Source organism: Syngnathus typhle, linkage group LG2 (genome assembly GCF_033458585.1).
Source record: "Syngnathus typhle isolate RoL2023-S1 ecotype Sweden linkage group LG2, RoL_Styp_1.0, whole genome shotgun sequence".
Lineage (NCBI taxonomy): Eukaryota > Metazoa > Chordata > Actinopteri > Syngnathiformes > Syngnathidae > Syngnathus > Syngnathus typhle.
In genome coordinates, this window is record NC_083739.1 from 25,230,865 (window position 1) to 25,352,760 (window position 121,896).

At 44.5% G+C, this 121,896-nt stretch overlaps 3 protein-coding genes and 2 long non-coding RNA genes across 8 annotated transcripts; 4 read left to right on the forward strand and 1 right to left on the reverse strand.

The window, feature by feature from the left end:
- Positions 1–1,296: 1,296 nt before the first annotated feature.
- Positions 1,297–4,685, forward strand: LOC133150191 (laminin subunit alpha-4-like). The gene is made up of 7 exons (XM_061272567.1): positions 1,297–1,343; positions 1,432–1,639; positions 1,713–2,013; positions 2,087–2,217; positions 3,625–3,718; positions 3,793–3,912; positions 4,023–4,685. The coding sequence occupies exons 1-7, from the start codon at positions 1,297–1,299 to the stop codon at positions 4,160–4,162; spliced, it is 1,041 nt and encodes a 346-aa protein (XP_061128551.1). The 3' UTR covers positions 4,163–4,685.
- Positions 4,686–41,161: 36,476 nt separating this feature from the next.
- Positions 41,162–42,173, forward strand: LOC133149927 (uncharacterized). Of its 2 annotated transcripts, none has more exons than XR_009713696.1 (3): positions 41,162–41,285; positions 41,823–41,941; positions 42,057–42,173. It is a non-coding gene; the product is annotated as an uncharacterized LOC133149927 (long non-coding RNA). The 2 variants fall into 2 exon arrangements; XR_009713695.1 differs by lacking the exon at positions 41,162–41,285 and adding an exon at positions 41,542–41,671.
- LOC133149928 (uncharacterized) lies at positions 41,274–45,798 on the reverse strand. 2 transcript variants are annotated; one of them, XR_009713698.1, is made up of 5 exons: positions 45,684–45,798; positions 45,043–45,104; positions 44,927–44,959; positions 44,686–44,743; positions 41,274–41,604 (listed from the first exon to the last, which is right to left on the reverse strand). It is a non-coding gene; the product is annotated as an uncharacterized LOC133149928 (long non-coding RNA). The 2 variants fall into 2 exon arrangements; XR_009713697.1 differs by having other exon boundaries at positions 41,274–41,638.
- A 13,841-nt stretch (positions 45,799–59,639) lies between these two features.
- On the forward strand, positions 59,640–116,375 carry LOC133150442 (dnaJ homolog subfamily C member 5-like). 2 transcript variants are annotated; one of them, XM_061272974.1, is made up of 5 exons: positions 59,640–59,940; positions 99,908–100,023; positions 104,592–104,805; positions 115,832–116,003; positions 116,094–116,375. In XM_061272974.1, exons 2-5 carry the CDS (start codon positions 99,908–99,910, stop codon positions 116,192–116,194), a joined length of 603 nt encoding a protein of 200 aa, XP_061128958.1. In that variant the 5' UTR covers positions 59,640–59,940; the 3' UTR covers positions 116,195–116,375. The 2 variants fall into 2 exon arrangements, with proteins under 2 accessions (XP_061128958.1, XP_061128957.1); XM_061272973.1 differs by lacking the exon at positions 59,640–59,940 and adding an exon at positions 87,421–87,450.
- LOC133150441 (zinc finger BED domain-containing protein 4-like) lies at positions 100,030–103,209 on the forward strand. The gene is made up of 2 exons (XM_061272972.1): positions 100,030–102,445; positions 102,567–103,209. Exons 1-2 carry the CDS (start codon positions 101,199–101,201, stop codon positions 102,853–102,855), a joined length of 1,536 nt encoding a protein of 511 aa, XP_061128956.1. The 5' UTR covers positions 100,030–101,198; the 3' UTR covers positions 102,856–103,209.
- Positions 116,376–121,896: the final 5,521 nt, after the last annotated feature.

Consider the following 121,896-nt stretch of genomic DNA (forward strand, 5'->3'; position numbering starts at 1 on the left):
AAAACAGGAAGTAACATGACACGACAAGACAGCCCACAAAACAGGACAGCATGACACGGTCGATGGATTTAATGATTTGGAGTGACACTGATGGTTTGATAATATTATTGCTTTTATAATAGTTATTTGATATATAATTTATATATCGTTATATGGGCCTGTGGAATAATTTGAAGTGCAACCGTGGTCAGCGGCGGGCGCGCACCCAGCATTGTTGACATAAAGGACGATCGATGGATTTAATGATTTGGAGTGACACAGATGGTTTGATAAAGGTGTTATTTATGTTATAGTTATTTGGATAACAGTCAACGTTACGTCAGGCCCGTTCTCAGCACTTCGTTTGTGTTTATGTCACGTTAGCATACCGTTTCGTTTAGCCTGTTGTTGCTCGCTCATGTCTGTTCTTGGTGTTGGATTTTGTCGAATAAATTTTCCCCAAAATGCGATTTATACTCCGGAACGACTTATATGTATTTTTGTTCACTTTATTGTGCATTTTATGGCTAATGCGACGTATATTCCGGAGCGACTTTTAGTCCGAAAAATACGGTAATGTTATGTTTTGTTCACTAAACGAGGTGTAGGAGAGAATCCATTCCATTTTTCAAAATAAAAGCTTGTTCAGACTCGGATAAATCAGAATCAGCTTTATTGACCAAGTTTGTGCATGCAGAACAGGGAATTTTTCTCCGGTTGCTCTCAGCCTCTGTACAACATTTAAGTGACTGACAACTTTCAGGTAACTAACAACATTTAAGTGGCGAGAGCAGGATGTTATTGCACAGGGATGTCGCTGAGTCTCTATGAGTGGTGTGAGTTCATCAGAGCGACAGTGGAAATAATGCAAGTTACTGGTACTTTCTTGTGCGGCACGGTACCAAATCATCTGCTGGCCTAGTGGATTCATCAATGCATCTTCTAGCAAGTTTGAGCACAGTAATTGTTACACAAGCAGACATTAAAATATATTGCATTTCAAGAAGCATTCCCTGGGTAAAACGGCATAGAATTTGTAGCTACAGTTCTTACGTTCATCCCTGGGGGTCAGTCTTGGTCTAGCAGTGGTTGGGGTTGACCCTTGCTGGGAGGAGGGAATTTTTATCAGGTCCTTGCATCTTCAAAGCCGGAAAAATGACACAATGTCATGTTCAGGGTAGTTTGAAAACACAACCAGTAGTGGGGGAAAGCTTTTGTGTGACAACGTAAGTTTCCTTATTGCGGGTTTGCAAACACACGTTAAAGTAAAACGTTGGCATTCTATGGTGATTTCTTGTGACTGGATGAGGCACCAGCATGGTGTGGAAGTCTGGCATTGGGGGTCTTGGTAATGAAGAGGTCAGGTCCACTTGCAACATTTCCATTACACAGTAAAGCAATGTAGCAAGCCCTACTAATTTTTATAGTTACTATAATAATGTTCAAATAATTTTACCATGTTAATAAGGGGTGCTCTGTGCACAGGCCTCACATCTCCATAGCTGTGAGGATCAATTCATCGGAAGGTTTGATCCTCTACGCGTCAGGTGGCATCCTGTCTTTGGCTGTGTCGGAGGGTCATTTGCTGTTGTCACTGGGAAAGAAGAGGAAGGTTAGCCTGCGCAGCCGCACCAGGATGGACGACAAATACTGGCACACGGTGAGGTCAATGAAATGAGGTCACGTGACGCTTTACAACGAAACCTAAGATGGCGGTTTGGCTGTGTCCTCAGGTATTCATTAAGCGTGACAAGGACAAGATCAATATGATTGTGGATGGCGTTGGCGCTCAGTCCAGGAAGATTCCTGCAGGAGACCGCACACGCATCAGTGCACCGTTGTATGTGGGAGGAGTTCCGCCGCAATCTCCAACGTCTACTGCCTTGCCTGGCTTCGTTGGCTGCGTTCGTCAGCTGATCATGAATGAGAGCCCTGTGGGAGTCCCCGCCCACAGCCAGGGTGTGGTACCCTGTTTCCAGAAGCCTCTGCAGCCCGGTGCCTTCTTCACCGGCAAGGGAGGACATGTGGTCGTCGGTGAGCAACCATCTTCTCACTGTTGTTTGTTGCATTGTGTGATGACAATGTGAAATTCCTGAACTTCCTGCAGATGAGCTGCTAGCTCTGGGTGGCGACCTGGAGATCCGACTGGAAGTCCGTCCGTTGTCCGATTCTGGGTTGCTGTTGCATGCTGGGAGGACATCAGGCCAGCATTTGATCTTGACACTGCGCAGAGGAGAGGTAACACTGCGTCATATTTCCTCCCCATGTCTCACAATAACACGCAAGGGTGGCAGTGACCTCACTAAGAGTGACCTCTCATTCAATTGAAAGGACCCAGTAAGGTGCACGTTACTCAATAAAAGTGTTACCACAAACATCCATCCATCCATTTTCTGAACCGCTTAGTCCCCACGGGGGTCGCGGGCGTGCTGGAGCCTATCCCAGCCGTCATCGGGCAGTAGGCGGGGGACGCCCTGAACCGGTTGCCAGCCAATCGCAGGGCACACAGAGACAAACAACCATTTGCACTCGCACTCATACCTAGGGACAATTTGGAGTCTTCAATCGGCCTACCAAGCATGTTTTTGGGATGTCAAAGTCAAAGTCTGCTTTATTGTCAACATCTTCACATGCCGAGACACACAAAGACATCGGAATTACGTTTTCCAAATCCCACGGTGACAAGACATATTACACGATAGACACACAAGTAAACAACGCAATATAAAAAACAAGAAGGCAGAAACAATAAATAAGAGTAACAATAAATAATAAATAAATAGATAACACAACGAATAAAAGCCAGTGTGCATACAGTAAAAGTACAGGACGCTACGCAGAACGGGGAAGCAAGTTCAGGATCCTGACTGCCTGGAGTATGAAGCTGTTTGAGAGTCTGGTGGTGCGGGAGCGCAGGCTTCTGTACCTCTTCCCAGAGGGCAGAAGCTCGAACAAAGAGTGAGCGGGGTGACTCACATCACTCACAATCGTGGTCATCTTGCGGGTGAGATGGGAGGTGTAAATGTCCTTCAAGGAGGGGAGCGAAGCACCAATAATCTTACCAGCCGTGTTCACTATGTGCTGTGGGAGGAAACCGGAGTGCCCGGAGAAAACCCACGCGGGCCCGGGGAGAACATGCAAACTCCACACAGGGAGGGCCGGTGGTGGAATCAAACCCGCACCCTCCTAACTGTGAGGCGGACGTGCTACCCAGTGCTCCACCGAGCCGCCTACCACAAACATTACTATTTTATTTTACTATCAGTGAACATGAAATTGTAAATATGTTTAAGTATTGTTGTAAAACAGCATATGTGTACTGTATATACAGTGTGTCTTGGCAGCGACTGGCTGTCTTTTGCTGACAAACCTAGAAATAGATTTTTCATCTGTGTGAAAACTTCTGCGCATTTAATCAGGTATAATTTGTGGCAGCACATTATGCAACTGTGATTAATATTTGGAATTGCCAGTGGCCTAAACTCTTGAAATCTTGTGGCAGAACCGTGTGAACTACGAGTGTTCGGTGCAGTCTCGCACAATTCATTGGTGCCTGCTGTAATAGAGAAGTAATGGAGGCCAGAGTGAGGCCAGGCTGTTTTAGAACCTGTAATGGAAACTTTGCCTGTTGTGTACTGTGTTTAGGTGCTGCTGTCCATGAACAGCGGTAAAGGTGATGCCTTGTTGTTGTTGGTCCCAGAAGAGGCACTCTGCAATGGACGTTGGCACACCATCGCAGGTCAGTGACACAACCGAGATGCACGCCACCATCACGTTCCCTTTGATGGCTCATGCCGCGCTGTTGGTCTTCAGTGGTAAAGAAGAAGAACGTCCTGAAACTCCATGTAGATGCAGAGAGTCAGAGTGGCGCCGGACCCAAATATGGCCGCTCAGCAGGGGTCAGAGAAGTAGTATACCTCGGAGGCGTTCCCGGTTAGTACTGTACAGTGTCCTCTGTTAATCAATCGAACCTGGAAACAAATCATCTACTCTAGGTTTAAACTGTTGTCATAACAATTTGCACTCCTCATCCTGTCCATCAGATGGCATCACCGCATCACCAGGCCTCCCCGCTTTCCACGGCTGCATCCATCATGTGATAATCAACGGTCGCCCCACTCCTTTCAACAAGGTTCTGTCAGTTGGCGGTGCTGTGGGGACACACGGCTGCCCTATTGATTAGCACCAACACACGTGTATGTGTGTGTGTCTGTATACAGTCTTAGCTTCACATTCCATGGGTGCAAATTAATGATGGTGGGTGGCATTTGATTAGTTTATTTATATCTATATTAATGCACGTATATCCGATATCCACACGGTGCTCCGGTTTGTGCATGCACTTGTATGTACACTGCAATCACCTCCACCTGCACACTAAAATTCCCTCAAGTGTATGACATTATTGCAGCATATCATTGCAATCCACAAATACCTCATGCATATTTGGCCTTCTGGCAGTGAAGTGCTGTCTTTGTCTGATTACATCCCAACATGTACTTTTGGCTGGAAGGGGGGCACGATCACATGATGTGAGCATGTGCACCGCGTTAATGTTTCATGTATTCACTTTTGTTTCTTGTTATGCTATGCTAATCACATTCACCTTAGGTTTTTCATGTACTTTGAAATTAAACTTGTAAACACAATAATGTTTTCTTTATTTCTTTACAATTAATAAATATGAAACCTGTTTGAGAAAATTATACAGTAGTAATACTAAATTGCTGTTCACCTTTCACGGCGTAGCTGCTTCACGTTTTTTTTTCACAGTGCATTGTGTTATAGCTTAAAAAAAAGACACTACAGAGCGGAGTCAGGCCGCAGCGGCACAGTCAGAGGCTTAGTGAAATATGTGTGAGTCACAATTTGTCCTACTATACAGTACGCACTTCGTATTGATGATTAAAATTATCATTAAACTGTAGTTATTTGTAGGAAAGCCTTTACTTATCTTTGTTAAACAAAAGATTGGGCCTGAAAACAGGTTTGTCATACATGTATAATAATTAGGGGTGTAACGATTCATCGATACACATCGATTAATCGATAAAATGCTCTACCCATGCGGGCACAGGGAGAACATGCAGACTCCACACAGGGAGGGCCGGAACCCGCACCCTCCTAACTGTGAGGCAGATGTGCTAACCAATGCCCTACCGAGCTGCCCAGCAATGCTTACCAAATAAAAAATATAAAAAGTAAATTTAAGACTTCCGTTCCCATGGGCTCACCACCTGTAGGAGGGGCCAAAGGGGTCGGGTGCAAAGTGAGCTGGGCAGCGGCCAAAGGCGGGGACCTTGACGGTCCGATCCCCTGCTGCATTGTTGAGGCAGCCGACCGGAGCTGTGGCCGTAAGGTCGTTGGCGCCTGTCGTGGCGGCAATCCCCGAACCCGCTGGTGGACACCGGCGGTAAGGGATGCCGTGAAGCCGAAGAAGGAGTCCTATAAGGAGTCAAGCTGGTAAGGTCTATTCAGGGATGCTGAAGAGGAGGGTCCGTCGGGAGGTCAAACCTCGGATTCGGGAGGAGCAGTGTGGCTTTCGTCCTGGGCGTGGAACAGTGGACCAGCTCTACACCCTCGGCAGGATCCTCGAGGGGGCATGCTGCTGCCCCCGCAACCCGACCCCGGACAAGCGGAAGAAGATGGATGGATGGATGGATGGATGGATGGATGGATGGATGGATGGATGGATGGATGGATGGATGGATGGATGGAATTTTAAGACTAAAGGTTTATTTCTAGTGAAGGAAAAATGTATCAACTTGCTAACAGTTTTGAATGCCGTAGCACTATTGAATATGAGACCAGCATTTATTTCACACCTATCTTTGATTAGGTTCAGCCATTGCTCTCATTCTGAACCGTCAGTGTGAAAACCATTTTCAGATCTGTCAAGTGATGTTATTCCAAACTTCACACATTATCGTTGTGTTCTCAACCACCAGTCAGTCACTTGATACCAGCCCTGGCTGGTGGTCAGTTATATCATTGGAATGTGAGAGGAAACCAGAGGACCTGAAGGAACCCACGCAGGCATGGCAAGAACATGCAAACTCCACACAATCAAATCAAGTGAAATTGATTTACCGTAGTTTCCGCACTATAGGGCGCATTTAGAAGCTTATAATTTACTGCAAAAACACAGTGCGCCTTATAATGCAGAGTACCTTATATATGGATCAATTGATGACTTTTCTTATCCATACTGGTTGTATACAGAGCTCTGCCAAAGTGTTTCAGTACATTTCAGTACCACTAGTAAATTACAAGGTCGCATCACTTTCAGCATTACGGCAACCGTGGTCAGGGGCATCACTGAAGTAAGCTACTTCTGGTCGATCGCATGACAGGCTTTTTCTACAGGCTAGAATTCATCACATCGCTTGATTGACATACAGGTAAGCGTGTCGGAAGGCAATCACAGTGAACCGCACATGCGCAGTAGATAGCCCTCACCGCAGCAGTTTGGCTGCGCATACACAAACCCGGCGCCAAAGCTAACAAGCTAATCAATGCATTACGCATCAACGCACGCACTCGTTTTTTTCTTTTAAAATAAAAAAAGTATATGACCATCGAAAATGAGTGGGGTTGCTGGACCAAGTAAGAAGCCAAACCGTATCACTTTCATATGGAGTTGGACTTTTTTTACCTCATTGACTGGGTTGACATTCCCTTTAGCACACCACCATCTAGTGGATGCATAACAACCCTAGTCAACCCCAGTTTGATGCAGTAGCTTCTATGCAGCTTTTAATCCGGTGCGCCCTATGTATGAAAACATTTCTAAACTAAAAGATTCAATGAAGGTGCACTGTTAAGAGTGGCGCTCACTCTAACTTATTTGCGTGATTCTTGCAAATAAGTTAGAGTGAGGACCATTCTAACAGTGCACGGGAGACAGTATGCCCTTTTATTAGCACTTGCAAGTGGAGAAAACGTTTGTCACTGTAGATACAGAGATGTTCGAACGCAGTCTGCCTTTGGTCTCTTGCAAGAGTATATTTATTGAGAGAAAGCAGGGTGGGGGTGACAGGTTTGGTGAACCCCCGGCGTCTGGTAAAATCAGAGCACGGGGTGTTTTACGATCTAATGTAAACAGAATAACTTGGATTGCTTCCTCTGCAGCTGGTCAACCAGTGCAGAGAATGCAAGCACTTTATTTTACTCCGTTGTGAGAACAGGACAGGTTTGGTTAATCATTATATTCCACATTCCAACATAAGATTACAATCAAAATACTCTATTAACCCTAACAGTACGCCTTATAGTGCAGAAAATACTGTATATAGCCCTTAATCACAAAAACGTCTCAAGGGGCTTTACGTGGCCACAGTTGACAATTATTCTCGACATCTCCTGATCTTAACTCTCGAGAGGGCAAGGAAAACCTAAAAAAAAAAAAAACTGGGGAAAAATTACAAACCTTGAGAAGGGACTGCAGATGGGTGGATCCCCCGTCCAGGATGATCAGGTGACAAAGGATGCAGAGTGGGCAACTTTTAACACACAATATGAAGCAATACAAAGAAAAGCTAATGCAGATGTCCATAGTCAAATGAAGAGCTGCAGGAAAACGCCCTCAGTCATCATGGCAGCGCCTGTGCATGTGGTTCACCTCAGATACCTTACCGATTACTTGCCGTGGAATCCAGAAAGCCACTTTCAGTTTGGGCGTCACCTAGCACTCTCCCCAAGCCAGCTCAATGGCCTAGTGGTAGAGTGTCCGCCCTAAAACTGGAAGGTTGTGGGTTCAAACCCCGGCCTGGTCATTCCAAAGAATATGTTCACATGTCCACACGTCACTTTCTTCTTTTCATTTTCACCTAACTGATCGCGGTGGTGCCTTTACGGGCAGTCGGAGAAATCAACGCCAATAAAAAAATACATCCAGCCTAGTTAAGACCATACCAAAGACTATAAAAATGGGACCCATTGCCTCCCTGCTTGGCACTCAGCATTAAGGGTTGGAATTGTGGGTTTAGATCACCAAATGATTCCCGAGTGTGGCACCGCTGCGGCTCATTGCTCGCCTCGGGGATGGGTTAAATGCAGAGGACAAATTTTGCCACACCCAGACGTGTGTGTGACAATCATTGGGTCTTTACCTTTTACCTTTATCAGGAGAGAGAGCACAAAGTGCAGTCGAATTGACCAACCTAGGTTAATTCAAAGTAATTCATTCATTAGCAAAGTACCGTTCTCTACCGTGAATGAGCAGCAGCGGCGCCGCGCTCGGGAATCATTTGGTGATCTAACCCCCCAATTCCAACCCTTAATGCTGAGTGCCAAGCAGGGAGGCAATGGGTCCCATTTTTATAGTCTTTGGTATGGTCTTAACTAGGCTGGATGTATTTTTTTATTGGCGTTGATTTCTCCGACTGCCCGTAAAGGCACCACCGCGATCAGTTAGGTGAAAATGAAAAGAGGAAAGTGACGTGCGGACATGTGAAAAAGGCGGCTCTGTGTGGGAGAGAAGTTGAAGAGGAATAAAAACACCCTTGGAAACCAAAACTTGCCCCTTGTCGCGACTCGGAGCCGCAACAAATGTTTCGGATTTGTGTAGGGTACATTGTGACAGCAAACGAGCAGGTGATCGAGCAAGCGTCTGATACGAGAGCATTGCGTTCGTATGGAGCGTGTTTGAAGTGAACAGCAGAGACGAAAGGAACAAGGCAAAGTGTTGTGAAATAAAATATTACCTGTAATCTGCATTTTGTTATTTGCTGATTGTATTAAACTATTACATTCATTGTCAGTCAAGAAGAGAAGAGGACTATTCGCATCGGATCCATAGTGCGCATGCGCAGTGATACTGCCTCCGTATGACGTCCAGTCCGCGATTAAAAAACAAACAATATTTGACAATAACGCAAGTTTCTGTTCCTGTCTTTGGTAATGTTACCCTGTCTTTTTGTTCCACGTCTTTGTTGGTCAGTCCTGTTGTTGGTTTTGTTAGAGTTATGTTAGTTTACCATGTCTGTGTTTTGAGTTCCTCCAATGAACCCTGGTCCAAGCTGCACTTGGTCGCCCTGCTCCTTTCCACACTCCATCTGTGACAAGATTTTCTTCAAAAATTGTTGTACCTTAATTTTCTTTAAAAAAAAAAAAAATAATAATAATAATAATTTTAAAAAATTGTACCCATGCATAATGCGCACCCTAGATTTTAGGACAATAAATTATTTAAATTTTGCGCAATATACATGGAAAAAAACGGTAATTCAAGATTCAAGAGTTCTTGAGCGTGTCAAACAAGGAATTTGACTTCGGTACATCACAGCCTCTGTTCAACATTTAGGTGACTAACAACACAGGACATGTGAAAAATGGCAAATATTCTCAAACATCCGCTGATCTTAAACTCCCAAAAGGGCAAGGAAAAACTCAAAACTCCAGCTAGGGGAAATGAGAAACCTTGAGAAGAGACCACAGATGGGAAGGTCCCTCTTCCAGGATGACCAGGCTGCAATGGATGCAGAGAGGACACATAGTACAAACAGTGTAGACAGATTCAAAAAAGGTGTGGAGAGCAGGATGTTACTGCATAGTAATGACTCTGAGACTGTAAGAGTGGTGTGAGTTCATCAGAGCAAGAGCCTGGGGGAAGAAGCTGTCTGTGTCTGCTGGTTTTGGCGTACCGAGCTCTGTAACGCCGTCCGGAGGGGAGTAGTTCAAACAGGCTGCAACCTGGGTGAGAAGGGTCTGTAGAGATGTTCCTTGCACGTTTCCTGGTCCTGGACAAGTACAAGTCTTGGATAGATGGGAGGTTGATTCCAATGATCTTTTTTGCAGTCCTGATTGTCTGTTGCAGTCTGTGCTTGTCTTGTTTGGAGGCCGATCCAAACCAGACAGTGATGGAGGTGCAGAGGACAGACTGGATGATGGCAGTGTAGAAGGTCTTCAGAAGCTCTCGCGGCAGGTTGAACTTCTTGAGCTGTCTCAGGAAGTACAGTCTCTGCTGGGCCTTCTTCCGGATTACTGCGGATAGTGAGGGGTAAAAGTGGTGAAGGGACTCGCCTGAAATCCACTGTCATCTCCACGGTCTTGAGCGGGTTCAGCTCCAGGTGGTTTTGGCTGCACCAGCGGACCAGTCGCTCCACCTCCTGTCTGTACGCAGTCTCATCACCATCCTGGATCAGTCCGATGAGAGTGGTGTCGTCTGCATACTTCAGGAGCTTCACAGGAGAGTCACCTGAGGAGAAATCATAGGTGTAGACAGAGAAGAGCAGTGGGGAGAGGACGCACCCCTGAGGGGCTCCAGTATTGGTGGTCCGGGTGTCAGATGTGATGCCCCCCAGCCTCACACGCTGTCTCCTGTTGGTCAGGAAACTGGTGATCCACTGACAGGTGGAGGCAGGCACCGCAAGCTGGATGAGCTTCTGTTGGAGGATGTCAGGAGCGATGGTGTTGAACGCCGAGCTGAAGTCCACGAACAGGATCCTGGCGTACGTTCCTGGGGGGTCCAGGTGGTGCAGGATGTAGTGCAGTCCCATGTTGACCGCATCATCCACTGACCTGTTTGCCCGGTAGGCAAACTGGAGGGTGTCAAGCAGGGGGCCCGTGACCTCCTTCAGGTTGTTCAGCACTAACTTCTCGAAAGATTTCATGACCACAGATGTCAGTGCGACGGGTCTATAGTCATTCAAACCTGTGATGGCGGGCTTCTTGGCCACTGGAACGATGGTGGAGCTCTTGAAGCACGAGGGCACCTCACACAGCTCCAGAGAACGGTTGAAGATCCGTGCAAAGGTGGGGGCCAGCTGCTCAGCGCAGACTTTCAAGCAGGAAGGTGACACGCCGTCTGGGCCCGGTGCCTTCCTGGTCTTTTGTCTCCGGAACATCTGGCGCACTTCCTCCTCACGGACCTGGAGTGCGGGCGCGGCCTCTGCAAGAGAGAGAGTGGGTGACAGCGATGATAGAGGTGTGGACAGAGCAGTTGTGGGGAGAGGTGAGTATGTAGATTGTAGTGCGGGAAGTCCCGTTGTGTGGGAGGACCGATCAAACCTGCAGTAGAACTTGTTGCTGGTTAGCCTTGGGCTCTCCACAGGACAGGGGGTTCGTTTCTTGTAGCCCGTGATGCTCTGCAGACCTTTCCACACTGTTGAGGGATCAGGATTGGGAGAGAGGTGTCTCTTCAGGCTCTCCCCGTAACACCTCCTGGCTTTCCTGACCTCTCGGTTCAGTGTGTTTCTGGTCTGCCTGAACGGGTCGCGGTCGCTGCTCCTGTAGGCCTCCTCCTTGACTTTGCGCAGCGTCCCGAGGTTCGGTGTAAACCAAGGTTTGTCGTTGTTGTACGTGCAGAAGGTCTTAGTCTGCACACACAGATCCTCACCAAAACTGATGTATGATGTGTCAGTGAGTTCATGCAAGTCTGAAGTTGCAGCTTCGAAAGCTCCCCAATCGGTGCAGTCAAAGCAGGCTTTGAGGTCCTGTCTTGACTCCACTGTCCACTTCCTCACAGTCCTCACCACAGGCTTAGAAGTTTTTAGTTTCTGCCTGTAGGCCGGGATCAGATGAACTAGACAGTGGTCCGAGAGTCCTAAAGCTGCACGAGCCGCAGAGTGGTATGCATCCTTGATCACGGTGTAGCAGTGGTCCAGAGTCTGTGCCCCTCTGGTGGGACACGTTACGTGCTGTCTGTATCTGGGGAGTTCGTGTGCGAGGTTCGTCCTGTTAAGATCACCCAGAACAATGATTAGTGAGTTTGGTAGAAGTTTCTCCATGTCTGTTACCTGGTCAGCCAGCATCTGCGTGGCTTCACTCGCAGGTGCGTGTGGTGGGATGTAAACATCCGCCATGACGATCGAGGAGAACTCCCGTGGTGAATAGAACGGCCGGCAGTTTATGAAAAGTGTTTCTAGGAGAGGGCTGCAAAACTCTTTCAACACCGTGACATCAGTACACCAACGTTCATTAATGTAGAAACAGAGACCACCTCCCTTTGATTTTCCGGAGAGCTCCGCGCTGCGATCTGCTTGCATTAGCCTGAACCCGGCTAGCTCCACGGCGTGGTGGGGGATTCGTTCGCTAAGCCACGTTTCCACAAAGCACAGCGCAGCGGATCTGCTGAAGTCCGTGTTCCTTGAAGTGAGGAGCAGCAGTTCATCCATCTTGTTCGCCAGGGAGCGGACATTCGCCAGATGAATTGACGGTAAGGCAGAACGGAACCCTCTCTGCCTCAGCCTTACGAGTGCTCCCGCTCGTTTTCCGCGCCGCCGTCGTCGCGCTAGCTTGTACAGCACCGCCGCTCCGGCTAGAATCTCCGACAAACAGTCTGAATCGGCGAGAACAGGAGAGAAAATACCAGAAGAAGACCGATGTCCGATGTTTAAAAGCGCTTCTCTGGTAAAAGTGATCCGGGATGGACAGCAGAGGACACCGAAAACACAGAAAATAAGACAAATAAACAGAGAGCGACTCACCGTGGCTGCCATCCGCGGCGCCATCATATGACGTCAAGTAATGGGTTTCTAATAGAGTCTTGAATGCTTCTCCTGAGGTAGCAGCTCTGATATCTGTGGGTAGGGCATTCTAAAGCTCTGGAGCCCGAATAGAGAAGGTTCTAGACCCAGGAGACTTCTTTTTGGGCCTTGTGGTCACTAAAAGAACAGCGCTTTGTGAGCGAAGGACAACTAGGTCGACTAGATAGGAACGTGCTAAGCCATGCAATATTCTATAGTAGGGGTGTCCAAACAGGCCAACTGCGGCCCGCGGTCCAGTTTTTATTGGCCCGCAGCAAATTCTGAAAACTTAATTGAATGTGGCCCGCACAACAGCTTGTACTTTTCTGGTTCTTGTGAGCAATCAAGCCGCTGTGTTTTGTACTAGCTGTAAACTTTTAATAATAGATATAGAAAGACCAGAAAATAAAACATTACAATCATCTGGGCGCGACGCAACAAACGCATGTATAATAATTTCTGCATCACGTGTTGAAAGAATGGGACGGATCTTAGCAATATTGGGGATGTGAAAAAATGCAGTTCCAATAATGTTCTTAATGCGTTTTTGAAAGACGTTTGGTCAAATATAACACCGAGATTAGTTATAGAATAACGTTGGGTAATAGTAAATGTATCAATATTTACAGTGGTGTCCCTAAATAGGGGGTGTTGACAAGCAGGGCCAATGATAAACATCTCGGTTTTGCCTGGGTTAAGAAGTAAGACATTGAGAGGCATCCATTGTTAAATGTCAACAAGACATGCCTCACGATTACAGCAATCCCATGGATTTGTCATATCTAAAGGCATATATGATTGGCTGTCATCCGTATAACAATGAAAACTAATGTATTTACGCATAATGTCACCAAGCGGAAGCATGTAGTGAATACTAAACAGTAAAGGTTCAAGTACCAATCCCTGCAGCACACCACATGTATCATTATTAAGCTCAGAAGTCATGTTACACTACGTGTTGGGTCCTCTCTGAGAGATAACGACTAAACCAGGAGATTGCTGGAATGTTATCCTCTGCTGTGATCACATGACCCCAACTTTGAATCACTTTAACCATTCACAATACACAAACACCACACCACAAGCACAGACTTGACATTCATACACCATTACAGACAAACTGTCATCCCACAACACACAAAAAACATACAATATTAAATTGTAAAAGGAACCCTTCCCACGCAAAATTTTCTCCTCAATTAAAATTTCCCTTTTTTATTTTAAATCCAAAATTAATGTCAATTGTCTGATCTCCTGTCCTCTCATCGCTTGCAAATATGCATAATGCAGGAACATGATTTGACTCCCCATTTAGTTTGCTCACATCTCACACTTAGACTATTTGACACTTTGTGTTGAGCTGTAACTTCAATATTCCCACCTTCCCATATTTCTTCCACTAAACAGTTCCGTTTTTCTTTCAGTTTAAATTCATCCCTCCAAATAACTACCCCTGGCAAAGAAACAAACATTTATAAAGCACTCCCTTTTCCTGTTACCATCCATCCATCTTCTTCCGCTTATCCGGGGTCGGGTCGCGGGGGCAGCAGCTTCAGGAGGGACTCCCAGACTTCCCTCTCCCCAGCCACTTCATCTAGCTCATCCCGGGGGATCCCAAGGCGTTCCCAGGCCAGCTGAGAGACATAGCTCTCCTGCGGAGAAAACTCATTTCGGCCGCTTGTATCCGGGATCTCGTTCTTTCGGTCACGACCCATTGCTCGTGACCATAGGTGAGGGTAGGAGCGTAAATTGACCGGTAAATTGAGAGCTTTGCCTTTTGGCTCAGCTCTCTCTTTACCACAACGGACTGGTACAGAGTCCGCATTACTGCCGACGCTGCACCGATCCGCCTGTCGATCTCGCGCTCCATCCTCCCCTCACTCGTGAACAAGACCCCAAGATACTTAAACTCCTCCACTTGGGGCAGGATCTCATCCCCGATCTGGAGAGGGCATTCCACCCTTTTTCGATCAAGGACCATGGACTCGGATTAGGAGGTGCTGACCCTCATCCCAACCGCTTCACACTCGGCTGCGAACCGCTCCAGTGAGAGCTGGAGATCGCGGCCTGAAGAAGCCAACAGCACCACGTCGTCTGCATAAAGCAGAGACGCGATGCTGAGGTCCCCAAACCGGACACCCTCAACGCCTCGGCTGCGCCTAGAAATTCTGTCCATAAAAATTATAAACAGAATCGGTGACAAAGGGCAGCCTTGGCGGAGTCCAACCCTCACTGGGAACGAATCCGACTTACTGCCGGAAATGCGGACCAAACTCTGGCATCGGTGATACAGGGACCGAACCGCCCTTATCAGTTGGCTCGGTACCCCGTACTCCCGAAGGGACACGGTCGAACGCCTTCTCCAAGTCCACAAAACACATGTGGACTGGTTGGGCGAACTCCCATGCACCCTCGAGGATCCTGCTGAGGGTGAAGAGCTGGTCCACTGAATCCGAGGTTCGACCTCCCGACGGACCCTCCTCTCCAGCACCCCTGAATAGACCTTACCAAGGAGGCTGAGGAGTGTAATTCCCCTGTAATTGGGACACACCCTCCGGTCCCACTTCTTAAAGAGGGGAACCACCACCCCAGTCTGCCAATCCAGAGGCACTATCCCCGATGTCCACGCGATGCTGTAGAGACGTGTCAGCCATGACAGCCCCACAACATCCAGAGCCCTTAAGAAATCCGGGCAGATCTCATCCACCCTTGCCACCGAGGAGTTTTTTAACTACCTCAGTGACTTCAACCCCAGAGATTGGAGAGTCCGCCTCAGAGTCCCCAGGCCCTGCCTCTACAATGGAAGGCGTGTCGTGGAATTGAGGAGGTCTTCGAAGTATTCTCCCCTCCGACACACGACGTCCCGAGTCGAGGTCAGCAGCACGCCATCTCCACTGTAAACAGTGTTGACGTTGCACTGCTACCCCCTCCTGAGACGCTGGATGGTGGACCAGAATTTCCTCAAAGCCGTCCGGAAGTCATTCTCCATGGCCTCGCCAAACTCCTCCCACGCCCGGGTTTTTGCCTCAGCAACCGCCGAAGCCGCGTTCCGCTTGGCCATCCGGTACCTGTCAGCTGTCTCGGGAGTCCCGCAGGCCAAAACGGCCCGATAGGACTCCTTCAGCTTGACGCCATCCCTTACCGCCGGTGTCCACCAGCGGGTTCGGGGATTGCCGCCACGACAGGCACCAATGACCTTACGGCCACAGCTCCGATCGGCCGCCTCAACAAAAGAGGCGCGGAACAAGGTCCACTCGGACTCAATGTCCCCCGCCTCCCCCGCGACGTGGGAAAAGTTCTGCCGGAGGTGGTCGTTGAAGCTCTTCCTGACAGGGGATTCCGCCAGACGTTCCCAGCAGACCCCCACAGAACGTTTGGGTCTGCCAGGTCGGACCGGCATCTTCCCCCACCATCGGAGCCAACCCACCACCAGGTGGTGATCAGTTGACAGCTCCGCCCCTCTCTTCGCCCGAGTGTCCAAAACATGCGGCCGCAATTCCGATGACACGACTACAAAGTCGATCATCGAACTGCGGCCTAGGGTGTCCTGGTGCCAAGTGCACACATGGACACCCTTATGTTTGAAAATGGTATTCATTATAGAAAATCCGTGTCGAGCACAGAAGTCCAATAATAGAACACCGCTCGGGTTCATATCGGGGGGGCCGTTCCTCCCAATCACGCCCTTCCAGGTCTCACTGTCATTGCCCACGTGAGCATTGAAGTCACCCAGTAGAACGATGGAGTCCCCAGAAGGAGCGCTCTCCAGCACCTCCTCCAGGGACTCCAAAAAGGGTGGGTACTCTGAACTGCCGTTTGGTGCATAGACACAAACAACAGTCAGGACCCGTCCCCCCACCCGAAGGCGGAGGGAGGCTACCCTCTCGTTCACCTGGGGTGAACCCCAATGTGCAGGCACCCAGCCGGGGGGCAATAAGTATACCCACACCTGCTCGACGCCTCTCACCGTGGGCAACTCCAGAGTGGAAGAGAGTCCAGCCCCTCTCGAGAAGGCTTGTACCGGAACCCAAACTGTGCGTGGAGGCAAGTCCGACTATATCTAGTCTGAACTTTTCTGCCTCGCACACCAGCTCGGGCTCCTTTCCAGCCAGAGAGGTGACATTCCATGTCCCAAGAGCCAGCTTCTGCACCCGGGGATCAGACCGCCAAGGTACCTGCCTTTGGCCGCCGCCCAGCTTGCAATGCACCCGACCCCTTTGGCCCCTCCCACAGGTGGTGAGCCCATGGGAAGGGGAACCCACGTTTCCTTTTCGGGCTGAGCCCGGCCGGGCCCCATGGGCGAAGGCCCGGCCACCAGACGCTCGCCTTCGAGCCCCTCCTCCAGGCCTGGCTCCAGAGGGGGGCCCCGGTGACCCGCGTCCGGGCGAGGGAAAACGTGATTCAATAATTGTTTTCATCATAAGGGTTTTCCTGTTACCTTGTTCCTTTATTCATCTCCTCACAAGCATTACTGACCCTCCTCCTAAAAAATAATGATACTAAAAATAATGTTTAAAAAACAATATACACCGCTTCCTCCTGCCACTTACACTATCACCTTGAAGATTATCGTTCTCATTTTTGTTGATGCCAATTCTTAGAAATAAAAAGAAATGCTTACTCATGATAATGGAGTCACGCTACATCACAAATTTTAAAAACCTTCTTCCACGTTCCCCCTTTGTACCTATAAAAACCAATCAGAAATATTATTGCTGTCATGATCATCATTGTGGCCCTCACACGTTATCCCTGCACTTTAAATTGTCAATTTCTGTACATTTGAAGCCCTTTGAGACTTGCTTGTGGGCTATAGAAATAAACCTGAGTTGACTTTATTATTATTCAACTTCTTCTGCATTCTTCTGCCTTTTATTTTATTTTTATCTTAACTACTTCCACATAATTCATCTGATTTACTCCATTACACTTTCAAATATTCATGCCAAATATTCCAAATATGTACGGTTTTCCAGAAATTTACACATTTTAAGCCAAAATTTCACCATTAATTCTTCATGGCACGTTCAACATTCCTCATTTTCTTTGACATAATTCCTCCAATTTACCTTCTTTCACTTCCTAGATTAAAATTGCACATTTTCACTTTTAACATTGCAGTAAAATTTGCAAAATTTCATTTTTCCCTTCTAATTTCTTCTAGTTTCTGTTTTCTATTTTAGCTGTTCATCATATTACTATTCCAAAACCTATTCCAAAACTTCCCACTTATTAAAAATTTTAAATTTTCAACTTTAAAATTCACGCCCAATTTTACAAAATTCTTTCTATATTTTCATCCATTTTCTGACCAATTCAACACGTTCCAAATTTAAACATAATTTTGTAGCATTCCCCGAATTTTTATTCAGCCTCTTCGCCTTCACACACAATTTCTACAGAAATTACAAATTCTAGTTATCAATGTTAATCCTCTGTGACCCTCGTAAGGACAAGCCGCACCAGTAATGGATAGATGGATGGATTGTTAATCTTAACCCCAAGTGCCTATCATAAATTGCCATTTAAATTAATTGTCGCAAGGGTAATGCCAATGTATTTATTTAAAGCCCTACTGTATTATTTTTTAATTAAGTACTGCCTTGTATTATTATTTTGCTGACTATCCAGAATTCCAAATTTCTTATGGCCCCTCACCCCTTCAAGCTCAAATATGCATCCTATAAATCAGTCGCAAATGATGTGTACCGTAATTTTCGGACTATGAATCGAAGCGATTCATAGTCCGAAAATTAAAGCGGAGTATAAGTCGCACCAGCCATAAAATGCCCAAAAAAGTGAAAAAAAAACATATTTAAGTCGCTCCGGAGTATAAATAGCATTTTGGGGGGCAATTTATTCGACAAAATCCAACACCAAGAACAGTCATGAACGAGCAACAACAGGCTAAATGATAGGTATGCTAACGTTACATAAAGTCAAGTCAAGTCAAGTCAAGTCAAGTTTATTTGTATAGCCCTAAATCACAAGCAGTCTCAAAGGGCTTCACATAGACAGAAATTGACAATTATTCTCAAAGCATCCCCTGATCTTAAGCTCCCAAAAGGGCAGCTGGCTCATCGCGATTAGCAAGCCGCTTGGGGCTAATGCTAACTGGGCTAGCGGGCTGACTACAGCCCGCGTCTGTATCCGCCACATCTACAGTTATCGCGCAATTCTGCTCTAACTGGCGGACACGTCCCTCTAGCAGGGACAACCTCTCTAAGAGAAGGGTGCAGTTGGTGCACGAAGCCGCACAAACCTCTTGATCCGCAGCCATACTTTGCGTCCGATGATCGACGGCAGACAAATGGCCACGAAGCCTCCGCTCTCCCAGGCACTCCGGCTGTGAAAAACAAGTTCGACAGTGTAATAAAAGATTCAAACTTACTTTAGAGTCAGAGAGATGAGCTCCACGCTGGAGAAAACAAGACCGTCCAAGCCTGAAAAGTATTGGGAGCCTGGGCTGAGAAGGAAGAGGGCGTCCGGCAGAGAGACATAAACACAAACTAAGAGCTGAGAACGGCCCTGACGTAAAATTCAGAGTTATTCAAAAAACGATTACATAAATAACACATTAATAAAACCATCTGTGTCACTCAAATCCATTAAATTAATCGTCCTTTGTCAACAATGCGTGCGCGCCGCTGACGGCGCTTGCACTTCAAAATATTCCACAGGGCCATATAACGATATATAAATTAGATATCAAATAACTATTATATAAGCAATAGTATTATCAAACCATCTGTGCACTCTAAATCATTAAATCCATCGATCAAATTCCTCGACCTTTGTCAACAACGCCGCGCATGCGCCCTGACGTCAGCCTCGTCGTTATTCCACAGATCTACTATATAACTATATTGTAGCGTTACCAAAGTTCAAGGAAAGACGTGGGTTTGGTAAACGGCTCTTTATTTAACAAAACAAACTTCCAAGCGTGTGGCGGCGTGGACTTCCAGCCACGGAAGTGGAAGAGAGCTCCATAGAATAGGACCGGGCATGCGTAAAAGCCATGACCGAGCCCCATTCACCGTTGCCGGACAGCCACCCGGCCGAGCGCCGGCCCCGACTTCAATCCACGGAAGTGAAAAAGAGCTCCGGAGAGTAGGACCAGGCGTGGGTAAAAGCCATAATAGTTTTTCAAACCTTCTGTGTCACTCTAAATCCTTCAAACTCTTCGTCCGCCGTGTCACTTAGAAACAAAGCTGCTAATGATGCCGGTAGTACGTGGGGCCCTTCGTCATCTTCATCATCCCGTGATCAATGTTTGCCCTTTATGTAAACAACCGCCGCGCCACGCCGCGTTGCGCTGCTGACGTTACTTGGAATTCAAATTACAGTAATCCCTTGCTTTTTTTGTTGAAAACCTTTGAAAAAAAACACATAAGTCTAAACTATGAAAAGAAACGCGACTTATAGTTCGAAAATTACGGTAATTAAATTCTGTCGTTTTGATAAAGGTCAATTAAGTTTCGCAATTCAGCCTCCTGTTGCCCGAATCCAAATGTTCACTGGTCCAATTATAAAATTTCATTATTTCAATTAGATTCATCATGTCTTTGAAATGCTATGTTACATATAGAAATTTCATGATTCAAATGATTTAATTTCTATCGATCAATGTCCACTTTGCAAAGATTCTGATCACGCTGTCATGATTTGTTATTATTAGTGTATCTTCACTGTCCATATCTATGTATTTTGGTTTTTATCCCCATTTGAGTGTCAATAAGCAGCCTTATTATTCCCTCTTTTATCAAAACTCCTCAGTTATGTCCGCCCCAGCACCCAAATACGCTTCCATCCCTTTTGTCCAATACTCCACCAACTTTGTAATGCTTCAGCAGTCTTTAGCAATGTGTTCAGTTTGACTTCATGTGACTCGTGCAAGTTTTTAGCAGCCTCTCTTAGATTCTCATGATGATGTTTCAGGGCTGGACTGTCCGCCATTCTCAAATGCGTCCATCTTTTCTTTGTTCTTTCAGTCCATTTTCTCTTTTATCTGCAACTGTGTGTTTCTTGTCCTGTGAAGAGCTGTGCTTGCCCCCTTCAAGCATGCTAATAGTTCCTGTTGTTCTCCCAAAGGTCAAAGGTGTCTCATGACCAGGGACAGTCCTCTGTTGATTTTGAGACAGCCAGTGGAGTAAGAGGACTCAGTTCAGGAATTGTGCCACGCGCTAGGGCAGAACACACTGGGACACAAATTTCACAAAACTATCTTCGTGTTATCAGTCTTCCTGTGTAGTATTTGTTCCTTACACCCCAAATCTTCCTATTAACATTTTGTATCCTATCAGTTGCGCACACTCATCATCATACTAGCAAGCCGCCCTTATCAAATGCTTTTTTTTTCCTTCTGAGTAATCCATCCACCCTACCAATTAACACGGCTAAAATCCTCGTTCCAGTGTTTATCATCAAATAAAGTTCCGAAATCCTTTGTAATAAACTGTAATGTAATTTAACATTCTACCAACATTGTTGTATATGCAGCAAATGTTATTGTTCAATCTATAGGTCATACAGCGCCTGTATTCTAAATATGACACTCCTCCTTGATTTAACATCTCATAAATTATTATTGTCAGCAGCGCTAAAGGATAGTGCTTGAAAGTGAATGTCTTATCGCCTAATTTAAAACACATGCCACATTTGAGCTAGTCATTTATAGAATTTAGAATTCATTTATTTATTTGCCATTCTCATGTTAGCTGGCATATGTCAGAATTAAAATGTAATTTTGCTTTTAATTTTAACTCTTTCAAAATTGCTATATCCTTACTGCACCGAGATAAACTGTTAGATACCGTTTTTTTCCGTGTATAGTGCGCAAAATTTAACTAATTTATTGTCCTAAAATCTGGGGTGCGTATTATACATGGGTACAAAAAAAATTTTTTTCATTTTTTTTTTTTTTAAATTTTTTTTTTTTTTTTTTTTTTTAAAGAAAGTCATGGTACAACAAAACCAACAACAGAACTGACCGACAAAGTCGTGGAACAAAAAGACAGGGTGACATTACCAAAGACAGGAACAGAATGACAGTAACACATGCAATGATCCAACGGTGAGCGAGGGGCAGACAGGACTTAAATACAAAACACGTTACATCGATTGAGGTGACACAGGAAGAGAGGGGCGACGCGAACAGAAACTATGGCAACCTAGACACATAGCAAAACTGGGGACGAGACATGACAAATCTCCCCCGAAATAAAACTCACCTTTCTTCTTGTTTGTTGTCAATCGCGCATCGCATTCAGCCATCTTGCCCAACACACTTAGTCAAAAAAATCCATAATTGACGACACATCGTTTGATGCAATGGTGCAATCCTTGATGGTGTGTTATTGTCAAATATTGTTTGTTTTTAATCTCCATCGCGGACCGGACGTCATACGGAGGCCGCCATTACAGATGCGCAGAACGGTTGCGCAAGACACGTCAGCTATATTAAGAGCAAGATATGTTTTCTAACCCTAACCCTAACCCTAACCCTAACCCTATTAGTTTCAATTCACAGTTTAATTAGCAGTTTCAATCAGCAAATAACAAAATGCGTATTACAGGTAATATTTTATTTCACAACACTTTGCCTTGTTCCTTTCGTCTCTGCTGTTCACTTCAAACACGCTCCATACGACCGCAATGCTCTTGTATCAGACGCTCGCTCGATCACCTGCTAGTTTGCTGTCTGTCACAATGTACTCTACACAAATCCGAAACATTTGTTGCGGCTCCGAGTCACGACGAGGGGCAAGTTTTGGTTTCCAAGGGTGTTTTTATTCCTCTTCAACGTCTCTCCCATACAGAGCCGCCTTTTTCACGTCCGCAGCCCATGCGCGCACGGAGCGCGGTGGTGCGTTTAGGGGCAGTCGGAGAAATCAACGCCAACAAAAAAAATTACATCCAGCCTAGTTAAGACCATACCAAAGACTATAAAAATGGGACCCATTGCCTCCCTGCGTGTGTGACAATCATTGGGACTTAAAAAAAAAAAAAAAGAAAATTAATTTTTTTTTTTTAAAAAATTCAGAAAAATTGGGTGCGTATTATACATGGGTACAAGCTTTTTCCCAGCATCAGCATGCCATTCTTAGGGTGCGTACTATACATGGGGGCGCACTATACACGGAAAAAAACGGTATTTATTTTTCTTTCTTGATTAGTGGATTGAGTTGTCACCTTGGGAAAAGAAAAATTAGGATGGGAACACCAGTTGAGACAACCGGTTACACATGCAAAACGTGTGCACTGGGACACATTTTAAAAGGTGTGTCAAATTAAATGATGATGAAATCATGTGAAAATGTCTAATCATTTGCTAGCTGAGTCGCTCCCCTTTCGGGGAAGCCATCCATTTACTTGCTAAGCTAGTTGTGGAAGCAGTAGCTATATGCACGTGCGCAGTGCACACACACGAGACTGATAAGGTGTTAAGAGGTAACAAGCTTGCAGATAGATCCGCAAAACTGCAGCGCAGAAGACAGTTCAAATTGTACATATACAAGAAGCAGATTAAAGTCCATAGACTGAAATTCAATTATGGACGAAAAGAGGGGCAAGAGTAGAGAATGGCATCTATAAACGACCAGAAGACAGACCTGTCCTACCAAGGAACCTATACAAATGGGCAGCAATATTGAGCCATAGTGCGTGTCACATGGCTCAAGAGGAGGGATAGTGGGGCTGGTCAGTCAGCTTTATACAACATACGGATTTGATTCATTTTCCCAAAAATTTTTTTTGTAGAGCTTGTTTAACATGCGCTAAACACAATCCACAGGGTTATACTGCCTCGTCATAATAGATACATTCTCAAAATGGTTTGAATTGGCTTCAACAAAAACACTGAATGCCTTAACAGTGGCAAAAACGTTATGTAAAGAAATAATACAGAGATATGGGATTTCAGAAATTAATTTTCATGAAAGGACTGGTATAAAGTGTGAAAATGTGCATGGAAAAAACTAGAAGATCATGGACAAAATGTTTAGACCTGGTCAAACTGTACATAAATATTACAAGTACTGTGGGTTTAACCCCGTATAAAATTGTTTGGGCGACAATATAGATTACCATGTTTTGAAACCAAGTGGGAAACTAAGGATGATTAAAATTTGGTAGAAATAAAAAAGAAAAAAAAGAAACAATGCTGTTTAAAAGATCAATTTGACCTTTGCAGGATGATCTGCTGTGTCGGATCTGGACTGCCATGAAAGTATGATGTTTATATGTGTACTTTGTCAACAACCGCTGTAGATGTTAAAGAATGAGATGATTATATCTAAAATTAATGTGGATATTTTGTTTCAGGTAACTATAAGAGTTACTGAAAAATGAAACAATTGATTGCTAATGGCAAAACAAGCTGTAAAGACAGAAGCAAAAATTGAATATGTCATATGTATGGATTTGCGACCGATTCTTTATGTTGTATCGTTGCCATTGACCAAAGATTGTGTGAAATCTGTCACATCTACTGATTGTGAAATGTGTGACAGAGCATTCTATACAGTAATATCCATTGAAAAAAGAAAAAAGAAAAAATAAGCCATTGCTTTCAGAGAATGTAGTCAAGCTAAATTGTATATGTATCAACATGCCAAGATCTGGGAAAAAGCTGGAAAAACAAACAAACAAAATGTCTTTAAATTTGAGAGGCGACGATGATCTGACTGAAATTGATGCAATCAGAGTCCCCAGAGGAGTTCCTGATTAATAAGAATTAATTGACCAAATTGTAGCAGGATGGGAGTCTTCCATTTGCTGGTGGTGTACGATGAACAAGAACGTCGACATGATGAATTACAACCATTGCAACATGCAGAAATTGGGCAAACGGACACAAGCGGGACTTGAGACAGTGCACGAACAGCTAGCCACGCCTTCCCTAATGTCAATCCAGAACCGCAATGCTCTTGTTATGTTGTTGTCTGAGAAAGGAAGGGTCTGCGCAATGTTCAGGGAACAATGCTGCACCTTCATCCAGAGTGACACCGCCCCTGATGGGAGCCTGACGAAGGCGATTGCAAGCTTGCAATCCCACAAAACGAGGATGAAAGAGCACAACAAGTGGATGACTGCTTTTGGGAAGTATAAAGCCCTTGTGTCCTCAATTACTGCTATACTCACCTTGTGTGGTTGTTGTTGTATTCCATGTCTCCGTGACAAGACAAGACAAGATGGCCGGGGTATGCCTAATGTCTGAACGCCAGCATGTTGATGATAACGATGATGATGATGGAATTTTTGCACTTGGGTTTACAGACTTCTTCCCAGATCTGGGTGTTTCCGAATGATAATATCGCAACATTTATCCTTTCTTGGTGTAAACTTATTTGTGCTCATACTTGTGATCCTACGGCTGAAAATCTTTTTGAAGTGGCCGCTTTTAGGTGATAAGATGGTCTCTGAGAACTTATGATAAACAGGAGGGAATTGTTAGAAAAATTTATATATATGTTATCACGCGTTCTCTAATCGATGCTTTACCGCAATATTACTGCAATATATGCTTGCTGTTTGGCCTTGCTGTTTTTATGATGTACCACAGAAGAGAGAGGTTACAGCTGGGTCAGACAGGTCGCAGCTGACAACTCAGCAAAAGGAAGACATCTACCAAGACAGTTCCTTTTTAACAAAGACCCTTTTGATCTGATCAACAACATGCCTCATCGCTATCTCGCACCCCCCAATGAACCTACAAGTGATCACTCATGTTTCCTGATTTTATCACAGACACAAAAAATGGTTGCTGATCACTCATACTCCTCATCACACTGTTCCATATCAGTATGTAACACCTTGTGATTTTTCTGCTTACGAGACAAAGCCCACGTGCTTTTCCCCTCCCCTTTAGGGGCCTTGCCTCATTTTGTGGGTAGGGCCAATCCAAATAAAAAGAGCAGGAGTGCATACAGATAGTTAGTGTAGTGAGATTGTTGTAAGCGATCTGTACTGCACTCCTCGCGAGAAAAGAAATAATATTCCGTCTCACTTGTGGTTTGTCTGCTGTTGCTCTTCTCTTAATAGTTATTCAGTCAGCGAATTAAACCGGACAACGACTCGCCTCGAATTGAGTTACTCGGCTTGCGCGTCGGATGACTTTAGCGGGATTGGCGTCGTATAGAAATTAGATTGATTCTAATATAATTAATTTAACTCGGGTGGTTAGCTACGGACGAGACCCTTCGCCCTGGCTTATTGAACCCGTTACAGGGGAGCCGGAGGCACTTTAAAAACAAGTGCGCGTTTGATAGCACCAAACGGCAGCTCAGAGTACCCACCCTTTTTGGAGTCCTTGGAAGAACTGCTAGAGAGCGCTCCTTCTGGGGACTCCATCGTTCTACTGGGTGACTTCACTGCTCACGTGGGCAATGACAGTGAGACCTGGAAGGGCATGATTGAGAGGAACGCCCCCCCCCGATCAGGGAGCGAAAACAAACTCCAGCCGAATTGGCCACTACAGGTGAATTAAAGGCCATATCATAGAAATGTGTCTTTAAGCGTGTCTTAAATGTTTCTACTGAAGTACCAGTTCTAATATCCATTGGTAGGGCATTCCAAAGCTCTGGAGCCCGAATAGAAAATGCTCTAGTCCCTGCAGACATTTTCTTGGCCCTCGGTGTCGCTAAAAGACTAGCGTTTTGCGAACGAAGGTTACGAGACCGAACATAAGGAACAACTAGGTCGATGAGATATGAAGGCGCTAAGCCATGCAGTGATTTATAGGTTAATAGAAGAACCTTGAAGTCACATCTTAAATGGACCGGGAGCCAATGTAAGTTGGCTAATATTGGGGTAATGTTTTGTAAAATTTTCTTGTCCGTGAGATAAAATGACAGTAAAGCGGTGGATTGGACAGTGAGAACTTCAAATGTTTTAAATACGTTGATCGAACGAGTCCTAAATCTAAGCTCGGAATTTGAGATGAGGGCGACACCCCCACCCTTTATTCGAGGACGCGCCACATGCGAGCTCACAAAATTTGGAGGCGAGGCCTCGTTAAGCAGCAGCAGTTCATTAGGTTTTAACCAGGTCTCGCAAAGACCAAAAACGTTTAGATTATGTTCCGTGATGAGGTCATTAACGAGAACTGATTTCGTATGAAGCGATCTAATATTCATAAAACCGAGTTTAAGTGTAATCGGTCGATCAGGGTGTGTATCTATCGAAGGATTTTTAAACGAGATGCGAGTAAGATTGTGTTCTCTAGGCCTGACATCACCTCTCAAATGTTTGTTAGCGCGGTGGGACGATACGACCGTGGGAATTTGATAGTAAATATTTGTTACACATGTAAAATTGCCTGAAACAGGCACCGTTTCATCAGCAAAACCGGTCGGGGTGGAGTGATTGGATTTGTCTACTACCCCAGTAGAAAGTGCGTTCATGTGTACTGTAGCACTATTCAAACTGTCACGCTCTCGTCTACACGAGGAGCTATGTGCATGCTGTAAGTATAGCCTAGCGCTAGTTAACTTTAGCTTAACAGACTCCAAACCCATCCTGACAGGTGGTCTAATCACCTGTGCCCCGGCCTGCTCTATAGTGACTTGTCATGAGTGGCTCAAACAGTAATCTATATTCCTAGAAAGAGTGAAGGCACCTTCACGGTTAGGGTGAAGGCCGTCCTTCCTCAGCAGGTTGGGGGGGCCCCAGAAGGAGGGCCAGTTATCTATAAAATACAGTCCCTGCTTTTTACAGAACCCAGCCATCCATCGATTAATTGAGACTAATCTACTAAACCTCTCATCAGTGCCTCTCCCAGGCAGGGGGCCAGAGACAAATACTCGATGCCGACTCATCTTTCTGGCGAGATCACAAGTCCTCGCTATGTTTTTCTTTGTGATCTCTGATTGTCTCATCCTAACATCATTGGAGCCGACGTGTATCACTATGTCCGAGTAGCTAGTGTTGTTGGAACTACACTGTTGACTAGACCTATTGCGAGTCAGCTCCGTAAGATTAGCTTCTATGTCGGGTGCTCTGCCCCCAGAAATACACATTACCATGGCTGGATTTTTAAGCGTAATATTTCGGGTAATGGAGTCACCTTTGACCAAATTGCGAGGGCCAGTAGACCGAGATGACTTTGGACGGCTATGCATCTTACCTGGGTCATCGCGATTAGCAAGCCGCTTGGGGCTAATGCTAACTGGGCTAGCGGGCTGACTACAGTCCGCGTCTGTGTCCGCCACATCTCCTGTTATCGTGCAATTCTGCTCTAACTGGCGGACACGTCCCTCTAGCAGGGACAACCTCTTTAAGAGCAGGGTGCAGTTGGTGCACGAAGCCGTACAAACCTCTTGATCCGCAGCCATACTTTGTGTCCGATGATCGACGGTAGACAAACGGCCACGAAGCCCGGAGACTCCGGAAACAGGGCCTGGAGACTTTGAGGTGGACTCTCCAATCTCTGGGGTCGAAATCCATCAAGTTGCTAGCACCAAATTCTTAGGAGTTATAGTAGACAAACAATTAAACTGGTCTGAACACATTGATTTGGTTTGCAAAAGATCTATGAAAATGCTAGGTATTTTACGAAAAGTTTGTCCCTTGGTCCATCCTTCTGCTCATCTCACTCTGTATTATAGCTTCCTGTTTCCTTTTCTCAATTACTGCAACACAGTCTGGGCAGCCACATATCCAACATACCTCAACAAATTACTCATCATACAAAAGAAGTTCCTAAGAATGATCTCTTTCTCGAATAGATATGAACCAACGGCACCGCTGTTTAAAAATTATTCACTATTGCCAATTGATAAAGTAAACATTCATCAAACCTGTCTACTCATCCATAAATATATATATTGGAAACACTGTCTTCCAGCCACCTTTTATAATCTCTTCACATTTGTATCTGATCTTCATTCTTATCCAACAAGACAGAGGGACAATCTCCACCCACCTTCCTGTCGAACATCACGCCATCAATACAATATCTCCTTTAGAGGGCCCTCACTCTGGAATGAGCTACCAATTCATATCCGATCCATATCTTCACAGGCTGTTTTTAGAAAGCAGCTGAAATACCACCTTCTCTACTCATGATCCTACCAGTCCATAATTACTCCACCGGACTAAGCTGATTCATACTAAGAACATCAACTTAAATCACAATTTATACTCTGATTCTTCCTTGTTTTTGTTATTTTCTGCTTGCAGTTTCTTCTGTCCCCTCTAAGCTATTCCTACTTGGTGTCTCTCTGATTGTTTCAACATCGCTATGTGACTATTTTGTTCTCTTGTTTCTCATTTTGTATAGTGTATTTGTTTATGTATGTATACATACACATTTCGTAGTATGTATGCATGTATAAATATGATGAATTAATATATAGCTTGTTATGCTTTTGTTTATTTACTTGTGTATGTGTGTGTATGTATGTGTAGGTGTATGTATGTATGTATTTGTATATATATATTATATATATATATATATATATATATATATATATGTGTATGTGTGTGTGTTTATATATGTATGTAGGTGTATGTGTGTGTGTAAATGTGTATGTCTGTATGTATGTGTATGTATGTATATATATATATACCGTTTTTTTCCGTGTATAGTGCGCAATATTTTACTAATTTATTGTCCTAAAATCTGGGGTGCGTATTATACATGGGTACAAAGAAAAAAATTTTTAATTTTTTTTTTTTTAATTTTTTTTTTTTTTAAAATAAAGTCATGGTACAACAAAACCAACAACAGGACTGACCGACAAAGTCGTGGAACAAAAAGACAGGGTGACATTACCAAAGACAGGAACAGAATGACAGTAACACATGCAATGATCCAACGGTGAGCGAGGGGCAGACAGGACTTAAATACAAAACACGTTACATCGATTGAGGTGACACAGGAAGAGCGGGGTGACACGAACAGAAACTATGGCAACCTAGACACATAGCAAAACTGGGGACGAGACATGACAAATCTCCCCCGAAATAAAACTCACCTTTCTTCTTGTTTGTTGTCAATCGCGCATCGCATTCAGCCATCCTGCCCAACACACTTAGTAAAATTCATAATTGACGACACATCGTTTGATGCGATGGTGCAATCGATGGTGTGTTATTGTCAAATATTGTTTGTTTTTTAATCTCCATCGCGGACCGGACGTCATACGGAGGCCGCCATTACAGATGCGCAGAACGGTTGCGCAAGACACGTCAGCTATATAAAGAGCGAGAGTTCAGTTCTCCACCTATTAGTTTCAATTCACAGTTTAATTAGCAGTTTCAATCAGCAAATAACAAAATGCGTATTACAGGTAATATTTTATTTCACAACACTTTGCCTTGTTCCTTTCGTCTCTGCTGTTCATTTCAAACACGCTCCATACGACCGCAATGCTCTTGTATCAGACGCTCGCTCGATCACCTGCTAGTTTGCCGTCTGTCACAATGTACCCTACACAAATCCGAAACATTTGTTGCGGCTCCGAGTCACGACGAGGGGCAAGTTTTGGTTTCCAAGGGTGTTTTTATTCCTCTTCAACGTCTCTCCCATACAGAGCCGCCGTGTGCGCACGGAGCGCGGTGGTGCGTTTAGGGGCAGTCGGAGAAATCAACGCCAACAAAAAAATGACATCCAGCCTAGTTAAGACCATACCAAAGACTTTAAAAATGGGACCCATTGCCTCCCTGCGTGTGTGACGATCTTTGGGACTTAAAAAAAAAAAAAAATTAAAAAAAATTCATAAAAATTGGGTGCGTATTATACATGGGTACAAGCTTTTTTCCAGCATCAGCATGCCATTGTTAGGGGTGCGTACTATACATGGGGGCGCACTATACATGGAAAAAAACGGTATATATGTGTGTATATATATATATATATGTATATATATATTTTTAAACACTTGAATGACATTTGACGACACAGCACTTTGTTTGCTTTGTTTGTTTTTGCACTTTGTTTGTACCGGACTGGAGCTCTTTACAAGCCCTAGGCTTCGTCTCCCTCCTTGCACTGTTATTGCTATAATAATATGCGCTAAACATCCATCCATCCATTTTCTGTACCGCTTAGTCCCCACGGGGGTCGCGGGCGTGCTGGAGCCTATCCCAGCCGTCATCGGGCAGTAGGCGGGGGACACCCTGAACCGGTCGCCAGCCAATCGCAGGGCACACAGAGACAAACAACCATACACACTCGCACTCACACCTAGGGACAATTTTTGGAGTGCTCAATCGGCCTACCAAGCATGTTTTTGGGTTGTGGGAGGAAACCGGAGTGCCCGGAGAAAACCCACGCGGGCCCGGGGAGAACATGCAAACTCCACACAGGGAGGGCCGGAGGTGGAATTGAACCCGCACCCTCCTAACTGTGAGGCGGACGTGCTACCCAGTGCGCCACCGAGCCGCCTCTGTGCTAAACAATAAACTAAAAAAAAAAAAAAAAGAATTCACTGAGGTAAATAAAAAAAATCCTCGGAGGCTAGGCCCCGATGGTGGATGAGACCCGCCCAGAGTTCTTGAAAGGCTCTGGATGTTGTGAGGCTGTCCTGGCTGAAACGTATCTAACACATTGCGTGGACATTGGGGAGGGTGCCTCTGGATTGGTAGACTCGGGTGGTGGCTCCCCTCTTTAAGAAGAGGGACCGGAAGAATCACACTCCTCAGCCTCCCTGGTAAGGTCTGTTCAGGGGTGCTGGAGAGGAGGGTCCGTGGGGAGGTCGAATCTCAGATTCAGGAGGAGCAGTGTTGTTTTCGTCCTGGCTGTGGAACAGTGGACCAGCTCTATACCCTCGGCACAATCCTCGAGGGTGCATAGGAGTCCGCGCAACCAGTCGACGTGTTTTGTGGACGTGGAGAAGGCGTTCGATCGCGTCCTTCGGGGTGCCAAACCAACTGATAAGGGTGGTTCGGTCCCTGTATCATCGATACTAGAGTTTGGTCAGAATTTCCGGCAGTAAGTCGGATTCGTTCCCAGTGAGGGTTGGATTCTGCCAAGGCTTCCCTTTGTCACAGAATGTCCGGTCTAAGTACCATCAAACATTAAACCACACGCTGGAACAAAGAGGAGAAGACAACCAGGATAGGTTTACTCGCGAGGAGAACGATAGAGAAAGGAAGCTCAGCTACAATCCCCATCAATTCTGAGTCCTTACTCTGCGTACTCCTTTGATGTTTTGGTTTCTCTGGTTACAGAGGCGTTGCTAGACTAAAGGGAGGGGGTTTGGAACTGTAGCAACGCTGCCTATGTAAGGAATGTAGTGTGGTGTGATTCAGCATTTATTTGTCGGCTCGTGATCCCAGCACTAGAATTGCAGAGTCTGTCCTGTTTCCTCAACCGGCTGTCTTCGCCATGGTTGGCTGACTCGTCCTCGACTGTGATCAGATAACTTGAAGCACGTTGAATGCCGCTTTCCTGTGGAACATTTCCTGTGGAACAATGCAACTAAACCTTTGCTAAGTTTATCTTCTTGGTAAACTAACATAACACAATAAAAAAGAGTAAATAACCCTAAACGCTTAAACAAACATTTAGTAAATATGGCATAACTTATATGCAACTACTTCAAACTGTAGATAACACTTAACAAAGAAAAACAGTTCCGAACAACAACAATCTATGAATCAAAGCGACAGTTAACAAAAAGGAAAGAAGTTCCTTTGAACTAAACAAAGAACATTTTGCCTGTGCAAAGGAGCTCTGTTCATTGCTAGCGAAGGCCTCTTACAGCAGTTAACAAAAAGATAAGAGAAGAACAGGAAGGATACATAAAAGTGATTGGGAATAAAAGGACATCCCTGGAACTAGATAAGATTAGAATAATTTAGTTGAACGAGAACGAAAAGGAGTTCAACTCGTAAAAGATAAGGCCCCCAGGTCTGGCAGGCAAAGATTTCACCTAAATTATTCCAACACAGATTCTGTTCATAACTTTTATGGACAGAATTTCTAGGCGCAGCCGAGGCGTTGAGGGTGTCCAGCATTGAATCGCTGCTTTTTGCAGACGACGTAGTGCTGTTGGCTTATTCAAGCTGTGATCTCCAGTTCTCACTGAAGCGGTTCGCAGTTGAGTGTGAAGCGGTCGGGATGAAGGTCAGCACCTCCAAATCTGAGTGCATCGTCCTCAGTCGGTAAAGGGTGGAATGCCCTCTCTCTCTTGCCCCAAGTGGAGTTCAGGTATTTTGGAGTCTTGTTCACGAGTGAGGGCAGGATGGAGCGTGAGATCGACAGGCGCCTTGGTGCGTCGGCTGTAATGCGGACTCTGTGGAGGGATGGATGGATGGAACATTTTGAGGCTATCTCACATTTCTTTTCAACTCAAACTTTATTTTACAGCCTGTTCAAGATTAGAATTATGGTAGCACAATCAATATACATAAACAGAAAATAAAATACATAAACAAACAAAAGCCAAAAATTACCAAATTGAAAAAGAAACAAATTCATTGTTCACAAATACACTGCTCAAAAAAATTAAAGGAACAGTTTTTTTATCAGGTTATGGCATGACTTCAATTAGACTTTTCTGATAAGGTTTTGGTCAGGTACGTGGCAGGGGGGGTTGTTGATCAGTTTCAGCTGTATTGGTGTTGATGGAATTAACAACAGGTGCACTAGAGGGGCAACAACGAGATGGGCCCCAAAACAGGACTGATTTTGCAGGTGGAGGCCATTTCAAGTTCCTCCCTCTTGATCTTTTTTAACTGTTTTTCCACAAGTGTTGGCTTTAGCTAGAGTCATTATCACGACTGGGCGCATGAAGCGATTTCTTAACCTGAAGTTGCGCAGATTGTCCAACTCCTCCAGGATGGCACATCCATGCGTGCTGTTGCAAGAAGATTTGATGTGTCTCCCAGTACAATCTCCAGAGCATGGAGGAGATTCCAGGAGACAGGCAGTTACTCCAGGAGAGCTGGACAGGGCCGTAGACGGCCTCATTCCATCTGCTGCTTTGTGCAAGGAGGAACAGGTTGAGCACTGTCCGAGCCCTACAGAATGACCTCCAGCAGGCTACTGGTGTGAATGTCTCTGCCCAAACAATCAAAAACAGACTTCACGAGGGTGGCCTCAGGGCAAGACGTCCTGTAGTGTTTCCTGTGCTCATTGCTCAGCACCGTGGAGCTCGGTTGGCATTTGCCATAGAACACCAGAATTGGCAAGTCCGCCACTGGCGCCCTGTGCTTTTCACAGATGAGAGCAGGTTTACCCTGAGCACCTGTGATAGACGTGAAAGGGTCTGGAGAAGCCAAGGAGAGCGCTATGCTGCCTGCAACATCATTCAGCATGACCGATTTGGTGGTGGGTCAGTGATGGTCTGGGGAGGCATTTCCATGGAGGGACGAACAGACCTCTACAGGCGAGAGAACGGCAGTCTGACTGCCATTAGGTATTGGGATGAAATCCTTGCACCCATGGTCAGACCCTACGCTGGTGCAGTAGGTCCTGGGTTCCTCCTGATCCACAACAATGCCCGGCCTATTGTGGCAAGAGTATGCAGACACTATCTGGAGGATGAAGGTATTGACACAATTGAATGGTCCTCACAATCACCTAATCTAAACCCGATAGAAAACCTCTGGACATAATGTTTCGGTCCATCATACCCCGCCAGGCTGCTCCTCTGACTTTACAGGAGCTCACTGATGCCCTTAGACAGATCTGGGAGGACATCTCACGAGACACCATCCGTCGTCTCATTAGGAGCATGCCGTGACGTTGTCAAGCATGCATACAAGCTCGTGGGGGCCACACAAGACACACAAGATATTGAAAAGAATTTTGAGTTGCAGAAATTGAATTTAGGCAAAAAAGACTAGCCTGCCACATCATTTTTTCACTTTGATTTTTGGGGTGTCTGTGTACTGAGCCCTCTGTAGGCTGAAAACGTTTATTTCCATCGAAAGATGTGGCATCCTTTTATTCCTGAGACATTAAACTGTCCATATCAGTATAGATATCCCAAAAACAAAATTTCACCATTGAAATCTGATGTGTTTTCAAAGTGTTCCTTTAATTTTTTTGAGCAGTGTATAAATGAAAGAAACATTGAAGACACAATGGGAGCACAATTGCAAAGTTGTGAGAGCTTTGATGTTTCTAGCAGCAGACATTTAAAGCAAATACAGATCAGATCTTTCAGAGACACAAAATAGGTTTTATCTGTGCAAGAAATATAAGATTAACACAATAACTGTGTGTGTGTGTGCGTGTGTGTGTTTGTGCATGCGTGCGTGTCATATTTGCCAACTTTGCCGATTTAGGCAGGAGACTCACGATTTTTACCCCTCTCTCCCGCCTGACACAGATTTCTCCTAATTTTAGAGTGAAATAAACAGTTTACATTGTTGGCAATGTGATCCAACACAGCTCCTTCTTGTTGCGCAGCCACCCGAAATGTTTCCCTGCGTGCAACCTGCTCGCCCCAAAGGCTTCCCTCTACTGCTGTGTGTCCAGTGGCGCAAGCAAGTGGGCTCCACCCGAACGGCTGATACTGGTCTACATCAATGACAGTACTCTAAAAAGGCGATTGCAATGAAAAGCGGTGGGTTGGGGAGCCTCCGCTTGCAGATGTCGAAAAACAGATACGTCCATCAAAACAAGACCATTGAAGCAAACATAACGATCAGTGTATGCAAAAAGAACATTTATTAAGAACTAACCAGAAGATCGATGTGAGTATTAAATGTTACATAAAAGTCCCGAGGCTTGTTCGTCCTAAGTTTTCTTCACATTGCAAGCTGAAATTACATAGCACGCCAGCAGAGAGACAAACAATTGTTTTGTCTCATCTGTTTGTTTACACAGATATGTTCCGTCATTAGCCATGCTTCAAGATGGCACTTTCTCCTCAGAAGAATAATGCATTTGCTTTCAAGGATTTCTTTACAGCCAGTGACCGAGTGGTCTGCAGACAAATAGTGGGCCTCGAACCGCTGTCGTAGGGGCTGATATCTCAATGAAATTAAATTAAATTCCTTTTTTTTTTTCACGACCCAAAGTTGGCAAGTATGCATCATATATGGCAAGAAACTGACATATAACTCTTGCGACCAAAGAAATCGTGGCCCGACGCGTTGGTTCTTGTTTTGGTAGTCTGTGGAGTCCTCATCACTTCCTTTGTCTTGCTTGCTGTCACACTGGTTGTCTAGTGTCTACGATTGTGGGATGCATGACATTGACATCCAGACCTATAAGGCGAATATTTCTCTTGCTGTCACTACGTGTAAATGAAGCAGCCCATACAAGACCAAGCTTTCTGCAGGAGCACCAGGAAGGCCACCAGATAGAAGAGCACAATGACAGCCTGCAGAAGAGCACAGAAGAAAAGTAGACAGGGAGACAAAAAAAAAACAAAGCATCAGAAGAAGTAAAAGTGTCAAGAGAGAAGAATCAACTACAACTCGTGATGCCGTCGACATCTGTCTTTCATGTGCACATTGCGCGAGCAACACACATCAACAGCAGGCAACAGGAAGTTGGCTTGTCCAAATCAGCGGATGATGAGCTGCAGCGAAGGGCAAAAAGCAGGTGGCACTGATCTGTTGGGGGCTTGTAAGGGGCCACAACCTTTTCTTTATCTATAGAGGCTTTGCAGCTGACGTAATCAGCCGCGCCCATTAGCTTACCGGCCATCTTGCCGGTCAACATTTCAGTGCCGGTGTTGTGCTTGATTTGGTTCCCCCGTGAGATTTTGTTTCCCCTGCCGTGGGAGCGCGCACGCCTTATTTGGAAAGCGAAAAACCGATGTCGTACGGCGTCAGCACTACGTTGTTTTCAATAAAAACATGAAGAACTCACGTTTGCGTCAGTCAATTTTAATTTTTATAAGGGATTATTCTCATTTGATGTCTTTAAATTCATCCGCATTTTGCCATTGAAGCGGGGTGCGTTCAAAGACCAGTCGTACAGACGGAATACTCATTCATTCACCAAAAAGCAACAATATAATTACGTGAGCTCTTTGCATAAACCTCAATGCAAAGAAACTCCTCTTTTTGGGTACAGGCTACAAGGAGTATATATTACAAAGGAGACTTTATACTTAATTGTGATCATCATTCATCCATCCATCCATTTTATTTTATTACTCAGGTATATTCAAAGCAAATTAATATTGTTGCATTTATTAATTTGCTTTAACATGACAGCGCAATATAATTAAAAGCTGACACTATAGCAGTGCTTCTCAAATAGTGGGGCGCGCCCCCCTTGGGGGGCGCCGTGCTATACCTGGGGGGGGCGCGTGTGACCCTGGGGAACAGGCTTTTTTTTTGCAGTACTAGAATAAAGTGTAATTGCGCATCTTCCCAGCAGGGGGCAGTGGCACTCTCATTGTTACTTCTGTGACGTTTGCGACAGTGCAACATTTTACGATTTACAAGACAAGTAAGGATAGTCACGGTGGGCAGCGGGGGGGGGGGGGGGGGCGCGAATAGTTTTCTTCTTGCTAAGGGGGGGCGTAACAGAAAATAATTGAGAAGCACTGCACTATAGCAATGTCAAACGTGTTCATTTAAGAAAAAGCCACACACGTTTTTTGATCAATTCTTTCATAACGAGAATGATTTGAGTGAATTGATTTGAATGAATAATTGAGAAGAAATTTCAGTTCTGAAGGCTCCTTTTGTCCCAAGCAAAGTGACAGATGGTGGGGAGGGGGGATAAAAATTGTAACAAGAACTCTATAAAAAATGTCAAGCCGTGAGGATATGTTTACCCCCCCCCTTTTATTTTGAGAACGGTGAGTGCTGGACTCCAGCAGTTTTTTTTCTGTCTTCCTGGGGGTCCTTTCAGGTTGTGTGGAAAATTTGAACAGGTTCCCTCATTCCTAGGCCAAATAACAAGGGGGGAACAAATCCTCACAGCTGCCCCGTGAGAATATGTTCCCCCCCCTTATTTTGAGAACGGTGAGTGCTGGACTCCAGCAGTTTTTTTTCTGTCTTCCTGGGGGTCCTTTCAGGTTGTGTGGAAAATTTGAACAGGTTCCCTCATTCCTAGGCCAAATTACAAGGGGGGAACAAATCCTCACAGCTGCCCCGTGAGAATATGTTCCCCCCCCCCTTATTTTGAGAACGGTGGGTGCTGGACTCCAGCAGTTTTTTTTTCTGTCTCCCTGGGGGTCTGTTCAGGTGGTGTGCCAAATTTGAACAGGTTCCTTCATTCTTAGGCCAAATTACAGGGGGGGAACAAATCCTCACAGCTGCCCCGTGAGGATATGTTCCCCCCCCTTATTTTGAGAACGGTGAGTGCTGGACTCCAGCTGTTTTTTTTCTGTTTTCCTGGGGGTCCTTTCAGGTTGGGTGGCAAATTTGAACAGGTTCCCTCATTCTTAGCCCAAGTTACAGGGGGGGAACAAATCCTCATAGCTGCCCCGTGAGAATATGTTCCCCCCCCTTATTTTGAGAACGGTGGGTGCTGGACTCCAGCAGTTTTTTTTCTGTCTTCCTGGGGGTCCTTTCAGGCTGTGTGCTAAATTTGAACAGGTTCCCTCATTCCTAGGCCAAATGGGACTCCAGCTCTTTTTTTTCTGATGATTTGTGCAGTGATACCGTTATTACTGCACTTCATCAATTTCTTTGGCCTTATTTTGGTCAAACAACTTTGTATATTAATCATATAACATACATAAAAAATGATAACTTTGAACTTTATTAAGAAAAAAAAAATATATCTTTTTTTAAATCATAATCAAATAAAATGAAAAAATACAAATTCTAATAAAAAAAAAAGCAAAATGGTTTTCGAGCAAGCTTCAAATATTTAGCATTTAATTTCTGTACATGCTCTACTGCTCTACACAAAAAAGGTTCCCTCATTTCTAGGCCGAATTACAGGGGGGGAACAAATCCTCACAGCTGCCCTGTGAGAATATGTTTCCCCCCCCCCCCCCATTTAAAACAGTGTATATGTAAATAAATGATTTGGGCACTGCTAACTATACAATATTGGATGTTAAATAAATAAATAAATAAATAAATAGATAGATAATAATGTTTTCTTTCCTTTGTTGGTCAAACAATATTGTCTTGAATTCAAACTTGTCACCAAAGCACCCATTTTACCCCACCTTGTAAGTGCGCACTTCGCGTCATTTCGCCATTGTTTTCTGACAACAATACGCTGCCGCACAATGGACCCAACTATTTATCAACAAATTATTGCCTACAAAACAAAACAAGAATACCCAAATGGTATTACGAAGAAGGAGAAGTACGTTTTGAGAAGAAAAGCTTCTTTTTACGACGTTGAGGGTAGGATACACATCGTACATAAATCAAGCAGATTAGATCCAGAGACGCACCAAAAATTCACATTGCAGAACCTGCAAATTGAGTGCAACTCAAGCTATGTTTTTATTTTTCAAGTAACTATTTGTGGATCTATTGAGTAAATATTTGATAAATTATCAAACTAAAGTAACATATTTGGTTGTAGACCCATTGAGTGAACATTTGATATATTAACTAATGTTAATATATCTAATTATCAAACATTATTAACTAGTGTTTTTTTTTTGTCCAAGTAGCAAATTTGCAATTAGGTGTATTGAGTGAGCACTTGATGAATTACCACAAGTATGGTGCTAATTCAACGTTTTATTTTTACTTCTACTCAGGAGGGGAGCTGTATTATTGCCGCCAAAAAGGCACAGACCAGGCAGTCCAAGTGAAGGTTGTCTGTGGTGCTGAAGAGGCAAATTACATTTTTAAGAGTTTTCATGCCAGCCCGGCAGGGGCACACACCGGGCAAAATAAAACTAGACACAGCATCTCTCTGAGATATTACTGGCCAGCGATGTCTGTTGACATTAATGAGTGGGTATGTAAACAATACAAAAAGAGTATACTTGTTTGTTCTTTTTTTTTTTTAGCCTGCAAACAATGAATGAAACTATTCCTTTGTATCTTTTGCAAACAATTCAAAATCATTATCTTAGATCTTGCCCTTTTTGCATGCATTTATTAACAATGAGTACTTTTCCACAAAACTTGCCATTGTCAGGTGTCTCAGTGCACCGAATGTCAGGCAGCCGGCATATCAATAAAAAGCCCAACAGAGGTCATGCCTATACAGGTCAGTTAATCCAAATAATGTTCCCTATTTTGACTCAAGGTCTATATAGTATTTTGTATGTGGCATATTTTATATAACTATTCTTCTCAGCAACATCAGTTTAACACAAATTTGTTTTTATAAATATTTATTCATTAGGTGTCTCAGCCATTCGAACTCTTGGGGATGGACCACATTGGCAAACTGGCTCAGACAAAAGATGGATACCAATATATTTGCGTGATGGTCGATTATTTCACAAAATGGCCTCAAGCCTATCCATTGAGGTCGAAGTCTGCTGCTGATGTTACCCGCCTGTATCCTAAAATTCGTCTACCAATTTGAGTCGCCAAAAAGGATCTTGACAGATCAAGGCAAAGAATTTGTCAATGCAGTAAGTACAAGAGTGTTTGGCAGAAATTATCTTCATCATAGCTGTCAAATACAAGTCCCTGAGGGCATATCTGGCCTCCAACTTTATTTTGTGTGGCCGATGAAAGCAACGAAAGGATGTCGAACTTCATAAAATAGCTGGAGTAAGATTAAAAAAAGTTTCCTACTGCTCATTATATTTTGTCCCTGTTTTGTGACTGTTGCAGTTGTGGGTGTTGTATTTTCCTTCTGTGTATTTGTGATGCAATGCCAGTATAGTGATGATGTTAAGATCACATTCTCAAACACTATTTCACTGCAAAATTGCCCAACTCAATTACTTATTCTTTCCCCTGGCAACTGCAGATCAACAAAAGAGTATGTGAAATGCTTGACATAAAAAGAAGCCTTTGCTCACCATACCACCCTCAAACTAATGGGTTGGTGGAAAATTAAATGGGACAATTCAAAGGTGAGTATATTTCGTTTACCCACATTAATCTTTGACAATTTCTTGTTATGGTGTTGCTCGTGAGTTTATTTTTGTTTTCAGGGCACTTTCAAAGTAAATAACATGCATTATAAAAACTGTTAGGTCAGAAAAAACACATTTTGGTTTAAAAATTGTTATTGGAGTCATTTATATACAATTCTCCAAAATTAATAAAAAACGACAACACTGTCACCAGCGCAATTTTAAAACTGATTTGTTTTTTTAGAGCTCTGAGCAAAGTGGTTTGTCAGCATCCAGAAAACTGGGATGAATATTTGGATCCAGTTATGTCTGGTCTGCGGACCAAAAAACAAATGACGACAAACTACTCGCCTTACTTTTTAATGTTCGGCAGAGAGGCACGCTACCCCATTCAAGTGCCAGAACACTACGAGGTAAGATTTTGGCACATCAAGATCCATTACAAGGATATACAGTATCATGGAGATGTTTTTATACGATCAAGGACAATTTGCTTGTTGAATTTGTTTAGTTACATCTTGATTGTAAAACACAAATATAAAACTAAAACTTGTTGACACTTTAATCATGACAGCAAATGTTTGCTTTTTCTGAAGGTTGATGGCACTGTGGAGGATGTGGTGGGGATGGAAGTTATGGCACAAGACCATAACGAAGAAGACCAACTATTTGAGCAAGTTAGAGAGCACATTAGAAAAGCGCAGGAAAAAACAAGGCACCCAAAAACAACCTCAGGGACCACACCAACTGTACACATCGGAGATCTTGTTCTAAGACAAAATATCAGGTCTCAACAAAGAAAGGGAGGAAAATTGAACCCGAATTTTTTGGGGCCATACAAAATTGTGGCGATTGAGGGCAAGACAGCTGACCTCCAGGATGAGAATGGAGCCTTGGTCCCCAAAATAAACATTGACCACCTAAAACCATACAAAGAGAATAAACCAAGAGTGCCTCATAGGTATGAAAACAAAAAAGGAGCATCCTCCTGGATGACACAGTCACCATCCCCACCAGCCTCAGCTCCTCCAGCCACTGCTCCTCCAGCCGCAGCTCCTCCAAGCACCGCTCCCACTGCCACTGCTCCTCCAGCCTCAGCTCCTCCAAGCACCGCTCCCACTGCCACTGCTCCTCCAGCCTCAGCTCCTCCAGCCTCAGCTCCTCCAGCCTCAGCTCCTCCAGCCTCAGCTCCTCCAGCCTCAGCTCCTCCAGCCACTGCCCCCTCTGCCACTGCTCCTTCAGCCACAGCTTCTCCAGCCACGGCTCCCTTTTCCCCTGTTCTTAATACCGCAACACCACCACGACTGTCTTTGACTTTTAGACAAACGAGGGAAAATGTGGACAAATGTAAGATGTATTCATGATAAAACTGTAAACATATTAAAACATACATTATGGATATGTGGCACAAAGTGTTTTATAAATGCCACTTGCTGCTATCGAATGAACCACATTTCCAATTGTATTTTGAGGTATTGTTCTGACTTATTTTTGGCAGACGTTCAAGATGCCTGGAAGGGAAAGCACGTCCATGTTCTCCTATCAAAAATCGGGGCGTACAAATTGTTCTTTTGGGACATTATGAACGTTAGACCCAATTCTGAGCTGGAATCGGAGGTAAAATTCTGTTTTCATATCCAAAATTTAGGTTCGTCTTAATTGGCAGCACTGTATTTTTTTGTGTGGGGGGGTAATATTTTCTGTTTCAATTTGTTTGCCGTTTCAATTACAGGTTATAAACGCGTACCTCCTGTTGTTGGTGAACAAACGCAACCAAATCAGCGTGGAAAAGGTTTCCTATATAGACTCATTTGCAATGACAAATTTATGGAATGGAAAGAGCCAGAGACTCAAGGTGTGTCTGTATTAGTACTGTTTATTGAATTATATCTTGCAAAATTATCAATGAAGTTAAGAAGTTAAATGTCTTAATATTGTTGTCGGGCCAATTAGTGGCCCAACAACATTATTAAGACATACCAATTTTATTAAAAAACTCAATTGGCATTACCGTTTTTTTCCGTGTATAGTGCGCAAAATTTAACTAATTTCTTGTCCTAAAATCTGGGGTGCGCATTATACATGGGTACAAAAAAATTTTTAATTTTTTTTTTTTAATTTTTAATTTTTTTAATTTTTTATTTTTTTTATTGTTTAAGTCCCAATGATCGTCACACACGCAGGGAGGCAATGGGTCCCATTTTTATAGTCTTTGGTATGGTCTTAACTAGGCTGGATGTAATTTTTTTTGTTGGCGTTGATTTTTCCGACTGCCCGTAAACGCACCACCGCGCTCCGTGCGGACGTGAAAAAGGCGGCTCTGTATGGGAGAGACGTTGACGAGGAATAAAAACACCCTTGGAAACCAAAACTTGCCCCTTGTCGTGACTTGGAGCCGCAACAAATGTTTCGGATTTGTGTAGGGTACATTGTGACAGACAGCAAACGAGCAGGTGATCGAGCAAGCGTCTGATACGAGAGCATTGCGGTCGCATGGAGCGTGTTTGAAGTGTTAGGATCCTGAACTCGCCCCCCCTTTCTGCGTAGCGTCCTGTACTTTGCGCTATGCTTACTGTCTGCTGTATGCACACTGGCTCAGTTTTGCTCCTCTTATTTATTGGGTTATTTGTTTATTATCTATTCATCACTCATTTATTTATTTGTTATTTATTATTTATTGTTTGTGCCTTCTTGTTTTTATTTTGTGTCGTCTACTTGTATGTCTATCGTGTACTGTGTCTCGTCACCGCGGGATAGAGGAAACGGAATTTTGGTTTCTTTGTGTGTCTTGACATATGAAGGGATTGACAATAAAGCTGACTTTGACTTTTTGACTTTGATGTGTGAATTTTTTTCAAAAACATTCAAAAAAAAGTGAAACCGCGATAAACAAACCGCGATGTAGCAAGGGATTACTGTAATTTGAATTTCAAGTTACGTCAGCAGTGCGGCGTGGCGGTTGTTTACAAAAAGGACAAAGATTGATCACGGGATGACGAAGATGACAAGGGCCCCACATACTACCGCCATCATTAAGGCATTTGTTTGTAAGTGACACGGAGGACGCAGAGTTTGAGGGATTTAATGATTTGGAGTGAGACAGAAGGTTTGAAAAACTATTATGGCTTTTACGCACACCTGGTCCTACTCTACAGAGCTCTCTTTAACCTCCGTGGATGGAAGTCTGGGGCCGGCGCTCGGCCGGGTGGCTGTCCGGGGATGGTGGATGGGGCTCGGACATGGCTTTTACGCACGCCCGGTCCTATTCTATGGAGCTCTCTTCCACCACCGTGGCTGGAAGTGCTACCTCCGGGGATGGAAGTCCACGCCGCCACACGCCTGGAAGTCCACGCCAGTGCTTGGGTCCTTGTACTTTGTTAACGCTACAATATAGTTATATACTAGATCTGTGGAATAAAGACGAGGCTGACGTCAGGGCGCACGCGCGGCGTTGTTGACAAAGGACGAGGAATTTGATCGATGGATTTAATGATTTGGAGTGACACAGATGGTTTGATAATATTATTGTTTATATAATAATTATTTGATATATAATTTATATATCGTTATATGGGCCTGTGGAATATTTTGAAGTGCAAGTGCTGTCAGCAGCGCGCACCCATTGTTGACACAGATGGTTTTATAAATGTGTTATTTATGTAATAATTATTTGAATAACTCTGAATGTTACGTCAGGCCCGTTCTCAGCTCTTCGTTTGTGTTTGTCATGTTAGCTTACCTATTGTTTAGCCTGTTGTTGCTCGTTCATGTCTGTTCTTGGTGTTGGATTTTGTCGAATAAATGTCCCCCAAAATGCGACTTATACTCTGGAGTGACTTATATATGTTTTTTTTCACGTTATTGTGCATTTTATGGCTAATGCGACCTATATTCCGGAGCGACTTTTAGTCCGAAAAATACGGTATAAACTTTGCCCTGTTTGAAAGAAAATGATGGCATTCTGTCTGTGCCTTTGAATGTGCTGCAATCTAATGTGGCTGTTCGACATATCCAATAATATTATTTTGAAATAGTACTATTTAGAAATAAAATTGTTCTACAAGTTGTTATCCAAATGATGAAAATGTACACGGTAAACCTGGGTTTTAGTTTGGACTTTGACATCCGTCCCGGTTTCCGGAGTGTGAAAGTTGATTGAAGTTGATGCATTTATGACATGTCATAAATGCAAGTTAAATATTGAAGATTGCAATTACGACATACGCTTTTTGCACATGCTTGACAGTAGCTAAGCATACATAAGTATATTCAAACCACCAATAACATATCAATTTCCAAATAGAACGCAAGACAGTTGTGATTACTTCTAGATCAAGAATAAGTCAAAAATCAATCTGTACCTGGTGGAGTCTGGTCAGTTTTTAATATAGATGCTCCTCTTTTCTCCAGGCATGGAGTCTGTGTTGTTAAAGTAGGAAAAATAACATGTCTGGTTTGACAATTTTCCTATTAACCGCTGTTAATCCCATAACACAACACAATTGTAACTTTTGCAGTGATTTGCCTTAGAGTTCCAAGCCCTGTTGAGCGTAAAACACAGTTATGTGCACATTTTAATGACAGCAGAAGATAAAGACCTACCTTTTCACGTGCCACTCACTCCTTGAGCTAAATCTGGAGTCACAAATGACAACATGGGTAAAAAGGGAAATTGCATCTTTGCCAGGCCAAATCTCAAATTTGTGATCTATACTTACTGTTTGATCTTGTTTTTGTGTTATAATAGCCACGGCGATTTCTGAAAGCGAGCTGCTGACATCTGCAAAAGCAATGCCATTATTAACATTAGTTTTGAATTCACATTTGAATTGTAAATGCATATGGCATAAGCGCTTGTCAAAAATAACATTTCCTTTTTAAATGTAGGCTACTCATACAGTTATAAACTTTCAAAAATAAATTATACACTTGAGATTTTATTTACTTAAGAAAACCATTACATACACATAAAGAAGAAACTTTTTGGAATTTGTACAAATTCACTTTAGCTACCATTAACTTTTAAAACCCATTAACCTTTGTCTCAGAAGCTCTTCTTTTCCAAATTATTAAAACTAAAGCAACTAGGCGATGAAGGCGAAAGTACATGCCGAAACATGTCAGGTAAATAAAACAACCTAAATCATTTGTCTGTGATAAAAGAACCAGTCAACTAATCTATAAGTGAGGACAAAACTAACTTACTACAACTAAAGCAACTAGTCACGTAGCGAAAACGTAGTACGAGCTAGCAGACAATCTACAACTTAAGCCCAAGCTTGAAATCGATTGATAATGAAATGGACAAAATTTGCAGGAAAAAACAACAACTCTTACTGAAAAAAACTCGAAGACTCACCTGATCGCAGCCCTGTTAGTCTTTTTTTAAATTTTGACTTTTAGATTAAGCAACAGGCGTCGACTCGCCTCGAACTTCAAAGACGACTTTACTTGCTGTACACGCTTCTTCTTCGTCTTGTTTTTTGACGGTGGCACACAATTTATGCCTCCTGCCTCGTAGTGTTAATTTTTGAACGAAGCAACACAACATTCTACATTGTTCATACAAATAACAGCTGGTTTATTATTTTAATATTGCTGATTATGGTTTACAGTTTAAGAAAACTCAAAAATCCTATATAAAAAAAATTGAATATTTCCTCAGACCAAGTAAAATACAATTAATGACAGCAATAAAATAAACATTTAAAAATGTCCATTAATGCACTCCACAGTACAACCACAGTACTTGGTTGGGAATCCTTTTGCACGGATTACTGCATCAGTGCAGCGTGGCATGGAGGCAATCAGCCTGTGGCATTGGTGAGGTGTTATGGATGCCCAGGATTAGAGATGTACCGATCCGATATCTGGATCGGATATCGGCCCCGATATCAACAAAATAGATGGATCGGGTATCGGAAAATGCAGCCGATCTGTGAGCCGATACTTTCCTTAATCTATTGGGACGCGGGCTACGTCATACGTCAGCAGCACGTGTGCCGTATGCCACGAGAGTTTTCTAAACAAACGCAAACATGGAGCGAACGTTCGCTTCTCTTCCCCGGGTTGCTAAGCGGACGTCAAACCCTGCGCGTTCGCTTCTCTTCGGGTTGCTAATGGGACGTCAAAGGCTGCGCGTTCGCTTCTCTCCCGAATGGGGGGGGGGGGGGGCTAATCGGATGTCAAACGCTGCGTGTTCGCTTCTCTTCTGGGGGGGTGTTAATGGGACGTCAAACGCTTTGTGTGGCGGGCTCCATCTAGTGTGGAAACTGAGAAGCTGAGCTCAAGCTTCTTGTGCGGGCCATATTCAATTATGTTTTCAGAATTTGCTGCGGGCCAATAAAAACTGGACCGTTAGTTTGGACACCCCTAATTTAGAGCAAATAACTGTGTAGTCTGCCTGATGCCATTGCCTTTGGTCTTTTCTGTTCCACATGTAGAGTTATGTACCTTGTTAAGTCAACCATAATATCGGATCGGTATCGGGTATCGACCGATACGCAAAGCCACGGCATCGGTATCGGTATCGAAACTGAAAAAGTCGGATCGGTGCATCTCTACCCAGGATGCTTCAATAGTGGCCTTTAGCTCATTTGCATTGTTAGATCTGGTGTCTTCCAGCTTCTTCTTCACAATACCCCACAAATTCTCTATGGGGTTCAGGTCAGAGGAATTGGCAGGCCAATCGAGGACAGTAATGCCATGGTCAGTACACCATTTACTGGTAGTTTTGGCACTGTGGGCAGGTGCCAGATCATGCTGGAAAATGAAATCTTCATCTCTATAGAGCTTTTGTGCAGACGGAAGCATGTAGTGCTCTAAAATCTCTTGGTACACAGCTGCATTTACTCTGGCCTCTATGAAACACAGTGGACCAACAGCAACAGCTAACATGGCTCCCCAAACCATCGCTGACTATAGGAACCTCACACTGGATTTCAAGCAACTTGGATTTTGCACCTCTCCAGCCTTTCTCAAGACTCTGGCGCCTTGACTTCCAAATGAAATACAAAACTTTCTTTTGTCTGAAAAAAGGACTATGGACTACTCTGCAACTGTCTAGTGCTTCTTTTCCATAGCCCAAGTCAGACGCTTCAGAAGTGGCTTGACCATGGGAATACGGCCATTTCCCGGACACGTCTGTGAACAGTGGTTTTTAATACCTGGACTCCAGCTTCAGTCCACTGTCTTTGAAGCTCCCCCAAATTCTGGAAGTGACTCTTCTTCACAATGCTGTAAAGGCTGCGGTTATCTCTCTTGGTTGTGCAGTTTCCTGCCACATTTCCCCCTTCCAACAGACTTTTTGTGGATGTGCTTTGAAACTGCACTCTGTGAACAGCTTCCTCTTTGAGAAATTTCTTTTTGTGTCTTACCCTCCTGATAAAGGGTGTCAATGATGGTCCTCTGGACAGCAGTCTTGTTAGGGTTAATAGATTAATTTCATCCTGTGATTATGTTGAAATGTAACCTGTAATAATTAACCAAACTTGTACTGTCTTAACAAAGTAGTTGAACAAAGTGCTAAGATCCTTTGAACTGATTGACCAGCTGCAGAGGAAGCAATCAAAGTTGTTCTGTTTACACAACATCGTGAAACACCCCCTGCTATGATTTGACCAGATTTGGCCAGGGGTTCACCCCCATCCTGTCCACTCTCACTCCCACCCTGTTTCTCTCAATAAATATGCTCTTGCAAGAGGCCTAAGTCAGACTTCGTTCAAACATCGCTGTATGCACAGTGACTTGCAAGTGTTCAAAAGGCATACTGTCTCTCGTGTGGTTCTTGCAAATAAGCACCACTCTAACGAGTCTTCCCCATACTTGTGATTTACCGTTTTTTCCCATGTATAATGCGCAAAATTTAACTAATTTATTGTCCTAAAATCTGGGATGCGCATTATACATGGGTACAAAAAAATAAAAAATAAAAGACTTTTTTTTTTTTTTTTTTTAATCCGGATATGATACGGAGGCCGCCATTACAGATGCGCTTTCTTCTCTGCTGTTCACTTCAAACATGCTCCATACGAACACAATCCTCTCGTATCAGACGCTTGTTCGATCACCAGCTCGTTTGCTGTCACAATGTACCCTACACAAATCCGAAACATTTCTTCGCTATCGAGTTTGCTAGCGCATGCGCAGTGATACTGACCGGCAGAATAACATCCGGTTGTTCCCAAAGATGATCTTTTTTCCGAAATAATTTTACGTTTACGGACTTAAGTGGGAGTCAAAATTTGGGTGCATATTATACATGGGTACAGCCTTTTTTCCAGCATCGACATGCCATTTTTAGGGTGCGTATTATACATGGGGGCGCATTATACATGGAAAAAAACGGTAGTTACTGAACCAAGCTGAGTATTTCTCAAGGCTCAGGAAACCCTTGCAGGTGTTTCGAGTTAATTAGACGATTCAAGTGATTAGTTGAATACCCTACTAGTATACTTTTTCATGATATTCTAATATTTTGAGATAGGCTATTTGAATTTTCTTATGCTGTATGCCATATTCAGCATTAATAAAATAATAAAAGGCTTGCAATATTTCAGTTGATTTGTAATGAATCCAGAATGTATGACATTTTTGTGCTTTTAATTGTATTACAGAAAATAAAGAACTTGGTCGTGCCGTTATGTTTTGTGCGTTATTGTTGTCTTTTTTGTCGTATTGTCACTTCCTGTTTTATTTTAATAGGTAACTCTCCTCTCGTTTCAGTTCGTGGGCCCTTCCTCTGTGCGTCAGTCTGCTTGTCTTCCCTGATCCTAATTGTCTGCACCTGTGCCCTTGATCCTAATTGTGTGCACCTGTGCCCTTACCCTTCTGTGTGTATTTAGTCAGAGTCTTCCCCCAGTCTTGTGCCAGTGCGCCTTGTCCCGTCATGAGCACCAGCGATCGCGTGAGTTTAATGATACTTTTCGAGAATCCATTTTTTTGTGAAGAAGCCTTTGTCGTCAAGCCTATCTCTGAGTATTTCAGTTTTTGTTTTTTGCCACCTTGTTTTCCCTCTTTGTGGCGCTTTTGTTTTTTGCTGACTCCAGCCTGTCAGAATAAATTCCCGTTTTTTTTTGTCACTCAGGATCCGAGTCCTCTCCTTGATACAAGTCTGACAAACTTCATCACAATATTCAAATTTTCTGAAACAGTCCCGTATAAGGTCTTTCGAATAACCTAATATAGACTTCTATTTCAGGTTACAGAAATAACCACGCTTCACACAGATCATTGGTTGTTTCAAACAAAGCAATACAACTTCTGTACATTATTTATGCAACTTATAGCTGGTTTAGGGTTTAATATTTCATATTTGATGGTGGGGACAAGCGGTATAGAAAATGGATGGATGATGGATGGATTTACTATTAGCCTCAGGTTACACACATAACCACACTTCACACGGATCAGGAATAGTTAAAACAAACCATCAAAACTTCTGTAAATTATGTATACAACTTACAGAATGATTTTGGGTTTAATATTTCATATTTGCTGGATTTCATTTTGTCGTCTATTTTAGGTCTATGTGCTTATTCTATAGACCTAAAATAGACGTCTAAATTAGGTCTATGTGTAGACTTAAAATAGATGGCAAAATTAGGTCTACACATTGACCTAATATAGACGTCGATCAGGTTACAGAAATAACCACACTTCACCCGGATCAATGGTCGTTTAAAACAAAGCAATGCAACCTCTGTTCATTAGTTATACAACCTACAGCTGGTTTATGGTTTAATATTTCATATTTAATGTATTTAAATTTGTCGTCTGTTTTAGGTCTATATATAGACCTAATTTAGACGTCTATTTTAGGTCTACACCGACCTAATTTAGATGTCTATTTTAGGTCTATAGAATAATCTAAAATAGACGTGTATATCAAGTTACAGAACTAACCACTTTACATGTACGGATCAATATGGTTGTTAAAAACAAAGCCAAACAACTTCTGTACATTATTTATACAACTTACAGCTGGTTGAGACTTTAAAATTTTGAAATATGATCATATGATGTTTTTAATTTAGACGTCTATTTTAGGTCTATACATAGGCCAATTTTAGACATCTAAATTATTTCTATACATAGACCAGACGTCTATGGCTGACAGGGTTAATTCGGTCCGATTGCGCAATCGCAGCCGCGCGCCGGACGCATTAGTGTAACAGGGCCGTCGCTGACACAAGTAGAAAATATTCCAAAATCGGCGGGAAGACCTGCGTGAAGCTGGCCCCCCACCCCACGCAAAATTTAAGGAAAATAGTTTGTTTCATTTGTGCTGATTTGTGCTGTAAATTTTTCGTTTGTGCTGCAACGCTTTTTTAGTTATGAGAGATTATTGTATAGGACATCCAGAGTTCACCCAGCCCCCCTATCTGCTCCAAATAAACCCAAAATGGTACCGTTCGTTTGTGCTTCGTTTGTGCTGTTATGTGCTGCAAAAACTTTCGTTTGTGCTGCTACAGTTTCGTAGATATTACACATTTAATTTATAGCGATGACGTCACCCAGGCCCCCATTTAACTCCAAATGGACTCAAAATGGTACCGTTCGTTTGTGCTGGCTTGTGCCGCAAAAACATTCGTTTGTGCTGGTACGATTTCATAGATATTACATATTTAATTTATAGCGATGATGTCACCCAGCCCCCCATTTACCTCGAAATGGACCCAAAATGGTACCGTTTGTTTGTGCTTCGTTTGTGCTGGTTTGTGCTGTAACGGTTTTTTAGTTATGAAAGATTATTTTATAGGTCATCCAGAGTTCACCCAGCGCCCCATCTGCTCCAAATGAATCCAAAATGGTACCGTTCGTTTGTGCTGCAAAATTTTCGTTTGTGCTGCTACGGTTTCGTAGATATTACACATTTAATTTATAGCGATGACGTCACCCAGCCCCCCATTTAACTCCAAATGGACCCAAAATGGTCCTGATAGTTTGTGCTTCGGTTGTGCTGGTTTGTGCTGGAAAAACTTTCGTTTGTGCTACGTTTTTTTTAGTTATGAAAGATTATTTTATAGGTCATCCAGAGTTCACCCAGCCCCCCCATCTGCTCCAAATAAACTTTTGTTTGTGCTGCTACGGTTTTGCAGATATTACACATCTAATTTATAGCGATGACGTCACCGTATTTCGTCGCAAATGTCAAGCTCCTGGAATGCCCCTGACAAATACAAGGTAAATATGTTCTTAGCCTTTTTTTTTTTATCTTACAGAAAAGTTTCACTGCGGGAAATGGCTTTTAGTACAAGGATATTTCTGTAAATATGTTTTTATCGAGCTCATTGATTAATTTCTTTGTTATAAATAAGCCTATATTATAATTATTTTAAATTACATCAGACGTGAAAAAGGCTCACCGCAACCTAAATACCTGGTGAGTTTATGTCCGTTCCAAAACATTAATTAATGCAACGATTAATCCATGTATGTGAAGTTGATGACAGCCAGAAAAACAAACTTGAAAATGTGAAAAAATAACCTTTATATGTCAAAGGAAACATTATCAACTCTGTTTTTCAACAATTCAAACAATGCATCACTGCACTGTGTAGAACACAGCATGTGGGGAGATCTTAGTATTCACTGATGCTGCTTTCACTCCATTTGCCAGGTATACAACTCCCAGGCATATGCAGTCCTCCTGCAGTACACAATCCTGGGTCAGTCCTGGTTCAAAGGCAATGACTGCTCTCAAAGTAAAAGTCTTCTCTTTTAGCTTCAGACTGGAGGGAAATTCAAGCAAGGCAACGTCCTTGCAACTGCTACCAAGGTCAGTGCCAATCCACACAAACTCTCCCAGATTGTAGCTGTGAGTAACATTACCTGAACACAGAGCCTTGCCTGAACTGTTGTCCTGTCCTTTTGAATGCAGAGGGACACTGGGAAGGATTTTCAATTGGCCTGAGGCAAGAGAGTCAGGAAGACTGAGTCCCCCTTCAGCAGCAGTCTGAAGATAAGCCATGTCACAGGTCTGCAGGGCAGCAATGTATGTATAAACAAGTGAAACTTGCCTTGTTACTTGTTGGCTTAAACTGCAGTACTATGAGGAGCATTGTTTTATCAAATAAACAATTGGAATATTCCTCATTGCGCTCTCAATTACAGAGGAGATGTGGCATTGTGCGTCAGTTTGGAGAGCACCAGATGTCAGGAGGACAGGTTTGAATATTTCCCCCAGCAGTTCAGAGTCAGAGTCAGAGTCAGCTTTATTGTCTGCTCTCTGTGAGTATACCTGTGGGTTCACACCCTGTGTTGTGATGGTTTTCACCAGGTGGAGGAATTGGTTCCCACATTCATAGTTCAGAACAGTCTTTTCAAATGAAGAACTTTCACAGAAAGAACAGCATAAGCATTGCAAGACAGAATCAAATGCACAAGTATTGAGCACAGACACTTTTGATGTGTGAAGTTTAACAGGCTGTTGATGGTTCCCATTTTTCAACAACGGTACCTTGACCTTTTCCCAGCCCACGTGTGTATCAACGAATATGCAGCCATTCAGGACAAGGAGAAAGATATGAAGTTATATTTCTTTTTTTCGGTGGAACCACTAAACCTCTCCAGCTTTCAACTGCATTGTCATCCATTGGAAGACTAAGACATTGTCAGGCTATTTGACAGTCGTGGCATCACACACATCCTTTTCACTTTTTTGTTTTGCAGAGCAAATCCGCATGTTTCTCTCAATGAAGGAAAGATGACGAGCAACAAATCGGTCCACACGAATGGGTAGGCTTTCACGCTTGAAAAGGCCTTTTTTTATGTTTTTGAACTCTGCTTATACAGCTGCGGAACTTGCAGTGATGTTGGTGCTTTTAAAGAGAGGGACCATTATTGCTGTCCAAAGTGGCAAGTAACTTCCAAGTCTTGTTATGTGGGGAATAATCTCAGGGAGGAAGTGGATGTTGTCTCGATCCCCATCAGCCATGGCAAGTGGCCTGCTCTCCTCACATATTCCTGTCACACACTGTCGGACATTAGTCTGGATGTGCTGATTTAATGCATTACCTGGTTCTTGCCCCTCAACTTCCTCATCCGAAATGGGTAACAAATTATTTTGCGATTTGCGCTCTCAAGTATTTCTTGCACTTCTCTGATAGGATAGGGGCTCCAGAACTGTCATTACCCTCTGTTTCACTCAGTGCCACAATGGTGATAGCACGAAGAAGTTATTTTGCATGTTGCAAACATTATGACTTAAGAAGCTGACAAAGAAATCCTTAACACGGGGTCTTTTGTTTTTCAGGCAGTCCCATTGGCAGATCCTCTTAATGCAGTGTGCTACAGCTACCCTGACAAAACATCGGGGTAGATGTCCAGGTTGATTCCCACGTAAAATGTTAAAGCACTCATTGATGTAGCTCTTCAGATCAGGATGAGGGGTAAAAGCCTTGACTAGAGTTCCAAGAATCGCCAGAGAAAAGTCACTCACTGCTTCTTTAGGAACAGGTACACCTGCATGGATCCATTCCTTCAGCCACTGTGTTAGCATTAACATCATGCTTCTGTGACAGCATCTGCACGACTGGGACACTGGAGCTGGTATGCCCTGTCATAACACCCGGATACAGGAAGATATGGCCAGACATGTCATTTGGTCTCATCGTTTTTTTAACTATTGAGCCAGTTGCATCAACACATAATATTGGATGAGAGTTCAACATCTGCAATGAGAAAATTGGATTTTTGTCTCCTAATGCCAAATCATTTTTCTCTTGTTTTGCCTTGCGCAGGGGGGCCAAATTCCGAAGAATCTCCGAAGTCCATCAGTTTACTTGCCTGTGATGCTCGCCATACATGTGGTTCCATCCTGCCCTCACAAAGCTCCGTGGCTACCTGCACACGCAACTGTCCAGATAGAAACCGCTTTGAGCTACCAGTGGTTAGGGAGTCATCACTGTTCTTAATGAAACAGTTCAATATGATTGGGCTGTTAATGTCAGGCTTGGAGCAGGGAGAGGACTCGAAGGACTCTGGGGGGGAAGAAGGTCGCGCTCCGGCTTGCGCGCTGCTTCTTCCAGTCCTGCAATCTGTTGTCCGTGTGGATAGCAAGCGCGATGAGAGCGTCGAGGTCATCGGGAAGGTCGAGGGGGATGAGTTGGTCCTGGATGGGTCTGGAAAGGCCCCTGAGAAAAACATCATACAGGGCCGTCGAGTTCCACCCGCATTCCGCGGCCAGAGTGCGGAAGCGGATCGCGTAGTCGCTGACCGTCTCTCGACCCTGGGTCAGCTGGCACAGCACCCGCGCCTTCTCTCGGTCTGAGGAGACCGGATCGAACACCGTGCGCAGGGCCTCGATGAAAGCGGAGAGGGAATGACAGGTAGCGGAATCCCTGGCCCATTCTGCAGTCGCCCACGTCCTTCCCGTCAGGTACGAGACCATATACGCCACCCGTGAGCGTTCCGTAGGGAAGTCGCCTGGGGACCGCTCGAACTGCATCTCACATTCGGTTATAAAGGCTCTGCTGAGCCCGGGTTCACCAGTGTATCGTTCCGGGGGGGCAAGTCTGACCCCCATCGCCATGGGAGCGGGAGCAGGACGATCCACCGGGGAAGCAACTGGTGGACCGGGCATTGCTGCTGGCATGTCATGTAACATGGAGTGTGGGGGGGAACAAATGGTGCAAAAAGTGAGTATGGATTGCTCCCAGGAATAAATTGGCGAGGCTGACATTCCAAATTTTAACAGCAGATGGTGCAAAAATTGAGTTGGGAATTATTGAATGAATTGGCAAACTGAAATTCCAACATTTTCCAATAGATGGAGCCAAACCGTTGCAGGAGACCAAAGCGCAGCGGGGTCGGATTATGGGTCACGCATGGAAGCACAAATGTGGTTTTTATTTTATTCTATTTTATTTTACTTGCTTGGCTAAAATATATCTGTAACCGCTTAAAGCAATATTATCACAGAATTAGACTAAGCTGCCCACCCATATAAGAATAGGGGTGTGTTAAAAATTGTTTGAAAGGGTGAAACAAATGTGTTATTTTCTTTTAATTTTATTTTATTTCCTTTGCTTGGCTGAAATATATTCTGTAACAGGTTAAAGCAATATTAACACACAATTAGAAAAAGAGGCTCACCACGAAGTGGTGTGTTAAAAAAATTAATTCAAGGGTTTTGATTTCTGATTTGATGGTTGAGTAAAGTGTAACTTTGAAGTATTGGTTTTATAAAAGGAGAAGTGAAGAAAAGAGGAAGTAAGGTGCTTGCCAGGGTTTTGGCAGAATTTTGGTGGAAAGAGAGTGGGGCGGAAACAGCTGCTCGAAAACCGCAGGGTTATGAGCGTGAGAAACTGGACAGTATAGAGGCCAGCGAAGAAGGGGGGGCAGAGAAGTCTATGAAAAGGTCACCTTGGACATCTACGAGGCTCTGTCCCGGACCGCGGTCATACGTGAAGAAGCCCGTATGAGTTTCAAGACTTTTTCTAAAGCCTTCGAGATCTTTGTGTGAGACGCAAGATTGCTGGCATGGATTAACTTGGATTTACTCAAAAGAATTGGACTGGACAACTTTGCTTGAGAAGCTAGGTGGGGGGATCGACTCTTTCTGTATTCCGCGAGGGGAGGGAGACCGTTACCGGGTAGTTGGTCCTCTCGAGGCCATACTAGTTTCCAAATTGGATTTTTAGAAATAAAATCAAACTGATCACTCGACTTTACTTCCACCAAAAAATAACACCCAATTGGTACCTACCTTTTCTTCTTTTCTGATTAAATTTTTATAATCAAAAATACTCCGGGATTGAATGATTATATTTGCAAGTGTATCAGTGAGTGAGATTGTTCAGTTCTTGGAGGATTGAGATTTGTAATTTTATTTCATGCTTCTTCAATAAAAGTGTTTTATATGCTCATCTAATTCGTTGTGCGCTAATTTGTATGATATATGGAATCGATTGTTTGTGGTTGGTTTGATAAGTCGATTTATTAATGGGAGATTTTAGAATTGGTGATTAATGCATTAAATTCATTCTCAAACACTATCATTGCCATACTTCTGCTAATTTGATTTTCTTCAGAAAAAAGGGAAGTAGGCTCGCTACTTCCTCAACTCAGTAGAGCGGGGCCATATCAAAAGTATTTAATTTTATCGGGCCGCGTCAAAAACTACTTTGGATGATTTTGGATTAATTTGCCTTCAAAATTAATTGCAGGATAATTATAATTCGACTAAATCATTTTGATCCGTATTAAGTAAAATATTATTTTGTTGGAAACAATCGAGTTTGTGGAAGCACTCCCACGGTTAAGTGTTTATATACTATATAATGTTAGAATTGGTGATTAATGCATTAAATTCATTCTCAAACACTATCATTGCCATACTTGGGGACCGCTCGAACTGCATCTCACACTCGGTTATAAAGGTTCTGCTGAGCCCGGGTTCACCAGTGTATCGTTCCGGGGGGGGGCAAGTCTGACCCATCGCGATAGCGCATCGGGCTTGATGTTTTTGGCCCCCGGTCTGTAAGACAAGGTGAAATTGAATCGATTAAAGAAAAGGGACCAACGAGCCTGGCGTGAATTCAGTCTTTTAGCATTCTTTATATACTGTAGGTTCTTGTGTTCAGTCCAAACCAAGAAGGGTTGCTGGGCTCCCTCCAGCCAGTGTCTCCATTCTTCGAGGGCCTGTTTGACTGACAACAATTCTCGATCCCCCACGTCATAATTCTGTTCAGCGGGCGTCAGCCGTCGGGACAGGAATGCGCACGGATGAAGCTTGTTGTCTGCCTGGGCCCTTTGTGACAAGACTGCGCCGATTCCCTGACTGGAGGCGTCAACCTCCACCACAAACTGACGAGATGGGTCGGGCAGTGTGAGGATTGGGGCGGAGCTGAATCGCCTCTTCAACTCCTGGAAGGCGGCTTCCGCCTTCGCCGTCCAACAGAACGGAACTGTCGGGGAAGTTAGAGCATGCAGTGGAGCCGCTGTGGCGCTGAAGCCTCTGATGAACCGCCTATAAAAGTTAGCAAAGCCAAGAAATTGCTGCACTTTCTTGCGGCTATCAGGGATAGGCCATTGTGTCACCGCGCTTACTTTTGCCGGGTCCATCTGTACTTTACCAGGGGCTATGATGAAGCCAAGGAAAGATATAGTATTGGCGTGGAACTCGCTCTTTTCGGCTTTTACATAAAGTTGATGATCAAGGAGGCGTTGCAGGACCGACTTAACATGAGACTCATGGGTCTCCAGATTCGGTGAATAGATCAGGATATCATCCAAATACACATAAACAAAATGATCTAAAAAGTCTCTCAGAACGTCATCATGGCCTGGAAAACAGCGGGTGCATTGTTGACGCCAAACGGCATTACGAGGTACTCAAAGTGTCCTCTGGGAGTGTTAAATCCCGTCTTCCATTCATCGCCCTCCCGAATGCGCACGAGGTGGTAGGCGTTATGCAAATCTAGCTTGGTGAACACCCTAGCTTGCTGCAATTGATCGAATACGGCTGACATGAGTGGAAGGGGATATCAATTCTTAATTGTGATCTGATTGAGGGGACTGTAGTCTATGCAGGGGCGTAGGGTACCGTCTTTTTTGCCCACAAAGAAGAAACCAAATTTCAAGCTCCTGGAATGCTCCTGATGCAGGACGAATACAAGGTAAATATGTTCTTAGCCTTTTTTTTCTTTATAGCTTACAGAAAACTTACACTGCGGGAAATGGCAGATAGTACGAGGATATTTCTGTAATTATGCTTTTATCGTGCTCATTGATTAATTTCTTTGTTATCAATAAGCCTATATGATAATTTCTTTTGATTAATGCATTTCTTCGTGTTTTCCATGAGGGTGTGTGCATGATGCGCAAAATGCTCAAAACACCAACTAGCACGTCTTCTTCGGCGCGTAATTTCTTCTTCGTCTGTCTCGCTGACAGACGAAGAAGAAATAATGCGGAATAATAATAATAATAAGAAGCAATCCTGCTAGAGCGCCCCCTGGAGGCCGTAAAAATCCATAAATACGCCACGCCGCCATTTAAGTCAAAGTCAAAGTCAGCTTTATTGTCAATCTCTTCACATGTCAAAACACACAAAGAAACCGAAATTACGTTTTCTCTATCCCACGGTGACGAGACATATTACACGATAGACATACAAGTAAGCGACACAATATAAAACAAGAAGGCAAAAATTCAAACAATAAATAGTAAGAGTGATGAATAAATAATAAATAAACAGATAACACAATAAATAAGATTGAACAAAGAGTGAGCGGGGTGACTCACACCACTCACAATCGCGGTCGCCTTGCGGGTGAGATGGGAGATGTAAATGTGTTTCAAGGAGGGGAGTGAAGCACCAATGATCTTACCAGCCGTGTTCACTATGGGCTGCAGGGCCTTCAAGTTGTAGTCAGTGCAGCTGCCACCCCAAACAGCAATACAGCTGGAGAGGACGCCTCGGGGTTCAAAGTAACCTTCTGAATGAAATGCATTAAAAGTTCACGTTCATTACAACTTGTTTTTGGTGAGCAAAATGTCAGAAGAATTTAATTTCAATGCTGATTGATTGGGTTTTAATACAATGCAGATGGTCCAAATAGCGCCACTGCTTTGTGTAATCTCTGAGTCACATGGCAGAGTAAGAGAAAGGGTTTAGAGCCCTTTGACGCAGGTCACCTAGCGTACATTCCTACTAAAGCTCATAATAGTCACAAGCAACACAGCCAGAATAAGCAGCAGCCATAGTAGTGTTTCAAAATAGTATTATGTTGTTGTTTTTTTCTTCAAGATACCGCAGTGTATAAAAGTGAATTTTATTTTATTTTTTGCCATTTTTCACATGTCCTGAGTGTTGTTCGTCACCTAAATGTTGAACAGAGGGTGTGTTTTACCGAAGTCAAATTCCTTGCTTGGCACGCTCAAACATGGCGAATAAAAAACTCTTGAATCTTCAAGTGATCAAGTCATCACAAAAATCACGAAAAAATCACGAAAAAATCCTTATATAAGCCGCACCTGACTATAAGCTGCAGGGTTCAAAACTTTGGAAAAAAGTTGCGGCTTATAGTCCGGAATTTACGGTAATCTTTTGTAACTAGAAAACCGTTGATGCACAAACGACATTTTTTCCGGCACCAACTAGCACAAACGAAGCACAACCGAAACAGACTATTTTCGTTAAATTTTGCATGGGGTGGGTGGCCAGCTTCACGCAGGTAAAGAACCTGGTTGACAAATAACCCCTCCGCCCCCCGCGGTCAAAGAAACCTTTATGACATGGTTCAGAACCTTTATAATTAAATTGCACTGCGCTTTCTTTTATTTTGAAATTCATTCCACCACTTCCTGCCTGACGGTGTATCTGTCGTGTGTAGTGCATATGGGTCTGATAGTGCATGAGTGCAAACGAAGTATTACACGGAAAGAAGAATCATTTTCTGATCGCACCAGCTGGGTGGAGCGATTGAAAACTGTTCGCGCACTTCGCGTACACGGCACCGGTGTAAACAATAGCCGCTCGCTCCTCGGATTTGGCGAAATCCTCCAGCCTCTGTTGGGATGAGGGGAGACATTTGAACACCCGCTTTGATTCGGACGGTGGGAGTACAGAGGGCTGAACACAGCGTTGTACGATTGGGCGTGATAAATTGGTGAGTAGTGCTAACTCTGTGTTAGCATGTACGCAAACACTGCGGGCGGTCGCCGTTTTTGGATTAGAGCGCAAACTAATACTAGTCGCTGGAGATAATCCAATCCAAAGAGCACATCAACCGGCTGTGTGAGAGACGGCAGACATTTTGATACACTTTAAATGTCAATTAGATTCTTCTTAACTCGGCACATTTACGCGATTTTGTTTGATTATTGAAATATAATTCTGGCTCTGTGAGATTGGCTGTGTACAATGCTAGCACTTAATGATAAACCGTCCAAGTGGCTCACACATACAGTACCTGCTTCTATATTTAGTTGCACTCTTAATCTGAAACACTATTGACCAAGAAGTACAGAAGCAAGCGATGTGACCAATAAGTTGTTGTTAACGTTTATGTTTAAAAGTTCAATGATACCGATTTCTGTGCTGTGATTTAGTCTATACCTTTTTTTTTGGGGACATATCGTGGAAAATGTTTGCTTTTAAATTAATTTTCTTGTGTATTTGGAGCCTCCAAGAGTGTAGAAAAGTGTAATATATATCTCTAGGTCAGGGGTGGGCAAACTACGGCCCGCGGGCCACATCCGGCCCACGGGACCGTTTAATCCGGCCCGCCAACCCTGAACAAATTGTATTATTAAACTTTTTTTTTTTTGGTCATTTTGCCTGCAATGACTGCGTTTTCCCAGTAGATGGCGAAGCGCTCGCCTGCGCATTTACTACCGGAAGCCGTGTCAGAAAGCTCGGTGCACACTCACAAGTGCGTGTACGTACTCAGTAGTACGGACTTGGCGCACTCTCGCTCTATTCGTATCAGTCCCGAATTTAGAGCGTGGGCTTTGACGACAGCGTTCTTATAATTCGCGCACTGAGCTTTCAGATGCAGTTTTGCGCTAAAGCCACCCACAAACCTTCCCCTGGAATCCTTCCATTAAAATGAGTGGCCCGAAAAAAAGAAGTGAGTGCCGAGTGTTTAAAAAAGAGTGGCCAATTTGGCTCGACGTACGCGACGTGACGTTCAGCCACATCAACATCAACCCGTCACAGATCAAGGTAAACGGACCAACACCTCGGATCTCGCCTAAGAATTGCCACAACAAATTTTACTCCAGACTATGACGCACTAGCAAAAAAGGGACACCAACAACACTGTTCCCACTGAAAATGAACGGGAGGCTCTCAAGTTTATTGTAAAAAAATGCATTTTGAATATGATTTGTACACATAGCAGGGATTGAAACTAGCGACCATTCTCATTTTCAAACAATGCAGGATGCTCAAGGACATTGATGCACCACCTATTTGCGACTAATCTTAACCTGTAAAGTTCTTAAGGCTTACTTTAAGCAAGTGTTTCCCGTTTCCTCACCTCTGTTACCAGGTGTTTGCGAGTTAAAACTCTGCTCTGATTTTCAGATACCCCTCACCGTGTTGCTGTTTTGATTACTTTATTTGGATGTATGCTTTCACCGATTTTTCAAGATGATATATTTGGTCAGTATGTTTGCCGTTTGATGTGATCCCATAAGATAAACATCTTTCATTAATCTGACCTGCAGGCACTGAAGTGATGGAGATTGTTATTCATAATAACAGTGTCGTGTTTTATGAGAATCACTGATAGCAGTTTTTTAGTGAATTATTATTTTTTTTTAATGCTGTTAATAAATGCATTTGTTTTCAAAAAACTTGTTTGGAATATCCATGCTTTACTACCTACTAAAGGCCAAGATCTTCTATGCAATGACCTTTACAGGTCGCTTATATGACTTCACACAACGCCTATACCATCTGCTCCTGGTCCGGCCCTCCGGTCCAAATTTAGAACCCAGTTTGGCCCGCGAGTCAAAAAGTTTGCCCACCCCTGCTCTAGGTGCTCCAGAGATACTTTTATGATGTTTGGTGGGGCTATTTTTTTTTTTTTTTTTACTCTATTCGGTTTTCTCCGTTTTCTATTATGTATTTTTTATCCATTACATCAGTGGTCCCCAACCTTTTTTGCGCCACGGACCGGTTACATGTCAGAAATATTTTCGCGGACCGGCATTTATATAAATAAATAATACATTTAAATGAATAAATAAATAAATAAATAAATAAACAAACAATACATTTATAATAAATATATAAATACGATGAAATAAAATGATACGACTGACATAAAAACAAGTACAAATGACAAAAATAAAACTCACCATTACGTTGAATTAGTGGGAGCACTGAGTTTGTTTCTCAGAAACGAGCCGGTCCCATCTATACGTAATCGGAGACAATGACACCCGAAGTGATTAAGGTTTGTCTTTTATTGCAGGATGCTTGGTCTCTTGGTGTGTTGAAGCGGTTTTGACGCCTGTCGCCACATATTAGCTTTGCGGGCTCGACTGGGAAAACATGTCACGTGACCGGGACGAGTGTCTTGACCTAAATTAATTGATCGTCGATAATTTTTTTTTTTTCTGTGCGGCTTGGCGGCCCGGTACCAAGTGACCAACGGACCGGTACCGGTCCGCGGCCCGGTGGTTGGGGACCACTGCATTACATCACATCCGTTGGGGCGGGACAAACCAAACAAGGTCATGGGTGTTGACAAACTGTATCGCAAATCCGCCAACTTTATTACTCTGAGAGACTTTTGTAGTCCAAACAACTCAAGGATGCCGAAGTGAAGAGATCAAAATGTTCCGTTGTTGGATGCATCAATCCCCACAAATCAGAGAAGGATTCGCCAAAATACTTTGTTTTGTTGATGGTTAAGTTCCTTCAATCAATGAAAACGACGGACACAAAAATAAAATAATAAACTTTATTTCACTTTAATAATGTTTTGGAGCTGTGCGCTCTGTTTTCACTTATTGTGGGTATCTTTTGAGTAGTTGTATCAGATGAATTGCATCGAAGGTGCTGTTTTACTGTTGGTAAACACAATGAAGTGTTAAATGCTAGCATTAGCTCACTTCGTAGCTTGACTGCAGTGCTTGTTTACAAGACGTGTTCATAAATATTGTGAGGGGATTTATTTTGTTACGGGTTATGTATGTATGGACGTCTTCTGCCGTTGACATATTTTAATCAATCAAAAAGTTTGCGGTGCAAGTAAACGCTACCTCGGCTAAAAAAACTACAAATATGTCGACCGGTGCCGTGAAAATCTGTATCCCCTGCCGCAGGAGCGCGCACGCCTTGAGCGGAAAGCAGAAACCGATGCCTTACGGCAGTGCTTCTCAAATAGTGGGGCGCGCCCCCCTTGGGGGGCGCCGTGCTATACCTGGGGGGGCGCGTGTGACCCTGGGGAACAGGCTTTTTTTTTTGCAGTACTAGAATAAAGTGTAATAGCGCATCTTCCCAGCAGGGGGCAGTGGCGCTCTCATTGTTACTTCTGTGACGTTTGCGACAGTGCAACATTTTACGACTTACAAGACAAGTTAGGATAGTCACGGGGGGGGGGGGGGGGGGGCGCGAATAGTTTTCTTCTTGCTGGGGGGGGCGTAACAGAAAATAATTGAGAAGCACTGCCTTACGGCAATAGCACTAGCTTGTTATCAATAAAAACATGAAGAACACACGTTTGCACCAGTCAATTTCCCTTTTTATAAAGGGTTTATTTCATTTTATTTCTTTAAGTTCATTCGCGTTCTGCTGTTGACGTGAGGTGCGTTCAAAGACCAATCGTACAGATGGAACACTCATTCACTTCACCAAAAAGCAATGATAATTACATGAGCTCTTTGCATAAATCTAGATGCAAAGGAGCTCCACTTTGGGGAACATTACATGCTACGAGGAGTATATATTGCAAAAGGGAACTTTATTTTTCATTCTGACCATCATTAATACATTTTTATTATTCAGGTATTTCCAAAGTAAATTAATATTGTTGCGTTAATAATTTGAATTAAAAATGACAATGCATAATAATTAAATGCTGAGACTACTGCAATGTAAAATGTGTTCTTTTAAGAAAAAGATACATGTTTTGTGATGAAATCATTAATAAAGAGAAAGATTTGAGTGGATTGATCTGAATGAATGATTGAGAAAGAATTTCAGTTCTGAATGGTACTTTCGTCCCAAGCAAAGTGACAGGTGGTGGGGAGGGGGGATAAATATGGTAACAGAAACTCTGAGAATATCAACCCGTTAGAATGAGTATCCCCCTCCCATTTTAGAAACGGTGGGCCCTGGACATTAACTGACTCTTTCTCTGTCTTCCTGGGGGTCTTTTCAGGTAGTGTGGCAAATTTGAACAGGTTTCCCTTTTCCTAGGCAAAGTTATGGGGGTGGGTGGGGGTACAAATTCTCAAAGCGGCCCTGTGAGAATAAGTACCCCCTTCCCATTTTTGAAATCCAGAGCCTTAGCCATCAACTGACTTTATTTTTGCCTTCCTGGGGGTCTTTTCAGTTAGTGTGGCAAATTTGAACAGGTCCGAGGCAAAATTACAGGGGAGGTACAAATCCTCACAGCAGCCCCGTGAGAATGTGCTAACCAGTGCCCTCCCATGCCGCACTATTCACAATGCAATAACATGGCCAAAAGCTGTTATTTTTATCACTGGGGTAAATGCTGCGAAGACAGCGTTACCCACTCACATGGTATACGTACGCAGTTTTGGACTTTGTCGTCTCTCTCGCGTGTGTCATCATTTATGTTACCATTTTTATTATGGCATTATCGTTTTATTGCTGTTCCGAGTTTTATTTTATTACATTTATTACTGTACTGTTTCATTCTATTACTATATTACTGTTTTATTACTGTTCCGATTTACACCGAAATTCGGTTTACATAGGAACGGATCGACGTTGTAAACCGAGGACCCCCTGTATTTATTTCTCAATGGCGGCGGAGGTATGTATGCAACGTATTACGTACAGTCCTCTGATTGGGTTTCTGCCCCGATCAACGTAAAACGTATTGTCTTCTGATTGGTTTATAGGGTCTACAGTATATTACTTCTCTGTGTGGCGAAACCCACATTAAACAACTACAAATTTTGGAATTACACACAAATGGTGCACCTTATTAAAAGGCGCCCCTTTGGTTTTTGAGGAAATTAAAGGTTCTTAAGCGTGCCTTATGTTGCGGGAAATACGGCAATCTAATCATCCATACATCCCATCCATTTTCTATGCCGCTTGTCCCCACGGGGGCTGTGGGCGTGCAGGTGCTTATCCCAGCAGTCATCAAGCAGTAGGTGGGGTCCCCTTGAATCGGTTGCCAGCACACAGAGACGAACAAGCATTCGCACTCGCACGCACACCTTGGGGCAATTTGGGGTGCTCAATCGGCCTGCCAAGCATGTTTTTGGGATGTGGGAAGAAACCGGAGTGCCCAGAGACAACCCACGCGGGCACGGGGAGAACATGCAAACTCCACACAGGGAAGGTCAGAGGTGGAATCGAACCTCCGTTCTTCTCAACCCTGTTAAATATTTCTCCATGGTGTCCCCCTTAGGGGTGTAAATCGCGGGTTTTGTCACGATACGATATAATATCGATACAAAGAACTACGATACGATATTTGCCGATATCTTAAAGCCTGCTGCGATTCATTCACGATATATCGCGATATAGTGCCCTACGATCGATTTTTTTTTTGATTTTTTTTTTTTGATTTTTTTTTTTAATAAAAAATATAGAACAATAACCTGATTTATAACAATTCATACGCAAAATCAACAAGGTACTGCAAACTCTTTATTTAGGAAATTACAAGAGTATTGTAGTATACAAAGTGCTTATTTTAACACTGAACTTTGATGTCGTGTTTTTTCTTTAAATGTGCGGCGAGATTTGTGCTCCCTGAATATTTGATCACCGCATGGCAGGATTTACAAACTGCACGTGTCTTGTCCGTTGAGCCATCTTTTCTTTGGAATCCAAAGTGCTTCCAAACGAATGACTTGAAGCCTAAAGGGGAGCAAATTTCCTCGTCTTTTTGGACACTAGCCATAGCACCAGCCCAGGAGCCACGTACTAGTTGTCGACTCCCCTTTCACGTGCGTCCTCTGCTCACAACACAACACGCGCAGTGCGCTCCCGGAAAGAGGAAGCAAGCAACAATGAACTGGATTTCAAAATAAAGTCGCGTCTAATGTCCGAGGTCAAACACGGCGATATAAATCGATGTTTACGTTTAGCATCGATGCCAATAAATCGTAGAGAATTATATCGATTAATCGATGTGTATCGATGTATTGTTACACCCCTAGTCCCACTGTACCTTTTATGGCCTACTCTGTACTGTGTGCGTATGGTCCGTGCGCCCTACACTATACGTAGAGCGAATACTCCCTGCGCATACGCCTACAATTATACCGCCACTCCCACCTACTGCCGTGGCTGTGCAATTACCCTTTACTCTTGTACTGCCAAAAAAGCATGTACCGTATTTTCCGCCCTATTAGGTGCACCGGGGTATAAGGCGGATCTTCAATGAACGGCCCATTTTAAAACTTTGTCCATATATAAGGCGCACCGGCCTATAAGGCGCATAAAATAGAAGCTTTACTGCAACAAACTGAAGTTGACTAGGGTTGCGGTATGCACCCACTAGCCAATAACCAACGAGCCCTCTGTAAACAATCGCGTTTCTCAAACGAGCTCCTATAAAATGATTGGAACTGACTAAAGTTCAATCTAACGCATTGGTACTACTTACCTATGTTTCCCTTCCAAATTGATCCGTAGATTTACTCAAACATGAACAGAGCAGCCTATTTTGACATGAAATAGCCTCGCGCGTATAGCAGCTATCGTTATAGCATTAGCCATCCGCAAAAACCCATGACCCTCAGCTCGCAATCTCCCATGAGCCTCAGCAAAGTGTAAACAATCGCGTCCATCAAACGAGCTCCTATAAAATGATCAGAACTGACTAAAGTTCGATCTAACGCATTGGTACAACTTACCTATGTTTCCCTTCCATATCGATCCGTAGATTTACTCGAAACATTAACAGAGCAGCCTCTTTTGACATGAAATAGCCTCGCGCGTATAGCAGCTATCGTTATAGCATTAGCCATCCGCAAAAACCCATGACCCTCAGCTCGCAATCTCCCATGAGCCTCAGCAAAGTGTAAACAATCGCGTCCATCAAACGAGCTCCTATAAAATGATCAGAACTGACTAAAGTTCGATCTAACGCATTGGTACTACTTACCTATGTTTCCCTTCCATATCGATCCGCAGATTTACTCGAAACATTAACGGAGCAGCCTATTTTGAAATGAAATAGCCTCGCGGGTACAACAGCTATTCGGTGACGCCCCCTGACTACAGTTACCGTAATGCTGGGAAGCGATGCGACCTTGTAATTTACTAGTCGTACTAAAACGTACTAAAACATTTTGGCAGAGCACTGTGTACAACCAGTGTGGATCAGCAAATTCATCACTTGATCCATACATAAGGCGCACCGGACTATAAGGCGCACTGTTGACTTTTGATAAAAATGTAGGTTTTTAGGTGCGTCTTTTAGGGCGGAAAATACGGTACACACTATCGCACCGCGCCCCACTATTTGAGAAGGACTGATCTAGCCACACCAACGCTGCCTCCAGATTTAATCTCTTTATGTGATCAGTTACATGTAAAGTCCTCCTAATATTGTCTTGAGTCTGTCTCCGGCGTACCAATCTTGATTGATGAAGGTCAATAATTCTTGGTAGCAATAATCTACCCTTTTGGCTAGTATATGAGTGAAGATTTTATAATCTTTAGAATGCTTACCGGTCTATAGCTGCCGCATTCCTCTTTGTCCCTCCCTTCTTTCGGGATCACTGATTTCACTGCTTCTTGCCATGAGGGAGGAACCGGGTTACCCTCCAATATTGAATTAAATGTTGACTGCAACATAGGTGTCACTAATGTTGCCAAGCTTTTATAGCATTCTCCTGGGAATCCATTCGGTCCTACTGCCTTTAATAAGGCAAATTACGTAAATTAAGCGAAATTACGTTTTCCCTATCCCACGGTGACAAAACATATTACACGATAGACATACAAGTAAACAACGAAATATAAAAAACAAGAAGGCACCAACAATAAATAATAAGAGTAACAATAAATAATAAATAAATAGATAACACAACGAATAAAAGCCAGTGTGCATACAGACAGTAAAAGTACAGGACGCTACGCAGAACGGGGAAGCGAGTTCAGGATCCTGACAGCCTGGAGTATGAAGCTGTTTGAGAGTCTGGTGGTGCGGGAGCGCAGGCTTCTGTACCTTTTCCCAGAGGGCAATTGCTCGAACAAAGAGTGAGCGGGGTGACTCACATCACTCACAATCGTGGTCGCCTTGCGGGTGAGATGGGAGGTGTAAATGTCCTTCAAGGAGGAGAGCGAAGCACCAATAATCTTACCAGCCGTGTTCACTATGCGCTGCAGGGCCTTCAAGTTGTAGTCAGTGCAGCCGCCACCCCAAACAGCAATACAGCTGGAGAGGACGCTCTCAATGGTGCCGCGGTAAAATGTAGTCATGACGGCCGGAGGGGCGCTCGCTCGCCTGAGTTTCCGCAGGAAGTACAGGCGGCGCTGGGCTTTCTTAGTCAGTGATGCGGTGTTGGTGGACCAGGAGAAATCCTCACTGATGTGCACCCCCAGGAACTTGGCGCTGCTCACTCTCTCCACCACAGCACCGTCGATGGTCAGCGGCAGGTGTTGGGTGTGACCCTTCCGGAAGTCCACAACAATCTCCTTGGTCTTGTCGACGTTCAGCAGGAGGTTGTTGTCCCTGCACCACGTGGTCAGAAGGTCAACCTCCAGCCTGTATTGAGTCTCGTCTCCCTTGGTGATGAGACCCACCAGAGTCGTGTCGTCAGGAAACTTCACTATACGGTTGTCGCTGTAGGTTGCAGTGCAGTCATGCGTCAGGAGGGTGAAGAGCAGCGGGCTGAGCACACAACCTTGGGGGGCCCCCGTGCTCAGCGTGATGCTGGCGAAGATTTTGTCGCCAACACGTACTACCTGTGGCCTCTGACAGAGGAAGTCCAGTAGCCAGTTGCAGAGATAGGTACTGAGGCCCAGCGTGTCAAGTTTGCTGATGAGGCGTTGTGGCACAATGGTGTTGAAGGCAGAACTGAAGTCCACAAACAGCAATCTCACATACGAGTCCCTTCTCTCCAGGTGGGTGAGGGCCGAGTGGAGGGCAGAGCAGATGGCATCCTCAGAGGACCGTTTGGCTCGGTACGCAAACTGGAAGGGGTCAATGGTGGGGGGGGGAGAACGGATCGGATGTGCTCCATGAAAAGCCGCTCAAAGCACTTCATGATGATGGGCGTAAGTGCCACGGGGCGGTAGTCATTGAAGCAGGACGAAGCGGGTTTCTTCGGCACAGGTACGATGGTGGCAGCTTTGAAACATGACGGGACGATGGCCTGCTGCAGGGAAGTGTTAAAGATGTCTGTGAAGACATCCGTCAGCTCACCAGCGCAGTCCTTCAGCGCTCGACCCAGGATGTTGTCAGGGCCCGCCGCCTTACGGATGTTGATAGCGGCAAGCGCCCTCCTCACTCTGTCGGCGGAGAGGCACAGGGGCAGCTCGTGTGAAGGGGGAGTGGCCTTCAGCGGGCAAGTGCTGTTCTGAGCGTCGAAGCGAGCAAAGAAGCGGTTGAGGTCATTGAGCAGACGGACGTCGCCCTCACAGCTCTGCGGCGCGGGCTTGTAATCCGTGATGGTCTGAATGCCCTGCCAAAGGCTCCGTGCGTCCCTGCTGTCCTTGAAGTGGGCGGTAATTTTGCACGAGAACGCCCTCTTTGCATCTTTGATGCCCCGGGACAGGTCAGCCCTCGCAGTCCTCAAGCCAGCCTCATCCCCCGCTCTAAAGGCTTTGTCCCTGGCCCTCAGCAGCCTGAAGACAGCCCCCGTCAGCCATGGCTTCCGGTTAGCCCGAGTGACGATGGATTTTGAGTGAGTCACATCATCAATGCACTTCCTGATGTAGAAGGAAACAGAGTCTGTATACTCCTCAATGTCTGTCCGATCGTCGCAAGTGGCAGCCCTCCTAAACATGTCCCAGTCAGTAGAGCCAAAGCAGTCACGCAGTGCATCAGAGGCACCCTCAGGCCACACCCGTACCTGCTTGCGAACTGGCCTGGACGCTCTCACCATTTGTCTGTATGCGGGCAAAAGCATAACAGTGATATGGTCAGAAAGTCCAAGAAGGGGGAGGGGGGCGGATTTGAAAGCTCCTTTATGCGAAGAGTAGACCAGGTCCAGGAAGCTGTCGCCACGCGTAAGAAAATTAACATGCTGGTGAAGCCTCGGAAAAACAGACTTCAGGTTAGCATGATTAAAATCCCCAGCGAAGATGGTGAAACCGTCAGGGTGCGCTGTCTCTTGTTCACTGACAGCCTGGTACAGTTCACTAAGAGCCGCGATCCTGTCTCTTTCGATGTTGGAAGGCGGGATGTAAACCGCGACGAGCAGAATCGCGGTAAATTCCCTTGGCAGGTAAAAAGGACGGCACTTAATGATCACGAACTCCGCCAGTGGCGAGCAGTGCTTGCATACCACTACAGAGTCCTGGCACCATTCGTCACGGATGTAGACGCATATTCCACCTCCTCGAGATTTCCCCCCTTGTACAATGGCCCGGTCCGCCCGATAGCACGCTAGCCGCTCCAGATGTACAGCAGAGTCCGGAATGTTGACAGTCAACCAAGTCTCCGTGAACACGAGCACACAGCAGTCCCGCACTGTCCGGTTTGTAGATCGCAGCAAGCGAATGTAATCCATTTTGTTGTCCAGCGATCAAACATTCGCCAGAAGAATGGAAGGCACGGCCGGGCGAGCAGGGTTGGCCGCCAGCCTGGCCCGGACGCCCCCGCGTTTGCCGCTCTTCAGCCTCCTCGCACACCGCTTTCGACGCTTCCCAACCGGGGGAGGAATAGCAGACGAGCCCGGCGACGCTTCAGGACGTAGCAGGCCGAACTCCTTTAATGTTCCCGCATCAAAGTCCAGAACTCGACAAAACTCGCTTTGGCCGATGTCAAGCAGAACCTGCCTGCCGTACTTGTAGTACGACTCAGTACGACGAGACAAACAAAAAAAACTGCCGGACAAACACTCATTAGACGGACAAAACAAAACACTCATTGGGCGGGACAGAGAGAGGTCGCTGCGTATGCACGCGCCGCCATCTTGCGCTATAGCCGAGGTGATTTCTTTCTCAGAGATTCCAGCTACCAAATTCCTTCTGCTCGTCGGTCTACCTGGGCAAGGTAATTTCCTTCAGTACTGCTTTTAATCCATCCTCAGATGTTTATAGTTGGGTACATAATAGGGGTGTAAATCGCGGGTTTTGTCACGATACGATATCATATCGATACAAAGAACTACGATACGATATTTGCCGATATCTTAAAGCCTGCTGAGTGCCAAGAAGGGAGGCAATGAGTCCCATTTTTATAGTCTTTGGTATGACCCGGCCGGGTTACTTAAGTCCGTAAACGTAAAATTATTTCAGAAAAAAAAATCATCTTTGGGAAAAACCGGATGTTATTCTGCCGGTCAGTATCACTGCGCATGCAGTAGCAAACTCGATAGCGAAGAAATATGTGAGACTCTCAACGGGATCACCAATATTTGAGTGATGTTCCAGTTATTTATCACAATTATTTATTGTTATAATAATAATATATAATATATATAATAATTATTTATCTATTATTCCCAATAGTTATGGTGATCTTTCTGGTGATTTCTTAACTAGGCTGGATGTATTTTTTTTTTAAATAAATAAACTTGACTTTTGTTGGCGTTGATTTCTCTGACTGCCCAGAAAGGCACCACCGCGATCAGTTAGGTTAAAATGAAAAGAGAGGAAAGTGACGTTGTAAAGAACCATCCGTGACAGGATTTTCTTCAAAAATTGTTGTACCATGATTTTCTTAAATAAAAAAAATTTTTTTTTTTTCTTTTCTTTTTTTTGTACCCATGTATAATGCGCACCCCAGATTTTAGGACAATAAATTAGTTAAATTTTACGCATTATACATGAAAAAAAAGACGAGGAAATTGGCTCCCCTTTAGGCTTCAAGTCATTCGTTTGGAAGTAGGGGTGTAACGATACATCGATACACATCGATTAATCGATATAATGCTCTACGATTTATTGGCATCGATGCTAAACGTGAACATCGATTTATATCGCCGTGTTTGACCTCGGACATTAGACGCGACTTTATTTTGAAATCCAGTTCATTGTTGCTTGCTTCCTCTTTCCGGGAGCGCACTGCGCGTGTTGTGTTGTGAGCAGAGCACGCACGTGAAAGAGGTCGACAACTAGTATGCGGCTCCTGGGCTGGTGCTATGGCTAGTGTCCAAAAAGACGAGGAAATTTGCTCCCCTTTAGGCTTCAAGTCATTCGTTTGGAAGCACTTTGGATTCCAAAGAAAAGATGGCTCAACGGACAAGACACGTGCAGTTTGTAAATCCTGCCATGCGGTGATCAAATATTCAGGGAGCACAAATCTCGCCGCACATTTAAAGAAAAAACACGACATCAAAGTTTAGTGTTAAAATAAGCACTTTGTATACTACAATACTTCCTAAATAAAGAGTTTGGAGTACCTTGTTGATTTTGCGTATGAATTGTTATAAATCGTACCGAGCCAAACGGTCTTCTGAGGATGCCATCTGCTCTGCCCTCCACTCGGCCCTCACCCACCTGGAGAGGAGGGACTCGTATGTGAGATTGCTGTTTGTGGACTTCAGTTCTGCCTTCAACACCATTGTGCCACAACGCCTCATCAGCAAACTTGACGCGCTGGGCCTCAGTACCTACCTCTGCAACTGGCTACTGGACTTCCTCTGTCAGAGGCCACAGGTAGTACGTGTTGGCGACAAAATCTCCGCCAGCATCACGCTGAGCACGGGGGCCCCCCAAGGCTGCGTGCTCAGTCCGCTGCTCTTTACCGTCCTGACGCATGACTGCACTGCAACCTACAGCGACAACCGTATCGTGAAGTTTGCTGACGACACGACTCTGGTGGGTCTCATCACCAAGGGAGACGAGACTCAATACAGGCTGGAGGTTGACCTTCTGACCACGTGGTGCAGGGACAACAACCTCCTGCTGAACGTCGACAAGACCAAGGAGATTGTTGTGGACTTCCGGAAGGGTCACACCCAACACCTGCCGCTGACCATCGACGGTGCTGTGGTGGAGAGAGTGAGCAGCGCCAAGTTCCTGGGGGTGCACATCAGTGAGGATCTCTCCTGGTCCACCAACACCGCATCACTGGCAAAGAAAGCCCAGCGCCGCCTGTACTTCCTGCGGAAACTCAGGCGAGCGAGCGCTCCTCCGGCCGTCATGACTGCATTTTACCGCGGCACCATTGAGAGCGTCCTCTCCAGCTGTATTGCTGTTTGGGGTGGCGGCTGCACTGACTACAACTTGAAGGCCCTGCAGCGCATAGTGAACACTGCTGGTAAGATTGCTGGTGCTTCGCTCACCTCCTTGAAGGACATTTACACCTCCCATCTCACCCGCAAGGCGACCACGATTGTGAGTGATGCGAGTCACCCCGCTCACTCTTTGTTCGAGCTTCTGCCCTCTGGGAAGAGGTACAGAAGCCTGCGCTCCCGCACCACCAGACTCTCAAACAGCTTCATACTCCAGGCTGTTAGGATCCTGAACTCGCTCCCCCGTTCTGCGTAGCGTCTTGTACTTTTACTGTCTGTACTGTCTGTATGCACACTGGCTCTTATTTGTTGTGTTATCTGTTTATTTATTATTTATTATTACTCTTATTATTTATTGTTTGTGCCTTTTTGTTTATGATGTTTTTTACTTTTGCGCTATGCTTGCTGGCTCCGTTTTGCTCCTCTTATTTATTGTGTTATCTGTTTATTTATTATTTATTCATCACTCTTACTATTGATTGTTTGAATTTCTGCCTTCTTGTTTTTATATTGTGTCGCGTACTTGTATGTCTATCGTGTTATGTGTCTCGTCACCGTGGGATAGAGAAAAACGTAATTTCGGTCTCTTTGTGTGTTGTGACATGTGGAGAGATTGACAATAAAGCTGACTTTGACTTTGACTATTGTTCTATATTTTTTATTAAAAAAAAAAAAAAATCGATCATAGAGCACTATATCGCGATGTATCGTGAATGAATCGCAGCAGGCTTTAAGATATCGGCAAATATTGTATCGTAGTTCTTTGTATCGATATTATATCGTATCGTGACAAAACCTGCGATTTACACCCCTATTTGGAAGCACTTTGGATTGCAAAGAAAAGATGGCTCAACGGACAATCCTGCCATGCGGTGATCAAATATTCAGGGACCACAAATCTTGCCGCACATTTAAAGAAAAAACACGACATCAAAGTTCAGTGTTAAAACAAGCACTATGTATACTACAATACTCTTGTAATTTCCTAAATAAAGTGTTTGCAGTACCTTGTTGATTTTGCGTATGAATTATAAATCAGGATATTGTTCTATATTTTTTATTAAAAAAAAAAAAAATCGATCGTAGAGCACTATATCGCGATATATCGTGAATGAATCGCAGCAGGCTTTAAGATATCGGCAAATATCGTATCGTAGTTCTTTGTATCGATATGATATCGTATCGTGACAAAACCCGCGATTTACACCCCTAATATTTATTATTAATTTGGTAGCTTATAATGTCTGCTTTCAAATTGTAATAGAAGGGAATCTGATCAAAGTGGTGATGGTGTTTTACATTATACATTATATTATCAGATTAGCTGCCTTTTCTTAATTATACGAGAAGCCTTTTAAATAATTATGGCGTATGTTTCTGATTCAAGTGGTGATGGTTATTCATGTCAAATAGGTTATGGTATTTATATTATATTATGGAAAACCGCTTTTTGTGATGATAATGTAAAATGCTGTTGGGTGAAATACTTGCATAGTGTTTTTAGCAATGTCTGACAGAGCATAATATTTGTTTGTCATTTGTCATTTGTAACTTCTTAATACATGTGTATAAGAGAATCTAATGACAACTCCAGTGATTTATTTAGCTGATCATTCACATAAAATATTGATAACCTTTAAGTCAAAATTATCAATATTGCATACCGTAATTTTCGGACTATAAATCGCTCCGGAGTATAAATCGCACCAGCCATAAAATGCCCAAAAATGTGACAAAAAAGATATATAAGTCGTTCCGGAGTATAAGTCGCATTTTGGGGGGCAATTTATTCGACAAAATCCAACATCAAGAACAGACATGAACGAGCAACAACAGGCTAAACCAGTGGTGGGCAAACTACGGCCCGCGGGCCACATCCGGCCCACGGGACCGTTTAATCCGGCCCGCCAACCCTGAACAAATATTATTAAACGTTTTTCTTTGGGTCATTTTGCCTGCAATGACTGCGTTTCCCCAGTAGATGGGGAGGCGCTCGCCTGCGCATTTACTACCGGAAGCCGTGTTAGAAAGCTCGATGCACACTCACAAGTGCGTGTATGTACTCAGTAGTACGGACATGGCGCACTCGCGCTCTATTTTTATCAGTCCCGAATTTAGAGCGTGGGCTGTGACGACAGCATTCTTGTAATTCGCGCGCTGAGCTTTCAGGTGCAGTTTTGCGCTAAAGCCACCCACAAACCTTCCCCTGGAATCCTTCCATTAAAATGAGTCGCCCAAGGAAAAGCAAGGTGGACACAGTGCCGAGTGTTTAAAAGAGAGTGGCCAATTTGGTTCGACGTACGCGACGTGACGTTCAGCCACATGAACGTCAACATCAACCCGTCACAGATCGAGGTAAACGGACCAACACTTCGGATCTCTCCTAAGAATTGCCACAACAAATTTTACTCCAGACTATGACGCACTGGCAAAAAAGGGAGACCAACAACACCGTTCCCACTGAAAATGAAGGGGAGGCTCTCAAGTTTGTTGTAAAAAAATGCATTTTGAATATGATTTGTACACATAGCAGGGATTGAAACTAGCGACCATTCTCATTTTCAAACAATGCAGGATGCTCAAGGACATTGATGCACCACCTGTTTGCGACTAATCTGAACCTGTAAAGTTCTTAAGGCTTACTTTAAGGAAGTGTTTCCCGTATCCTCACCTCTGTTACCAGGTGTTTGCGAGTTAAAACTCTGCTCTGATTTTCAGATACCCCTCACCGTGTTGCCGTTTTAATTACTGTCTTTGGGTGTATGCTTTCACAGATTCTTCACGATGATATATTTGGTCAGAATTTTTGCCGTTTGATGTGATCTCATAAGATAAACATCTTTCATTAATCTGACCTGCAGGCACTGAAGTGATGGAGACTGTTATTCATAATAACAGTGTCGTATTTTATGAGAATCACTGATAGCAGTTTTTAGGTGAATTATTATTGTTTTTTTAATGCTGTTAATAAATGCATTTGTTTTCAAAAAACTTGTTTGGAATATCCTAATAAAGGCCAAAATATTTTATGCAATGACCTTTACAGGTCGCGTGTATTACTTCACACAAACACTACGTCCATCTGCTCCTGGTTCGGCCCTCCGGTCCAAATTTAGAACCCAGTTCGGCCCGCGAGTCAAAACGTTTGCCCACCCCTGGGCTAAACGATACTTAGACTTAGACTTAGACGGACTTTGTCATTTTGTAAACACTTGGTGCATACAAAACGAAATTTCATTGCATACGGCTCTCAACAATGTCATGATAATTCGACTGAATAAAAAAGTGACATTTCTATATAAATATGAAATAAGATGAGTATAAAGTGCAGCAGTGATAAGGTATGTAAACAGTGCAGGAAACAAAAGCAGTATTTACAAAGTGTGCAGAGGAATGCTAAGTTGAATGTTCAACAGTCTGACGACAGTAGGGAAAAAACTGTTGCAGAACCTGGTGGACCTGCAGCGGATGTTGCGAAACCTCTTCCCAGAGGGTAGCAGGGAGAACAGTCCTTGGTGGGGGTGTGATGGGTCACTGATAATATTACTGGCTCAGGACACGCAGCGCTGGGATGACAAGTCCTAAATGGAGAGAAGAGGAGCCCCGATGATCCTCTCTGCTATCCTCACCACTCTCCTTACGTTTTTCCAATCGGAGGCGCTGCAACCCCCACACCACACCGAGAGACAGCTTGTCAGAATGCTCTCTATGGTGCTTCGGTAGAACGTCCTCATGATGGGTGGGGGCAGGTGGGCTCTCCTCATCCTCCGCAGCAAGTACAAGCGCTTCTGTGCCCTCTTGACCAGTGTCGTGGTGTTCCCAGTCCAGGTGAGGTCGTCTGTGATGTGGACCCCCAGGAATTTAGTGCTGCTGACCACCTCCACAGCTGAGCTGTTGATGATCAGTGGAGCGTGGTGAGGCTGGTTCTTCCTGAAGTCGACGATGATCTCCTTCGTCTTTTCCACATTCAGGATCAGGCGATTGTCTCTGCACCAGCCCACCAACTGCTCCACCTCCTCTCTAGTCCAGGTCGTTGTTGTCTCTGAGGTCCACTACCGTTGTGTCGTCTGCAAACTTCACGATGTGATTGGTGGTGAACCTGGGGACGCAGTCGTGTGTCATCAGGGTGAACAGCAGGGGGCTCAGGACGCAGCCCTGAGGGGAGCCTGTGGTGAGGGTGATGACATCTGAGGTGTTCTGTCCCACCCGGACTGACTGAGGTCTGTTGGTGAGGAAGTCTAGCAGCCAGTTCCGAAGAGGGGTGCTGAAGCCCAGGCGTTCCAGTTTTCCCACCAGATGCTGTGGAATGATGGTGTTAAACGCTGAACTGAAGTCCAGGAACAGCAACCGCACGTGGGTGTTCCTCTCCTCCAGGTGAGCCAGGCTCAGGTGAAGAACGGAGGAGATGGCATCCTCAGTAGAGCGGTTCTTCTGGTAGGCAAACTGGAACGGGTCGAATGTTGGGGGGAGTCTGGAGACGATGTGTTCTTTGAGCAGCCTTTCGGAGCACTTCATCATGATGGGAGTCAGTGCCACAGGTCTGTAGTCATTAAATGAGGTGATTTAAGGTTTCTTCGGCACCGGAATGATGGAGGCAGCCTTGAAGCATACAGGCACTGTGGCTTGGCCCAGCGAGATGTTAAAAATGTCTGTGATGACACCAGCCAGCTGACCTGCACATTCCTTGAACACCCTCCCAGGTACGTTGTCAGGGCCTGGGGCCTTACGTGGGTTGACTCTTCTCAGAGCCTTCAACACGTCGGCTGATCTGTTGTTCAGTGCCTCAAACCGCCCAAAGAAGTTATTTAGACCATTTAAAGTTAAAGTCCCAATGATCGTCACACGCACATCTGGGTGTGGTGAAATTTGTCCTCTGCATTTAACCCATCCCCATGTGATTTTAATCCATCCCCTGGGGGAGAGGGGAGCAGTGAGCAGCAGCGATGCCGCGCTCGGGAATCAGTTGGTGATCTAACCCCTCAATTCCAACCCTTAATGCTGAGTGCCAAGCAGGGAGGCAATGGGTCCCATTTTTATAGTCTTTGGTATGACCCGGCCGGGGTTTGAACCCACAACCTTCCAGTCTCAGTCACTAGGCCACTGAGCTTTAGGAAGTCCGCATCAACCTCACCCACCGGGGGGGGGGAGGGTAAGTTGTAGTCAGTGATCGCCCGTATGCCTTGCCACATGCTCCTGGTGTTATTGGCGTCGTGGAAAAAATCCAGAATTTTTCGACTGTGGCTTCGCTTCGCTAACCTGATGGCACGGTTCAAGTTGGCTCTCGCTGTCCTTAGTGCCTCCTTGTCGCCAGACTTGAAGGCTGCGTTCCGTGCTTGCAGCGTATGTCGTACCTCCTCAGTCATCCAGGGTCGTTGGTTGGCTCGGGTGATGATGTTACAGTATGCTAACGTGACAAACACAAACGAGGAGCTGAGAACGGGCCTGACGTAACATTCAGTTATTTAAAAAAACTATTACATAAATAACACGTTTATAAAACCATCTGTGTCACTCCAATTCATTAAATCCATCGATCGTCCTTTGTCAACAATGCCGTGTGCCGCGCCGCAGTTCAAATTATTCCACAGGCCCATACAACGATATATAAACTATATTTTAAATAACTATCACGTAAACAACAATATTATCAAACCATTTGTGTCACTCCAAATCATTAAATCCATCGATCAAATTTCTCATCCTTTATGTCATCCTGGTGACAGAGGACATGTCCAGAGGATATGGCGCTTCAAAGTGTTACTTTATTTGATTTTTTCTCTCTATTTTTCATGTTTTGAATATGTTCAAGATAAAGATATCAAAGCATGTAAAGTGATCAACTATACTAAAAACAACATGTGAAGTGGTCAACTATACTTGTAAGTAAGTGATGTGTTAACGATCAAGTAAGAATTTGTGAAAAAAAACATATATAAGTCGCTCCTGAGTATAAGTCACCCCCCCACCCAAAGTATGAAAAAAAACGAGACTTATAGTCCGAAAATTACGGTAATTATTCATCAATATATGATATTCATGTGAACTATTGTTTGTAGCTGCAACTATAAAATTGTTAGCTATGAGTAATATTTAAATTTCAGTGACAGCAAAATCCTGGATAAAGAAGTGACATAACTATTTGATTTTTATGATGACATGCTAGCCCAGGGGTGGGCAAACTTTTTGACTCGCGGGCCAAACTGGGTTCTAAATTTGGACCGGAGGGCCGGACCAGGAGCAGATGGTATAGGCGTTGTGTGAAGTCATATAAGCGACCTGTAAAGGTCATTGCATAGAAGATCTTGGCCTTTAGTAGGTAGTAAAGCATGGATATTCCAAACAAGTTTTTTGAAAACAAATGCATTTATTAACAGCATTAAAAAAAATAATAATTCACTAAAAAACTGCTATCAGTGATTCTCATAAAACACGACACTGTTATTATGAATAACAATCTCCATCACTTCAGTGCCTGCAGGTCAGATTAATGAAAGATGTTTATCTTATGGGATCACATCAAACGGCAAACATACTGACCAAATATATCATCTTGAAAAATCGGTGAAAGCATACATCCAAATAAAGTAATCAAAACAGCAACACGGTGAGGGGTATCTGAAAATCAGAGCAGAGTTTTAACTCGCAAACACCTGGTAACAGAGGTGAGGAAACGGGAAACACTTGCTTAAAGTAAGCCTTAAGAACTTTACAGGTTAAGATTAGTCGCAAATAGGTGGTGCATCAATGTCCTTGAGCATCCTGCATTGTTTGAAAATGAGAATGGTCGCTAGTTTCAATCCCTGCTATGTGTACAAATCATATTCAAAATGCATTTTTTTACAATAAACTTGAGAGCCTCCCGTTCATTTTCAGTGGGAACAGTGTTGTTGGTGTCCCTTTTTTGCTAGTGCGTCATAGTCTGGAGTAAAATTTGTTGTGGCAATTCTTAGGCGAGATCCGAGGTGTTGGTCCGTTTACCTTGATCTGTGACGGGTTGATGTTGATGTGGCTGAACGTCACGTCGCGTACGTCGAGCCAAATTGGCCACTCTTTTTTAAACACTCGGCACTCACTTCTTTTTTTCGGGCCACTCATTTTAATGGAAGGATTCCAGGGGAAGGTTTGTGGGTGGCTTTAGCGCAAAACTGCATCTGAAAGCTCAGTGCGCGAATTATAAGAACGCTGTCGTCAAAGCCCACGCTCTAAATTCGGGACTGATACGAATAGAGCGAGAGTGCGCCAAGTCCGTACTACTGAGTACGTACACGCACTTGTGAGTGTGCACCGAGCTTTCTGACACGGCTTCCGGTAGTAAATGCGCAGGCGAGCGCTTCGCCATCTACTGGGAAAACGCAGTCATTGCAGGCAAAATGACCAAAAAAAAAAAAGTTTAATAATACAATTTGTTCAGGGTTGGCGGGCCGGATTAAACGGTCCCGTGGGCCGGATGTGGCCCGCGGGCCGTAGTTTGCCCACCCCTGTGCTAGCCGTATACATATTTGTTTTTGGCTACGTGTAGATTTCATTTGATGATTTAGATCAGTGTATGAGAATCATTTTAATGAAATGTAATGCTTCTTATATTTGTTTACAGGCAATGGTTCTTGGTGTAAGCGGCTCGGTGACTGACTGGGTAGCACGTCCGCCTCACAGTTAGGAGGGTGCGGGTTCAATTCCACCTCCGGCCCTCCCTGTGTGGAGTTTGCATGTTCTCCCCGGGCCCGCGTGGGTTTTCTCCGTTTCCTCCCACATCCCAAAAACATGCTTGGTAGGCTGATTGAAGACTCTAAATTGTCCCTAAGTGTGAGTGTGAGTGCAAATGGTTGTTTGTCTCTGTGTGCCCTGCAATTGCCTGGCAACCGGTTCAGGGTGTCCCCCGCCTACTGCCCGATGACGGCTGGGATAGGCTCCTGCACACCCTCGACCCCTGTGGGGACTAAGCGGTTCAGAAAATGGATGGATGGCTTCTTGGTGTAGTTGCACAATACAATCTCCCTCTGTCCATGGCACCTGTAATGATTGATCTCGCAAAGGAACTTGCCCATGACAAGAAGGCGTTAGACAATTTGACTATGGATCGGACAACTGCGTCCTATTGTATGAAGAACGGTCTTGCAAAAACACTGCTTGGCAGAACACTTGAGAACATCCGGAATTGGCATTTTTCTCTCAACATTGATGAGAACATCAGCAACAACAGCAAGAGGGTGCTTGCTATTCTGGTGAATTATTTCTCAAAATTGGAAGGAAAGGTGGTCCTAGAGCACAGGTGTCAAAGTCAAAGCCCGGGGGCTTGATACGGCCCGCCACATAATTTCGATGTGATGACAAATTGTGCATCGAATTTACATGTCAATTCCAAAATTTCAAATTGTTTTCACTTTTAAAAAATAGAGATATTGTTAGCATTTTTTTTATCACCAATCATTTTTTTAAACAATTTTTATTTTTAAACATTTGATTTCAATATTTCATTTTTAAATATTTGAACAGTTTTTATTAGTCTCTGTTTTGAAAACTACCGTATTTTTCGGACTAAAAGTCGCTCCGGAATATAGTACGCATTAGCCATAAAATGCACAATAACGTGAAAAAAACATATATAAGTCGCTCCGGAGTATAAGTCGCATTTTAGGGGAAATTTATTTGACAAAATCAAACACCAAGAACAAACATGAACGAGCAACAACAGGCTAAACAATAGGCATGGCAACGTGACATAAACACAAACGAAGAGCTGGGAACGGACTTGACGTAAAATTCAGAGTTATTCAAATAACTATTACATAAATAACACGTTTATAAAACCATCTGTCACTCCAGATAGAGTGCGTGCGCGCGTGCGCCCTGACGTCAGCCTCGTCGTTATTCCACAGATCTAGTATGTAACTATATTGTAGCGTTAACAAAGTACAAGGAAAGACGTGGGTTTGGTAAACGGCTCTTTATTTAACAAAACAAGAGTTCAACGAGCTAACAACTACTGAACTGTAACTAGAAAAACATATACAAGTTGCTACACGAAATAAAATATATCAAATAACTATAACATAAATAGTTCACCACCACACGGCCCCAAGCACCGACGTTGACTTCCAGGCGTGTGGCGGCATGGACTTCCATCCCCAGAGGTGGCACTTCCAGCCACGGAGGTGGAAGAGAGCTCCATAGAATAGGACCGGGCGTGCGTAAAAGCCATGTCCGAGCCCCATCCACCGTCCCCGGACAGCCACCCGGGCGAGCGCCGGCCCCCGACTTCCATCCACGGAGGTGAAAGAGAGCTCCGTAGAGTAGCACCGTGCGTAAAAGCCATAATAGTTTTTCCAAACCTTCTGTGTCACTCCAAATCATTAAATCCTTCAAACTCTTCGTCCTCCGTGTCACATACAAAGCCGTTAATGATGCCGGTAGTACGTGGGGCCCTTCGTCATCCCGTGATCGAATCTTTGTCCTTTTTTGTAAACAACCGCCGCGCCGCCCCGCGCTGCTGACATCACTTGAAATTCAAATTACAGTAATCCCTTGCTACATCGCGGTTCGCTTATTGCGTTTTTTTTTGTTTTTTTTTTTAAAATAGTTGAAAAACTTCACATAAGTTGTAGGGGTGTAAATCGCGGGTTTTGTCACGATACGATATCATATCGGTACAAAGAACCACGATACGATATTTGCCGATATCTTAAAGCTAGCTCTGATTCCTTTACGATACATCACGATATAGTGCTCTACGATCAATATAGAACAATATCCTGATTTATGACGATTCATACGCAAAATCAACAAAGTACTGCAAACTCTTTATTTAGGTAATTTCAAAGTGCTTCCAAATGAATGACTTGAAGCCCAAAGGAGAGCGAATTTCCTCGTCTTCTTGGACACTAGCCATAGCTCCAGCCCAGGAGCCGCGTAGTTGTTGAACTCGCGGCTCTGACACGATTCTACGGACTATACAGGGACGCGAGTCTGCTGTGTTTTTCTGAATCGTGGCTGACTGACACCATCCCGGACTCCGCTGTTTCTCTACCCGGGTTCAGACTGGAGAGAGGGGATAGGAGTGCAGCTCAGACCGGTAAGACGAGAGGCGGTGGAATCGCGGTTTACATAAATGAAGCGTGGTGCAAGCAGTCCCATGTTTACGTCAGAGAGAAACACTGCTCCGAGGACATCGAGTCTCTGACTATAAGCATGAGACCTTACTACCTCCCGAGGGAATTTAGACATATTATTCTGGTGTGTGTCTACATTCCCCCGTCTGCAAATGCGGCGCGCGCGCGTGACGTCATTCACAGCGCCGTGTGCAAGCCATTACCGGTGATTTCAAACATGCCTCTCTGTCTTCCACGCTGCCCACCTTCACTCAGTACGTAAACTGTGCTACCAGGGACAATAAGATACTGGACCACTTCTATTACAATGCTGAGGGAGCATTCACAGCCTCTGCCCTCCCCCCACCGGGCCGTTCAGACCACAACCTGGTACTACTCACCTCCCAATACTCACCCAAGGTGAGAAGAGACAGGTAAAGGAAGTGAGGGTGTGGAGCGAGGAAGCCATCGAGCATCTGAGAAGCTGCCTTGGGTCTACCGACTGGGACGTTTTCTACAGTGATCATGGCGAAGACATCCACGCCCTCACTGACTGCATCACGGATTACATTAACTTCTGCGTTGAGAGCACAATACCTACTAAGAGGGTGCGTTGCTACTCAAATAACCACCCCTGGATGACCCCGCATCTGAAAGCCCTTATCAACAAGAAGTGGTGGGCTTTTAGACGCGGGAACAGAGAGGAGCAGAAGAGGCTGCAGCATCTGCTCCAGAGGACGATCCGCGAAGCAAAGCGGGAGTACGCCAGGAAGATGGAGGAGGAACTCGCACAGAGGAACGTGCGGGATGTGTGGCGTGGCCTGAGGACTATGTCTGGTTCTGGACGGAGAGCGAGTGGCAGCATTGACGGGGATCAACGCTGGGCGGATGAGCTTAACCAGCACTTCAACCGGTTTGGCCTGTCCCCACTCCCTCTCACCCCCCTGTCCGCTGCCCCCCCCCCCCCCAGCCTCCCACTGCCTGGATACCTGGATCCACCCCCCGCCTGCCTCATGGACAATCCACCCACTCCCCCCTGCTTCATGGCCACTTAACACCCTCCCGCCCACCACATGGACAATCACCCATCTCCCTCAATGACTCACCACGGCCTTCAACCTCATCTCAGCCCCCTCCCCTCTCCTTCACTCCTGCTCAGGTGAAGAGAGAGCTGGGGAAGCTGAAACAGAGAAAGGCCCCGGGACCGGATGGCATCTCCCCCAGGCTGCTACGGACATGTGCTGATGATCTCTGCCATGTTCTGTGCCACCTCCTCAACCTGAGCCTCAGCCTGGCGAAGGTGCCTAGCGCATGGAAGACATCCTCCATCGTTCCCAAAACACCGCACGCCAAGGAACCGGCCCACTTCAGACCCGTCGCCCTCACTTCCCACATCATGAAGGCGATGGAACGCCTGGTCCTCAGCCACCTCCGCTCCGTGGTGAGCCCCACTCTGGATCCGCTGCAGTTTGCCTACAAGATCGGCAGTGGGGTGGAAGACGCCGTCATCTACCTGCTGCAGCGGACGCTCACCCACCTGGAGTCCGCCGGCAGCGCTGTGAGGGTCATGTTCTTTGACTTCTCCAGTGCCTTCAACACCATCTTGCCGGCCCTGCTACGAGTGAAGCTGCTAGACACTGGAGTGGACCATCACCTCACTGACTGGACCATTGACTACCTCACTAACCGGCCCCAGTACGTGCAACTGCATGGCTGCCGATCAGAGGTGGTAGTCTGCAGCACTGGAGCACCTCAGGGCACAGTCCTGTCCCCATTTCTTTTCACACTGTACACCTCGGACTTCACGTATAACACTGCCATCTGCCATCTCCAGAAGTTCTCCGATGACTCAGCTATTGTTGGCTGTATGTCTAAGGGGGGCGAGCTGGAGTATCTGTCGGCCATCAGCGCCTTTGTGGACTGGTGTGAGCACAATCACCTGTGCTTGAACACCAGTAAGACGAAGGAGCTGGTCATTGACTTTAGGAGAGGAGCACCTCCCCACTCACCGGTGAACATCCAGGGTCAGGACATTGAGGTCGTGGACAGTTTCAGGTACCTGGGTGTTCACCTCAACAATAAACTGAACTGGACTGATCACATGAACGCCGTCTACAAGAAGGGACAGAGCCGCCTCCACCTCCTGAGGAGACTCAGCTCCTTTGGAGTGAGCAGGCCTCTGCTAAAAACCTTTTATGACTCAGTGGTAGCCTCTGCTATCCTCTACGCTGTGGTCTGTTGGGCTCCGAGCAGCACAGAGAGGGATAGGAAGAGGCTCAACAAACTGGTTAAGAGGGCCAGCTCTGTGGTGGGCTGCCCTCTTGACACTGTTGAGGAGGTGGGCGAGAGGAGGGTGCTCGCCAGGCTAGCATCCATCAGGAACAACGCCTCTCGCCCACTGCATCTGACCTTGGAGAACTTGAGCAGCTCCTTCAGTCAGAGACTCAGACTCCCCCCGTGTAAGAAGGAACGCTACCGCAGCTCCTTCATCCCCACCGCAATCAGGCTGTACAATGACAACCTGTAAACACATCCTTCTGTGCAATACTTTTCCCCGTAACGTGCAATTCTTAACCCCAATGTGCAATTTAAGCCCAATGTGCAATATCCTCTGCCGCACAATGCATAGATCTATTTTCACTTCAATAACCCGTGCACTATTTCTTTTTATTAGCATTACTAAACTTCATACACTTCATACACTTTACGACACTTTACCACTATTTTATCTTCTTTTTTAAATATTCATAGCTTATAGTTTTAGTTTTACTACAATTGCTGTTATTTTTCCATATTTTTCTTTTTATATTGTATTCTATTTTTTATGCCGGAGGACTACGGTCCAGAAGTCTCTTTTTGCACCTTTATCCCCCAACTTGTACCTTCCTGTAAATCGAGCTGTTGTTACATGCGGTTTCTCACACATGAGATTAATAAAGTTCCTCTTATCTTATCTTACCTGCTGCTCGCTAGACACTAAACATGTACCTACACACTATTAATACATACGTATATTTCACACACAGACACTTAACATACATACCTCAAATACAACACAAAGATACCTGAATGGTAGAAATAAACAAAATAAAAACAAAAAATAAAAAACAGCCTGAACAAATCAATGACAGACAAACAAAACCAACAAAGAAACGTAAATCAATAATTACTAAGCACCCCATGATACTCATACACCCTCATTTCTGTACCTTGTAAAAATAATTTCTTCTTTATATCTTTTTTTAAACTGATAGATGTTTGAACATTTCCTGAGCGTTTCCTCCAAAGTATTCCATAACTTAACTCCACATATTGAAATACAGAATGTTTTTTTTGTTGTGCGTGCCTTCCTTATCCTGTAATTAAATGTCCCCCTTAAATTATAACCCCCTTCCCTCCCAATGAAAAGATTTAGTTGGCAACAGATTATTTTTTGCTTTGTAAAGTATTTGTGGTGTCCGGAATTCCACTATATCTTTGAGTTTGAGTTTTGACTTTAAGAATAATGAATTTGTATGATCCCTGTATCCTGCTCCATGAATAATCCGTATAGCTTTTTTTTGTAAAATAATAAGTGGATATATTGTGCTTATGTAATTATTACCCCAGATTTCTACACAATACATGAAATATGGAAGAACTAGGGTATTATAAAGCAGTGGTTCCCAACCACCGGGCCGCGGACCGGTACCGGTCCGTGGGTCACTTGGTACCGGGCCGCCAAGCCGCACAGAAAAAAAAAAAGAAATTATCGACGATCAATTAATTCAGGTCAAGACACTCACGTGACCGGGACATGTTTCCCCAGTCAAGCCCGCAAAGCTAAGATGCGGCGACAGGGTAACTAACCAGGCAATGAAGCATTCAAAACTGCTTCAACAAATGGAGACCAAGCATCCTGCAATAAAAGACAAACCTTAATCACTCCGGGTGTCATTGTCTCCGATTACGTCTAGATGGGACCAGCTCGTTTCTGAGAAACAAACTCAGTGCTCCCACTAATTCAACGTAATGGTGAGTTTTATTTTTGTCATTTGTACTTGTTTTTATGTCAGTCATATCATTTTATTTCAACCTATTTATATATTTATTATAAATGTATTATTTATTTATTTAAATGTATTATTTATTTATATAAATGCCGGTCCGCGAAAATATTTCTGACATGTAACCGGTCCGTGGCGCAAAAAATGTTGGGGACCACTGTTATAAAGGATGCGAAGTGTTGTATGATCCAGAGCCTGTTTTGCTCTATTTAATACTGCGATGCACCTTGAGATTTTAGTTTGTACATGTTTAACTTGTGATTTCCAACTGATCTTATCATCTATTATCACCCCTAAAAATTTAATCTCATTCACTCTTTCAATAATAACCCCATCCAGCTTTATCTCTATTTTCAAATTAGTTCTGTGATTACCAAAAAGTACTACTCTTGTTTTGCTTAGGTTTAAGGATAATTTATTGCTGTCCAACCATACCTTTAATTTGCTTAGTTCATTATTTATTAGTGTTGCTAAGGTGTGTAAATCACTACCAGAACAAAAAATATTTGTGTCATCTGCAAACAAAACCATCTTCAAAATATGTGATACCTTGCATATATCATTTATATATAATATAAAAAGTTTAGGGCCCAACACTGACCCCTGAGAGACGCCACAACTAATGTCCAAACACGTTGAACCCAACTTCACAAACTGCTTCCTTTTTGTTAAATAGCTCTTGATCCATTCTAATAGTTTCCCCCTGATGCCATACTGATGTAATTTATTGAATAACATTTCATGATTTATTGTGTCAAATGCCTTTCTTAGATGAATGAATATCCCAACTGTATATTGTTTTAGGTCTATTGCGTTAGTAATTTCCTCCACTGAGTCAATTAGTGCCAGTGATGTCGCTCTGTTGGGTCTAAATCCATATTGACTTTCATTGAGTACTTTATATTTATCGATAAATTTGTCCAGTCGGTTATTAAAAAGTTTTTCCAGTATTTTAGAAAATTGTGATAGTAATGATACAGGTCTGTAGTTTGTGAAGTGGTGTTTGTGCCCGGTTTTATACAAAGGTATGATTTTTGCTATTTTCATTTTATCTGGAAATATACCTGTCCGAAATGATAGGTTACAGATGTATGTTAATGGTTTAGAGATCCCCTCAATCACTCGTTTTACGGTAATCATGTCAATGTCATCACAGTCTTTGGCAGGCTTGTTTGTGCATTGCGAAACTATCTTTATAATTTCTTTCTCATCCGCTGCTTTGAGGAACATTGAGCTCAGATTCTTATCTATTAAACTATTACACTGCTCCTCAGTTGTTACTGAATCTGGGATTTGTTTGGCCAGATCAGGTCCTGTATTTACAAAGAATGTATTAAAGTTATCAGCCACTTCTTGCATATCATACTTCTCAGTATTCCTGATAATAAAATATTTAGGATAATTCATTTTTTTAGAGCCATTTTTTATTACAGTATTCATTATATTCCATATTTCTTTGGTGTTATTTTTATTATCATTTAATATTTTACTATAGTATTCTTTTCTAGAAGCTCTTTTAATATTAGTTAGTTTATTCTTATATTGTTTATATTTATTTTCTGCCTCTTTAGTTCTTTGTCTTATAAATTCTCTGTAAAGTGTATTTTTCTTTTTACAGGCATTTTGTAAGCCCTTTGTGATCCAGGGATGATCTACATACTTTAGTTTCCTATGACTTACTTTTACAGCCAACAAAACCATCTTCAAAATATATATATGTCTGTATATATATATATATATATATATATATATATATGTCTGTATATATATATATGAGGTTTTCTTTACAAGTTCAACAGATGCAGTCAGATATCAACCTTTCTTTGTACAAGGCCTAGTGATAGTTTCTGCCCTGAGACTGGAAGGTTGTGGGTTCAAACCCTGGCCAGGTCATACCAAAGACTATAAAAATGGGACCCATTGCCTCCCTGCTTGGCACTCAGCATTAAGGGTTGAAATTGGGGGGTTAGATCACCAAATTATTCCCGAGCGCGGCACCGCTGCTGTTCAGTGCTCCCCTCTCCCCCAGGGGATGGATCAAAATCACACGGTGACGAGTTAATGCAGAAGACAAATTTCACCACACCCAGATGTGTGTGTGACGATCATTGGGACATTAACTTTTAACTTTTTTTTTTACAACAGTAGATGAAGGTGGATGAATGGTGGGCAAAGGTTGCTGTTTTTGACAAGTATGCTACTGTCTGCAAATTGGTGTTCTCCGTTTTGAGCATTTTTCATGGACCATAGGTCGAATCATCTTTTAATACTATGGATGACATCATGGACATTACATCATGTCGTATGAATATAGAGACTTGTAGTGCCATTCAAACAGTGAAGTACCATTTGAAAACTAGGGATTCATCTGCTGTCACTTATTTCAAAAGAAAGGATATCCAGCATGATGTTGTGGACAAGAAACTGTTATTTTGCGAAAATGTGCCAGTGAGTACAAAAAATACTTCAAAAGAAAGAGAGAAGCCAAAAAAGAAAAGATGAAAAGACTACAGCTCAAGAACAAGAGTCAACTACAAAGCAAGGAAAAGGCAAAGCGCTGTGTTGCAAGGTCAGAAAGGAAAGCACTCAAAAAACACCATTCAAGACTTGCATCTAAATCTGCCACAGTTAAGAATATCACATCAAGGAGAACGCATGGTTTGACTTCAAATACTACCACGCAGCACAAATCCACCAAAGGACACACATTGGTGCAATCTACATCAGCGCCCTCGATCTCAAAACTGCAAATCCTCATGCAGGAACATCCCAGTCCGTCTCTGAAGCAGCAAATACATAAGGCCCAGTGCATCAACCACCACTAACTGTCTCCAGGCCATGTGACACCCAGTCCTCCACTATTAGAGCGCCACAACCCAGCACTTCAACTCCACAAGAAGACACTAATGTTCCCATTTCACAGCGTAATCGTAAAGCCAGACTGAATGTGCTGGAAATGTTGGTGAAGAAAAGAAAGAAAAATAACTCAACATTATGACTGCACAGCAGCATGTACATATTGACGTAAATATTTGTACATAAACTTTTGAATTAAACACACAGATTAACCCTCATTTTATTATATTTTTGAGAAAGACTGAATAAAGCCACTCACAATATGTGGTAAGATACTTCAGTTTTTATATATTTGTCATATGTTTTGATTTATATGCTAACTATATCTTTATAATTTATCTTTCACAATTCATTTCCAAAAGATAGGTCTTATGAGTGTTCTTTGATAACAAGATATGTGGTTGTAGATATATGTTGCAAAGAATTAATGGTTTCCATTAAAAGGAAAAATTGTAAAAAATTTTTTAACAAAACTGTTGAAATTGAGTGATGAAATTAATGGTTTTGGGGTTGCTATACTGCCAAAATCCAGGAGTTTCCAGGTGGCAAAGCGTTGCCTGGCCCCTTTTCAGTGGTTTTTCACTTTTTTTTTTTTGTTCAATGTTTTACCAGGTAAGCCAATTGAGAAAACGTTCTCATTTACAGTATTTGCCATTGTCATCCCTAAATAGATAGGTAGTCAATAGGGGTGTAAATCGCGGGTTTTGTCACGATACAATATCATATCGATACAAAGAACTACGATACGATATTACGGAAAACAATGAATTTTTTAAGCTCCCCTACGATCGTCACACTTTTTCTGTTACAAACTGACACCGGCCCCCCATCAGAGAAGGGAAAACTTATGTGGCCCTCACAGGAAAAAGTTTGGGGACCCCTGTTTTAAACCATTGTGACGCCCAACCGCATTCATGCTTCTGGAAAGTATGGTATATACCAGGGGTGTACAATTCCGGTCCTCGAGGTGTCCTGCATGTTTTATAGGTCTCCTTGCTGCAACACACCTGATTCAAATGATCAGGATTGTTATCAGCTTCTGCAGACCTTGCTAATAATCTGACCATTTGAATCAGGTGTGTTGCAACAGGGTGACATAGAAAACACGCAGGACACCGGCCCTCGAGGACCAGAATTCTCCACCCCTGGTATATACCGTATTTATTCTAATTATCGCTCATATTCTAATAATCGGCCCCTATGATCCTAGGAGCCATGTTGTCTGGGGCTTCATGCTCCTGGTAGGGTCACCCATGGCAAACGGGTCCTAGGTGAGGGGCCAGACAAAGCACGGCTCAAAAAGCCCCTTATGATGAAGAAGAGATATGGAAACAGATTTCCCTCGCCCGGACGCGGGTCACCGGGGCCCCCCTCTGGAGCCAGGCCTGGAGGCGGGGCTCGAAGGCGAGCGTCTGGTGGCCGGGCCTTCGCCCATGGGGCCCGGCCGGGCAAAGCCCGAAAAGGAAATGTGGGTCCCCCTTCCCATGGGCTCACCACCTGTGGGAGGGGCCAAAGGGGTCGGGTGCAGTGCGAGCTGGGCGGCGGCCAAAGGCAGGGACCTTGGCGGTCTGATCCCCGGCTGCAGAAGCTGGCTCTTGGGACATGGAATGTCACCTCTCTGGCTGGAAAGGAGCCCGAGCTGGTGTGCGAGGCAGAAAAGTTCCGACTAGATATAGTCGGACTTGCCTCCACGCACAGTTTGGGTTCCGGTTCAAGCCCTCTCGAGAGGGGCTGGACTCTCTTCCACTCTGGAGTTGCCCACGGTGAGAGGCGTCGAGCAGGTGTGGGTATACTTATTGCCCCCCGGCTGGGCGCCTGCACATTGGGGTTCACCCCGGTGAACGAGAGGGTAGCCTCCCTCCGCCTTCGGGTGGGGGGACGGGTCCTGACTGTTGTTTGTGTCTATGCACCAAACGGCAGTTCAGAGTACCCACCCTTTTTGGAGTCCCTGGAGGAGGTGCTGGAGAGCGCTCCTTCTGGGGACTCCATCGTTCTACTGGGTGACTTCAATGCTCACGTGGGCAATGACAGTGAGACCTGGAAGGGCGTGATTGGGAGGAACGGCCCCCCCGATCTGAACCCGAGCGGTGTTCTATTATTGGAATTCTGTGCTCGACACGGATTTTCTATAATGAACACCATGTTCAAACATAAGGGTGTCCATGTGTGCACTTGGCACCAGGACACCCTAGGCCGCAGTTCGATGATCGACTTTGTAGTCGTGTCATCGGATTTGCGGCCGCATGTTTTGGACACTCGGGCGAAGAGAGGGGCGGAGCTGTCAACTGATCACCACCTGGTGGTGGGTTGGCTCCGATGGTGGGGGAAGATGCCGGTCCGACCTGGCAGACCCAAACGTTCTGTGAGGGTCTGCTGGGAACGTCTGGCGGAATCCCCTGTCAGGAAGAGCTTCAACTCCCACCTCCGGCAGAACTTTTCCCAGGTCCCGGGGGAGGCGGGGGACATTGAGTCCGAGTGGACCTTGTTCCGCGCCTCCATTGTTGAGGCGGCCGACCGGAGCTGCGGCCGTAAGGTCATTGGTGCCTGTCGTGGCGGCAATCCCCGAACCCGCTGGTGGACACCGGCGGTAAGGGATGCCGTCAAGCTGAAGAAGGAGTCCTATCGGGCCGTTTTGGCCTGCGGGACTCCCGAGGCAGCTGACAGGTACCGGATGGCCAAGCGGAACGCGGCTTCGGCGGTTGCTGAGGCAAAAACCCGGGCGTGGGAGGAGTTTGGCGAGGCCATGGAGAATGACTTCCGGACGGCTTCGAGGAAATTCTGGTCCACCATCCGGCGTCTCAGGAGGGGGAAGCAGTGCAACGTCAACACTGTTTACAGTGGAGATGGCGTGCTGCTGACCTCGACTAGGGACGTCGTGTGTCGGTGGGGAGAATACTTCGAAGACCTCCTCAATTCCACCGACACGCCTTCCATTGTGGAGGCAGGGCCTGGGGACTCTGAGGCGGACTCTCCAATCTCTGGGGTTGAAGTCACTGAGGTAGTTAAAAAACTCCTCGGTGGCAAGGCCCCGGGGGTGGATGAGATCCGCCCGGATTTCTTAAGGGCTCTGGATGTTGTGGGGCTGTCATGGCTGACACGTCTCTACAGCATCGCGTGGACATCGGGGACAGTGCCTCTGGATTGGCAGACTGGGGTGGTGGTTCCCCTCTTTAAGAAGGGGGACCGGAGGGTGTGTTCCAATTACAGGGGAATTACACTCCTCAGCCTCCCTGGGAAGGTCTATTCAGGGGTGCTGGAGAGGAGGGTCCGTCGGGAGGTCGAACCTCGGATTCAGGAGGAACAGTGTGGCTTTCGTCCTGGCCGTGGAACAGTGGACCAGCTCTTCACCCTCAGCAGGATCCTCGAGGGTGCATCGGAGTTCGCCCAACCAGTCCACATGTGTTTTGTGGACTTGGAGAAGGCGTTCGACCGTGTCCCTCGGGAGGTTCTCTGGGGGGTGCTTCGGGAGTACGGGGTACCGAGCCAACTGATAAGGGCGGTTCGGTCCCTGTATCATCGATGCCAGAGTTTGGTCCGCATTTCCGGCAGTAAGTCGGATTCGTTCTCAGTGAGGGTTGGACTCCGCCAAGGCTGCCCTTTGTCACCGATTCTGTTCATAGTTTTTATGGACAGAATTTCTAGGCGCAGCCGAGGCGTTGAGGGTGTCCGGTTTGGGGACCTCAGCATCGCGTCTCTGCTTTTTGCAGACGACGTGGTGCTGTTGGCTTCTTCAGGCCGTGATCTCCAGCTCTCACTGGAGCGGTTCGCAGCCGAGTGTGAAGCGGTCGGGATGAGGGTCAGCACCTCCAAATCCGAGTCCATGGTCCTCGATCGGAAAAGGGTGGAATGCCCTCTCCGGATCGGGGATGAGATCCTGCCCCAAGTGGAGGAGTTTAAGTATCTTGGGGTCTTGTTCACGAGTGAGGGGAGGATGGAGCGCGAGATCGACAGGCGGATCGGTGCAGCGTCGGCAGTAATGCGGACTTTGTACCGGTCCGTCGTGGTAAAGAGAGAGCTGAGCCAAAAGGCAAAGCTCTCAATTTACCGGTCGATTTACGCTCCTACCCTCACCTATGGTCACGAGCTATGGGTCGTGACCGAAAGAACGAGATCCCGGATACAAGCGGCCGAAATGAGTTTTCTCCGCAGGATGTCCGGGCTCTCCCTTAGAGATAGGGTGAGAAGTTCGGTCATCCGGGAGAGACTCGGAGTAGAGCCGCTGCTCCTCCACGTAGAGAGGAGCCAGATGAGGTGGCTCGGGCATATCATCAGGATGCCTCCTGGACGCCTCCCTGGGGAGGTGTTCCGGGCATGTCCCACCGGTAGGAGACCCCGGGGACGACCCAGGACGCGCTGGAGAGACTATGTCTCTCAGCTGGCCTGGGAACGCCTTGGGATCCCCCGGGATGAGCTAGATGAAGTGGCTGGGGAGAGGGAAGTCTGGGAGTCCCTCCTGAAGCTGCTGCCCCCGCGACCCGACCCCGGATAAGCGGAAGAAGATGGATGGATGGATGGATTCTAATAATCGCCCAGTGTGTGTTAGCGATGACAGAAATAAAAAAACATTGATACCTCTAATTATCGCCCATGCTGCTAAAAATTCACCCCAAAACTTACGTTTTCCTCCGCGACCGCATGCCGACGTCATTGCGCAAGTTTAAATATGACTGATTTGACAGCACGTCAATTGTCCCTTTTAAATTGTTTTTATGTATAAACTATGATGCAACTACACTCGTCACTCCGCTACAATATCCTCACACAATTACGTTATAAGGGCGTGCGCTCGAACAAGGCGATCGCGATGAGATGTGAGACGGTAACGTGTCGCATCGATGGAGCATCAATTGACGCACCCCGCTGTTAGAGGTAGATCAAAACAGCCGCTGTTCTAGTGTTAAGAACACCAGTGAGATGCAGGTATTGCATACTACATAAGGAAAATATACATATCGCCCATTTCAGTGCCCCTTGGCGATCAGACAAAAAGTGTTCTCTATTAATCGCCCACCATAGTATATATGTATATATACTGCAAGGCACTGTATATATCTAGGGGTATAACGATTCATCGATACACATTGATTAATCAATATAATGTTCTACGATTTATTGGCATCGATGCTAAACGTAAACATCGATTTATATCGCCGTGTTTGACCTCGGACATTAGACGCGACTTTATTTTGAAATCCAATTCATTGTTGCTTGCTTCCTCTTTCCGGGAGCAGTGCGCGGCGTTGTTGTGTTTTGAGCAGAGCAGGCACGTGAAAGGGGAGTCGACAACTAGTACGCGGCTCCTGGGCTGGTGCTATGGCTAGTGTCCAAAAAGACGAGGAAATTTGCTCCCCTTTAGGCTTCAAGTCATTCGTTTGGAAGCACTTTGGATTCCAAAGAAAAGATGGCTCAACGGACAAGACACGTGCAGTTTGTAAATCCTGCCATGCGGTGATCAAATATTCAGGGACCACAAATCTCGCCGCACATTTAAAGAAAAACACGACATCAAAGTTCAGTGTTAAAATAAGCACTTTGTATACTACAATACTCTTGCAATTTCCTAAATAAAGAGTTTGCAGTACCTTGTTGATTTTGCGTATGAATTGTTATAAATCAGGATATTGTTCTATATTTTTTATTTAAAAAAATAATAATGTGAATGAGTTTGCCTTGTAAGATGTCCATTTCCGAAACAAAAACTTTGCTGAAGAAAAAGACAAGCCGTCCTCACCTGTAAATAGTGTGTATTTTGTTTGGTACAGTCGAACCCCGTTCCTCGACGGTAACTCATTTCAGAAGGGGTGTTGTGAAGCGAAGCAGTTGATTTTGTGTATTTTTGCTTAAAGTACATAAAGCCACAAAGAAAAAAAGTACAGTACAGCAAAAGCTTGTAGCCTTATGCCGTATGCAGCACCTGACGCGTAACATTGAATACCTAGGTCGAATGAAATTAAACATGACTATTTAAAGACTATTTAAACACAAACCATACCCATGGTAGAAGAGCTAAAGTCCTGGAAATAATGTCCCAGAGGTGTATCAATTTGAACAAAAGAATGGTCACTGTTTACAAATACAGTAGCTCTCTTTTTACACGGTTGTTATTGTGTGAACTCAACTCTTCAGCTTGAACCCCTGTGACCTTGTGATCTCGCCGGTGCAGCTTTCCGGACACCACCGCACTCAAGTGCAGTTGGGCGTGACATAACCTCTATATTAATCACATCAACTGCAAGCGTCTTGCTATGTTTGACTGCATTTTCTGTGCAAGTCAAGTCAAGTCAAGTCAAGTTTATTTGTATAGCCCTAAATCACAAGCAGTCTCAAAGGGCTTCACATAGACAGAAATTGACAATTATTCTCAAAGCATCCCCTGATCTTAAGCTCCCAAAAGGGCAAGGAAAAACTTAAAAACCCCTAGCAGGGGGAAAATGAGAAACCTTGAGAAGGGACCACAGATGGAAGGATCCCCCTTTCAGGATCACCAGGTTGAAATGGATGCAGAGAGGGCACAAATGATACAACATGAAAATCAATTAAATAAAAAGTGGATGTCCATGTCACAGCAGAGGGCTGCCGAAAGGAGCCCTCAATTGTCCTGGCAGTGCTCTTCGAGGAGGTTGAGCTGCAGTTCCCCTATCCTGAATTGGCCACGAGAATCCAGATAGCCGCTGTCAGCATGGGTACCACCTAACCACCTCCCCGGCCGGGGAGGGGGGAGGGAGGGGGTGGAGAGGGAGAGAAAACAAACTCCAGCCGAATCGGCCACTACAGGTTAGTTAAAGGCCATGTCATAGAAATGTGTCTTTAAACGTGTCTTAAATGTTTCTACTGAGGTAGCAGTCCTAATATCCATTGGTAGGGCATTCCAAAGCTCTGGAGCCCGAATAGAAAATGCTCTAGAGCCTGCAGACATTTTCTTAGCCCTCGGTGTCGCTAAAAGGGTAGCGTTTTGCGAACGAAGGTTACGAGACGGAACATAAGGAACAACTAGGTCGACGAGATATGAAGGCGCTAAGCCATGCAGCGATTTATAGGTTAATAGAAGAACCTTGAAGTCACATCTTAAATGGACCGGAAGCCAATGTAAGTTGGCTAGTATTGGGGTAATGTGATCAAATGTTCTTGTCCGAGAGAGTAGCCTTGCAGCGGCATTTTGTACTAACTGTAGACTTTTGATGCGGGACTTAGGAAGACCCGAAAATAGTACATTACAGTAGTCCAGGCGCGACGTGACGAACGCATGTATAATAGTTTCCGCATCACCGGTCGAGAGGATCGGACGAATCTTTGCAATATTACGAAGGTGAAAAAACGCAATTCTGGTTATATTCTTAATGTGCTTTTGAAAGGAGAGAGTTTGGTCAAATATTACCCCGAGATTAGTTACAGTATCGCTTTGAGTGATAGTACGGTTATCAATAGTTATAGCGGTTTCCTTGAATAAGTGTTGATAACGAGCTGGACCAATTATCAACATCTCAGTTTTATCTGGGTTAAGACGAAGGAAGTTGAGAGACATCCATTGCTTGATCTCCGCAAGGCACTTCTCAAGATTACAACAATCCCGCGGATCTGTCATCGATAACGGCATATATAATTGGGTGTCATCCGCATAGCATTGAAAATTAATATTATATTTACGTATTATGTCCCCAAGCGGAATCATATAAATATTAAAAAGAATTGGTCCGAGAACCGATCCCTGTGGGACACCACATGTAACATTATAGAGCTCCGAGGACGCATTGCCATGGACCACTCGGTGCGTCCTGTTTGATAGATAGGAATGGAACCAGCCTAGTGCTGACCCTGAAATACCAACACAACTTTTAAGACGCCCTAATAAAATATCGAAGTCTACAGTGTCGAAGGCAGCACTAAGATCGAGTAGTAACAGTACAGACGAAATGTTTGAATCCATAGCTACAAGGAGATCATTAGTCACTTTAGCAAGTGCTGTCTCAGTGGAATGATTAGCTCTAAAACCAGACTGAAAAGTGTCGTATCGATTATTGGCGACCATGTAATCAATAAGCTGCTGCGCTACTACTTTTTCAAGAAGTTTTGCTATGAATGGGAGGTTTGAAACTGGCCTATAATTACTGAGACAGTCCGGGTCAAGATTTGGTCGCTTAAGTAACGGTTTAATGATAGCGGTTTTAAAGGCTGTTGGCACTATCCCAGAGGAGACAGACAGATTGATTATATTTAAGACGGACGGTCCTAAAATTTGAAATAATTCTTTAAGTAGTTTGGCTGGAAGAGGGTCGAGTAAACATGTTGTTTGTTTAGCCGCACTAACAATTTGTGTAAGCCTTTCAAGAGACACGCTTTTAAAAGTTGAGAGGGTTGTTGCATGATCATCAGCGTTGGTAAACGGCGTGCTCGACCGAGCGATTGGAATGCTATTCTTGATCTCATCCCTAATGGATTCAATCTTTTGAGCAAAAAATTTCATGAACTCGTCAGCTGAGTGGAAGGAACTATCGGAGGTCGGCTGGCGCAGAGTCAGCTTTGCCACTGTATCAAATAGGTGTTTCGGATTGTTTTTATTGAGATTAATAACTTGCGAAAAATATTGAGTTTTTGCTAAGATAAGCGCATCTTTATATTTCAGGAGGCTATCCTGCCATGCCTGATGGAAAACCTCAAGTTTGGTTAGACGCCATCTGCGCTCATGCTTTCTACATAATTGCTTAAGCGTACGCGTTTCATCTGTGAACCATGGAGTAGGCACTCTACGGCGAGTTTTCAGACGTAACGGCGCCACAGAGTCAATGGCATTTAACAATGTCGCATTGAATTCATTCGTAAGATTATCAATAGATTGAGGTTGCAAGTCCTCGGGATAATACCAGATCTATGGTATTTCCATTCTTATGCGTGCAGCACCTAGTTTTGCCCCTCACTCCCTCACTCCATGAAATGATTATCATTGGCTGGGTTTAGCTGTTGATTAAAGCCAAACAAAGTAGGAATGTGGTTGGTTGGTTGGTTGGTTGGTTGGTTGGTTGGTTGGTTGAACTGAACTAATTTACATGCAACATAAGTGTGGCAAGGTCACATGACTGTATCCTAATTTGGAACTTCCATCCATCCATTTTCTGAACCGCTTAGTCCCCACGGGGGTCGCGGGAGTGCTGGAGCCTATTCCAGCCGTCATCGCGCAGTAGGCGGAGGACACCCCAAACTGGTTGCCAGCCAATCGCAGGGCACACAGAGACAAACAACCATTTGCACTCGCACTCACACCTAGGGACAATTTGGAATCTTTAGTCGGCCTACCGAGCATGTTTTTGGGATGTGGAAGGAAACTGGAGTGCCCGGAGAAAACCCAGGTGGGCCCGGGGAGAACATGCAAACTCCACACAGGGACGGCCGGAGGTGGAATCGAACCCGCACCCTCCTAACTGTGAGGCGGCGAGCTACCCAGTGCTCCACCTAGCCGCCTTAATTTGGAACTTAATATTTTAAATATTCATATCTCGCGGATGATATGAGGACGATATATCACCCAGCGGCTAAGAGTTCGATCTTGAAGTCTCAAACTTATTTTTGTGTCATAGATGGAGGCAATGGAGCAGCAGCGACAGAGAGCGCTATCCACATCAGGAGAATCATTGTATGCTGTGCTTGGAGTGAACAAGAATGCTACCGCAGAAGAAATAAAGAAATGTTACAGGTGATCTGTTTGTGTCTAGAGCAAATCGATTCTTTGTCATTGACATAACGCAACAGTGGGAAAGTGTCTGTACAATATTCCCCCACTATACTGCTGTATACATTGTTTGTGCCCCTGCTGTTTTTTCCCTTTCATTCAATCATCTTCTGTTTAACCTCACAAGGGTCGCGTGCTGGAGCCTATCCCAGCTGTTTTGGGTGACAAGAGTGATCCAAAATGTTTGGAGATTGTCTTGGGGTATTTGAGAGAGAGAAAACACGTCTTAAGTGCTAAGACCCTAAAATGGTCGCCAGCCAATTGCGGGATTCAAATAGACGAACAAACATTCATACCTACATTCACACCTACAGACAAGTTGGAGTGGTCAGTCTTCCTACCATGCATGTTTTTGGGGTGTAGGAAGAAACCAGAGTACCTGGAGAAAACCCATGCAGGCACGCGGCAAACATGCAAACTCCACACAGAGAGGCTGGAGCCGGAATCGAACCCTGAATTATGAGGCAGACCTGGTAACCACTGCCTACTGTGCTGCCTCGGTTTTTTCTCGTTCATTTATTTTTTTAAATTATTTTAATGCCAGCCATTAAAAAAACAGAACATATCGATTGATCGCCAATTCTTCATTTATTTTTTAAAATTATTTTAATGCCAGCCATTAAAAAAACAGAACCTATCGATTGACCGCCAATTTAGATCATTAGGACTAGGGATGCACCGAAAATTCGGCCACTGAAAATTTCCGGCCGAAAATGACCCAAAAGTGCATTTTCGGTTTTTGGCCGAAAGACCTAAATCACCGAAACTACACGGCCGAAACTTGTGATGACGTGAGCAAACAGCGCAGCCAGCACGCGGGAAAACGGGATAAGAGCCAGCATGTCTGCGGTGTGGACTGATTTCACTATCTCAGACAAAGACCCACGGATAGCGATTTGCAAAACATGCAATGCTGAAATTTCAAGAGGGGGTGCATCTGCAAAATGTTTCTCCACGTCGGGTTTAATTCATCACCTGAAATCCAAACATCCCGATTGCCATTCTGAATATGAGAAGAAGGCGACACAGAAAAGGAAACTGACACGAGCACTCCCACTCCATCTGTGGCGGACGTTTTTGAAAAGGCAAGAAAGTTCTCCAGTAATTCTGCCAAGGCAAAGGGCATAACACACAAAATTATGGAATTCATTGCCTTGGATGATCAGCCGTTCTCTATCGTAGAAGATGTGGGATTTCGTAGGCTGATAGAACACATTGAGCCCCGTTATGCTATGCCAAGCAGACGACATTTCTCAGGTGTGTGTTTACCTGAGCTGTTTAATATCGTTGCAACTCATGTCCATGAGCTTCTAGCATCAGATATTACAGCGATCAGTTTCACGACCGACATATGGAGCTCCGATGTCAGCCTCACCAGTATGCTCAGCCTAACCGCGCAGTGGATGGACGAAGATTTCAAGCTGCAAAAGATTCTGCTCCATTCACAAGAGTTTAGAGGCTCACACACAGCAGCAGCAATTTCTGATGCATTTACCAATATGTGCGACACCTGGCATATCGACCGATCTAAAGTGCATGCCATAGTGAGTGACAATGCAAGAAATATGACAAAAGCGATAGAAGACAGCCAGCTGAAAGGAATACGGTGCATGGCCCACACACTACATCTGGCTGTGAACGAGGGAATGTTGTCTCAGCGCAGCGTAAAAGACATATTGACTATAGGCAGAAGAATAGTTGGCCACTTTAAACATTCTCAGCTGGCCTATTCCCGCTTACAGTCTATGCAAGATCAGCTTGGAACACAAATAAAACAGTTCCAACAAGACGTGCGTACACGCTGGAATAGCACTTTTTACATGCTGGAAAGCCTCTTTGCACAAAAGCGAGTCTTGGCTGCTTACAGCGCAGATCATGAGCTCCCTGCGACATTCACTTCACACCAGTGGGTCTTAATAGAGAACATTCTCTCTGTCCTTGCCCCCTATGAGCAGCTAACGAAAGAGATCAGCTCCTCTGATGCATCTGTTGCAGACGTAATACCGTTAATTGCGGCACTAAAGCGTCTTCTAAGTAAAGAAGTTGAGACGGACCACGGGGTGAAAACAATCAAAAGTACACTCTTAGAGTCTGTCAAGAGACGTTTCACTGAGAGCAATGATGATCTTCTGCACTTCATCGCGACTGTACTTGATCCGCGTTATAAGGATCATTACTTGGATGTGGGAATAAAACAGCGCGCACGAGAAATGATCCAGGCCGCGATGGATGCGGACAACCCGCTTGGAGACAGGCCAGCGCACAGCGCAGGAGGAGAGCAGAGCGCCGAAAAAAGGACCCGTCACTCTGCACCAGATGAGGGGCATGCGCCTTTGTTGTCTGATATGTTCAATGAGATCCTGCAAGAGAGTGCCCCAAACAATAGGTAGGCTATTCTGTTCTGACTGACTATATGTGACTGATTATTTCATTTTTCTGCTATAGAGTTTTTATTTTATTTGATTAAAATGTTTATGCACTGGCCCTTTACCTTTCTCAAATGTCAGGCAGCCAACAAGCTCAACCGCTCAACAATTAGATGGTTATCTGTCTGAAGTCCCCATCTCCAGAAGTGATGACCCTCTTACGTACTGGAGAAATAACCATGACCGCTTTCCTGACCTGGCAAAGATGGCACGCAAGTACTTGTCTGCGCCGTGCACAAGCACTGACAGTGAGAGACTGTTCAGTGCTGCAGCTCATGTTCTTGATGAGAAGAGGAACAGACTTCACTGTGACAAAGCAGAAAAGCTACTCCTCATCAAGAAAAACCTGCCACTTTACCTCAAGAAGTAGAATGGGCGTGTGTCTAGTGTTAAAATATTTGTTTTCCAGTTTGTGCATCCACAATTCTTGGTGGATTTGTTGTTGATAAAGGCTATGGTAACCATTGTTTTGATACACTTTAATGTTGTACACACAGAACAAAATTTAAAAGGCACTTGACTTATGCACTTTGTGTTTTTATAAGAGAACATATTTAATTTTACAGTCTTTCAGCAGGCCAGTCAGTTATAAGCCTGTAAATTATTATCTAATGTACACATGAGTGGGGTCAAGTTAAACATTTTTATTTTATTTTTGAATTTTTATTTATATTGTGCATTGTTGTAATGTCAGTGCTAAATAAATATTTTCATACTTTTGTAACTGGTTTATTGCAACGCCTTGATTTTAGTGAGGTTAGTACACATGTAGCCATAAATGCTGTGGTTCTAATAACTGACATAATCATTTTTTTCGGTGTTTCGGTTTTCGGCCTTGGCTTCCTCATTTTTGGTTTTCGGTTTCGGCCAAAAATTTTTTATTTCGGTGCATCCCTAATTAGGACTGATCTTTTTAAGTCTCACGGATATCGGGCTTTAGGACTGTGGCAGGGGTAGGCAAGCCCGGACCTAGAGATGCACTGTTCTGCCTGTTTTGAAGTATTTTCCTTCACACACGTGATTCAAATGTTCACGGTCGTCATCAGGCTTCTACAGATCTTGCTTTTGAGCTGATCATTTGTAACTCAGGAGGGTGAGGGACATTGCTAAAACAGGCAGTACAGTAGCTTTCTACACAGAGACTACCAAACGAAAGATTTAACTCTCATCTTTCATTACAAAAACAGTTTTTCTATCTGATTCCATTTTTTTAATTTTCATCATTAGAATATGGAGCGGTTTTACCCAGATCACCTGTTTCGCCCCCCCCCCCCCCCCCAAAAAAAAACCCATAGATAAGCTTTTAATGAAAAAATACATTTTACAGTGACATCAGTTAGTCACACCTCAAACATCTGAACAGCCCTTCTATCAAATATGTACAAACAATGAAAATGTGTTTTAGTGGTAAAATAATTCATCCATTCATTCATCTTTTTAAGCAGTAGCGTGTCACGGGCCTGCTGGAGCAGTCTTTGGGGCGTAGGCGGGGGACACACTGAACCTTCAACTAGTCTTGGTAAATTTGAGCAATGCTTTTTAAGCTGTACATAAAGGAGTGTACTTGTAGTACTACACTTCAAGTATAAACCTGTAAACTAAACTGTGGACTCCAAGTATACAACAAGAATGCTAGTAGTACCTTGAATGAGTATACGTATACATCGTATACTTTTAAAAATGTGATTTGTTCCTATTTTTAGTCTGGAAAAAATATCAAATTAGTACACTAGCACAGTACATAGCCTGGAGTACATTTATATACTCGAGTATACGTAATAAAGTATACTTCTTATATACAGATTTTTCGTAAGGGTAGGAGTGCCATCTACATTATAACGATCCTTGATTTAAAAAAACAAAACTTTAATCATATCCGTAGGCTCTAATTCAAATGATTACACTACAGACAACCACATAGCTTTCTCCAGGAACTGTAGTGCCGCTGTTTTACACCCTGGACCCATCAATCACAACATGGTTGTGATTTGGTTTGTAGGATTTTTTTTTTTTTTCAGTAGCAGTTGCAAGTAAGTCAGCTGAACCACGACAGTGCCTAAGAAAGCAAAGAATTGTACTGACTTTTACTCTTCATATTTATTGCAGGAAACTGGCGTTAAAGTTTCACCCAGATAAGAATCCCGACAATCCAGAGGCTGGTGAGAGATTCAAAGAGATAAACAATGCACATTCCATTTTGAGCGACAGCACCAAGAAGAACATATATGACAAGTATGGCTCCCTGGGCCTCTATGTGGCCGAGCAGTTTGGAGAAGAAAACGTCAACACCTACTTTGTTCTGTCCAGTTGGTGGGCCAAGGTAAGACTTCATTTCATCTTTGCAGGATGCACACTCCCCATTCAACTCCTTGCCAATAATGAGGTGAAACGGGGAGTATCGAGATAAATATTTCTAATGCTCGCCAATGTGCCTGTCAAAAATGTACTGGAGAACAAAGTATAAAACTGCATGAAAAAAAAAATCCATATGCATATTGCGTACAGTGATCTCCCAGTCCTCCATGCGGCCAATGAAATACAAGATTGGTTACAATATAGTATCAGGCAAATGATGCATTGTTGACTCTTACTGGTAGCCAGTGAGGATATTCATATTTAAATGCAAAGACAGCTCAGGGTTGAATTTTTTGATACAGTGAATTTGCTGTGCTGAAAAAAATGCCGACGTGAGACTACATAAATGTAGCCCAATAATGAGCCGACAGACGTGTCAAACACTGTCTCATAACTGATCGTAGCCCATGTAGCATGACATACTCAACAGTTGGTTGTCTGGCACCAGAAACACTTCACGACCACAACGATGAAAGTCTGTCATATCTGAATTTTTGAACATCTTGCTGCAACGCCTTTGATTGATTCTTGTGCATTAACCAAGAAGAAGACAGTACTTATGACTGGATGTGACGCACAAAATGGCCAAAAAGAATTCACAGAACTTCAGCTGCTCTCTGGTGAAGCTAAAAATGGAGGAATGATTTTTGGAGCAATGGCTGCAATGTCCCCAGCTAGTACCTGATTGGCAAATGTGGTGTCATTAAGGTGTTTATATCATGCTGATAAATCCTTCTTTTTTACATTGTAATCATTCAGTTGTGGTCTATATAAAGTGGAACTGCAATAGTTTTATCTGAATTCTTTATTATAGCATCACATTTTTTTTCTTTCTGTCACGACCCATAGCTCATGACCATAGGTGAGGGTAGGACCTTCGATTGACCAGTAAATCGAGCGCTTCACCTTTCGGGTCCGCTCTTTCTTCCCCACGACAGACCGGTACAGAGTCCGCATCACAGCAGACACTGCATCGATCCACCTGACGATCGTCTGCTCCATCCTACCCTCATTCATGAACAAGAGCCTAAGATTCCTCCATGGGGTGCAATCTCCTCCCGGCATTCCGGCATTTTCCGATTGGATGTGCTGATTTTCATCCCAGCCGCTTTCACAGTCCGCTCCAGTGAGAAGCCAAAAGCACCACATCATCAGAAAAAAGCAGAGATGCGATGCTGAGGTCACCAAACCGGACACCCTCAGCACCTCAATTGCGCCTACAAATTGTGTTGACAAAAGTTCTGACCGGAATCAGTGACAAAAGGCAGCCTTGGCCGAGTCCAACTCTCACTGGAAACAAATCACACTTACTGCTGGCAATGCGGACAAAACTCTGGTATTGCTGATACAGGGGCTGAAGTGGCTTCAGTATGGCATCCTCTTGAAGCAGCCTCCCACATCAGTCACAGAGGGACAAGATTGAACGCCTTCTCCAAGTTTCGTCAGTAGTTGGAACACACCCTTCTCAAAAAAATGTCCACGGGGTGCTGTACAGGCATGTCAGCCACGACAGCCCCCCAACATACAGAGCCTTTAAGAACACCGAGCGGATCTTATCCACCCCTGAGGCCCTGCCACCGAGGAGCTTTTTAACTACCTCTGTGACTTCAACCCCAGAGATGGGAAAGCCCACCTCAGAGTCCCCAGGCTCTTCTTTCCACAGTGCAAGGTATGTCGGTGGAATTGAGGAGGTCCTCGAGCTATTCTCCCCACTGACTCATGACATCTTGAGTCGAGGTCAGCAGCACCCCATCTCCACTATACACGGGGTTGACAGTGCACTGCTTCTCCCTCCTGAGACGCCAGATGGTAGCCCAGAATTTCTTCAAAGCTGTCCGAAACTCATTTGACACGGCCTCGTCGAACTACTCCCATGTCCGAGTTTTTTCTTTAGTAAATGCCGAAGCCGCGTTTTGTTTGTCCATCTCTCATACCTGTCATCTCCTTCCAGAGTCCCACAGGCCCAAATGGCCCAATAGCACTCTTTCTTCAGATGAATGGTATCCCTTACCACTGGTGTCCACAACAGGCACCGAATTTATGACCATAGCTCCACTCGGCCGCCTCGACAATGAAGACACGAAACGTGGTCCATTCAGACTCTCTGTCCCCTGCCTCCCCTGGAAGGTGGGCAAAGTTCCACTGGAGGTGGGAATAGAAACGGAGCTCCGTGGTGTACCAGGGGGCAGAGTTGGTGAATGTGACAGGACGTTTTCCAGGGGGCTAGGAAGTCAAGAGAGTCAGACAGGATGTCGTTGAGCATGATGGCAAGGTCATCAGGGGAAGAAGGGGTGGGGTCAGATAGAAGAGCAGAGGATATGAGCTGGCAGAGTGTGAGTGGGTTTACGGTCTTGACGTTGCGGTAGGAGATGGTGTAATTTGTGGGATTATGAGGCGAGGATAGAGGGGCAGAGAAAAGGATGCAAAGATGATCAGACAGTGGAAAGGCGAGAGGACGGGGGTTGGATAAGAGTGGGAAGGAGTAGCTGACTATGTCCAGGGTATGGCCTTTGGTGTGGATGGGGAAGTTGATGTGATGGATAAGATGGAAGCAATGCAGAAAAAGTCAAAGTCTGCTTTATTGTCAATTTCTTCACATGCCAAGCAAGACACATAAAGAAATCGAAATAACGTTCCCACTATCCCACGGTGACAAGATATAGTACACAATATACATACAGGTAAACAACACAAAGAAATAAAAACAAGACGGCACAAACAATGAATAAATAAGAGTGATGAATAAATAATAAATGAACAAATAACACAATAAATAAGAGAAGCAAAAATGGTAGCAAGTGTGCATACAGCAGACAGTCAGAATATAGCGCAAAAGTACAGGACGCTACGCCGAAGGGGGGAGAGAGTTCAGGATCCTAACAGCCTGGAGAATGAAGCTGTTGGTGAGTCTGGTGGTGCGGGAGCGCAGGCTCCTGTACCTCTTCCCAGAGGGCAGAAGATCGAACAAAGAGTGAGCGGGGTGGGGTGACTCACATCACTCACAATCGTGGTCGCCTTGCGGGTGAGATGGGAGGTGTAAATGTCCTTCAGGGAGGGGAGTTGTCAAACGCGCACTTTTTATTAAAGTGCCTCCGCCTCCCCGGTAACGGGTTCAATAAGCCGAGGTGAAGAAACTCTAACCACCCGAGTTAAATTAATTCTACCAGAATCAATCTAATTTCTATACGACGCCAATCCCTCTCAAGTCATCCGACGCGCGAGCCGAGTAACTCAATTCGAGGCGAGTCATCGAAATGACCGCGCCATAATGATGGCTCCCTTCGGTTGTTTGATGCTTTTATGTTACGGATATTTTTAGATGTCTTTGTTAAGACCTCAAGGATTCGTTAATTTACTAGAGCGCCCTCGCCCTAGCTGAGCTCAAGATAACTACTTCGAACTAGATCTGACAATTCCTGATGTTAAGGATTAAAGCTGTCTTCACTTTAAAAAGAATTGAACGGATTTAAAGAATGACTATGATAGGGAAATAAAGACATTTTAAAGTTGTAATTACCGCATATAAAACCATGCTCAACATAGTTAATACGAAATAATCGATACCGAATTAAGGTTTAAGAGATTTAATGAATAAGCAAAAAAAAGAATTACAAGTCGAAAAAACAAGACTCACCCACACAGAACAAAAGAGGAGACTAAAGGTCTAAAATCCTATTTGGTTGAACAAGTCGAGTGATCGGCTCTCCTTTGTTCCAAAATCTGAATTTCTGTTTAAAAAAGAGGAAAGGTCTGGCCGTGAGGAGCCTAGCCAAAAAAGTAAAATTGGCAACTTCCCCTTTCTGCCCGGGGCGGCTGTCTTTTATGCCTTCCTCGAAGCTTAAAATTTGACAAAGTCCAATTCGAAGACTCTGGAAATTCATCTTAGTAGATTTTGGTTCAATCTCAAAATGCACCAATAATCTTACCAGCCGTGTTCAGTATGTGCTGGAGGGCCTTCACGTTGTATTCAGTGCAGCTACCACCCCAGACAGCGATACAACTGGAGAGAACGCTCTCAATGGTGCCACGGTAGAATGAAGCCATGACGGCCGGAGGAGCATTTGCTTGCCTGAGTTTCCGCAGGAAGTACAGGCGGCGCTGATGCGGTGTTGGCGTACCAGGAGAGGTCCTCACTGATGTGCACCCCCACGAATCTGGTGCTGCTCACTCTCTTCACCACAGCACCGTCGATGGTCAGCGGCAGGTGTTGGGTGTGACCCTTTTGGAAGTCAACAACAATTTCCTTGGTCTTGTTGACGTTCAGCAGGAGGTTGTTGTCACTGCACCACGCGGTCAGAAGGTCAACCTCCAACCTGTACTGAGTCTCGTCGCCCTTGGTGATGAGACCCACCGGAGTCGTGTCGTCAGCAAACTTCACTATGCGGTTGTCGCTGTAGGTTGCAGTGCAGTCATGCGTCAGCAGGGTGAAGAGCAGCGAACTGAGCACGCAGTGGGGCGCTGGGCTGGTGGATGTGGATGTTGAAGTCACCGGTGAGTAGGAGGCGGGAGGAGACAGCGGATACAATGGTGAGGAGTTCAGAGAGTTCAGAAAGAAAAGACGCGTGTAACTTTGCGGGACGGTAGATGAGAACAGCAGCAGTGGAATTTGGAAGGGATAAGGCGAGATATTCAAAGGATTAAATAGATGGAAGGTTGAGTTTCAGTTCAGTGATGGGTAGGGACTGCTTATGGAGGACAGCAATACCACCCCCTTGCCCAGAGAGTTGGGGTTTGGCGATGTAACTGTAGTTGAAAGGGGAGTGGCTCGGTTGAGAGTGAAGAAATCCAGGGGCTGTTGCCATGTTTCACACAGAAAACGCAGTCCAGTAGCAATTCAAAAAGGTGATTTGTTGGAGAGCGAGCAACAGTTCAGCAGTGCGAGGGAGATAGATGGAGGAGCAAGGGGGTCAAAAGCCAGTCTAGAGCCATGGTGGATGTATCGGCGACGGCGAAGGATCCCAGCTTTGCTGGCAGTAGAAGCAGTAGCAGGGAGATGGTGGTGGTTCAAGATTCAATATTTTTTATTGGCCATGTTTGAGCATGCCAGACAAGGAATTTGACTTCGGCTTTGACTTTGACATCACCGTCTCAGCCTCTGTTCAACATTTAGGTGACTAACAACACTCAGGACAAAATAACTCCTACTAGGGGAAATGAGAAACCTTGAGAAGAGATGGGAATATCACTCTTCTAGGATGACCAGGCTGCAATGGATGCAGGGTGGACACACAGTACACACAATACAGACAATTCAAAATAAAGCGTAGTGAGCAGGATGTTATTGCACAGCAATGACTCTGAGACACTAAGAGTGGTGTGAGTTCATCAGAGCGACAGCCTGGGGGAAGAGGCTGTCTCTGTGTCTGCTGGTTTTGGCGTACAGAGCTCTGTAACGCCATCCGGAGGGGGGTAGTTCGAACAGACTGCAACCTGGGTGAGAAGGGTCTGTAGAGATGTTAATTGCACGTTTCCTAGTCCTGGACAGGTACAAGTGCTGGAAAGATGGGAGGTTGATTCCAATTATCTTTTCTGCAGTTCTGATTGTCCGTTGCAGTCTGTGCCTGTGATAGACTGGATGATGGCAGTATAGAAGGTCTTCAGCAGCTCCCGTGGCAGGTTGAACTTCCTGAGCTGTCTCAGAAAGTACACCCTCTGCTGGGCCTTCTTCCGGACAGAGTCTATGTGGCTGGTCCATTTCCGGTCCCGAGAGATTGTGGATCCCATGTACTTGAAGGTGTCTGTGGAGAGAATAGTATTACTGCGGATAGTGAGGGGTGAAAGTGGTGAAGGGTCTCCCCTGAAGTCCGCTGTCATCTCCACGGTTTTGAGCGGGTTCAGCTCCAGGTGGTTTTGGCTGCACCAGTGAACCACCCGTTCCACCTCCTGTCTGTACGCAGTCTCATCACCGTCCCGGATCAGTCCGATGAGAGTGGTGTCGTCTGCATACTTCAGGAGCTTCACAGAAGTGTCGCCTGAGGAGCAATCGTTAGTGTCGAGAGAGAAGAGCAGTGAGAAGGGGACGCACTCCTGGGGGGCGCCAGTATTGGTGGTCCGGGTGTCGGATGTGATGGTCCCCAGCCTCACACGCTGTCTCCTGTTGGTCAGGAAGCTGGTGATCCACTGACAGGTAGCGGCAGGCACCGCGAGCTGGATGAGCTTCTGTTGGAGGATGTCAGGAGCGATGGTGTTGAACGCCAAGCTGAAGTCCACAAACAGGATCCTGGCGTACGTTCCTGTGGTGTCCAGGTGGTGCAGGATGTAGTGCAGTCCCATGTTGACCGCATCGTCCACCGACCTGTTTGCCCGGTAGGCAACCTGCAGGGGGTCAAGCAGGGGGCCCGTGACGTCCTTCAGGTGGTTCAACACTAGCCCCTCGAAGATTTCATGACCACAGATCTCAGGGCAACAGGTCTATAGTCATTCAAACCTGTGATGGCGGGCTTCTTGGCTTCTTCTTGGTTGTTGAGACGGTGAAGATCAGCAGCAGTGTAAATGAGTGAACGAGAAGTTGGTGGCGCAGGAAGCTGGAGTAGCAGAAGTGATAGTCCACAGAGAAGATGAGAAGTGACAGCAGCTGAGAGTAGTCCAGGTAGTATGTTAGCAGTGGCTAGTAGCTGGTTAACTAAAAACTGGTGGGCAGTGAGATGTGTGGAAGCAGCAGTGGATCGGGTGGTGATGTTGGTGCAGTGTTGGTCGACCCCCACTGTAACAAACGGCAGGCCCAGGTGTGCCATGGTGGCATACAGCTTCGTCACGGCTGGCGAGCTCGCAGAGAGTGGAGGCTCCCCCCGAGAACACCGGCTGGATGGCCAGGGAGCTGGGTCGAAGCTGTTGGTGTGGAGGGACACAGCGGGCCAGTTCGGGCCACCACAAACACACAAGTGCACTCACCCGAGTCATGAGCAAGCGGCCACAGACTCAGAGCCGGAAGGCAGGATTGTCTAGTGGTGGTTTAGTGCGTCGATCCTTCCAACTGATCCTGAGGATTTTTTAGAGGCCTCTCTGGTTTCTAAATGCCTGCTGTATGTGGTCCAGGCCTCTTATCCTTAAAGAAGAGTGTGTAGCACTACAGCTTTGTAGACCAGGATTTTGGTCTTTGCCAGAAGTAGCAGTTCTCAACGACTCTTTTCCTTAGCATTGAAAAAGCTCCACTGGCATTGCTGAGGCGGTGGGGTATCTCATAGAAGGCTGCCCAGATATTGGAAGGGGTCCAAGTTTTCCAATCTTGTGTTGTCAATGAAGATGTTTGGGAGCGGGACAGACGTACCTTTTGGTGTTGGCTTATGGAGGATTTGAGTATTTTTTACGTTGATTGCTAGACCAATCTTTGTATGCTTTCGCACAGGCAACCATAGTGCAGTGTAGATTCTCTTCTGAGAGGGCTACAAGGGCGTTGTCACCCGCATACTGCAGCTCCATGATGAATATGGTGGTGGTATGACCTTTGGCCCTGAATCGTTGATGTTAAGAAGTTGCTGCTCTCCTCTGGTGTCTCCAGAGCCAGCAAGCTGCTGGATCTCCAGAGCCTTGTTCATCCACCAATGATTCTTCAGTTTCCTAACTGTTGATTGGACAGCAGCCTTTACTTTGACATGGGCTGCTCTTTTAACCTTGCAACTGATATTATTTTGCCAGGTGATAAAAGTTTGCCACTTGATGTCTACGAGCTGTTGGATTTCAATGTCATTTTCATCATACCAGTCTTGATGTTTCTGCTTTTTACGACGAGGGTGCTTTTGCTGGAGTTCCTGATAGTAAAAGAAAGCCTGTCCCAGTGTTCTTCAGCGTCAGTTGGATATTGCTTGGGCAGGTCTGCACTGAGAGCCGCCTGAAGCTGCTGGTAGTTGGTGGTATAACCTAGCCCAGGGGTGGGCAAACTACGGCCCGCGGGCCACATCCGGCCCACGGGACCGTTTAATCCGGCCCGCCAACTCCGAATAAATTGTATTAAACATTTTTTTGGGTCATTTTGCCTGCAATGACTGCGTTTCCCCAGTAGATGGAAACCGCTCGCCTGCGCATTTACTACCGGAAGCCGTGTAAGAAAGCTCGGTGCACACTCACAAGTGCGTGTACGTACTCAGTAGTACGGACATGGCGCACTTGCGCTCTATTTGTATCAGTCCCGAATTTAGAGCGTGGGCTGTGACGACAGCATTCTTGTAATTCGCTCGCTGAGCTTTCAGATACAGTTTTACGCTAAAGCCAACCCACAAACCTTCCCCTGGAATCCTTCTATTAAAATGAGTCGCCCAAGGAAAAGCAAGGTGGACACAGTGCCGAGTGTTTAAAAAAGAGTGGACAATTTGGCTCGACGTACGCGACGTGACGTTCAGCCACATGAGCATCAACATCAACCCGTCACAGATCTAGGTAAAGGGACCAACACCTCGGATCTCTCCTAAGAATTGCCACAACAAATTTTACTCCAGACTATGACGCACTAGCTAAAAAGGGAAACCAACAACACTGAGAGGCTGTCAAGTCTGTTGTAAAAAAAATGCATTTTGAATATGATTTGTACACATAGCAGGGATTGAATCTAGCGACCATTCTCATTTTCAAACTATGCAGGATGCTCAAGGACATTGATTTACCACCTGTTTGCGACTAATCTTAACCTGTAAAGTTCTTAAGTGTTTCCCGTTTCCTCACCTCTGTTAACAGGTGTTTGTGAGTTAAAACTCTGCACTGATTTTCAGATACCCCTCACCGTGTTGCCGTTTTGATTATTTTATTTGGATGTATGCTTTCACCGAATCTTCAAGATGATATATTTGGTCAGAATGTTTGCCGTTTGATGTGATCTCATAAGATCTTTCATTAATCTGACCTGCAGGCACTGAAGTGATGGAGACTGTTATTCATAATAACAGTGTCGTATTTTATGAGAATCACTGATAGCAGTTTTTTAGTTAAAAAAATGCATTTGTTTTCAAAAAACTTGTTTGGAATATCCATGCTTTACTACCTACTAAAGGCCAAAATCTTTTATGCAATGACCTTTACAGGTCGCTTATATTACTTCACACAAACACTACGTCCATCTGCTCCTGGTTCGGTCCTCCGGTCCAAATTTAGAACCCAGTTCGGCCCGCGAGTCAAAACGTTTGCCCACCCCTGACTTAGCCGCTCAATGTTAAGCTTTGTCTTTTCTGCATCCTTCTTTTCTGCATTAAGTGGATAGACATGATGAAGTGAACAAGGTGGTCAGTCCAGCAATCGTCTGCACTGGTCATTGTGGTGGTGTTAAGCACGTCACAACGGTCGCTGGTGCGGACAATGACATAGTCAATGAGGTGCCAGAGTTTACTGCAAGTATGCATCCATGATGTTTTGAATGTATTTTTTTGGGACGGAAAAGTGTGTTAGTGAGGACCAGGTTGTGTTCTGAGCACTTTGTCAGCAGTAATGTTTCCAACCCCTTCTCTTTCCATTGTACCTCTCCATAAATGATGGTTTCGTCCCACTCTGGCATTGAAGTCTCGAAGTAGGATTATCCTGTCCTCCTTGGGGACTTTGGATAGGATGGCATCAAGGTCAGCGAAGAAGGTCTCCATTACGTCATTCTGTCCATCAAGCGTTGGTGCATAAGCACTAATAATGGTGGCCTTTTGACTGCTTGCAAGCATCAGGTCATTCGGCGTTCATTGAAACCCACAGGGAGTTCATAGAGGTGGTTGATGAGGCTGGTCTTTATAGCAAAGCCCACACCATGGATACCTGGCTCATTTGCAGGCTTTCCTTTCCAAAAGAAAATGTATCTGCTTCTTTCCTCCTTCAGCTGCCTTTCATCAGCCAGTCGGGTTTCAGAGAGCGCTGCGATGTTAATCTGGAATCTCTTTAGCTCTCTTGAGATAATGGCATTTCGTCTTTCGGGTCACTCATTGGCTTTGTTGTCCATGAGGGTCCTCACATTCCAGGTTCCAAAATAGAAACATTTCCGTTTAAACTATTCAATTTTCAATTTTCTCACCCCGCCGTGGAAATCCCGCTAGGTGCGGAGGTCCAGACCGGAGTTTCAAGGCAGGCTATTTGTAGGGTACCTTTTCTAACCCCCTCCCCTACTGGAGCGAGCAGAGTGGATCGTGACGAGGGCTGTTTAGTCATGGGTGCAGCTGCCGAAAAGCTCTTTCCGCCTCATTCCAAGAGCTTAGCGACTGAATCTAACACCCATGCCTGTGTGCCAGGTTGTGGGTAGGAGCTCCCAGACTACACTGTCCTGTTTCCGTCACCACTTCCTGGTCGCCACAGGACTCATGATCTGGGATGTAAAGTAGGATGGGTTCCCTTTTGGGAGGACGCCTGCGCGTGATATACTTTCAACGTGAAGAAACTGATGCGCCTGCAGCCACCACACGGGCCCTTGGCAGAGGGGGCCTGGTTCCAGTGGCCTGGAGGACCACGATGACTGGAGGGCACCCTCTGTTGCACCCTTCATCCGCCTTCAGTGCCATTGTGACATTGTCATCATTCGCCACATCCACCCTTGAGGTCTTTTTTTGGGATCTTGCTTTGTCTAGAACCTCCCCCTCGACCTCACCGCCATGGGTGACCCTACCAGGAGCTTAAACTTCAGACAGCATTGCAGGTTCATGAGAACACACAAAGTTCTCCACCACGACAAGGTAGCGAACCAGGGAGAACCCAGGTCCCTGTAATCCTCCTCCCGTCCGTCAGTAATACAGCCATCAATAGTCAACAATTTTCCGCATAAACAACGTTCCATTCACAGTTTTACGATTCAGTGGGTTCGTTTGCAGAGCAAAATGCATCTGCCATCATGGCTGTGGAAACAGTGTATGCAGAAATCAGTCTCGTGACATCCAGCGCTCTGTACTCCCTGCGTAAGTGTTGACAATGAGAGCACCACTGCCATCTATTGTGTAATAGTAGTAGTGCAATGAGACAGTACAAAATAAAAATAAAAATCGTTATCTGGGTTCACCCCCCTCCCCCATTTTAATTATTTCTATTGGTGTCCCCCACAGGCATTATTTGTCTTCTGCTGCTTGTCCACTGGTTGTTACTTCTGCTGCTGCATGTGCTGCTGCTGCAACTGCTGCTGCGGAAAATGCAAACCTCGGCCACCCATGGACCAGGATCCCGATTTCTATGTATCCCCAGAAGATCTGGAGGCCCAAATGACTGCTGATGAGAGAGGTGAAAAATGCTTACAATGCTTGATGAAGAAGACTTTCACTCTGCATCATAACACACAGTGTCTTGTTTTGCGTGCATTGTCTCCTGCAGATGGAAACAATGATCCCATCATGATGCAGCCGTCCTCTGCCACTGAAACCACGCAGCTCACCGCTGAGACCCACCAAAGCTACCGGACTGACACATATTAAGAAACACACCCGCATACATGCTCACACACGGAGGCAAGCACACAGATACACTTCTACCTCTAAGGTTTCTCCATGTTCCATAATTGGTTTGTCATTAATTTGTTCCAGTTTCAATTGCAAATCAAACAAGAAATTAGGATTTTATTTATTTGAAAGTTGAATAAAAAATCCCATAAGACTCTTTGATTTTAATACAGTATTTAATTGGTTGGGTGTATGCAACCCAAAAGTTTGGTAATGTGAGTAAAGATACATAAGCTTGTCAACAGCTACAATCAGTCCAGATTTTGACAGGTACAGTATTAATCAGCCATTATATCATATGGGCATTTACATATTTTCCAAGAAACCAAAATTTGTAACAAGGACATTTTTCTGTCTGCATAACATTGTTTTCAATTTTTTCTTGTCCAAGTGAAACACCACATCTGAACCAGTAGAATTGAGAACTTATCACATGTACATCACCGTTACTTTTAGTCTTCTTTACACCATTACACCAACGATCCGCCAGGAACTGCAGTTACTGCCGAGAAAGTTTGCGAAGTACGGCGGTAAAACAAATCAACAAATCCCTTCATGTATATTTCAATGAATCTTTCAACTGTTGCACAGTAAACCACAAGGAACTGTGTCTTGTGATTATTTATGTCATGTGATGATGATACCTCTCGATAATAAGGTTTGATGACAAACCCATTCACAAAATGATGAAAAAGTGAGAAAGTTCTGGATCAGCACCAGATTTGCGGTTTGCTGCTGAGGTGAAGAACCTGCTGAGCTGAAAGGCAAAGCTTTCTGTGTACCAGTCGATACACGTTACTAGCCTGGTATGGTCATGAACTGTGAGACATTGGTCAAAATGGGTTTCCTTTGCAGGGTGTTTGGGCTCTCTCTCTCTCGCCTGGTACAGACATAAGGATTTTCCGAACATTTGTTTTATCTTTTTATGTGATACCCTCGCATAAAGAGAAAAATGCAGACTTATCAGTTTTGTGTGTGGTCTGCTCCAATAATCTCAACCGCTAACACTAAAATCTACACTAGAATCCAGTCCTTTGAGGGTAAAGCTCTTGCATGATCACTCATGATTTTCCAAACAAAGTGTTTGGGATGAGGGGGGGCTTCGCAATATAGAAAGTTATTGGAAAATACTTCCTGCTTGCTGTTGGAAGAACCCATTTTTATACCAAAAAAAATCCAGATTTTTGGTAGGGGCATACTTTTATTTATTTACCATACGTTTTATTTATTGCCACTACTATGTTCGTCAGTCAGGGCGCTTCCTTGAATGCCTACATTACGTTTATGTCACAGTCCATGGAGCCAAATAGCTTGAGAATAGTTGGCTTTGCCCACACACGAAGATTTTTGATCATAAGATTGACCATATTTAGTCAATATTCAAGATTGTTGACCCCTACCTGTTTCGGACTGTATTATCAGGACAAAACCACGCTCAACACACATCTGACAAAAGGTTAATCTGTAATCTTATCGGACAATCTTAAATTGGTTCTTTGATGGTTTTGGTTGCGATGGCACTAAATCTGGACAGAAATGTCCCGATGATCTTTGTGTGCCAGGCCTTAGGGATAGATGCAGTTCTCGACCATCTGAGAGGGGATCAGAATAGAGCCGCTTCTAGCGGAAGCATCTGTTTAGGATGCTATCAGCAAACCTCCCTAGAACCAGGACACGCTGGAGAAATTATGACTCCCAGCTGGCTATCTATATACCTTCCCTTTTGACAATCAAAGCATGTTTGTGTGCGAAAGTAGCTCAGAATAATTATTCCCACCTTTATCCAGCAGTGTTTTAAACTGGTGATGATTTAAAACTTGTACAACGAAAATTATGAAGAAGACTGCAATTAAAATCTAGGATCGATATTTTGTTTGTTCACAATGAAGCTCTACAGATCCTGTTCTTCCACACCATACATGGAGCACCATTGGTATTCACCAAAACGAGTTTATCCAAATTGATTTCAATGAAAGACTCGAATGAATCCTCTGCTCTTTTTGTCCTTTTCATTGGCAAAACAGCAAGGCAGTGAATCACCAACAGAATACCTTGCACTCCCACTCAACTGGATTAGCATCTGTGAACTCATCCATAGCAAGGGAAAAATATGTCCCACTGCATTTGTCATTTACTTGTGTTCTCCTCCACTTGATCTTCCATCATGATGGTACAATAATGAACAGTTCTTGCAGACAAAGTCATGTCTTGTATTTGTTTCATTATATGATCTTTTTTCCCTGAAAAGTCATCAAAACGGTAATTGGCCTTATTTGCCATGAATGTTTTGGCATGCTCATGTCGCACCTTGTCAGGGGCATACACGACATGAAGTTGCTGCTCGCTCACTTTCACTCTGCACAGTAGCTCTTGTAACAATTTCATGCAGTCCTATATTGGGTATTTTGATGCAAATCTTGATGCCGCTTTATACTATACATATATTTGACAATTTCATCAATGAAATGTCCACCCATCCATCCATTTTCTGTACCGCTTTGTCCCCACGGGGGTCGCGGGCGTGTTGGGGCCTATCCCAGCGGTCATCGGGCAGTAGGAGGGGGACACCCTGAACCGTTTGCCAGCCAATTGCAGGGCACACAGAGACGAACAACCATCCGCACTCGCACTCACATCTAGGGTCAATTTAGAGTGCTCAATCGGCCGACCAAGCATGTTTTAGGGATGTGAGAAAACTAGAGAAAACCCACACGGGCACGGGGAGAACGTACAAACTCCACACAGGGAGGGTCGGAGGTGGAATCGAACCCGCACCCTCCTAACTGAGGCGGACGTGCTAACCAGTGTGCCACAGAGCCATTGAATATTGCAGAACTTGCTTGCCTCACAATGGCAAGTCCGTCTGTCCTTGCTGAAAATACATAATCGTTATCTTTCTTTCATTTAGCCATTACCTTCATTAAAAGGGTTTCCGCTGCAGAATTAGCCATGTGAGTAAAATGAGGGAAGCTCATTGGCTACGTTTGCATGGATGCATTGATCAGATTAAAGGACTGCTAGGAATAAAAATATTAATTGAAGACACCCCATTTGCAATATTCTGATTGGATGAAGCCAATTCGGATTAAGATTTTATTCCGAATGAAAGGTGGTTGATTTCAGTTGGTTTTCCTATCAGCGCGCATAAATTATTATTATTCCGAAAGTTGGAACAAACGGTCTTTACGCATATCTGTGACGTCAGTTTACGCATTTCTGATATTCCCAGAGGCAGGTAGAAGCAGAGCGAAAGATTAGACAGGTGCAAGAATTATCCTCCTGGAGATATTTATTGCAGCTCGATTAGGAAGGAAGGGAATGAATATAGGCAAAATAACTAACGTTTGAAGTAGAATTGGACAGAGTGATTTTTTTGTTGACATGGAAGTCCCTACGGCTTCTTCTTCTACTGCTATTTCCGGTATATCCTCCAATCTGCACGTAAGAATGAATTGCTCCGCCCAAAAGTGTTACACATGAACATGCAAGTTCTCATTGAATCAATATTTTTACTGTCTATGAAACAGTGAATCCAATCAAAATTTTATTGCGAACTCTAATCGGATTGAAGATTTTGATTGATTTTCTCCATTTATATGTCGCCGCTGATTCATGTCATTATCCAATAAAAACAGCAGTTTTAGTGTCTGACATTATGCCCCCAGATGTCCAAGTGGCTTTGCATGAATTGCCACATTGGAGCAGCAAATGGATGGGTGAACGTATAAAAATGTATGAGTGAGTCATATTGTGAATCTGTTTCATTTTACAAGGTCAGTGGATAAAATGCAATCTAAGATTTATTTGCGAGCCAGATACAGACGTAAAAAGAGCCACATCTGTCTCGCGGGCCATGGGTTCCCAATCCCTGTTTTGGATATAGGTTATGGTTTCATTTGTTCCTCCAAATGTTTATAGCGAGTGCAGTTTGTCTTACTATTTTGAGGCTTATGAATGGCTTTCACTGTGAAGTGAACACTATAATAATAATATAATAATTTCAAATAATATAATAATTTCAAAAATAATTTCAAATCACAGTTTCCTTCAGTGTACTTTGAGTTCATTCAGCCCTTTGTTCACAGGAGATTATTAAATGTTGTGGTCTACTTTGACATATGGCTCTTAGTACATGGACAGTAAACACTGAGAACTAGAATAAAAAAAAATTGGGTTATGTTTCACTACCTTTGTACAAATACCGTTTTTTTCCGTGTATAGTGCGCAAAATCTAACTAATTTATTGTCCTAAAATCTGGGGTGCGCATTATACATGGGTACAAAAAAATTTTAATTTTTTTTTTTTAATTTTTTTTTTTTTTTTTTTTAAGTCCCAATGATCGTCACACACGCAGGGAGGCAATGGGTCCCATTTTTATAGTCTTTGGTATGGTCTTAACTAGGCTGGATGTAACTTTTTTTGTTGGCGTTGATTTCTCTGACTGCCCGTAAACGCACCACCGCGCTCCGTGCGCGCACGGGAAAGAGGCGGCTCTGTATGGGAGAGACGTTGAAGAGGAATAAAAACACCCTTGGAAACCAAAACATGCCCCTCGTCGTGACTCGGAGCCGCAACAAATGTTTCGGATTTGTGTAGGGTACATTGTGACAGACAGCAAACGAGCAGGTGATCGAGCAAGCGTCTGATACGAGAGCATTGCGGTCGCATGGAGCGTGTTTGAAGTGAACAGCAGAGAAGAAAGGAACAAGGCAAAGTGTTGTGAAATAAAATGCACGGAACGGCTGCGCAAGACACGTCAGCTATATAAAGAGCGAGAGTTGTTTTCTTCCTATTAGTTTCAATTCACAGTTTAATTAGCAGTTTCAATCAGCAAATAACAAAATGCGTATTACAGGTAATATTTTATTTCACAACACTTTGCCTTGTTCCTTTGGTCTCTGCTGTTCATCCTAAAACACAAAGGCGCTCTTTAAGCAATGCGACAGTGAGCGCCCTGCGCGCTGCGGTTGCGCGACCGCACCAAATTAAGCTCCCTGCGCAGTGCGCACTGAGGTCCACTTAAATTTTAGAAAGTACATCAGGACTTTAAAAATATCTTCTAAATTTCAGCGACGGCTCTGTCACAATAATGCGACCAGCGTGGTGCAGTTGGGCGGTCGGCGGCGAATTAAAATTCATAAAAATTGGGTGCGTATTATACATGGGTACAGGCTTTTTTCCAGCATCAGCATGCCATTTTTAGGGTGCGTATTATACATGGGGGCGCACTATACACGGAAAAAAACGGTATATTCAATTGAAAAGCAAAAATTACCCTAAACTACCAACACTTAATTCACACAAAATTCTCAGATGATGCAAAACAAAATATTCTTGCTAAATGTAAACAGTATCACGTTTCAAGAAAGGCCAAACATTTAAAGTTTTTAATTTTATTATTACTGATCCCTGAAATCATCTCCAGGAAAAGTGGTGTTTGGTCCACTTTAAACGGACCAGGGTTCGATTGTAACGCTGGTCTGGACCTTTTGTGCAGATGTGAATACACGCAAACAAATCCTGGTGCGGATTAAAGAAACGGATTGAGACCCACTTTTTAAAGCGGTCTCGGTTTGCTTCCAAATGAACTCTCGTGCGGTTCGCTTCAGCGGTGAATACAAACAGCGTAGATCCGAACCAACCGCATAAATATGCAGAACAGGAATACAGCGCGTAG

Excerpts from the sequence above, each read along its gene's own strand:
- LOC133150441 (XM_061272972.1), top strand. The coding sequence starts at position 101,199 with ATGGAATTCATTGCCTTGGATGATCAGCCGTTCTCTATCGTAGAAGAT. Across the intron at positions 102,446-102,566 it reads GAGAGTGCCCCAAACAATAG|GCAGCCAACAAGCTCAACCG; the intron begins GTAGGCTATTCT and ends CTCAAATGTCAG.
- LOC133150191 (XM_061272567.1), top strand. The coding sequence starts at position 1,297 with ATGGTGTGGAAGTCTGGCATTGGGGGTCTTGGTAATGAAGAGGTCAG. Across the intron at positions 1,344-1,431 it reads CTTGGTAATGAAGAGGTCAG|TTACCATGTTAATAAGGGGT; the intron begins GTCCACTTGCAA and ends GTTCAAATAATT. Across the intron at positions 2,014-2,086 it reads GGGAGGACATGTGGTCGTCG|ATGAGCTGCTAGCTCTGGGT; the intron begins GTGAGCAACCAT and ends AACTTCCTGCAG.
- LOC133150442 (XM_061272973.1), top strand. Across the intron at positions 100,024-104,591 it reads GAAATAAAGAAATGTTACAG|GAAACTGGCGTTAAAGTTTC; the intron begins GTGATCTGTTTG and ends TATTTATTGCAG. Across the intron at positions 104,806-115,831 it reads TGTCCAGTTGGTGGGCCAAG|GCATTATTTGTCTTCTGCTG; the intron begins GTAAGACTTCAT and ends TGTCCCCCACAG.